Here is a 144,179-nt window from a genome sequence, read left to right on the forward strand (position 1 = left end):
AAGTTGTGTGTGTGTGTGTGTGTGTGTGTGTGTGTGTGTGTGTGTGTGTGTGTGTGTGTGTGTGTGTGTGTGTGTGTGTGTGTGTGTGTGCTTTTTCTAAGCCTACCGCGAAGCGCAGCAGCAGACATGACTTTCCGACTCCAGAGTCACCAATCAGAAGAAGTTTGAACAAGTAGTCACTGGATGAGGACACACACATCGATACACAAAAACATTTGCCAGTTCAGTCTCTTCCACTAGGATGCAGGAAAGGGGGAGGGGGCTGTTCCTGTTTGTCATTAAGTCACTTTTGTAGCTTATTATGTTGGTATCTTTTGTAAACAGCTATAAAAGACAAATAAAGTAGAGTCTTAAAGTTCTTCGGCGTAAACAAGCCTCCTGTACTGTGTTGCGTCTTGTCCATAAACATACCAGTATTGCAGAGTTTGCAACTTTGTTTGAGATTGTATGTACTATATTGTAACTACATGTTTTTTTATAGTGATTACAAAATGTGGCAGATTACTTTTTAAAATAACCTCTTATTACTAGAATAACTTTCAGAGGAAAAAGAATCTTCCAGCGTGCTGCTCCCAAAAGTAACACTACAGAGCACAGTTTGATGTGGCGACTGAGCTGGCTCTAATGCCTACAATTCCCATGAGCCACAGGGGCTTAGTGATCCAACTGCAAGTTACCCAGAATTGTCTGTGCAGAAAAAGAACTAGATGTTTTTTGTTTTGTAACCCTGGATGCTCGATTCTCGGCTCTGGCACTGACATATCTCAGAGTCAGTACAAACTACAAGATCATCTATTTTGTATTTCATACACATATGGAATTCAAGCAACATATCTATACTCATCATCACTCAATCATAGGACGGAGCTAAAACATTAGTACCAACAAACAAGCTTAAATTGTAATCATTTCAGTATTTAGATATGGGGCAGCATTTACACAACAACCAACACAAAACTGCAAAGATATCTCCCTGAACACTTAATCCAGGTCTGAAACAAGTAACCTTTCATGTCAGCAGTCACTGTCAAAGAGCAGATGTCAGTGTCTCCTACTGGTACACAGTATATGTGTATTGTAGGAAATAACACACAGCATAGAGAAAGAAACAACACTTACTATTCGGGATTCATGATCGGTGGATGGCTCCAGGTGACACGACAAAATAAAGAATCCCTGAAATTAAATCCTGAAGCCGAAAACAGTCAAGTTATCTCTGTGATGTTGTGTACTGTTCTGTATATGTGTGTGTGTGTGTGTGTGTGTGTGTGTGTGTGTGTGTGTGTGTGTGTGTGTGTGTGTGTGTGTGTGTGTGTGTGTGTGTGTGTGTGTGTGTGTGTGTGTGTGTGTGTCCTTTTGGAGGGCAAATGGCAGAATAAGCCGGAGCTACCGGCTGACTGATTCAGATGCATTATTTATTAATAAAGAACCAGCTCAGGTTACACTGGGGACAGCACCTGGAACCGAACACACAGAGAGGCAAACACTGCCCCGCTGAATACAATCCCCCTCTAAGTCCAAACTAAACTTCACTAGTTTTTTTATTTATTATTTTCATTTCTGTGATGTATTTGTAATCGGATCTGTCGTTTCTGTGGTGAGTTTCACCACACTGTGCTGCTGTTCTCCACTTATCATCCCCTCAAACTGACAGCGTCTCCTGTGCGTCGCACGTCACCGGACCGACCGCAGCTCTGAACAAACAGGCAGGAAGTAGCTTTGCCGGAACCACCCGACGAAACTACAAAGAGCAGCACGTGTCGGCTGCCATCTTAGAGACACTGATATCAAAGGCATGTATTATAACAGAGATTTATTTGTATTGGTATTTTCTTATGAACCAATTTGACCTTAGCCCTCAAACCACTACTGTAAGCTGCTGACTGCTGAGTCAGTCCAACTGACAATGGATGACAAGAAAGACTGAAGTTCCTTTTGGCTTCTTTCAATAGTTTCTTTCTAAGTGATTGTCATTTCATTTCAAGTCATGACCAAGACCAGAGTGTATCGAGACTGACACAAGACCAAGACCAGACCAGTGCCAGTCCCACACTGCATGATAAAACGATTTAAAAGAAGATGCAAACCAACTCCTCAAATTGATCTGAAAGATTCATACACCCCGGTCTCCTACAAAATGACCTTCCCATACAACTGAACTGCATTCTGCAATTATGTTTCAAGGGAAACCCTCCTGGACCGAACGGTAGCAGCTTCAAAACATTTCAAACACGGGGTTACAAAAGAAAAAACACAACAAAACTACTTTGTTGGCTTTAGGCAATAAAACTAGTTAGTTACGTTTAGTTTTTAAAAAATCAAGTTTTGGCTTAAATGTAATACAAAATCTAAACAAAACCAACAGAACGTAAGAAAAGCACTTGGTTAAGTTTAGCTAACAAAAGTACTTCATTCACTCTGGACACAAACAGAAGTCTCCTGGGTGAGAGCCTGTGTTTTTTGATCCGTCCAGCACCTTCACTTCCTCCCTGTGTGAATTTGAAACTAATTGGTGATACATCAAGAGAAAACTTCCCTCAAAATGTAATTCACAATGCAGTTTCATTGTATGGGAGTGACATTTTTACAATTTATATCACATAGTACTTTAAAACCTTTTTCCTTTTGTTTTTTATGTTTGAGTAAAAAAATACAAGCAAACACTAAGGAGCTGAAATCAATTTGGGGGAAGTGGAAACAAACTATAATGAAATATTATCACCTTATAGAGTTGATAGTGAACTTTTTAGGAATTTTAGCAGCTGCTTATTTACACATGCATCAGACACAGAGCTACATTAGCATTCATTTTGCCACCTGGCAAAGCCCAATATTCACAGTCCTTTTAGCTCTGTTTTGGTCTCCACGGACTGTAGACCAAAGGATCATGTGCTGAAGCTGTTAGATGTTACATGTTTGTTGCTAACTTTGCCTGCCTGCTGTTAAGTGATATACAGGCAACACAGTGGGTTTATCGGTCCTTTCACTGAAAACAGCTGCCAGCTCTATGAGAGCGGTGAGAGTGAACCAAAACCATAAGTGAAAAGGCTGAGTAATGTGAGATTTGTTCAAATCTTTTACAAAGTAATTTGATCCATGGTTAATATGAAGATATTGATTATAGGAGCTTTATAAAAAGATCGGATTACAACAATTTAGGGCTTATTTTTGTTAAAGTTTTGGCCTTCTTGTAGATTTGTTATAACTTGGTGCCCAACAAGAGATCTGGCAACACAGCGAAATCTAATAAGACATCACACAGGTAAGAAACAGGCTTGTGTCGTTATTTAAACACTCCACGGAGGTAAACTGAAGTGAGTGCATCTGAAATGTCTGTAATAATTCCTCACCGCGTCTGGTGAAGCCTCCTGAAGACACTTGGTGTTCAAATGTATAGGCAAAACACACACACACACACACACACACACACACACACACACAAATACAAAGGCATTCACACGTTCGACCCTGCATACACACAATAGGACTCACCCACAGAGCCACTCAAACAGCGCACTGATCTGCTTTGTTATTGAGACACACACAGTCCAAGGATTTGGCAGATTTTTCCTGTTGTTGTTCTCACAGCTGTGTTGAAGCATGTTGTTGTTGATCACTGCGCTTTAATGGTATAACAAAGCTGTTTATCCCGAACTGCCAGCTGAACAGAGAAAGGAGTGGAAGTTGGAGTCATTCAGCTGAGTCAAACATAATTTAATATATATAGTTAAAGTGCTTCTTCGGAGGTGGTGACACTCAGTCTTTGATAAAAGAAATATGCGGGAAAACACAGTAGTTTACATATAATGCTTGTGGTATAAACTATCATCTAACAGCACGACGGTGATCAACCTTCATTTATTAAAGGTGCTAACTTTCCACAACAACTTGCTTTGACGTCTATCTGTCGGAGCTTTGGTTTTCTGACCCCCTAAAAGGGGCGTGGCCTTGACGTTTTGTTGTTTGTTGCCGGTCTGGTCTATAGCTGTAACTTTCAATGAATCTTTCTTAAAAGCTCCCCAAAAAGAGGAAAGCTTTCTCATTAAAGTGTCATGGGGTTGCAAAAGCATGAACGTGTGATATTATGTAATGTCAAGCTTCTGATTAACACCTGGACAAAGAACCATTAGAAAACATCACAAGGCACCTTTGATATCTATACATCTTTCTAGTTGTTTTCGTCTGTGTAAACATGGCCTAGCGACTCTTTTCTCCTCTCATTGTCTGTCCTTGTTTCCTTTCCTTTCCTCTCTTTCCTTCCTTTCATTTACGCTTCTTTCCTCATCTCTTCTTCTTGTCTCCTTTCCTCTCCTCACTTCTCCTCGCTCCCTCACCTCTCCTCTTTTGGAAATGGACAGAGGACAAAGTGAAAGAGATATGGCCTTATTCAGATCTGATTCCCGTGTGTGACCCCCCTGGTCACGGGAGCGAGCAGGGAGCAGGGGATTGTGGGATATGCGATGGCTGAGCAGCTGTGATGGGGTCAGGGGTCAGAAGCCCTAACGACGGCTTGTTGCCAGGGCAGAGGCGGCGGCGCGGTGGTTGCTAGGGCAGGGGGCAGGCTTTGTGGTGCTTCTGATGGAGCATGGAGGTGGGAAAACTGGGGGAAGGGGGACAAGGAGACAGAGACAAAATAAAGAACGAGAAGATAAAGAAATCAACAAAGAGAGAGGTAGAGAAAGCGAGAGGAAGGGTGGGAAAATGAAGCTACGTATATTTTAAAGCCACAGAGATAAAGAAAAGGGGAGAAACACAGGAATCTCAGAATGTCTTTAGTTTTAATTAAAAAGAATGAAGTGCAAACCTTCTGTTTATTGTGATGGCGTTGCATACTGTACAATAATGAATGAAGCAAACGGTTCTCTGGAGGACTTAAGAAGTCTTTCAGTATGGATTCTCAAAGTTAGTTCTCAAATGTCTTTAAACAGAAAATCAAAGTATGAATTTGAGGTACTTGTACTCTACTTGACTGGCCCATATCCATTTGATGCTACTTTACACTGAGCATTAGTAGTTAAACTTAAACATCTACAGCAGTGAAATGCAACTTACACAGTCATGTGGCAGTAATATTAATCAAGAAACATCATATATAATAATGAAACACTGACAAGGAACATTTTACTGACCAATGAGTACTTTTACTTCTCATACTTTCAGTACATTTTGCTGATAATACTTACTTTTACTTAACTAATGCAGGGCTTTTACTCGCAGTGGAGTATGTGTACTTTGACTAAGTTGAGGAGCTGAATACTTCTTCCAACACTGACAGAAAGTGGAGCTAGTGTGAGAGTGTATATGTAGCAGATGTGTGTGTGCGTGTGTGAAACCGTATTTATATGTGCGTCTCAGACATAATTAAGTGTGTGTGAGTCAGGTTATACATAAACACCAGTGTGTTTGTGTGTGTGTGTGTGTGTGTGTGTGTGTGTGTGTGTGTGTGTGTGTGTGTGTGTGTGTGTGTGTGTGTGTGTGTGTGTGCGTGTGTTTAGGTCAGTGGATGGACTTAAACCAGTCATTGTTCCTACCAGTGTGTGTCCCAGGAGACCTGAGGGAGCCGGGATAAATAGGTGCTTTTCACTATTCAGCCTTATTTTACCACGCTCTCTGGCTCCTGCATGTATGCGTTTGTTTGTCAGCCTGTGTGTGTGTGTGTGTGTGTGTGTGTGTGTGTGTGTGTGTGTGTGCATGGGCGTGGGTATGCCTGCAAAAGTGTGTGTCAAAGATTATAAAAGGAAATAAACCAACATAAAACATATGTTTGGTAACCAAAATGAAAACATGGTCATTTTTAGAAGTAGAACTAAACTGAAATCAAGTTCAGATCCAAAATTAAATGTGAGTAAATAAAATATGATTTTTGTTTTTATTAAGTCAAACTTCTGAATGCCCAGCAAACATTTATTGTCACGTTTGTACTGAAACTAAGCTAAAGGCTAAAAAAATAAAAGTTAAAATGGATAAAAATGTGGATGTGTTTGTATTCGTCTGTGTGTGTGTGTGTGTGTGTGTGTGTGTGTGTGTGTGTGTGTGTGTGTGTGTGTGTGTGTGTGTGTGTGTGTGTGTGTGTGTGTGTGTATGTGTGTGTGTGTGTGTGCGCGCACTGTTGTTGCTGTTGGTTGAAGATTTATGTGGAGTCACTTCATCCCATTGCTCCTTTCCCAGTGTGTGTGTGTGTGTGTAGGTGTGTGTGTGTGTGTGTGTGTGTGTGTGTGTGTGTGTGTGTGTGTGTGTGTGTGTGTGTGTGTGTGTGTGTGTGTGTGTGAGTGTGTGTGTGAGTGTGTGTGTGCGCGCACCCTGAGGCAAATTAGTAGACAGATAATTAACCTCATTGAAACTGGATGCTGAATGAAGGTCTTATTGTAGAGACAGAACAAGGGCTGAATATTTTTCCAAAAATACACATCTTCATGCAATCCTGTGTTTTGAAGAAGTTTTCATTAAACTAAGAACACGTTTTCTGTTCATATAATAGTACTCAATCTCTGATTGGATGGAATTCAGGGGCACAGAATGATCTGATTATTCAGTCAAGAAGAAAGAGGTGTGTTATTCGACTGGATGGTAAACTAACAAGAGGAGGATAGATGAAATCATTTACGAGCACTAAAAAGCAGAGAACTGTGAGCGTAGTGTTAAACCCTTATCATTAATCTCTCTGGAATGCGACCTTCCTCCCACACTGTAAAAGAGTAATCCTCCTTGCAGGAAAACATGAAATTGTATTTCCCAATTTGAGTTTTGAAATACATTTGTATTGGTTTTTGTAGGGATTTGGATTATTCTACACGAGCTTGCCATTTCCATTTCTCCATACGCACTGTTGTCTTTGTCTCTAATAGCTCTGTTGTTGTAGCTTTGCTGGGAGGACTTGATGCTACAAAGTTTCACTTCTTTTACGACACGTTTAAGATTTGGGTCAGTCTCAGCAGCAAGCGGCAGTTTATAGGAAACAAGCTCTAAAAAACAACCTCTGCACACTACTTCGTATTTCGTGCCCGTTCAGCACGTTGGTCAACTGTGGTTGCCTTTAAATGTGCAATAGAAATAAAGTTTAAAGTTATTTGATCCTATAACCTCCTGGATGCAATCGTTAAAGTAGATAAAGATCATTTTAATAAAAGGTTATGTTATGTAAGCAACGATACACGATGAGGTGTCCTGATGTATGAACATAATGGGTTAGTGTGTTACATTATATATAGCAAAGTTTATTTGGGTATACATGTAATTAATCAACAACTCTCTGTGACTGTGCAGAAACAAGGACAAAGGAGAAAACAAATAACACATAAGAGAAAGAAAGAGAAAGTGTTGCTTTTCTGCAGCTGTGTTTATTATTAGTGTCCAATTAAAGCAGTAAATCCGACAGGGAGGAGACTTTTAAAGTTGATTTAAATCATGCTGAGGTTTTTCCTCTGCTGATTGTGAAGCTAATAGGAGAACATGAGCTGCACAGCTGTCCCGGTTCCATCTCTTTCCTCCCCTCCTTTTCCAGCTTTTTTCCTCTCATTTACTGTCTTGCTTTGTTTCCTCTTTTGTCGCCTCCTTCTCTCCATACATGCACACTCCCTGTCTCCGGATGTTTCTCTTTCTTCTCGTTCTTCTTCGCTTACCGTCTATTGGTGTATGTAACCCCACCCGCGCTCTCTCTCTCTCTCTCTCTCTCTCTCTCTCTCTCTCTCTCTCTCTCTCTCTCTCTCTCTCTCTCTCTCTCTCTCTCTCTCTCTCTCTCTCTCCAGTGACAGCTGGCCTCTGCTTTCCCGCCAACCGACCAGCTGTCCATACTAACCAGAGGTATTTGATAAGTGTGTGTGTGTTTCACATAACAGGCAGTTCCTTTCTGTCAGTTTCTATGTCTGTCTCTCTCTCTCACACACACACACACACTTCACAGACAGGAAGCAACATGACACTCGTGTTAAAAGACGCCTCTCTTCTGCTACTGCAGGAAACAGTAAATAAAACACACACAGCCAACAGTATAAAGTTAACACACTGTCATGGTCTCTCTGTTTGCCCGTCTTTAAAATCTGGTCATCCATCCTGTCAGTCAATCTTTATTGGTGGTACAGTGACATCATCTTCCCTTTTTCCCTTTGATGTCGTGCTGAAGTGTGAGCTTCTGGCAGCTCTTCTTTGTTGGTTCAGACACGCTGGTCGATCGCTGCTCCCGTTAACACCGTCGCTCTTCCTCTACTTTGTTCTGCTTTAACCCAAATCCAAACTTTTGTCCACGAGAGGAATTTTGTGAAGGATGGCGGAGCAGATAGAGATATAGAGATGCTGGTCGTGTTTGTCTGTCTTTCAGTTCAATCCGATTTTAAGGCCGGGGCAGAGGCTGAGGAAAGGCCCATTTCATGTGGATGCATATTCCGTTTCTCTTCCTATCATATAGAACGCACCGACGTGGTCCGGTCCCTCGCTTTCTCAACTCTCCCCAAAATATTAGTAGCTAGCACTGTCACTTCACAGCAAGAGGGGCCCCGCGGTACGATTCCCAGGGCTAAACTGCCCCTCTGTGTGGAGTGTGCATGTTCTCACCCCCCCTGTGTTGGTGTAGGTTCTCTCCGGGTTCTCCGGCTTCCTCCCACGGTCCAAAGACATGCAGCTTTGTTTGATTGATGACTCTAAATTGCCCGTAGGTGTGAATGTGTGCGTGAATCATTGTCTGTCTCTGTGTGTCGGCCCTGCGATAGTCTGGCTTCATGTCCAGGGTGTGACCCTCCCCCCCCCCCCCCCCGCTTTGGATGACCAGTCATGAAACTCAGAATCATAGCCACCATCAGCCAAGCGGCAGGATTTTCACAGTCACGATGTATATTCTGAGCAAAAGTTCCAAATGCAGACTGAAAAAAAGTCTCATTACGCTACAGTGTTGTGTTGTCACTTTTGAAAAAGAAGCAGTGATGTGTGAAGTTGAGCATGTTCATGTTCATATACAGGAACACACACACACACACACTGATACAGTCAACAGTAAACCACATGCAGAGTTGTGGCTGTACTCTTTTAACTGACGGCAGCTGTGTTCGTTAACTCCTCGTCATTCTAACAATACCACACAGCTAACCGCACACACACACACACACACACACACACGCATGCAGAGGAAGCCTTGTAACACCCGTTGTGTCTTGTTAACTGCTCGGATTATCAATGCGAAGCAATGGATGTGGTCAAAGCAGCTCACTTGTTTATCAACACAACTACACACACACACACACACACACACACACACACACTGCTCAATTAGTTCCACTGGTTCAGGTCAATGGCAGACGCATGGCAACACATTCACACAGGGCATAAGGACACAGTGTACAAGGTGGCATGTGTGTGTGTGTGTGTGTGTGTGTGTGTGTGTGTGTGTGTGTGTGTGTGTGTGTGTGTGTGTGTGTACCCGTGTGTTTGTTTTTATGTCTGACATTGAGATTTGAAAGTACCAGACCACCCCTGACTGAAACACACACACACACACCTCTGTCAACCCTATTTCTCTTCCTGTCATGATTATGTCACAGTGTGTTTGGTCTGCAGACCTGTTGACAGGAGACACGTGTAACTCTCACACACACATAAATACACTGTTGCTAGAGGTGTGCGTGTCTTCTCTGCCGTCACAGAGCAAAAGAGAAACAAACTCTTTTCTTTAGGAAACTGAACCGTCCACTCGAACACAGAGTGTAACGCTCCCATTTCAACATGAGTCACATGTCACGCCTGCATGCGGGGGATTGGGCGGATTGCTGTGATGCGTTCGTCGACGTGTTCGGACACGGCTTATGATTCATTATAAACCTAGATGTTAAATATAAGGTGAACCCATATGTACAGTAACCAGGTTCCTGCAGTCAACGTATCCTCATACAACAGCTCGTACGGTATCTTACCAAAAATGACTTCTCAATTTACGAAAAGTCAGCAACACGTGTCATTTCCTCTCATTACACGCGTACAGCCTTTTCAAAATAAACTTCCATCCTCACAGGAAAGAACTCAGTTAGGTTTAGGCAACAAGGTTATTTTGAGTTCAAAATAACTGCGGAAGTAATCCAGGTTATCACATCACGGGGACAAACAGCGGTCTACTGGCTGAGAGATCACTGCTTGTTGGATCCATCCACCTCCACCTCCCGGCCCATGTGAACATGTTGTCTGATTACCTGCAGAACCTGGTTTCACGAGTGCAGTTGTACGTACTGATTCACACATCAGATAGTTCAGCCATCCAGAGGCCGCAGGTTAAATCCTCACCCCTCAGCACCGACACCTGACTCTTTGAGGCGCCTCCCCAGCCTTTCCACCATCCACCATCCAGTAACAATAAAAAACAACACGGTGACACTGACTGGACCCGTTGTGAAGTAATGGGGTCGGGGGAGGCCCCGGCGTGGAAAACAAACCAGGAACAATAGCAGTGGAAAGGGGAACAGTTCAGCGGACTGTTGCATTAACTCCGTCGGTTTGTATTGTACAAAAAGAGGGCAGGAATTCCAAAGGGAATTAATGTTTGTTATGGTAATGACTCCGTTAGATATGGCTGGATGGCTGCGTCCATAAACACACTCATTTCTCAGGCATGTGGCTGATGATGGCTGTTAATGCTGCTAAGTATGTTTGGCTTTCTTAGTCTTCATCTTAGTCTTCATCGCAACAAGCAAGCAATGAAAACAGGTAGGATAGCATGGCTTTACTTTGTTATGCAGGCTGTTTTTATACGAAGTTCGTAGCGTTACCCACGGAAATGAATGAACTGTTATTGCTAAATATCCCACAAGACCGATTCGTTTGTAATCCACTTAACCTTGAACCAGGACGGTCCCACAAAAAACGGTGTTTAAACCCAGGAGACCGATGTTGGTTGTGAAACGAGGAGTCAACTTGGATTTATTTGTCACGTAACTTGCGTACTTCAGTAACGTCACTTTCACATTTATTTCCACCCAGACCACGATTGTTCCCTAAATCTGCCTCAACCTAAAAGTTTATCTTGAAAAGGCTGTACGCATGTTACCAGCGGAAATTGAAACGTGTTGCCGTACTTTCGTTTGGAAAACGTGCGGAAAATAAGGAGTAACTTTTTCATAAGATGCCCTACGACCCGTTGTATGAGGACACACTGTGCTGTGACACTATATGGAACAAAACTCTCCTGTTAAGTGTGTGTCTGCATTTTTTTTTATTCATCATTTGAAAAGCTTGTCAGGCACACAAAGCTTGGACAGTGCTTAGGTATGAAATTCATTTCTAAGATCAGGGACCGTCAGCTACAGGACCGCTGTGGGGACATGACTGGAAATGTTGAAACATCAATTGAAAAGGGACCACGGCCATTACCATCCAGTTCTTCCCGAACACGTGGTGGTTTGGGAGTTTTAGATATAATTAACTAAGCGCTTTTGACATTTTTTTTTAGCATCCGCCATTTTCAGCCTAAAACAGCCGTTGTGGTGTGCAAAGGCCGATCAGTGGAGTTAGTCATGGAGGTTCAGTCTGTTTTGTTCGGTTCACAACAAAACCAGCTTGTTTATGATGTTAATAACTCGGCAGCCAGACTCATCAGATATTGATTGTTTGTTTTCACAAACAAGGAAGTGACATACTGTGTATCACCGCTGAGGTGACAGCGGCACTCTCAGTGCCCTTCAGTGACAACCGTGATTCAGTGTAGTCCTGCAGCTCAGTGCAGTTACTCTTTAAAGACTTTTAAACTCCTTTTTCACTCTTTGGAGTACCATCACAGCAGCTGAATGGGAGACTGAGCAGGACAATGAGGCTATGTTGCAAAATGTAAAAGGACTTTTAACCCCTCAGACCTCATATTATACTGTTCCACGGCCCAAATTCCTGCAATGCGACTGCGGGTTCTGCCTAATGCGGAGAGGGGAAAAACAGGAGCTCATTCATCAAAAGCATTGCTACTTTATTTTATCACAGAAAAGAATACCTAACCCTATTTTCATGTTTTAAAACCTTAAAGGAAACCTTTTCATTGCACTGCATTTCAACCACAGTTCAGGGGTCAAAGCAGGACCATACTCTACAAATAATAACATATAAAAAGGCCTTCATTGAGTTTAGCATGTAAACCCCCCTCTATCAAATCAAATGTATTTCATGGTTCTGGAGGGGAAAGTCCAACAGTGGGGACTTCCGAGTCTGTTTCCAAACAGCGTGGCATTCACAAGATGTTCTGTCTGTAACTCAAACCAGAGCGACAGAACAAACTGCGCTACATGTCTGTAACACAGGTGCATGTGTTCGACATGTTCTTCTTACTGTTCGTTGACAGTTGTCAGCATGTCAATGCTGAAGCCACTGAACCCTTTAAGACTTGTTTTCTTCCAGTAAAGGTCACATGTTGATTTGTCTTAGTCGCGTTCACAGGTGTATTGATGTTTTTCACTCTATTAATAAACCGTATGCCCCTCCCCCTGCTACCTGTCCCGACTACATGATGTCATTGAAAAACAAAAGAGCGTTGGCGACTGACAGCTGAGGGCAAAAGGTGCACACAAACACACACACTCACAAGCACACACACACACACACACACACATACACTCGACAGCCCCTTTTAAAATAACATAGCAGCAGCAGCTGCTGAGGAGACTGGTCTCATTTAGTACCATACAACAGCTCTTAAGACTCACACCCAGAACCGGTGAGTGTGTGTGTGTGTCTGTGTGTGTTACTTCACACTGTATCAGCAGACTGGGGCTGTCTGAAGTGAACAAGGTCCAGTCTGTCCCAAGCACACACACACCTTAACAACCGTCCACCAGTTGTGGCAGTTTGGCATCGGAGGTGTGCGTGTGTGTGTGTGTGTGTGTGTGTGTGTGTGTGTGTGTGTGTGTAGGTGTGTGTGTGTGTGTGTGTGTGTGTGACGGAAAGGCCGGCATTTGTCCACACAGGCATTTGTAGTGTCTTTGCAGCATCCTCAGCATGCCCTGCACAGTGTCACACACTTCTTGGTACATTAGCGGATGCCCTTAAAGCTGCTGGAGCTTTTGTTTGTGTGATTATTTTTAGAGACGTCCGTCAGCACTTCGGGAAGCTTCCATTTGTAAACCCTGTCATTCTGACTTTCACACTGAAGCTGTGGCGCAGGGTACACCTTCATTTGCACTTTTTGCATGTTTTACTTTTGCGTGCGACGGATTTCAATGACAAACTGGAGGCCATCTTGCGATAACTATTTAAATAGTAAACCACGTGTTGAACATGCTGTGTGTATCAAAAACACTGACAGTCAGCTTCAACGTGTGAACTAATCCTTTTTAGTATTGTCACAGGGTGAAAAGGAATTCTGCAAATTCTCTGTCCCTCTGCTTTTTAAGGCGATTTCCAAGTGACGTGATGAAATAGAGTTTGGATTATGTTCCCAGGGACTTGATGAAAGGAAGTCTTTTTTAACCAGATGCCCCGAGGGCTTGCTGGTCACTCTGCTGTTGCATCATAGCGAGCAGCTGGCACCAAGTGGCCCGTGTGTGTGTGTGTGTGTGTGTGTGTGTGTGTGTGTGTGTGTGTGTGTGTGTGTGTGCGTGTGTGTGCGTGTGTGACACGTTGCCAGATTCCAGGAAACAGGAAACTGACTGGCGGGAAAATTACAGCAGCGGGGGGTCCAGGCTTTTGTCGAAACATAATCCAGTGGACGCTCCTAACACTCTGCTCACCCACCACCCTCCTCCTCCCCCAAACACTCTCTCACACACACACACACACACACACACAAACACACACACACGCTTTTTTTCTTTGGACATTGTTCCAGGAAGCAGGATCGGCCGCTGCTTCCCTCCTCAAGAGTGAACTGAAGAGGGGAAGTCAGGGGATTCCTTGTTGGTGGAGAAAGAGGGACGAGTGTGTGTGTGTGTGTGTGTCTGTGTGTGAGTGTGTGTGTGTGTGTGTGTGTGTGTTACAGAGTGGGGGTTGAGTCCAGTTGGTCAACTGAAAGGATTTAAGGAGCCATACGGCCTGGTGGAGGATCAGAGGGAGGGAAAGGGAGCGTGGGTGTGGACCTCGATAACTGTATGGAGAAATAAACGGTCATAGTCGACGAGAGCCGTCATGTGTTTGCAATAGGAGGGGCTCACCACGCTGTCAAAGGAGCATTCTGAAGATCTATCTCTTGTGTGTCAAACACTTGAGTAACAGTGTTCAGTTACAGTGGATTTTAAAAAGCCGTGTAAGATATCAATAGAAAATAATGTTCTCAAACCACTCCTATGGTATAATCCTCTTCTGCACCACCATCCACCGAGTCAAATTCCTTGTATGTGCAACATACTTTGGCAATGAAACGGTTCTGATTCTGATCCATATGCTCAGTATCTCCCAAACACTAATATCTTCCTCTGACAGGTGGCTATGTTCTTCTGCATATATGATTACAATCGATCTGTAATTATGTCATCCTGTGATTTAATTAGGTTTGGTTTATTCTCTACACACAACATCTATTTCCTGTTCGTCTGTCTGCCCGTCCAGGGATCAGGGATCGCTCCTCAGCTGATCTTCCTGAGGTTTCTTCCATTTATTGCAGGTTTTTTGTATCCAAATTGAGCTTCTTGAGTACAGAGGGTGTAAAGACCCCGAGGCAAATCTGTGAGCTGTGATATTGGGCCATATAAAACAGAATTGACTTGACTTTTGTTAGCTGTTTATGTCTGTAGCTCACAGCAAATGAACATACACAGATATGTCTACATGCCATATCAGCCACGGTTAGTGGCGTAGTGCAGTCTGTTGGTTGAGTTAGCCAAGTTCCTTTTTTTACCAGCTTCTGTTGGTCGCAATCAAAATGTCTCCCACAGATCAGGGGAGCTTGGAGCGACACGCCTGTACTCAAGAGTTTCACCGAGCCGATTGAATGCAATACTAAACTAGTGGCCTGTATCTATCCTCTCGTCATCTCTCACCTGTGGTTCCTGACCGGGATTCTGGTTTTACAACTTGTTCTAAACAGACAAATCCAGAAAAGAGTGTGGATATGCAGACAGAGACATGATCATTTCACTTCAGCACACAGGAGAGTTCTTTTTGTGATTGAAATAAAAGCAAGGGGTAGAAGTACTATTAGAAGAGAGGAAGCTGGCTCGATGGATGGAACGAGGCCAAAGAACAAAGTGAAATATCCTTCGGCAGCTTGTTTGGTGACGCGGTTGTTTGTGCGACCTCACCGGATGATTTATCCACCTCTGTATAACAGTCCCTAACTGCCCGTGGTCGCCATTCATCTCTCGGCTTCGGCGACGCGATCATTCCTCAACTGTAGTCACCATTAATCTCTATAACTTTTACACTTTAATCAACCGTTTAAAAATCTCCTATCAGGGCTGGAAATATTTCCTGGCACTTGAGAAAATGACCCATAAATCAGCTGCTTGTGTTCCTGTTGTGCTTTATTGGCAGATACAGAGTTCTGTTGGTGTTGAAGGTTTTGTTCACTGGGTACAAAAAGAGTGAAACACTCACTGTCTCCCAGCACAGAACCAACTTCATATATCAGCAGCGCTAATTTGTGTGAAGGATGGCTGATGAGTCAGCCCCTTGATACCCTGTTGGTTGATTAGCACCAGACTATTCAAAACTTTAAATGTTGAAGACAAAAAACCTGTGTTATTATTATAATTATTAGTCGTAAAATTGTAAAGCAGGATACCTAAAACTTAACTCCAACCAGCAGTTTAAAAGCCACCCTAAACTCAGGTATGCTGCAGGTAACAGTGCTACGTTACAGTTACTACTGCCAGCGGAGTGAGAAACACTGTGGGGAACGAGTGGAAGGACGGTGGAAAGTTGTACCAACTCGAGGGCCGTATCCTCTCTTGTGTTGCAAATCGAGGCATCTAGTGTATTGTGGCCTCATAGCAGCTAGAAGAAGTTCATTTTGAAAAGACTGTCTGCATGTAAGAAGCTGAAATTGACTCGGAAGATATTACACGAGCCGTTACGTTGAACTGCAAAGACCCCTGATGCATTTAATAGCTCTCTCTCCTGCCATCTAATCAAGGCAAAAGAAAGAAAGAAAAGCAAAATGTCAGCATTTGTCACAAGTTGTGAACTTGGACAATCACCGCATGAAGTGTTGGATTGTCGGTTTAGAAAGGTTACAATAATTTCCAGAGGCAGCGTCCCAATTCCAATTTTTTTTTACAATTTCAACACAGCTTTATTTTTTTGTATGTGGCCATGGTGTAAGCGCAATGCAACAGCAAAATGTCCCGCACACACACTAGATGAGGTGGAGGAAACAAGGCCTGTGGACATCCGATGGCTACGGCCCTCATTCATATCAATGGAGGCAGCAAAGTGGGAGCTAAGTACCGGCACGACAAACAAACACAGCAGGTCACAACAATGGGATGCGGCTCTGCAAACGGGGGCACTTACCATGGAAATGACCTAAAAGAGCCGACGTCCATGACAATGGGCAGGTGGGGAGGAGATGACGATGAATGCGATGTGCACCGATTGGTTTTATTCAGTAGGTGAACAGCTTGCGTGGAGCTGCAACGTTACATGTAAGCGGTTGCACTCAGAGCCATTAAAGTGCGTTTGAAGAGCAAAACACGCCTTTCCTGAAGTCAATCGTCCCGCTTGCTCCTTCATGTCTAACTGACTTTTGCAGACTGAATAACCAGGAAAACAACATGTTGCTTTTGAGTTCACACCCAATGCATCTCGAAACGTCAGAACTATAACTATCTGCACGGTTAGTGCGATGGGGGTAAGTGGCTTTCCAACAGCTGCAAAATGTTCACATACTGTATGTTGTGTCTTTTAGGCTGAAGGTTTTGTTCAGAGAACATTGTTTTGATTTCTTCTCTAGTTATCTCAGACGTCCACGGTTCCAGAGGTCAAAGCCCCGTTCATAGAACATCCTGTTCACCAGTAACGAGTTCAACATCATGCTTTGTTGTCCATCTCACAGTTGCCAGACTTCCCTCATCTACCTGCATGCATGTCTTTTGTATTGATGTGATTTTATGTTTTGTGCTTCTGCTCTGTATGTTTTTAGTGTCAAACAATGCAGCATAGTTTTGTCTTTAGTCCATGCTTCTGTAAACATAAGAATCTCTATTTATTTGCTGATCATATGTTTTAGCCTCTTTAACTTGACAATGTAGCATAAGGATGTCCTGAATGATGTTTCTACTTATATTAATAATATCTCTTCTTGTATTATTGTTTCTGCATGCTTATGAAGCATACATTATTAATAACTTTGTGATTTTAATCTTATGTTCTGTTTCTTAGAGTGTCTTTGTGACCAGAGGTGAAAAATAGCCTTTTAGGCTAACTCTGGCCGTTTACAGTGATGTTTTAATCGACATGCACCGTCCCTACCAAATAAACCAATAAATAAATACATAATTCAAACTCAAGGCCAAGTCATAAACCTACAGTATCATCAAATGATGCCATTCGATTAGTTTGTTTAAATGTGGAGCCATGTGAGAGTCTCCGGACGAGCTTATGTCCTTGATTAAGCCACAGAGGACAGTTGGATCCGATCCTGTGTGCTGGTATTGTCCATAATGCTTCACTGTGGTGTGTATGGGGACATATGGAGAAGCTTCTGGACAATGGAGCTCTTGTCCTGCTGGCCTCAACAAAGAGGCCAAGACGGGCTCAGACAGGGGGCCGACAACCACGCTGGGGTGTGTGTGTGTGTGTGTGTGTGAGAGAGACATTATGTGTGTCTTTTGGAGGTCGTGTGTGTGCAAGCAGAGAGAAGTCTACAGTATGTTACGCAATGTTATTTTCATAATTACTTTATTAACTTTACAGCCTAAATAAGTTTAGCTTTACTCTTACAACGTGTGTTTTGTCGTAGTTCTAGTTTCTGTTTTCATTTCCCTTCCTCTCTTTTCTAAATGATTTGGGGGAAGTTCTAATCTTTTGCATGATTGCAAATAATGCATGATGGTGCAGTGTGCAAGATCTGGCCAGAGCTTTAGTTTAAAACATTCAAAAGATGAACTAACATCAAGAACAGAATGTGAAGAGGTCACAGTGTTTTGTGAGACACTTCTATGTATTATGTTGCAGAGATATCTAGAAGAAGCATGCTATCCAGCTAGCCGCGGCCCGTCCTGTCGTGAACGGTGGCGTCCATTCTGTCCTCAGTCCAGCAGACTAAAGAAGTAGAGCTCCCCCGTGGGATTGTCAAACACACTGAAGGTACAGGGTCTGTGTGTGTTTTGAGTTTATTTCTTGGATTAAATCCAAAGTGGCAGAAAACGAGAAAGCGGCTCGCACCCTCAACTCGCCCCCTCCCCGCCGCTGGGAGGACCTTCGGTTAGCAGTTAAGTCAAATTAAAAGTGTTGCTCATTTTCTTATTTGTGGCAGTTTGGATTTCTTTAGTTTTTGGTAAACAAACAAAGCAATCAAAGCGTACATAGACCACAGGTTTGTGGCACTTGCCCTGTTAGTAGTTGGCCATTTTATATATAACGGATTACTGTAAATTTAGATTGTATGGACCCAGTTTAGTGGTGAAATGCTTTGTTTCAGATTACACACTGCAGCCATGAGGGAACAGAAATGCCTGCTATCATCCACCAAAAAACAGATCCAAACCTTTTCAGATCATCTGTGAGCCGTCTATTTAACGTTTGACTGTAATGTTTTCTGTTTCTGTGTCAGTCATGTTAGCTGACAGATACTACGTCTCATATTTGTGTGTAAACCATAATACTTGTACCCAACGCTGTGTACTGTCTCGTACCAGCCTCTGTGAACCCGGTTCCTCCCTCGTCTCCACCCAAACCACTGCTAACTGACATTTCCCAGCCAACAACATAAACCACCATCATCATGTGACAATGTAGACATAAAAAATGATGGTGTTGGTGTCAGTCCCCAAACCTGATCAGAGCTCTGTTACGAAGGCCTTCCTTTCACAATCTACGCAGTAGTGGAGAAAGGATTCAAATGAATTTGCCCAAATAAAATAGCGTGGCTCGTCTTTTTATTTTGTGGAACCTGTTTAAAGAACATTCAAATGTACGTTTGTATTTCACAGACATGCAGCACTTCCTGCGTGTCGTATACAGTAGAGCTGTGTGTCAAAATTCAATGCTATTTGAGAGCCGACCACAATTGTGACCGTGACTGTAACCGAGTTGAAGGCAAAAGTTGTGCCGATATTATTCAGCTTTTATGTTCATTCTTTTGACATGTATACATTCAGAATAATGCGTCTCATTTTGGCTTTTTTCACTACATTTAGCATCCACACGGCCTCTTCCTCTTCCACGTCAGACAGCCGTAAAAACAATAGCTCGACGAAACACAGCTCGCAAAACTTGCAGAGCGGTGACAACCAGGGCACACACATGTCAATGTGAGTATTACTGTAGAGCATGTCCATTTTCTTTTGTCGCATAAAGAGCTCCATTGAAATATTGTCCTTTTCGGTATAAGGCATCACAACGATGCGCTGTTCATATTGACCTACACCCGTACACACACACACACACACACACACACACACACACACACACAGACACATCACACACACATCACACACACATCACACACAGCCACAGACAGTTATGTTGGTTATGTAAGAGCAGTTGCTGTGTCACTAGATCCGACCACAACAACAGAGAAACAGAGAGAGAGAGAAAGAAAGAGAGAGAGAGAGAGAGAGAGAGAGAGAGAGAGAGAGAGAGAGAGAGGTAACTGAATAATTAGCATGATCGATCAGAGAAAATACAAGAACACATAGGTAAGGGGGGGGGGGGGGGGGGGTTAAATTTGTCTACTCTGACGGTCATACATTTCTGGGTCATAATTTGAAGTGTGGAAAGAAAGCAATGTGTTGAAGAGGGTAGACGGTAAAAAAAGGGAAAGAGGTAGACACAAGTAAAGAAAAAGTAGAGAGACATAACGACAGTCCGTCTGTTACCAAACCAACCGACCACAGGGAGGAAACCACACGGGATTACAGTTATTTAACCCCAAACACACACACATACACCGCAGTAACGTATCAGTGAGGCGTTGTGATAAGAAATGTCTGTTGCATGTTTTACAGTTTGTCTGTGCAGCCTCTTTACAGAAATGAACCGTCACTCAGTTTGCACAGCCACAAACAATGCAGGCATCAAACTGTCCATTTACTTCTTCATTCGTTCAAATTCGATACATATTTCCCTTGTTGCATTTCCTGTTAGATTACGCCGATAACAGCGTACTTTACAAATGCTGTTCGCATGTGAAAACAACATGCGTCCACACAGCCACAGGATCGCATCTGCTCCTCGTTCAAATGAAGAACAACCTCCTCTTCCTCACTCTGTTTCAACATGCAAACAATAACTGGGGCATATAATGATGATTTGATCGCAGCTCATAGACACTTCCTGTCACCAAGGTGAACGGTGAAGTCGTCTGACTAAAACACCAAATATATATTTAGTTCTACACCATCTGTACTGTGTGACTGGCTGGTTTCACAATTGAAACGAGTGACACTTTGACACGCTACGTACTTTTTCACACTCTTTTTTTTCTCCACCAAAATAAGCTCGAACATGCAGGTTTGCGCAGGTTTTTCAAACACGGGAAAACCAGCTAAAAACAAGTATGTCTCGCTGTGTTGGGTTTTTTTCAGTTGTGTCACGTTCGACGCCAAACACACCGGAGTATGTTGCAGTGGTTACGTACCCTTTACTTATTCAGTCTTCAAACTCCCAAACCAGATAGTTTGACCTCTGGAACCAGTTAGTGATTGTTGGAACAGTGGCAAGACTTACAAAGACAGTTTTGGTCAGTTTTATTTTGTTTCTGTCTAGTTTGAATGAAGTGTGTTTTACAATTATCAGAGAGGTAAAATTACTGTCTCTGTCAATGGAGTCTGGCAACCCTGAAGAGGGCTTATAGCGGCTGTTTCTTTTCACATCTCAGTGTATTAAGGGTTTATTTTGACCGAGCCACAGTCGGTAATCGTTGGAGCTGTGAAAAGACTGACTTCATTAGGTTTTTATCAAGTTTGAATGAAGTATGATTTGATAATCAGCGAGGTAAAATAACTTTGTTGTCTGATTGGAGTCTGGTGGCTTTGAGGGGAGCATACTAAATGTATGTTTTATAGGTTAATAGATTGTAATTACTGTCCAAATCCCTGTTGATTTTGTCATGTTTCCATCACTGCCGCCCGGAGCTGGAGCCAACGAATACAGAGTCATTCGTCCAGGAGAATGAATGTTGATTGTAACACATTGAACACAAAAGCCAGATGTTAGTGTGTCTAAGTGGGGTTTTTGTCCAGTAAAAAAGGGGCTTCATGTGTCATTTCATTGTATCGCTTCAGTATTACCACCCGAGTCCTTCAAACGCTGCAGTGTTTACACTTCCTCTCTGTTGGCTCCTGGACTCCGTGATGGCTCAACACTCGACCACAACATCAACACCGTCTGAAACGTCCCTGCAGCGTCCAGAGACACAAAGCACAACACAAACCACTGATCAGCAGGAGATTGAAATGCATCGTTGCTCCCACTGTAAAATGTGTCGAATGGTACAATACACAACAAGTTCAAACCGAGTTTCAGTGCGAGTCAGAGCCTGAACTTTAACCGGATTTGAAAAACAAGTAAATTACTCTTAACTCATGTATCAATTGTTCACTTGATACATGCATACAGTCTTTTCCAAAGTAAACTTCTATCTTCACAGGAAACAACTTGGTTCGGTTTAGGCAATAAAACTTCTCTCGTTAGGAAAAAGATGGTTGTTTAGGTTACAATATTTACGGAAGTGGCATTACTTCCATAAAGGTGTCATCTGGAACCGAAAATGGTTCTTTAGAGTGAAGCCATAGAAAAACCATTTTGATTTCCACAAAGAACCTTTCAGACCAAGGTTCTTTAAAAAAGCATTTTCTTCAACACTTCAAAAAAATGGTTCTTTGCGGCATCATGTCTAGTTCTTTAAAGAACTTTAAAAAAGGATCTTTTTCAAAAATAAATTGCAAATTTATACCATCCCCCACCATACAATAGCTCATTTAAAACCCTTTAATATCCCAAAGAACCATATGACAAACATGTAGAAACATCCAACAGATAAAATGGTTCTTTAGTGGGTGATGGTTCTTCGTGGAACCACGCAGTCTTTTAAAGAACCAGTTAAGAACAAATTAAGTGACAAATAAATCAAAATTGACTTCTGGTCTCACACAGGACACGAGAAGAGGCCTCCTGGGTGAAAGTCCGGTGTTCATACAAATGACAGTGCATTACATTTCGTAGGTATAACTATAACTACCCTGTCATGGGTATCTAGAGAGTCCATTTATAAAGATAATGTTTACCGCCCAAGTGATTGGGAGAGCAGAGCAGATTTACATTCCTTTTGCAAACATTGTCAATGCGTTCGATTCCCCATGTGACCATGCCTGCACCAGGTTAGACTTGGATTAGACATCTGCATCTACAGTTCTGTACATGCCCTTGCCAAATAAGGGTTTTTGCATTTCAACATCATGAAACGGTTGTTTGACAGTGGACATTCAACATGGCAGACACTGAGAGGGTTTAAATAAGAAAATCCCCGGCTGAAGGATCCCCGGCTGAAGGATCCCCTCTCTTCACTTTATAGACTTCATGCATACAGTATACATTCTGCAATCATGTCCACGCATCTCTCTGATCATTGGGATCCAAAACAGTGGAACTGTATTACTAACAGATCTACAGGTCTCCAACAGGTTGCCCCTTTGAGTTGTTGTGACTGACTTTTGTGGCTGGGAGCACAATCATGGACCCGAGTTAGAAATCTCACGTTCACACCATTTAAACCCTGTTTGGTCTCACGAGTTACTGTGGAACAGTCAACACTTCTCCACCCTGCCAGCTTTGAACCATCCTCGCTGACCTCCATTTGCATTTGAACACAACAACAAGCTTTGAAATGGCAAACCGTGACGATGAAAACGTCACCGCTGAGGGAGTGGATGGATCACCACATGTCAGGACTTGTTCTTATCTCACATACATGGGAGGCCATGGATGTAAAATATGAAGCAGTGACTAATGTTAATTAATTTAGTCTGGAAAGGTATTCTAAATCTCTTCCTTCTTTGTAATCATGTTAGTACTTTTCTTTACTTTTTCTACTTTACTACAATGTTTACTTTTTCAGTGTAAAACATGCACACACTGTAGGAACGATAGAAGTATGAACAACATTATATGTAAGTAAATGTTAACAAAAGAGAAAGGTAAAAAGTGTAGTTTACATACAGCAACAAAAGACTTGGTTATATTGGGCTTTGTGGGTCAGCATGCTGCTTATGTAGACAACTTGTGTGCCGTTACAATACATTTGACATACACAATACATATATCACTTTGTCATTGTATAAGTTGTACCTCTGAGGCATCTCTGACTGAGAAATGTTTCAGAACTAAAGCTCTACTCACAAAGCTGGGCGTGGTACGCCTTGATCAGACCGTCAGTCTAACACATTCACACTCCGTTTACACCTGTGGGCATTTTTAGAGTCTCCAATCGACATGACTGTGGGAGGAAACCGTAGCAGATAACTGATGTGATATGGAAGACAAACTCCACACACAAAGAGCTGTTCATTCAGATTGTGTGCTGTACTGGATACCATGGGTTAGAATTAAACTTTTCCATTGAGTAGAGACTGAATAAAGTGTCAACAAAATGGCTTCAACAGAATATTAAAATGGTGTTTATTGCAGAAACCTTGATGCGTCCAGTTAGACTACATTTTGTTGGTTTCTTGAGATGTGATTTCTTAAGGGAGAGACACTAAAGGTGAATATGGTCAACTCTTTAATGAATAGATACCACCATGAAACTTCCATTGGATAAAGTCAGGTTCAAAATTCTTGTTTGATTTTGTTGACATTAGAGTTAAAGGTTTTTGCAGAGGGAATCTCTTTATATCATTCCATAAATCAAAAAATACTGTGAACAAGCTTTTAAAAAAAGCCATTCTCACCATGTTTTTGTGAATAAAATGTTGTATAAATCAGGCTGTGAATGATTTATGAACAAACCCTTCTGTAGAAACCTTCATGATATAGATAGGAATGAAACTGTAAAGTTTGGTGTGTATATATATATATATATATATATATATATATAACAGCCAAGATATGTATTGTAAAACTACATACATTTAGAAGACATTGAATATCGTAAAGAAATGGATATATCGCCATGAAACTTCCCCTGCGCATTACTTACTTTTTTGCATTACAAGTTTTCTGAAATGTTTCAACATGCACATGAGGCATTATCTTATGCTAACTTTTGGTGAATTTAGGGGAAATCTACAGATGCAAAAAGACAAAGTAGTGAAATAAACACTGCAATATGTATTTTGGATGTTTTCTCTCCATTGGTCTGAAAGGAGACAAGATACGGATGCAAAATAGGACAAAATCATAAAATCCACCGGTGCATGAAACACAATGCTTTGCTTGTAGTGCCTTGCCTTAAAGTGTTGTTGTCAAGAATCCATATGACCAAATATAATTTTGTTTATATCAACTGTGTTGATCAAGTTGCACAATTCTTCTACCAAATAGCATGTTTATTCCCTCACTTTATCAGGGTTTAACGCAGTGAAGATGAAAGAATCCGGAGGAATAACCCGTACATGTAAATAAGAGTTGTGACACATTTGATGTCAAATACACTTTTAACCAATTTGCTGTATATTTTTACTCCACTAATGGCGTTAAATGTGTTTTGGTATGTGCAACACTGGTCATTATCTCCTTAGCTGTATCGATCCCAAACAAAGTGAGGGGACGGCCGGTTAAAAAAAAAAGAAGAATGCATCTTTAAGGATTTGGTAATGAATGGGTAGAAAAGTGGCTTCATTCAACTCCCTCCTCTTCTTTCTGTGCCCACCCTGCCCCCCAGCACACCATTACAATACAGGACCCCATCCCCCCCAGCACACACACATTAACACACACTCCCTGCCCTGCCCCCTGAGGAACACAGGCAAGGGGGTGGGTGTGTACTGGTGGGTTTCCCCAACTATTTAAGCGGATTCCAACAGATGGCCGAGGAACTTTCCTCCGAGGGGGTCACGTTGCTCTCTCTCTCTCCCAACTCCCTGTCTCCTTCTCAACGGACCTGACTACTCCTTCATTTCTCTCCCCTTCCCTTTCGCAAAAGGGGCCAAACTTAGATATCTGAGGTTTCCCCTCTTTTTCTGCCGTCTCCGCTCCCCAAAGACCAGAAACCTTTTGTCTACCCCAGCCTTCCTCCACTGTGGGACCCAACATCCAGCTCCTTCACTTGCCGAGGACGGCGGAGCCAACCATGCCCTCCGACTTTCTAACGCCTTTCCTGGAACTGGATGAGGAGTTCTTCAAGGTGAGAGCAACCAAAGACAATTTCAACCTTTTATACTTAACTGCCAACATCTGATGGCTCTCAATCCTCAAAAATATAATGAAGTGCATAAATTAAGACCTAATTAACTGTTTTTTTTCTGGATGTAACTCATGGCCTCATTATAATAATGCGATCATTCATTCCATTGTTTTCAGTCGGTAAATGTCTTTTTTATTATTTTGATTCAGGGCTTTAAATTATTGCACACATCACAAGAAAATAAGTTGAATTCTTGGATGGGGGATTTGTTTTAATATGATTTTCTAAACAACAAGTTTGAAACCACAAGAAAAGTTTTGTAGTTTCACATATTTATGTTTTTTGGGTTAAAAACTAGCATGTGGTTGTCTTTCATTATCTGTAAAGAACAAACAGCCATAATGTTGGAAACTACAACACAATAAAATGCTAAAAGGGTTTTTGTCTTTGTGCATGTGTGTGCTACTTTGCAATCTAGTTAAGCCCAGATTCAACAAGTTTATCTGTTTAAAATGTTTTATTCCATGAAACTGAAAATGAACCTGTTATGAGGCCTGATTTACTGCAGTCTCAACATTAAAACATAGTCTGGTTGCTTTAGGTGCAGCTTTAAAATCTCCTTTCAGCTCGACTTGGCCTAGCCAGTCTCGCTCCAGTGCTCCAGGAATGTAGAAAGCTCACATCTATTCTTCTCCTCTCTCCTTTTGTGTGACAGAATTTCCGTGGCCTGGAGGCAACAGATGGCTCGTCAACCGGCTCACAGCCGCAACGACAGCAGCACAGTCAGAGAGTCCTGGGCTTCCAGCGTCGCCATTCTCTGTGCCCCGTGACCCTCCCCAACTCCAAGTTCAACAACAGCAGCAGCAGTGGCAGCAGCTCTGAGGTGACCGACGGAGCAGCTGGCTGGGGGCTCAACGTGGCCTCCAGCCAGGGGTGGAGCGGGGAAAGTCAGCTTCCCCGCTCCACGCTCAGCCACATCCCCTTCAGGGTCGATCGCTCGGTCAGCATGATCGAGGGCAACGTCAGCGGCTCGGTAGGCAGAGAGGACCAGATGGCTAACCTGTCCCCAAAACTGCTGCTCCCACCACCGGGCTTCTCACTCAGCAACGCCTCCCTCTCCTCCATCGCCTCCCCCTTGGCCTCCAGACCCCTGGCCCCCTCGCCTCACATCTCCACCCGGTACAAGACCGAACTCTGCCGCACCTACGAGGAGAGCGGGACCTGCAAGTACGGCGCCAAGTGCCAGTTCGCCCACGGCATGGACGAGATGAGAGGCCTCAGCAGGCACCCCAAGTACAAGACGGAGCCGTGCCGCACTTTCCACACGATAGGCTTCTGCCCGTACGGGGCCCGCTGCCACTTCATCCACAACGCCGACGAGATCCTCGACGGCAACGCCGGCGCACCTCCACAGAAGCAGAAGATGAGGCCTCCTCTGCTGCGCCACAGCCTCAGCTTTGCAGGGTTCTCCTCCTCTCTGCAGACTTTCCAACCAGTTGAGGAGTTGCAGCCTTCCTCCATTCGCTTCACCCGGGCCTCCTCCGTCTCCCCCCCTCCGTCCTCCACAGGTAGCCCGGAGCTCCTCTCACCTCTCTTCCCTGAGCCGGGGGCCCTGAAGCATTGCCCCTACCCTTTCTCCGGAATCCCCGACCTGGCTTCGGACGCCGGCGATTTGGCTCTGCGCTTCTACGCAATGAACGATTCTGTCGGCAGCAGGTGTCCCGCCTCCGCTTTCGCCTCCAAAAACCCGAACCTCGCATACCACCTCCCCCAGCAGCTGCCGGTCTCCCTGACCGGCCTGGCCGGCCTCCAGCGCTGCTCGTCGGCGGACTCCCTCTCTGAGGAAGGCTACACCTCCTCCTGCTCCCTCAGCTCTTCCTCCAGCGGCACAGAGTCGCCGAGCTTCGAGGGCCGACGCCTCCCCATCTTCAGCCGGCTGTCTGTCACAGACGAGTAGGGAAGGGTTTTACTGTAGGGCTGGATTTCATCGGGGGGTAGACAGTCTAATTTTTGTATTCAATGTGACAAGGATCTGATGTCGGGTTTTGTGTCCGGTCCAAAAACAAGATAGAAGATACAAGTCATAAAGGGTTAAAACATTAGGTATTCACCTCCTCCCTAAATCTAGCCCGGTAAACGTACCTAACTTTGTGCATATTGCATTCCTCATCCAAGCAGCTGTAGCGCTGCTCAGTGTTTGTCCAGTTTTAGCTGACTTCTTTTTTGTTTTATTGTTATTTTTATGAAGTTGTCTTGTATGCCATTGTTACTGCTGTATACTGTTGTATACCCGTTTTTTAGAGAATACTTTGAGGGTACTTTGAATAGCTCGATATTTTAGCCCATATGCTATTCCTGCTGGGTGGGTAAGTTCTGTGTGAGAACTTTCCTTTACCCTGATTTAAAAAGGATTTTTAAGATGAATGCTGTTTGCTCCTGGTGTGCTATCCACTTTTTTTCTTTTTACTATAGCAATGTTGTTTTTTTAACAGATCTTATTTGTACTCCTTATAGTTTATAGTGACGCCAGCCTGCAGCACTTCTCCAGTCATATCAGGGCTCTCCAAGTGTATGAACCAACCTCTTATAACTGTATGCTGTCACTGATTGATTCATTGATTGGTTGTATTGGTCAGCCATTTTTACTGCCTGGCAAGGATTCAGCTTAACTGCCTTTTAAAAGTGTAGACGACCCACTGACTCTAGTTACCAAAGTTGATGTTAGACTTCCCCCTAACCTGCTAGTACTGTTAACGCCTAGCCTAGTCTTTAACCACGCCAGGTAAAACACAGTGTTCGGATCATAGCTTAACACTTTCATAGATTTATTTATTGCTTTTTTTGTATAATTCGTTGAGTTTGCTTTGTGGTTGTGTTTTATGCATTGTTTTTATAATACCAGAGAAATGATGCTTTACTTATGCATTCATGACATCCATCTGCTTGGTTTGTACGCTATCCAGTAGCTTTAAGAAGGCTCGTGGAGAGGAGGGGGAAAAGGAGGAAGAAAAACATTTTTGGCATTCTATATGTACGTATGTTGCCTTATTGGCTAATAGGCCAAGCAGAAATCAGGACTTGCTGGGTTCTCACACCGAAAGCAGCTCCAAGAGTCGGTCATCTGCAGGGCCCACGTCTGCTGTCGTTGTGAGCATCGAGCGAGTCTACTCTCCTCTCCATGAAGCCTCACACCTCTGACTGTAATAACCTTTTTGTTCAGCGCCGTTATCTAAATACAAAGCAAAACGGTGGGAAAGAGGGCTTCGCCACAGCGACCAATAAAAACGTGTAATGGTCGGCAGCTACGCAGCTATCAAATGAAATGTTAACGCATTGCTGCGTTGTGGTCGTTGTGTGTGTCAAGCCCTGTGCGCTGTCTTCTTGTTAACAGGTGACCTTTGTATATAGTTGATTTTTATCTATCGGAGTTGCCTCGATGACAATGTGTTTGTAGGTCGACCTCTGTTGCACGCTAGCTAGCTAGCTAACTCTCCGAGTGGCAGGTTAAATCAAGCGAGTTCAAATGAAACCAGGCAAGATCGGCATTGCTTGTTTTTCTTCGTGAAGTCAACTCAAAGTCCGGAGACGCTTCTCGTTGCTGTAGCTTATTGTTAGCTTGACCTGGCAGCAAGCCATTTTTTATAACTTTTGTTAACTTAAAGCCTTATTTATTTTTTTGTTTTTCGAAGCGAAACCTATATTGTGATGTTTGATATGTTTTTTTTTTACATAATTTAAGTGCATTTATTGTTTACATTCCATGGGTTATGTTGATATCCTAGCTCTTTATCTTAATATATTGTCCCGTTTTATTTCAAAATAAAAGTCTTTGAAAAGTGAGTGCTCGGCTGTCTTGTATCTCATTGCACCGTTATCTCATTTTGTTGTACGGTGCACAGGAAGTGTGTAGTTATTTGATTAAATCGAAGATGTTTTCAGATATTTTCCTGTAAATTAGGTCATTCTTATCTTGAGTAATTTATAATAACTGAATCAAACTTCAGCAAAATAGCATGCAACACAACTATACAAAAGAATAAAATCCAACACTGACAGTCAGACAGCTCTAATTCTGATCCACATCAACCACACTGTGCTTGTGTTAAGTGGTGTCCTCACATCCCCCTGTCCATGCTGAAGCAGAACATTAGTCCCCCTCTGCTCACTCTCCTCTCTACAATCAAAAGTTCCTTAGCTCTTACATTTTCATTCAGTTTTCTTCAACATCGTGCCGCATGACTCTGAGGGAAATGATCAGAACCCTGACTCAGCAGTGCAGTTAGAGGCAGTTATACTCTCTGTAGAGAAGACTACTGTGGACAGAATCTCTGTATAACATATGAGAGGAGGCAGGAACATCAGAAGTGTAGGTTTCAGAATTAAACTCTTCTCAGAATTCATTGATTTTAGTGGAAACTTAATTCATCTCCTGACTTGCTCAGTTCGCTCTTCTTCTACTCTTTAAGTCCTGCCTGCAATAAATGACTTAAATCGACAGTATTTGTTTAGTTTTTCTGTAAAAAAATAAATGCAAGTGACAGGAGTCAGAGTCCTTGTAAGTGCTAACGTTAGGACATCTTTGTGGTTAACAAGAACGAAACAACACAAATGTTGCTTTTCAGCGGTGTGTTCCCACGAGCATCACTCTAAATTGCTGCCACTGCTTCTCGGGCCTTTACGATCATCTGTGTCTCATTGATGCACAAAAGGGACAAAGATTAATTCTTTCTCTTACTTACGTTCAGGGAATCTCCCAGCCCTCCCCTCTTTGTGTGTGTGTGTGTGTGTGTGTGTATGTGGGAAGAGGAGTGAGTTTTGTTGCAACTCGTCTGAACAGACCAATTTAGAGTGAGTGACACTGAGGAGAATGTTTGGGCAACAGATGCTCGAACAAAGACTTCCAAGCACACAATGGGGCACAGAGATACTTGTGACTGATTTCCATCTATTCACACAAAGTGGAGCAGAAGTTGACGTCCTCCCCTGTGTGCGCGTATGTGTGTGTGTGTGTGTGTGTGTGTGTGTGTGTGTGTGTGTGTGTGTGTGTGTGTGTGTGTGTGTGTAGAAACCTCAATTTTAATGTAGCTGTTGGAGGTGGAGCTAATTTTATCTACTGTTGCAACGTATCCTCATACAACGGTTCATATGAGATCTTACGAAAAGTTTCCCTACAAATGTCCAGCAACACAAACGTGCACCACACAGTCCCCTACAGTGTTTCAGCAATAAAGTACTTGGTTTGGTCTCGGAAAAGAAATAACGAGGGAAGTTATGTGACAAATGAATCTTGACTTGTGGTCCTGGCTCACCATGACATGGATTAAATACAAATTATAACGCATTACTTTTTGATAAACGCCTGACTATTGCAACAAACTGCATTTTATGGACTAATAATGCAGTTTTTTGTCAACTCTTCATCTGCAAAGTAACTGCGGTTTTTAAGTACATATAATGGAGTAAAAAATACAAAAACAATTGTGAGATGAAGTGTAATAAAAATGTAGGTACAAATACCTCAAAATTATACTTAAATCAGACTGGAACCTGCTGTCCCTCCTAAATCACCTAACGGTATTTAAGATACAAAACTAACATCAAACAACAACTAAGTTATTAGGGCCCGAGCACCGACGTAGTCGGAGCGGAGAACCTATTGTTTTTCTAATGTTTATTAGGGCCCGAGCACCGACGTAGTCGGAGCGGAGGACCTATTGTAATCGTAATGTTTATTATTAGGGCCCGAGCACCGACGTAGTTGGAGCGGAGGACCTATTGTAATCGTAATGTTTATTATTATTATTATTAGGGCCCGAGCACCGACGTAGTCGGAGCGGAGGACCTATTGTAATCGTAATGTTTATTATTATTAGGGCCCGAGCACCGACGTAGTCGGAGCGGAGGACCTATTGTAATCGTAATGTAATCGTAAGTAGGGCCCGAGCACCGACGTAGTCGGAGCGGAGGACCTATTGTAATCGTAATGTTTATTATTAGGGCCCGAGCACCGACGTAGTCGGAGCGGAGGACCTATTGTAATCGCTATGTTTATTATTAGGGCCCGAGCACCGACGTAGTCGGAGCGGAGGACCTATTGTAATCGTAATGTTTATTATTAGGGCCCGAGCACCGACGTAGTCGGAGCGGAGGACCTATTGTAATCGTAATGTTTATTAAAATTTAGAATCATAGTAAGAGCGCCACCTATTGGCAACTGGAAGTTGTACGTTTTGTACTTTGACATCCTGCTCCTCACAGATTAATCAGATCCCTCTCAAATGTTGCCAGGAATACCTTAAGACCTTGATCATGCTTCATTGTGAAGATTGTAAAAAGTTGTCGAAGGGCGGCGACGTGGCGGCTCGGCGAATTTTGATCCTTCGCCATGAACGAATAAACTGATGTAACTTGACTCCACATCATCAGATCTTTACCAGATTTCACATATTTGATTAGACTCCAAGCCTGAAGACATCTGCAGGCCAATTTTTAATCATAGTCATAGCGCCACCTACTGGTAACAGTAAGTTAAAGACTTTATACTTTGCCTTGTTTCTCTTAGTAGGTAAATCAGATCAACATCAAACTACTTCCACACAAATATAAGAAGTTCATAATGCCAGTTCATGAAGCTTTTGATGTTTCGTCAAACGCCGTTGCCGTGGCGACGCAGTCTTCGCCGTGAAAAACGAAGGTCATTTTGAGAGGCTAAAAAAGCTCGAAACATAAGCAAACTCTGCACGCAGATTACAAGCCCAAAATGTAGTTATATAATATGCTTTTATTCGTTCAGAGTGGCAAATCGGCTCAATTGCGCCCCCTACAACATTTCGACGAAGCAGCCCTCGCACTACGTTTCACATAGATTTACAAAATGTGGTGGGCACATGTATCACATGTGGACTTAAATAAAAGTCTCTTGGGACAATGCTCTAAACCCAACCGGAAGTCACCCATTTTGAATTCATTTTGAATTTCTAGTGTCGTTTTTGTCATTTCCAGGCGCTGCACTTTAACAAACTCCTCCTAGGGAAATAATCGAATCAACTTTAAAATTGGTCAGTACAATCTAAAGACCTTTGTGATGAAAAGTTACTCAAAGCTTGTTGTTTCGTGAAAAGCTGTTGCCGTGGCGATGCATTCTTCGCCATGAAAAATGAAGGTGTTTTTGAGGGGCTAAAAATGCTCAAAACATAACAAAACTTGTCAAACCCATTTAAAATCATGAATGTAGTTATCTGATGTGACTTTAATGTGTCAGAGTGGCAAGTCGGCTCGATAGCGCCCCCTACAATATTTCACCGATGCAGCCCTCGCAGTACGTCTCACCTAGATGTATACAAATTGGGAAGCAGGTGTATCTCATATAGACTTAAAAAAAGGTCTTAGGGCTCTAAGCTCTAAACCCCAACAGAAGTCAGCCATTTTAAATTTTGTATGAATTTCTAGTGTCGTTTTTTTCCATTTCCAGGTGCTGTACTACGAACTCCTCCTAGGGAATTAATCAGATCAACTTAGAATTTGGTCGGAACTATCTCAAGACCTTAGTGATTAAAAGTTACTAAAAGCTTTAGGTTTCATCAAACGACGTGGATTTGGTGTGGCAGCCATTTTACATGGTTCACCATCATCCATCAAGCTGTTATTAGGGCCCGAGCACCGACGTAGTCGGAGCGGAGGACCTATTGTAATCGTAATGTTTATTAGGGCCCGAGCACCGACGTAGTCGGAGCGGAGGACCTATTGTAATCGTAATGTTTATTATTATTATTCCGATTATTAGGGCCCGAGCACCGACGTAGTCGGAGCGGAGGACCTATTGTTTTTCTAATGTTTATTAGGGCCCGAGCACCGACGTAGTCGGAGCGGAGGACCTATTGTAATCGTAATGTTTATTATTAGGGCCCGAGCACCGACGTAGTCGGAGCGGAGGACCTATTGTAATCGTAATGTTTATTATTATTCTTCTTATTTTTCAGGTTTCCTCGTAAAAAGGAGGTGCTTGGGATACTGGAATGTTTTCGAGATTTGGCACGCAAGCCAGAATTTGTGAAAATTGCAGTCTGATTGGGGTGTCCAGCTGCGTTTTGAAATATTGGCTCGCTAGCGCCCCCTATTGAGTAGCTCCAACATTGGGTTTCACCGAGCTGTATGAAATTTGGTAGGTATGTGGAACGTGATGGGGCGTACAAAAAATCCTCTTGGAATTTTTCACTAAACCAAACAGGAAGTCGGCCATTTTGAAGTATATGACGTTTTTGGACCGTTTCAAGGCATCATACTTTAACGAACTCCTCCTAGAGATTGAACCCGATCGACTTCAGACTTGGTCAGTATGCTCTTGAGACCTTGGCAGTGAAATGTTACTCAAAGATCAAAAAGTTATCGTACTATGTATCCGTGGCGTGGCGTTAAAAAAACACCATTCGCCATGAAAAAGGAAGTTGTTGTAACTCGGCCGTACATTGTCTAATCTGCTCCAAATCTCTCATATGTCATATCATCCTGACTCAGAGCACATCTATATGAAAATTTTGAATCATAGTAAGAGCGCCACCTATTGGCAACTGGAAGTTGTACGTTTTGTACTTTGACATCCTGCTCCTCACAGATTAATCAGATCCCTCTCAAATGTTGCCAGGAAAGCCTTAAGACCTTGATCATGCTTCATTGTGAAGATTGTAAGAAGTTGTCGAAGGGCGGCGACGTGGTGGCTCGGCGAATTTCGATCCTTCGCCATGAACGAATAAACTGATGTAACTCGACTCCACATCATCAGATCTTTACCAGGTTTCACATGTTTGATTAGACTCCAGGCCTGAAGACATCTGCAGGCCAATTTTTAATCATAGTCATAGCGCCACCTACTGGTAACAGTAAGTTAAAGTCTTTATACTTTGCCTTGTTTCTCTTAGTAGGTAAATCAGATCAACATCAAACTACTTCCACACAAATATAAGAAGTTCATAATGCCAGTTCATGAAGCTTTTGATGTTTCGTCAAACGCCGTTGCCGTGGCAACGCATTCTTCGCCGTGAAAAACAAAGCTCATTTTGAGAGGCTAAAAAAGCTCGAAACATAAGCAAACTCTGTACGCAGATTACAATCCCAAAATGTAGTTATATAATACGCTTTTATTCGGTCAGAGTGGCAAATCGGCTCAATAGCGCCCCCTACAACATTTCGCAGAAGCAGCCCTCGCACTACGTTTCACATAGATTTACAAAATTTGGTGGGCACATGTATCACATGTGGACTTAAATAAAAGTCTCTTGGGACCATGCTCTAAACCCAACCGGAAGTCACCCATTTTCAATTTATTTTGAATTTCTAGTGTCGTTTTTGTCATTTCCAGGCGCTGCACTTTAACGAACTCCTCCTAGGGAAATAATCGAATCAACTTCAAAATTGGTCAGTACAATCTAAAGACCTTTGTGATGAAAAGTTACTCAAAGCTTGTTGTTTCGTGAAAAGCTGTTGCCGTAGCGACGCATTCTTCGCCATGAAAAATGAAGGTGTTTTTGAGTGGCTAAAAATGCTCAAAACATAACAAAACTTGTCAAACACATTTACAATCCTGAATGTAGTTATCTGATATGACTTTAATGTGTCAGAGTGGCAAGTCGGCTCAATAGCGCCCCCTACAATATTTCGCCGATGCAGCCCTCGCAGTACGTCTCACCTAGATGTATAAAATTTGGGAAGTAGGTGTATCACATATAGACTTAAAAAAAGGTCTTAGGGGTCTAAGCTCTAAACCCAACCAGAAGTCAGCCATTTTGAATTTTGTATGAATTTATAGTGTCGTTTGTGCAATTTCCAGGTGCTCTACTTTAACGAACTCCTCCTAGGGAATTAATCAGATCAACTTAGAATTTCGTCGGAACTATCTCAAGACCTTAGTGATTAAAAGTTACTAAAAGCTTGAGGTTTCATCAAACGACGTGGATTTGGTGTGGCAGCCATTTTACATGGTTCACCATCATCCATCAAGCTGTTGTAACTCTACTGTACTTTGTCAAAACTGTCCCAAACTTGACATGGTTGTTGACTGTCATGACTTTAGGACTTCTGCATGCCAATATTAACTCATAGTCATAGCGCCACCTACTGATAAGCACGGACGTAAGCAGGATTCTATAATTACAGCGGACCAAACACTGAACTTATTAAAAGGGTTTGTGGGCACACCATGAGAAAAAGACTTCTCTGATCTAAATATGTGCAAACTAAGATGCTTGGAGAGCAAAAGTTAGATAACAGTGGGTTTTCAAACCATGTCAGTCGACATTAATATAAATGATCTGTCCAGAGCTTCTACTTGAGAATCAGGTTAAATGTCACAATGAATGCTTCACAAAACAGTCTAAAGTTACAGAAGAGCTTAAAAAGAAAACGGTGTTAAATTAAAGTGTTCAAGTAAAAGCAAATGATACTACTGTTTTCTTAACTTTCATGTAAGTCCAAATAAAATCAGGACACTGCAGGGAGTTGAACCCCATCCCAGTAAACTGACAGTCTGTTATGTTACTAACCCTGAAGCGCATTCACGCACATTCATTTTCTTGATGATCTTAACAGGCTTTCATTTATGATTGTATCGGAGGTACCCTCAACACATTTGAGGCTTAAGACCTGTCAACGCGATCTTGTTACGCTGCTGGTCGACGCAGGAAATATCATCTAACTCATGCACGCAGTGTTTGATGGTCAAAGAAACGCACGGCAGCGTCCTCCAGAGTCCTGCCAGTACCCTCGACGTGCGTGAATGTGCGAGGGCCCGGTCAATGCTGCTTGCAGCTTTAATTATTATTATTATTCTTCCGATTATTTTTCATGTTTCGTCGCAAAAAGGAGGTGCTTGGGATTCTGGCAACATTTTGAAATTTTGCACGCAAGCCAGAATTTTTGAAAATTGCAGTCTGATTGGGGTGTCCAGCTGCGTTTTGAAATATTGGCTCGCTAGCGCCCCCTATTGAGTAGCCCCAACATTGGGTTTCACCTAGCTGTATGAAATTTGGTAGGTATGTGGAACGTGATGGGGCGTACAAAAAATCCTCTTGGAATTTTTCACTAAACCAAACAGGAAGTCGGCCATTTTGAAGTGTATGACGTTTTTGGACCGTTTCAAGGCATCATACTTTAATGAACTCCTCCTAGAGATTGAACCCGATCGACTTCAGACTTGGTCAGTATGCTCTTGAGACCTTGGCAGTGAAATGTTACTCAAAGATCAAAAAGTTATCGTACTATGTATCCGTGGCGTGGCGTCAAAAAAACACCATTCGCCATGAAAAAGGAAGTAGTTGTAACTCGGCCGTACATTGTCTAATCTGCTCCAAATCTCTCATATGTCATATCATCCTGACTCAGAACACATCTATGTGAAAATGTAGAATCATAGTAAGAGCGCCACCTATTGGCAACTGGAAGTTGTACGTTTTGTACTTTGACATCCTGCTCCTCACAGATTAATCAGATCCCTCTCAAATGTTGCCAGGAAAGCCTTAAGACCTTGATCATGCTTCATTGTGAAGATTGTAAGAAGTTGTCGAAGGGCGGCGACGTGGCGGCTCGGCGAATTTCGATCCTTCGCCATGAACGAATAAACTGATGTAACTCGACTCCACATCATCAGATCTTTACCAGATTTCACATGTTTGATTAGACTCCAGGCCTGAAGACATCTGCAGGCCAATTTTTAATCATAGTCATAGCGCCACCTACTGGTAACAGTAAGTTAAAGACTTTATACTTTGCCTTGTTTCTCTTAGTAGGTAAATCAGATCAACATCAAACTACTTCCACACAAATGTAAGAAGTTCATAATGCCAGTTCATGAAGCTTTTGATGTTTCGTCAAACGCCGTTGCCGTGGCGACGCAGTCTTCGCTGTGAAAAACGAAGGTCATTTTGAGAGGCTAAAAAAGCTCGAAACATAAGCAAACTCTGCACGCAGATTACAATCCCAAAATGTAGTGATATAAAATGCTTTTATTCATTCAGAGTGGCAAATCGGCTCAATAGCGCTCCCTACAACATTTCGACGAAGCAGCCCTCGCACTACGTTTCACATAGATTTACAAAATTTGGTGGGCACATGTATCACATGTGGACTTAAATAAAAGTCTCTTGGGACCATGCTCTAAACCCAACCGGAAGTCACCCATTTTGAATTTCTTTTGAATTTCTAGTGTCGTTTTTGTCATTTCCAGGCGCTGCACTTTAACAAACTCCTCCTAGGGAAATAATCGAATCAACTTCAAAATTGGTCAGTACAATCTAAAGACCTTTGTGATGAAAAGTTACTCAAAACTTGTTGTTTCGTGAAAAGCTGTTGCCGTGGCAACGCATTCTTCGCCATGAAAAATGAAGGTGTTTTTGAGGGGCTAAAAATGCTCAAAACATAACAAAACTTGTCAAACACATTTAAAATCATGAATGTAGTTATCTGATGTGACTTTAATGTGTCAGAGTGGCAAGTCGGCTCAATAGCGCCCCCTACAATATTTCGCCGATGCAGCCCTCGCAGTACGTCTCACCTAGATGTATAAAATTTGGGAAGTAGGTGTATCACATATAGACTTAAAAAAAGGTCTTAGGGGTCTAAGCTCTAAACCCAACCAGAAGTCAGCCATTTTGAATTTTGTATGAATTTATAGTGTCGTTTGTGCAATTTCCAGGCGCTCTACTTTAACGAACTCCTCCTAGGGAATTAATCAGATCAACTTAGAATTTGGTCGGAACTATCTCAAGACCTTAGTGATTAAAAGTTACTAAAAGCTTGAGGTTTCATCAAACGACGTGGATTTGGTGTGGCAGCCATTTTACATGGTTCACCATCATCCATCAAGCTGTTGTAACTCTACTGTACTTTGTCAAAACTGTCCCAAACTTGACATGGTTGTTGACTGTCATGACTTTAGGACTTCTGCATGCCAATATTAACTCATAGTCATAGCGCCACCTACTGATAAGCACGGACGTAAGCAGGATTCTATAAATACAGCGGCCCAAACTGAACTTATTAGAAGGGTTTGTGGGCACACCATGAGAAAAAGACTTCTCTGATCTAAATATGTGCAAACTAAGATGCTTGGAGAGCAAAAGTTAGATAACAGTAGGTTATCCAAACCATATCAGTCGACATTAGTATAAATGATCTGTCCGGAGCTCCTACACGAGAATCAGGTTCAATGTCACAATGAATGCTTCACAAAACAGTCTAAAGTTACAGAAGAGCTTAAAAAGAAAACAGTGTTAAATTAAAGTGTTCAAGTAAAAGAAAATGATACTACTGTTTTCTTAACTTTCATGTAAGTCCAAAAAACATCAGGACACTACAGGGAGTTGAACCCCATCCCAGTAAACTGACAGTCTGTTATGTTACTAACCCTGAAGCGCATTCACGCACATTCATTTTCTTGATGATCTTAACAGGCTTTCATTTATGATTGTATTGGAGGTACCCTCAACACATTTGAGGCTTAAGACCTGTCAACGCGATCTTGTTACGCTGCTGGTCGACGCAGGAAATATCATCTAACTCATGCACGCAGTGTTTGATGGTCACAGAAACGCACGGCAGCGTCCTCCAGAGTCCTGCCAGTACCCTCGACGTGCGTGAATGTGCGAGGGCCCGGTCAATGCTGCTTGCAGCTTTAATTATTATTCTTATTATTATTTTTGGTGTTTCCTCGTAAAAAGGAGGTGCTTGGGATAATGGCAGAAATTTGAAATTTTGCATGCAAGCCAGAATTTGTGAAAATTGCAATCTGATTGGGTTGACCAGCTGCGTTATGAAATATTGGCTCGCTAGCGCCCCCTATTGAGTAGCCCCAACATTGGGTTTCACCTAGCTGTATGAAATTTGGTAGGTATGTGGAACGTGATGGGGCGTACAAAAAATCCTCTTGGAATTTTTCACTAAACCAAACAGGAAGTCGGCCATTTTGAAGTGTATGACGTTTTTGGACCGTTTCAAGGCATCATACTTTAATGAACTCCTCCTAGAGATTGAACCCGATCGACTTCAGACTTGGTCAGTATGCTCTTGAGACCTTGGCAGTGAAATGTTACTCAAAGATCAAAAAGTTATCGTACTATGTATCCGTGGCGTGGCGTTAAAAAAACACCATTCGCCATGAAAAAGGAAGTTGTTGTAACTCGGCCGTACATTGTCTAATCTGCTCCAAATCTCTCATATGTCATATCATCCTGACTCAGAGCACATCTATATGAAAATTTTGAATCATAGTAAGAGCGCCACCTATTGGCAACTGGAAGTTGTACGTTTTGTACTTTGACATCCTGCTCCTCACAGATTAATCAGATCCCTCTCAAATGTTGCCAGGTAAGCCTTAAGACCTTGATCATGCTTCATTGTGAAGATTGTAAGAAGTTGTCGAAGGGCGGCGACGTGGCGGCTCGGCGAATTTCGATCCTTCGCCATGAACGAATAAACTGATGTAACTTGACTCCACATCATCAGATCTTTACCAGGTTTCACATGTTTGATTAGACTCCAGGCCTGAAGACATCTGCAGGCCAATTTTTAATCATAGTCATAGCGCCACCTACTGGTAACAGTAAGTTAAAGTCTTTATACTTTGCCTTGTTTCTCTTAGTAGGTAAATCAGATCAACATCAAACTACTTCCACACAAATATAAGAAGTTCATAATGCCAGTTCATGAAGCTTTTGATGTTTCGTCAAACGCCGTTGCCGTGGCAACGCAGTCTTCGCCGTGAAAAACGAAGCTCATTTTGAGAGGCTAAAAAACCTCGAAACATAAGCAAACTCTGTACGCAGATTACAATCCCAAAATGTAGTTATATAATATGCTTTTATTCGTTCAGAGTGGCAAATCGGCTCAATAGCGCCCCCTACAACATTTCGCCGAAGCAGCCCTCGCACTACGTTTCACATAGATTTACAAAATTTGGTGGGCACATGTATCACATGTGGACTTAAATAAAAGTCTCTTGGGACCATGCTCTAAACCCAACCGGAAGTCACCCATTTTGAATTAATTTTGAATTTCTAGTGTCGTTTTTGTCATTTCCATGCGCTGCACTTTAACGAACTCCTCCTAGGGAAATAATCGAATCAACTTCAAAATTGGTCAGTACAATCTAAAGACCTTTGTGATGAAAAGTTACTCAAAGCTTGTTGTTTCGTGAAAAGCTGTTGCCGTAGCGACGCATTCTTCGCCATGAAAAATGAAGGTGTTTTTGAGTGGCTAAAAATGCTCAAAACATAACAAAACTTGTCAAACACATTTACAATCCTGAATGTAGTTATCTGATATGACTTTAATGTTTCAGAGTGACAAGTCGGCTCGATAGCGCCCCCTACAATATTTCGCCGATGCAGCCCTCGCAGTACGTCTCACCTAGATGTATATCAATTGGGAAGTAGGTGTATCACATATAGACTTAAAAAAAGGTCTTAGGGCTCTAAGCTCTAAACCCCACCAGAAGTCAGCCATTTTGAATTTTGTATGAATTTATAGCGTCGTTTGTGCAATTTCCAGGCGCTCTACTTTAACGAACTCCTCCTAGGAAATAAATCAGATCAACTTAGAATTTGGTCAGAACAATCTCAAGACCTTCGTGATTGAAAGTTACTAAAAGCTTTAGGTGTCATCAAACGACATGGATTTGGTGTGGCAGCCATTTTACATGGTTCACCATCATCCATCAAGCTGTTGTAACTCAACTGTACTTTGTCAAAACTGTCCCAAACTTGACATGGTTGTTGACTGTCATGACTTTAGGACTTCTGCATGCCAATATTAACTCATAGTTATAGCGCCACCTACTGATAAGCACGGACGTATGCAGGATTCTATAACTACAGCGGCCCAAACACTGAACTTATTAAAAGGGTTTGTGGGCACACCACGAGAAAAAGACTTCTCTGATCTAAATATGTGCAAACTAAGATGCTTGGAGAGCAAAAGTTAGATAACAGTAGGTTATCCAAACCATATCAGTCGACATTAGTATAAATGATCTGTCCAGAGCTTCTACACGACAATCAGGTTAAATGTCACAATGAATGCTTCACAAAACAGTCTAAAGTTACAGAAGAGCTTAAAAAGAAAACGGTGTTAAATTAAAGTGTTCAAGTAAAAGCAAATGATACTACTGTTTTCTTAACTTTCATGTAAGTCCAAATAAAATCAGGACACTGCAGGGAGTTGAACCCCATCCCAGTAAACTGACTGTCTGTTATGTTACTAACCCTGAAGCGCATTCACGCACATTCATTTTCTTGATGATCTTAACAGGCTTTCATTTATGATTGTATCGGAGGTACCCTCAACACATTTGAGGCTTAAGACCTGTCAACGCGATCTTGTTACGCTGCTGGTCGACGCAGGAAATATCATCTAACTCATGCACGCAGTGTTTGATGGTCAAAGAAACGCACGGCAGCGTCCTCCAGAGTCCTGCCAGTACCCTCGACGTGCGTGAATGTGCGAGGGCCCGGTCAATGCTGCTTGCAGCTTTAATTTTTCATGTTTCGTCGCAAAAAGGAGGTGCTTGGGATACTGGAATGTTTTCGAGATTTGGCACGCAAGCCAGAATTTGCGAAAATTGCAGTCTGATTGGGGTGTCCAGCTGCGTTTTGAAATATTGGCTCGCTAGCGCCCCCTATTGAGTAGCCCCAACATTGGGTTTCACCTAGCTGTATGAAATTTGGTAGGTATGTGGAACGTGATGGGGCGTACAAAAAATCCTCTTGGAATTTTTCACTAAACCAAACAGGAAGTCGGCCATTTTGAAGTGTATGACGTTTTTGGACCGTTTCAAGGCATCATACTTTAACGAACTCCTCCTTGAGATTGAACCCGATCGACTTCAGACTTGGTCAGTATGCTCTTGAGACCTTGGCAGTGAAATGTTACTCAAAGATCAAAAAGTTATCGTACTATGTATCCGTGGCGTGGCGTCAAAAAAACACCATTCGCCATGAAAAAGGAAGTAGTTGTAACTCGGCCGTACATTGTCTAATCTGCTCCAAATCGCTCATATGTCATATCATCCTGACTCAGAACACATCTATATGAAAATTTTGCATCATAGTAAGAGCGCCACCTATTGGCAACTGGAAGTTGTACGTTTTGTACTTTGACATCCTGCTCCTCACAGATTAATCAGATCCCTCTCAAATGTTGCCAGGAAAGCCTTAAGACCTTGATCATGCTTCATTGTGAAGATTGTAAGAAGTTGTCGAAGGGCGGCGACGTGGCGGCTCGGCGAATTTCGATCCTTCGCCATGAACGAATAAACTGATGTAACTCGACTCCACATCATCAGATCTTTACCAGATTTCACATGTTTGATTAGACTCCAGGCCTGAAGACATCTGCAGGCCAATTTTTAATCATAGTCATAGCGCCACCTACTGGTAACAGTAAGTTAAAGACTTTATACTTTGCCTTGTTTCTCTTAGTAGGTAAATCAGATCAACATCAAACTACTTCCACACAAATATAAGAAGTTCATAATGCCAGTTCATGAAGCTTTTGATGTTTCGTCAAACGCCGTTGCCGTGGCGACGCAGTCTTCGCCGTGAAAAACGAAGGTCATTTTGAGAGGCTAAAAAAGCTCGAAACATAATCAAGCTCTGTACGCAGATTACAAGCCCAAAATGTAGTTATATAATATGCTTTTATTCGTTCAGAGTGGCAAATCGGCTCAATAGCGCCCCCTACAACATTTCGCCGAAGCAGCCCTCGCACTACGTTTCACATAGATTTACAAAATTTGGTGGGCACATGTATCACATGTGGACTTAAATAAAAGTCTCTTGGGACCATGCTCTAAACCCAACCGGAAGTCACCCATTTTGAATTTATTTTGAATTTCTAGTGTCGTTTTTGTCATTTCCAGGCGCTGCACTTTAACGAACTCCTCCTAGGGAAATAATCGAATCAACTTTAAAATTGGTCAGTACAATCTAAAGACCTTTGTGATGAAAAGTTACTCAAAGCTTGTTGTTTCGTGAAAAGCTGTTGCCGTGGCGACGCATTCTTCGCCATGAAAAATGAAGGTGTTTTTGAGGGGCCAAAAATGCTCAAAACATAACGAAACTTGTCAAACACATTTAAAACCCTGAATGTAGTTATCTGATGTAACTTTAATGTTTCAGAGTGGCAAGTCGGCTCGATAGCGCCCCCTACAATATTTCGACGATGCAGCCCTCGCAGTACGTCTCACCTAGATGTATACAAATTGGGAAGCAGGTGTATCACATGTAGACTTAAAAAAAGGTCTTTGGGCTCTAAGCTCTAAACCCAACCAGAAGTCAGCCATTTTGAATTTTGTATGAATTTCTAGTGTCGTTTGTGCAATTTCCAGGTGCTCTACTTTAACAAACTCCTCCTCGGGAATTAATCAGATCAACTTAGAATTTGGTCAGAACAATCTCAAGACCTTAGTGATTAAAAGTTACTAAAAGCTTTAGGTTGCATCAAAAGACATGGATTTGGTGTGGCAGCCATTTCACATGGTTCACCATCATCCATCAAGCTGTTGTAACTCAACTGTACTTTGTCAAAACTGTCCCAAACTTGACATGGTTGTTGACTGTCATGACTTTAGGACTTCTGCATGCCAATATTAACTCCTAGTCATAGCGCCACCTACTGATAAGCACGGACGTAAGCAGGATTCTATAATTACAGCTGCCCAAACACTGAACTTATTAAAAGGGTTTGTGGGCACACCATGAGAAAAAGACTTCTCTGATCTAAATATGTGCAAACTAAGATGTTTGGGGAGCAAAAGTTAGATAACAGTGGGTTTTCAAACCATGTCAGTCGACATTAGTATAAATGATCTGTCCAGAGCTTCTACATGAGAATCAGGTTAAATATTACAATGAATGCTTCACACTACAATCTAAAGTTACAGAAGAGCTTAAAATGAAAACAGTGGTAAATTAAAGTGTTCAAGTGAAAGCAAATGACACTGTTTTCTTAACTTTCATGTAAGTCCAAATCCAATCAGCAGGACACTGCAGGGAGTTGAACCCCATCCCAGTAAACTGACAGTCTGTTATGTTACTAACACTGAAGCGCATTCACGCACATTCATTTTCTTGATGATCTTAACAGGCTTACATTTATGATTGTATTGGAGGTACCCTCAACACATTTGAGGCTTAAGACCTGTCAACACGATCTTGTTACGCTGCTGGTCGACGCAGGAAATATCATCTAACTCGTGCACGCAGTGTTTGATGGTCACAGAAATGCACGGCCGCGTCAACCAGAGTCCTGCCAGTACCCTCGACGTGCTTGCAGCTTTTATTTTTTTTTTTTTTACAGTCACTCGTCATCAGAGATTGAGGATACCAGCCAGACGCTGCAGTCAAGTCCTCTTTTAAGGTGTATAAGACTTGTTGACAAGCTAGACTGTGATGCAGTTCTATTACAATGTTCTTGATACTATTTTAATTCAGCGTTTCACTCTTAATGCTATTTTGATTCAGTGTCTGAGGGAGTGTCGCTGAGATCGAAAAGTGGCCGATGGTATTCTACTGTTCAGAGGTATGTACCGATCCCTGTAGCGGTATGCTGCTGTTGTTCAGAGGGAGGGACCGATACCTGATGATAAAACAGATGTTAGGCTACTTTGTTAATAAAGCCAAAGAAATACATTTACGGCATCACTGTTCGTGAATCAAAATAATTTACATAAAATGTGCATATGCATCAAGAGACGGCACTGGTGTGCCTGTCTGAGAGTGAACTACCACTTTCAAGCGGAACCTGCCTTCAGCAAACAGTGTGCCGCTGCAAAAGTACTGGCATATGATGAAGAATACACATTGTGGCCAGAGCCTCCAGGGCTGTCATCCTTTTGTTTCTGCTCATTTTGTCCTCCAGTAAGCTGGTGTGTTGTATGTATCTGCAGAGTTTAATGTTGGTAGGACTCCCAAGCAACCCTTTCGTATGTTTCTCCCCTCTCCTGCTAAGTGTGGGCAGAGTTTTCCCATGAGAAAAAAAAAGGTTAAATAAATAGTATCTTTCTCAAACAGGTGCGGTAGTGAGACCGCACCTGTGTGTGTGTGTGTGTGTGTGTGTGTGTGTGTGTGTGTGTGTGTGTGTGTGTGTGTGTGTGTGTGTGTGTGTGTGTGTGTGTGTCTACACAGCGCAAAAGTGACATGTCGTCACGGTGTGCTTTGTGCAAATACATGTTGGCTCTGTCTTTATAATATTTGCATTAGACAGTCTTGGCTGACATGTGTTGGGTGAGGATGACCACTGTCTTTCAAAAATTTTTGACACGAATGTCTCTCTTGGAGGAACAGGTATGTCAGTTTCCTCATCTGATGGTTCATAATCAGCACCATTATAATCTGAATTGACCTCAAGATGGTCTTCATCTTCAGACACATCCTCTTCTATTTCACTGTCGTGATCAAGGATGTGCTCCAGAGCCTCCAGGGCTGTCATCCTTTTGTTTCTGCTCATTTTGTCCTCCAGTAAGCTGGTGTGTTGTATGTATCTGCAGAGTTTAATGTTGGTAGGACTCCCAAGCAACCCTTTCATATGTTTCTCCCCTCTCCTGCTAAGTGTGGGCAGAGTTTTCCCATGAGAAAAAAAAAGGTTAAATAAATAGTATCTTTCTCAAACAGGTGCGGTAGTGAGACCGCACCTGTGTGTGTGTGTGTGTGTGTGTGTGTGTGTGTGTGTGTGTGTGTGTGTGTGTGTGTGTGTGTGTGTGTGTGTCTACACAGCGCAAAAGTGACATGTCGTCACGGTGTGCTTTGTGCAAATACATGTTGGCTCTGTCTTTATAATATTTGCATTAGACAGTCTTGGCTGACATGTGTTGGGTGAGGATGACCACTGTCTTTCAAAAATTTTTGACACGAATGTCTCTCTTGGAGGAACAGGTATGTCAGTTTCCTCATCTGATGGTTCATAATCAGCACCATTATAATCTGAATTGACCTCAAGATGGTCTTCATCTTCAGACACATCCTCTTCTATTTCACTGTCGTGATCAAGGATGTGCTCCAGAGCCTCCAGGGCTGTCATCCTTTTGTTTCTGCTCATTTTGTCCTCCAGTAAGCTGGTGTGTTGTATGTATCTGCAGAGTTTAATGTTGGTAGGACTCCCAAGCAACCCTTTCGTATGTTTCTCCCCTCTCCTGCTAAGTGTGGGCAGAGTTTTCCCATGAGAAAAAAAAAGGTTAAATAAATAGTATCTTTCTCAAACAGGTGCGGTAGTGAGACCGCACCTGTGTGTGTGTGTGTGTGTGTGTGTGTGTGTGTGTGTGTGTGTGTGTGTGTGTGTGTGTGTGTGTGTGTGTACACAGCGCAAAAGTGACATGTCGTCACGGTGTGCTTTGTGCAAATACATGTTGGCTCTGTCTTTATAATATTTGCATTAGACAGTCTTGGCTGACATGTGTTGGGTGAGGATGACCACTGTCTTTCAAAAATTTTTGACACGAATGTCTCTCTTGGAGGAACAGGTATGTCAGTTTCCTCATCTGATGGTTCATAATCAGCACCATTATAATCTGAATTGACCTCAAGATGGTCTTCATCTTCAGACACATCCTCTTCTATTTCACTGTCGTGATCAAGGATGTGCTCCAGAGCCTCCAGGGCTGTCATCCTTTTGTTTCTGCTCATTTTGTCCTCCAGTAAGCTGGTGTGTTGTATGTATCTGCAGAGTTTAATGTTGGTAGGACTCCCAAGCAACCCTTTCGTATGTTTCTCCCCTCTCCTGCTAAGTGTGGGCGGAGTTTTCCCATGAGAAAAAAAAAGGTTAAATAAATAGTATCTTTCTCGAACAGGTGCGGTAGTGAGACCGCACCTGTGTGTGTGTGTGTGTGTGTGTGTGTGTGTGTGTGTGTCCGCCCATGTGACCTACACTGTCTCATTGTGCAACCCTGTCTCCTAAAAATTACGTTCCCCCAAAACTAAAACGCATTCTCAATTACGTTTGACTAAAAACGTATTTTCTCCCTGATTACGTTTTTGTTGACGTATTACAAATACGTTTCTAATCAACATATCTTTGCCGTGTGTTTCCTACGATGCGCTTACGTTTGTGTTTGACGTATACATACGTTATTAATCAACATAAATACGTTTCGAGTCAACATATATTTGCCCTGTATCCTACAATGCAGGGCAAAGACAATGCCCCCCCCCCCCATCATTTATTTTAAAGAATGGGTTAATTTAATTCCAGTATATTTTGTATGTCCTTCAGCATTAGGCGTCTGCCATTGATGTGTGTCATAGGAACTATTAGTGTATACCATAACAGTAGTTGTTTTCACCTAAACTGAGACAACTCAATCAATGGGAATTCCCGAGTGACGTACGTAGGGACACCCCCATTACCCAATTGTTTACGTTATCCTGCTAGCGTTTCGTTTCGACCAAATCCATTGGACTAATTATTATACTGGTTAATGGTTAATGGATCACAGATGTTTTGGGGCGTTTCATGTCTAACCATTATTTTCATTCTACATTCTCATGCCAGCGTTTTGTATTTCTGCTTTTGAACTGTTAACTAGCTGTTGTGTTCGCACCATAGACTGTATATAATAACGTTCATACTTGTTTCTGCATAGATCACGACACGATCGCACTTTGCAGATATAATTATTTCTTTGCACGTTTAACTCGGAATATTTTCACGTCGGACAGGAAGTACGTCATTTTCCCTAATTTTCTTCTTCGTCGTTATTTACGTCCCAGACAATACATGGCTCCACGAACCAGACAGAATAGCGACCCCACGTGTGTCTATATTGAAATGACATCTTCATTCTTGAAAACAGGTTGCAAAGTTCAGACTGTCAGTTTTTTTATGAAATATTTCAAATCCACCAGTATTCAATTTCAACATTGTTAGAACAGCTGAGGAAAAACGTGTAAGTGTTAAATAGGGGTTGTAATGCTTTTCTGAATGGTTGCAAGATTAATATGACTTATATTGTGTCGTAAGTTCACTCTTCAATATATAATAAATGTGAACTCTATCAAGATCAAAGCTAAAGAAAGAAAAACATGTTTTAACAGTGTGCTTTTATCAATTCATAAAATGAACATCAACAACAGCACTGTGTGTCAAATTGTTTTATTCAGAAATAAAAATGAATAAATTAAAATAAATTCTGAACACAGATTTAGTTCAACATTTAATGTGTTAACACATTAAGGTGTGCACGTGTGTGGGTAGGTAGGTCGGTCAGTAGGTGGCACTTCGCCATCTTCAGACAAGCATTCTCCTGTAAGAAAGCAGGAAGCACAATTTTTAATGTGTCATTTACCCTTCCTCATCCACTGACATGCATGCAAACACACACACACACACACACACACACACACACACACACACACACACACACATACACACATTACTCTGCTGACTGACCCCTGACCTCCTAATTGTCTCTAAAATTACCCTTACTGCTTAATATTCAACATATTATATTTACCTAATTTATAGTAATTTACCTCAGTTGCTGAACTCCAGCGATTCAAGGCAGGACAGGGGCTCCCACGTGTTCTTCCACTTAGTTCCACTGGTTCAAAAGAGATGGGGATAAGACACAAATAATAAAAACAGTAATGTTATGTTCTTACTTTAAATTGAATGGCCCGGTTACATAATGCCCTTCCACAATAAATGGGCTGTGAAAATCTGTCTTTATAAAAAGAACAGAGAATCATACAGTATATATTTATCAGAAGGAATAACTATATATTAATCTATTTGAATTGTCAAATACCATATTTTACGAGTGAAATATATTATGGTCCTGCAGTCAGAAGTCCCAAACACATAGTTACATGATCCCACCTGAAGCAGGGTGTAAATACAGAGTACTCCTGCCTGTACAAGCTGCAATCAGTTTGTCATCAAGCATTTATGTCTTCCAATTTTAAGTTTGTCTCTGATCTTGTCTATTACTTTTTGTTTTTTGAAAGAGCCCACACACTACAAAAGAAAGCTACAGAAAGCTAATGCTTTGCATTATGAAATTGGCCTCCTGCTTCATGTATAAATTGTTGAGGTGACAAGCCTATACAAGAAAGCCAAAATCGTTAATGGTAGCCTGTCCAACACCATTCATTATGGGTTACCAATGTGGGTTATTTACCAAATCCTTCCTCTCACCATAGATGTAGGTAGAACATTATTGGATATTTACCATGTTCTGCAGGGACGCCACTGAAGAAGTACCTGTAATACAACACACTGTGCAGGTGATTGTTGACCTTTTGCATGAGATTTAGTCTTAACACTGCCACAGGTCACCCTATATTTACATACAATGTATGCATGATACTGATGCATGAAACTTACTCTGTCCTCTGACTTTCGAATAACTTTTGAAAAATGAAAGGACGCTGTAGTGGATCTGTTGGTGCATTCTTCACATTTTCCACCTATTTAGATTCAAAATTGGGACACTTCGTTAATTATTGTAAGTGAAATGACTAATCCCATTACTTGTTCAAGATAACCTTTGTTTTGATGTCATTGTATACAGGGAATTGCAGCATCACTGTTACACATCTTAGCTATGAATGAATGAATTGTTTTATTTTTGGGTCTGGCGATTTACATGCCCCATCCCTTGTGGAATTATTATGAAAAAAGTAACAACTAGAAAGGTGCACTCAATAGGGTGAAGTTAAAATATCGATAGATTTTCAAAACATACCTGTATTTTGAAGTTTCCTTTTACCCCTTTTGCTTTCAGTGACAAATACACCTGAAGGAAAAGAGTTGTGTCGAGTAAGTGCCGAAACATATATGCTGAATCCTTCATTTAATGTAACTCCATCATTACAAAAAATGATAGTATATCTGTGGATTTTAACAACTTCTAAAGTGCTATATCCAAGCAGAGAAAGTTGTCTTTGCAAACTTGTATACAAACAGGAACGTGGGAGATAAGGCAACATTTCAAGACTAAAAATTCTTAATGCACACTGTCAACTCCCTAACACATAGTTAATACCAGTGGTGGGCCGTCAGGGCCTGCAAAGCCTTCTCTGCTGGCCTAAACAGAATCACAAAGTTATAGCTATTTTATAATTTAATAATGTTTCTTAAATACACTACATGTATCATAATTTATAAAAATATTTTTCCCATTATCTTATTTTCTCATTGCACAGCTACTGTCTTCCTCAGTTGCTTTGCTTTCTGCATAACATTCTGTAGTTGTTAAATACATGTATGTGAGAAACTAAGACAATCTGTTTCGAACACACCTGTGTCCTGAGTTTTTTTCTTCCCCTGTAGCTTCGAGCTTCTGGTCCTTGTGACATGATCTTTCTTCATGCCTCCCAAAGACAAGTTTTCAGTGTCTTCTGTGACACCTACGCCTTATGGAGAACAGATTTGTAAAGCAGAAGTAGAGTACAAGTTTAGTATCAACAATATAAGCTCTGTCAAGCATAAAGAGAAGCTCAAAGATAGTATTCAATAATATAGAAATAACATTATTTCAGTGGGCAAAGATTGTGTAAGAATGCAATCAAAATGTTAGTGCCCTGAATTTATATATTACAAACCTAGTCCAGCTTCTTCTACAGAAGTCATTTCTTGTTCTCTCTCTTTCACTACTTCCGCATCGTTGCTGTGACTTTCTGCATAACATTCTGTAGTTGTTAAATACATGTATGTGAGAAACTAAGACAATCTGTTTCAAACACACCTGTGTCCTGAGTTTTTTTCTTCCCCTGTAGCTTCGAGCTTCTGGTCCTTGTGACATGATCTTTCTTCATGCCTCCCAAAGACAAGTTTTCAGTGTCTTCTGTGACACCTACGCCTTATGGAGAACAGATTTGTAAAGCAGAAGTAGAGTACAAGTTTAGTATCAACAATATAAGCTCTGTCAAGCATAAAGAGAAGCTCAAAGATAGTATTCAACAATATAGAAATAACATTATTTCAGTGGGCAAAGATTGTGTAAGAATGCAATCAAAATGTTAGTGCCCTGAATTTATATATTACAAACCTAGTCCAGCTTCTTCTACAGAAGTCATTTCTTGTTCTCTCTCTTTCACCACTTCCATATCGTTGCTGTGACTTTCTACAAAACATCAGAGACAGAAGAGGAAATTTAACTTGACCAGTCCTCCTTTTTGGATAGGATTATAATCTAAAATACGTTGGTTTTGAAATCATTGGTGCGTCAGTGCCAATAGGAAGTACCTTTCTCTCCTGGTCCCTCTGCATTGGTTGTGGTCTCTTCAACCAAATCAGCATCATCCACAGGCACAGGAAAGAGATCAAGCACCACATATTCAGCTTCTGTGAAAGATTCAGTGAAAAGAAATGCACAAATTATAGGGACTGACTGCATTACAATCATTAGATACTCCTAATTAACAAACTAATATCGTATCAAGATTTCTGATTCTGACATTTGATACGGACTGAATGAATCTCAAAGTAAACTAACTCCAAGTTTTCATTTTTCCCCGGTTTCTAAAAGAGTGCATTAACTGTCCAACATACATTACATTACAGTCATTTAGCAGACGCTTTTATCCAAAGCGACTTACAATTCAGATTCTATCACAATCATACACGTAGGCACAGCTACGGGAGCAATTTTGGGGTTAAGTGTCTTGCTCAAGGACACATCGACATACGACTAGTGGAGCCGGGGATCCAACCGGCGATCCTCTGATTGAAGGATGGCCCTGCTATCCACTTAGCCACAGTCGCCCTTACACATAACAGTTTAAGGTGAAAAATGTACTTGTACTGTACCTTGCTCTGTCCTACAATCTTCACTGGTTTCTGGATGTGGCTGAAGAAACCTTCTGAAGTGCACTGTGATAAAAAAAAATAATAATAATAATCTCCAATATTAGATTTCCAAACAAATGAATAGACATTAGTCTCGAAACATTCCATTACATCATCAATACAGTGACTGAAATACTCACACTTTAATACTTTTCCATAAACTTCTTTGAGGTCTTCTTCCAAGCAGTCATCCAGCTTCATCTGCATGCTGGTAAGGACATCAGCTGTGTAGCCATTCCTGCGTTTTTTCCCCAAAAGCAGAAGAGGAAAGTACCCCAGAGCAGCAAGCCGGTCCAACTGAAAGGGAATTAAGTAAATGCAAGTAATAAAGCCTGAATTTCACAGCAGAAAATGTGTTTAACAAAACATGAAGTGCAGTTTATTTACCTACAAACTGCAAATTAAATAGATAGTATATTATAGTCATTTAAATTACAATTTCTGAGTCCTATTTAAGTTTTCGGACTGTGTTTGCTTCTCTAGCAGGACACCAAATACAGAACTCTTAACTTAATGAAGCACTTCGTATGAGTATTCATATGTGATTCATACATGTCAACAAAGGCAGTGTATGAATTCAAGTCCTTTAGGACAGCCCTATTTCATGTCTTTGGACATGTGAAAAATATTTAACAATGATTACACTGTCACTTTCAATATGCCTCCAAGTTGATTTTAAGGCCATTCATTATGATATAAATGTGTTATACGTACAAACCGCCCCAAAATCAAAAAATAATTTAATTCAGAACCATCATTATTTATTAAAAGCCACATTATTGAGCTATGACTATTATTCCTTCATTGATGAAACAGGTGACTGTTACTAGCATGGGGCTAACACAGTAAATCATCTCTGTAGTATTTCAAATTGTGTTACCTTGTGTGCTTACCATTTTGAAGCTGGAGTCTAACACATGTGTGGCATTGCAGTTTTTTTTTACTCTTTCTTTCCACTCCTTTTCCTGAGCTGCAAACTTCTTCCTATCCTTTACAAGTCTGTCCTTGTGTGGCTGTTGGGCCTTACATTTAGGACACTTCTTGCAGGCAACATAAATTTTGTCTTGGCATGACACACATCTTTTAACATTGCGTGTCCCCTTCTTGTCTGCAAAAGGAAAGAAACTTCTGTATCAAGGCATGGACCAAATATGGACCAAAAAGCTAATACAACTAGATCAAATATAGCTTACAAAGTTCAGTAACGTTAAATTAATGTAATGCTGACTTTTAATGATCTTACACCATAAATGATGCTCATGTTTATGACCTATTGTCTATGGAACTACCTGTAATAAATACATGTCTTACCCATTCTGGTTCTTCAGAGTAGAGGTTGTCTGTCCAAGGAAGTACAGCCAGTACAGTGACGTTGCCGGGCTTTCAGTCCGCGCCAAATTGACCAGCGCCAAAGCGATGATTGTAGAAATCCCGCGATATTTTATCCGAGCCTATACCTGTGGTAGTTGCTATTGACGGCTCCTAAACCCACGTGATTTAAGTTACATGTTGTTTGAATCATTGTCTCTGTGTCGTGTCACCACATTAGCTACTCAACACTGAAACACGAAAGTGTCCTTGATAACTCGACAATATAATAGGTTAACGTTAATGTCATCCAATTCCATCATTAGTCATTCGATTATGGAAATAAATTTGTTTTCGTCATGTTTGATAATAAGGCTACATCACCCACCCTGACCGCTCTGCAGTATTTAAAAAATATCCGGATGAACTACAACTGTGGTGCTGATTGTATCGAGATGTATGGTGCAGCTCTAGGGAATTGTAGTTTCTTTTTAAAAATAGTGTATTTCCTAAAATTGGAAGTTGTAAATACTGAATTGAGAGTACACAGATGAGTTTAAATGGGTAATAAACACATTTGTGAAATTAGATTTCAAAATATCTAATTTTTAAATAGGTGAAAATGTACTTAAACCATATTTTACCAATAATGGACTGCATCCCCAGGTGCTATATATTTATATAAATATATAGCTATATATTTATATATATATATGGGCAGAATATGAGACATTATGGGCCCCTTTGCACAGGCATGCAATAGTCCCCACCATAGGATTAACGCACACAGACTTTATAGTTCATTTACCTCTTGCCCGGAAGGCCCGTTGAGTAATCAATCTGTGCCAGGGGGCAAGGTTTTTACCATAACTATACAAATTGACAGTTTGCTATGTGGTAAAGATTTATAATAAAATGTGGTGTCAAGTTGTAGTTTCTAACACTGGAATGCTGACTTGCAAACTTTGCAGTAACATCACAGCAGTGAGTAGAGTTTTTGATGACATTGGCTCTTTACCCTTTCAGACCCTGTGTTTCAGTGTTAGGGATACAGGTAGTATACAAGGCCTAAGTGATATTTTTACTGGCCTTCTCCCTTGTGTTGTCTTGACTTTCTGTATACACCACTTGTCCTAAGGGTAAAAAATGACCCGCCTCGGAAACCTATGCACACCCGCTAAGATTAGCAGCCAGATGTAGGCATTGTTGAGGCTGAAGTTTCTCAAACAGAGGAGAAGAAGAGCACAGAGGAGAAGAAGCAGCAACCCCCCTTGCTCTCTTTGTTCCATCAGCAAGCAGGGCCAGAATCAAATGGTTCAGGTTAAAATCAAAAGTATTTAATATTCTTAACAGAAGCCAAAACAAATGCAAACTGAATTACACTATCGACAGTAAAACAAACATAATATTCCATGAAATATGAGGCCCCGTTCACACCACAGGACAGAATGGTGTGTCTGTCCCATGATGCGAAGGAGGTCTGAGGATCTTCTGCAATTCGAAGATCCTTTGTCCCTGCTGAGTCTCTCAAAAGTATCATGTTACACATTTCTCAGCCAATCGATCAGCTCAGTGATTGGCCGGATTCCAATAAGCCCCTCCTGGGCCGATGACCCATTGTTCTGTCCTTCACACCTAGGTCAGCCAGCTTCGTTCCAACCCCGGCTGGCAGACACCTCCTTACATTCTTAGGGCCAGTTCCTTTGTTTGATTCGCCAAACCCCCGCTTCCAGTACACTCCTCACACCTTCCTCTTACAGTATAAAATGACCTCTGATGATGAAATGACTTCTTGGTCTAAACTCTTACAAGTAAACACACTGTAACATATAATATCCAGCACTAGGAATGCTCTAAAACTTACATCCCTCACAGCATGCAGGTCAATCTCATCTATCCATTTCCAGTTGTCTGGTACTGTCATCTGCAGCACCCTTATAGCCTCTGACTACATTCCCCATTTGTAAACAATGCTTTCAAGAAATGTTTATTCTCTCTGATCTTGTTTGTATTTCGTCTGTGAACTTCAGCAAGGTGTGGGGTCGTGGAGGGGAGATGCTGCATATTCACGAGAAGGTTTTCATTTTCCATGAGTAATCACACGTAATCTTAATGTCTTGTGTGTTTGTGTGTGTGTTGTTGTGGTGTGTTTTTTATGGTTTCTCTAGTATGAAAATGATTTTATAACTACCGGGTCAAAAATGACCCCTAAGACAAGATTTGTACCCGATTGGTATACAGCTTTTATGGAAATATGAACAAAGGCAATGTGTAACTTTTTCTCATGTTGGGATCATTCTAGTTAAAGTCATTGAATTTCAAGTTGAAAAAAGATCATTAAGGGAGTTTCCTATGCTGTTAAACATAGTGGCGGGTCATTTTTGACCCCTAAGACGACACAAGGGTTAAAAATGTTTGCACAGATTTGAGTGTGTGGATGCTTTTTTTCATTCTAAAAGTGATTTATTGTCCTTTCAAATTTAACCATGAGTCAAACTTGGGCAAAGGGTTAATGGGTTGGAGTTCATGATTATTGTATTTAGGAGGGATTTTCAATGTTATCCATGTATGTTGTATAACTGCATATCACAATAGGCTTCCTGAAAACATGTTTTTTTTATTGACAAAAGGAAAATATACAACATATTCAGGTAAACAATAGCAGCACATACAGAACACACACACATACACACACACACACACACACACACACACACACACGCACACACACGCACACACACACAACTTAAGTTATCAGAGTTGTACGTTTGAATTCCATCAGAAGTGAGTATGTTACTTCACCTTAAAGACAAATACAGCCTTACATTTGTTGTCAAAGCCCTTTTACATTTAAGCTAACCTAAACGTTAGCTGTTATAAACCAGATAGCAGTCGACTCCAGGGCGGATCCGCCCCGAATTGGGGGGCAAATAAAAGGGGTGGGACGCTGTTTCCAAACCCTTTCCTCCCGAACGCAGACGACACTGAGAAGCTGATTTACCTCGAGGCTAACCTTTGTTTGGTCACGGATTTGGTAGGCTCTCTTTATTTCCTTTTTAAAATGTTTGAAAGCATGATTTTAAGAGTGAAATTGTAGAGACATGATTTATTGTTTTTAGGTCATAGACAGCATTAACTCGAAGGTGTGTGAGATAATGGTTACAAATGTGTTATATGCTAGAGGGGACGGTGGCCAGTCTGGAAAGGTAGATAATCACGTTTACGTTGTTCTATCAAATGTGTAAAGGTTCCTTTTTGTATAATATATTGTTTCTTTTTAGTGTTAAACAAAGACACTAGACGAGCCACCCACTGTTTCCCCATGCTTATTAGATAGTGTTTTTTTTTTTAACAAATGAAATTACGCCATTTTCTGTACCTTGTGTGTGTGTGTGTGTGTGTGTGTGTGGGGGGGGGGGGGGGGGGGGGGGGGGGGCGCTGCTATTTGCCGCGTGCTGGGCTAAAGGGGGATGGTAAAGTTGCGTGCAGATCTTTTTGTGTTTGAGTCACCTTAGTATGCTGTGCGTAGGTACATTTGATTTGGCAGTGGTTGGTTTAGTCATAATTTGCCTACATATTCTGTGACAAATTCCTCTATATACATTGATTTAATGTACTGGGAGCTAAGAAAAATAATGTTAATAATTGCTATTTACAATCTGCATAAGCTCTCTTCAGCCAGCCTAATAGTACAACTTTTTCAAATAGGCTACAGTTTCTGTTTGTGATACCAACAGATACCAGAGAACCATGGCTGGGAGGCAGTCCCCCTCGAAGGATCGAAGTAATGATGATGATGACTCTGATGAAGACAAGTTGGAAATCTCTGAAGTTAAAGCTAAACTCGGTGCCAAAGTAAAAATTAAAGAGGTAATTGCTACTTACCAAAAGCTATATTTACATTTAATTTAGCAGTTGTCGTACTGTGATTTAACTGTTGATAACAATTGTAATTGGGTGGTGAAGTGACGTGACACCGTTTTCATCAACATGCTGAATAGGGCCGTCTGCCTGCAGTAAAATGGAGAAAACGAGACCAATTTGGGCGGCTGATTATACAGAGTCCCAGTTCCTCAAAAAGTATGTAATGACAAATAATACTGTCGCTGTTATTCCCTTGCTTTTTAAGACATTTTTAATGACTATCCTTGTCTTCCTAGCGTACTCCAAACGTCAGAAAAAAGCTTGCCAGACGCAGCAACCTAGTACTTCTGCAGAACATGTTGCAGACAGTACAGAAGGTAAGCACTTCTATCAGTGTCAACTTCTTGCAAAAGTTTTTTGAAAAAAATAGGTAATGTGCTAAATGAACCTTGTAAACATGAATGCAATATTGAGTCAAAGGTCACAGTTTAGGTCAAATGTAGTATTGACATTAATTCCCTCTATGTGTTGCTCTGCAGACACATTCACCTCTGACGTACAAGAGACTCACATTATGATTGGTAAGATTCCATCAAAATACTATAATGCTGTTTTTATTTTGATTATTGTATCCATTCAAGTCATACTCATTACGGTGTTTTACTTCTACTCAAATAATTTAGTTTCCTTAAAACAATATAGGTGAACATGACACTGAATGTTATTAGCCACCTCAAAGTTATTTTATGAATCTGTCTGATTATTTATTTTCCATCTATTTGGTCTTACTTACATCTGTTAACTTCATTTCCCAAGATCTTCATATAAAAGAACTCCAAAAACTGCTAGAAGCAGTTGAAGAGGATGATGGTGGAAGTTCGAACTCCACTGAATATGGTCGAACATGGACAGTGCGCCAGGCTTTATGCGTTGAAAGATGGCAGAAGGCAAGACCTCAGCTTCTTGAGGCCATGCTGGAGGCAGGGAAGATCCCAAAGGGCCTGTGCCAAGTGTGCAAGGTCAATGATGGAGTGATTTGTTGCACAGACTGCCGCCCCAAACAATTGCTTTGCTCGAAATGTGATTGTACTGTACATCGGCAATACAGTTTACACAACAGGTGCTTAGTTGTAGGGGGCAGCTACAAAGCCCTTCCTCCAACCAGTGTAATTGCTGAAGAAGCTAGTGGTGAGCCATCACTGTGTGAAGAAGGTAAATATACAATTTGTATGGAAAATCCTGTCCTACTGTATGATGTACCTGTACTTGCCCGGTACAACTAACTATTATCCCGTTATCTTTTACATAGTTCGTCTCCTGCCATTTGCTCTGCCCAAAAAGATTTGCAGCTGTGATACAGAAAATGTGTCTGTCAGTGGTGGGCAAAAAGTCATCTTCATCAACATAAATGGTAACATATCTTTCAACATTTGTAATAGTGCACAAACGTTTTCTTGCCTTAAATGTAAATTTGATTTACTTGTCTCAACAGGTCGTTATGACCTCCGTGTTCCTCTGCTGACCTGTGAAAGCTGCCACTGCCAGTGGACACCGCAGTTGAAAGACTTGGTATCAAATGGATACTGGCCTGGAACAATTGATTTCCATACGGTTTTTGCCATTGATGTATTTCTCACCTTCGAAGATCTGAAAATCAGTGCACCTGGTCTGAGTAGACACGCTTTCATTCGAATGCTGGAAAGTCGCTCAGTTCGTGCTGGCAGGGTATTGCACATAATAGATAAATTATAACAACTGTATATGGTATTATATATTTGGCAGATGGAGTGCATTTGCGCCATAATTTGCAAAAAGACTTTTAAATATTATACTTTATCTCCCACAAGTTATGGAATTGATGCATGTTGACATCTATCTTGCTATTCATTATGCATTCATATTTACTAGGTTGGCATAACATCTGCTGAGAATTTCCAAAGAAGTTTCTTGGAGTGGACGTATTGCCGGCACGAGATCGACAAACTTCTGGGAGATGACCATTTCTCATGTCCTGCCTGTGGCGATAACATGGTCGCAGTATCTCTTGATGGCAACAGAAAAATGTATCGCTTCAATCGCAAAGGGTAAGTTGCAAGAAAGCAACATGGACATTTCCTTTATATTCTATATTCATCCATTAACTGCTTTTTTCTTCCTAGGGCGGATGAATGCCCATATTTTGAAGGGACTTTCATTGCCAAAGATACAGATGTCGAAGCATTTGTGAAAAGGGTTAGAGACAAAGTGAAATCGGTGAGTTTTACCATAACATTCTCTTTATGTGCAAAAGTTAGTGGTGGATTGTAAAATGCATACGATGCAATTACTTTTTTGTAATGGCTGTTGCATTGCTTGTTACATTAGGCACCTGGACGCCCATCCTGTGGTAAATCGAACTTTAAAGCAGGGAGGGAGGCTACCAGAAAGTCCGAGCCCAGGCTGGATGAAGAGGGCATGATGACATCAGTCTGCAGACACTGCATTCTATTCAGTGGTAAGAAAATATATGTTGTAGTTCATTTTAATTTGAAACCTATTCACATCTAGTGGGTACTAAAATGGTCTTTAGACATTTCAGTAGCAGCTATGATTCATAAATAATTATGCACTTTTGAAAAAGTAATTAAGATTTTTATTTTATTTATTTTAGAGTAAACAATAATGTAGCGAGGAAATAAACCTCTTTCAAATAAATATTTTTTGTTTTGAATGCAGGTCTTCACATGTTTCGCGGGGAAATATTTGCCTACCCTCTCTACCTACAGCACGATCTTGGAAAAGAACGCAAGATTGAGTTCATTTGCACTGATGTCATGTGTAAATACTACCCGTATGTACAGAGGGTAGTTCAGTCTTTTCCAGAGCTGCAGTATGTCCTGAAAATGCGTCCATTTCTATCAGTGATGCATGCGAAAGGTCACTCAACAAAGTGTGAGGTAAAAATGAAAATCTTAAGTTTATGATGTTTTTTGTCTAACAGTGTATTTTTATGTCTCAATCGACTTAATTACATTTATTTTTGACTGTTAGGTGGAGTGGAGTGGTCGCAACCAGGAAGGGGCAGGTATGTTCTAATGATATTTTCCAGTAAATAAATAATTTGGCATTAAGGCATTGTAAAAATGAAAAGGTTTGTTTGAAATTGCTCTAGGTTTGACAGTTGGAGAGGAAGTGGAAGCTGTCAACTCATACCTCTCTCGTGTTGCAGTGACCACAAAGTACATGTCCAAAGCCAGTGAGTAGCAGATTTAAAGGTCTTCATCAATATTGCGACTCATTCTCTGTTCAAGTAAAATCCTAAGAAGTAAAGCAATGGGTTACAGGACGCACTGACATGATAACAATTCATGCTCGTGGATGGAACTTGAGGAAGAAGCAGCTCTTGCACAGATACCTGTCTCAAAGATATGTGAAGGTACATTTTTATCATGTCTTTAATAGCATTTCTAAACTATAAAACAATGTGCAGAAGTTTTGGCTGCAACCGTTTTTTAAACGTATACTGGATATTAGTCCCTCAACAACAGCTCAGTGAACAAGTTTTAATGTCCTCGTCTGGTCCTATGAATGTGTTTTACTTTCATACTAGTAAAAGGTTTGTTGGTTCAGACTTCTACATGAAATTACGTAAATATAATAGAATGTGATCGAAAAAAAATTATGCTATATTATTAACAAAGTAAAGTTAAATACATGTTGTTCAGTGGAATAATTCTGGCGACTAAGAACTGACAACTGTCAACAGACTAAGAAGAGGACTGTTGAGGTAGAAAAGGACATGCAAAACCTATCAACAACCCTGCAGACAACAGAAGGGGAAATGAAGCAGTGGGTGAAGGAGGTTGAAGAGTGGGCTGCATCAAGTAAGATTCATCCTGTAGCTCTCTTAATATTAACTTTCAACTGATAGTCATTTTATATTTATGGAAATTGTGTTAATTGACAATTGAGTTTTTACATTAAGGTCCAAAGTCCATCAACTGCCAGGACCAAGAGGGACTGCAGCGTGTCATGGAAGGCCTCGTCCTTAAAATCAAACAGCGAAAAATAGAGCTGTACAGAGACATTGGTGGGTTATTATTCTTATTGTATTGTTTTGAAATACAGTTTATACGTGCCGCAGTAATTTGTGTCATGTTCACAGGAAGAGAAAAATTGTGATTTTGTACATTTGTAACAAATTTATAGATAATAACAAAGACCGCAAGCCCAAACGTGACATTATTGCCAAGGAAAAGCGGAAACTGGAGGAAGCAATTGCAGCCTACAACGTCCTTGTGCCAGGCGGAGAAGCTGTTGATACAGCAGATGCCATTCTTGGTCAAGACTTCCCCATTTGGCCATGGGATTCTGGTAAATGCACTTTTATATTGCTTTTTATATCTTTGCTGTTTTTGGTCTGACACTATCAGTCATATACTGTGTATTTAAGTCCCTTTTGTACCCTTTGTAATTTTGTCTATTGTTCTTCAGGAGTAATAGAAGTGTTATTAACATTTATTGAAGTTTGTTTTCATTACTGTTTGAGAAATGCAAGATTATCACTTCGTTACAGCATCCAAAGTCCCCCTCCAGACGAAGAAACTTGTCTTTGACAAGGAAATGCTGCTGTCTCGACTTCGAGAAGAAGATGGGATTCTCATCAAAGAGATGAGTAACCACTGCCGTTACCTCAAAGGATCTTTAAAAAGTATGAAAAGAGAGATCCAGCAGATAGAGGAGGACCTGGATAAACAGAGTATGTATTTAACTGAAATATAAAGACCCCAATGATCATTATTTGACATGAGTTTATGTATTTGATTGTGATTCATTTGGATGCAAAGTTATTTAATGATCACAAATGTATAGAACAATACTGTCCATTTCCCCTTCAGGCTGTCCTTTTAACATGTCCTTGGAGGCATATGAGGGGCTGAAGGATCTATTGAAAAATAAACTCCAGGAGATGGAGACTCAGATGAAGGAGGCGTTCAGCATATACAGGTTGGTATACTACGTACAGACTTCTTTTTTTTTTAGAAATACACTGGCTTCAGTTGTTGTTTTGAGTCGAAATTGGTGAGAGGTATTTTCTTTGCATGCAAACATTATAGGTATGGCATATAGCAATGCCACATTAATAACTTAAAATCTCTTATATAATATATTGAAGTCAGCTGTCTAACACAATACAATAAAACGATTAATATTGTATAGAGATCCCTCACTATAGCTTGTATATATGAAAAAATATTCTTGATAATCCATTTGAAATATTTATTAAAATTTGTATTAACGGATTAGAAATGTCCCTGTACAGATAACATTTCTTCACTCCACACTGTATGTGTACTGTGTATATATACATACTGTATATACGGTATATCTGTATACCGTATATACACTGTATATCGTATACACACTGTATCTGTATATTGTATACTGTATATCGTACATCTTATACGTTATACTTTATACTGTATATGTTATACTGTATTGTATACTGTATATCTTATGTCGTATACTGTATATCTTATATCGTATACTGTATATCTTATATCGTATACTGTATATCTTATGTCATATACTGTATATCTTATATCGTATACTGTATATCGTATACACACTGTATCTGTATATTGTATACTGTATATCGTACATCTTATACGTTATACTGTATACTTTATACTGTATATGTTATACTGTATACTGTATATCTTGTCGTATACTGTATATCTTATGTCGTATACTGTATATCTTATATCGTATACTGTATATCGTATACTGTTATACTGTACGTCATAATACTGTACGTTGTAATACTGTACGTCATAATACTGTATGTCGTATACGTTATACTGTATATCTGTATATTGTTACAACACCTTCCAGAACATAGCAACATAAGCTACTTTTTTACTTTTACAATACATTTTTCCGTTTTTAATTTTCTTCATTTACACATGTCACTGTATGTTTACCCCAGCATTCCTTAATATTACCTTGCAGGTAGTATACAATTTAGATATGTGAAACATAAAGACTAAGAGCCTGATTGCAAACAATGATAATAAGTAATGCTTTTATATGCAGGAACGTTTTGATGGACCCCACTGCCCTACAGGAAGAGGAAGAGGAGGAGGGAGAGGATGAGATGTGGGATGGGGACCCTGTGACCCTTGATGCTGACTCTTCTGATGATGAAATAGATGAACCTCTTCCAGACATGCCCCTTTCATCATAATCCTTTGCAGTTTGGGAAACCAAAAGAATGAATATTTCTTGTGTGTGTGTGGTGCTGTGGGTCTGTCTGTGGCTGTGTGAATTTATTTTAATTTATTCATTTTTATTTCTGAATAAAACAATTTGACACACAGTGCTGTTGTTGATGTTCATTTTATGAATTGATAAAAGCACACTGTTAAAACATGTTTTTCTTTCTTTAGCTTTGATCTTGATAGAGTTCACATTTATTATATATTGAAGAGTGAATTTACGACACAATATAAGTCATATTAATCTTGCAACCATTCAGAAAAGCATTAAAACCCCTATTTAACACTTACACGTTTTTCCTCAGCTGTTCTAACATTGTTGAAATTGAATACTGGTGGATTTGAAATATTTCATAAAAAAACTGACAGTCTGAACTTGGCAACCTGTTTTCAAGAATGAAGATGTCATTTCAATATAGACACACGTGGGGTCGCTATTCTGTCTGGTTCGTGGAGCCATGTATTGTCTGGGACGTAAATAACGACGAAGAAGAAAATTAGGGAAAGTGACGTACTTCCTGTCCGACGTGAAAATATTCCGAGTTAAACGTGCAAAGAAATAATTATATCTGCAAAGTGCGATCGTGTCGTGATCTATGCAGAAACAAGTATGAACGTTATTATATACAGTCTATGGTGCGAACACAACAGCTAGTTAACAGTTCAAAAGCAGAAATACAAAACGCTGGCATGAGAATGTAGAATGAAAATAATGGTTAGACATGAAACGCCCCAAAACATCTGTGATCCATTAACCATTAACCAGTATAATAATTAGTCCAATGGATTTGGTCGAAACGAAACGCTAGCAGGATAACGTAAACAATTGGGTAATGGGGGTGTCCCTACGTACGTCACTCGGGAATTCCCATTGATTGAGTTGTCTCAGTTTAGGTGAAAACAACTACTGTTATGGTATACACTAATAGTTCCTATGACACACATCAATGGCAGACGCCTAATGCTGAAGGACATACAAAATATACTGGAATTAAATTAACCCATTCTTTAAAATAAATGATGGGGGGGGGGGCATTGTCTTTGCCCTGCATTGTAGGATACAGGGCAAATATATGTTGACTCGAAACGTATTTATGTTGATTAATAACGTATGTATACGTCAAACACAAACGTAAGCGCATCGTAGGAAACACGGTAAAGATATGTTGATGAAAAACGTATTTGTAATACGTCAAAATAAACGTAATCAGGGAGAAAATACGTTTTCAGTCAAACGTAATTGAGAAAGCGTAACGTATGTATACGTCAAACACAAACGTAAGCGCATCGTAGGAAACGCACGGTAAAGATATGTTGATGAAAAACGTATTTGTAATACGTCAAAATAAACCAAATAAATGATGGGGGGGGGGCATTGTCTTTGCCCTGCATTATAGGATACAGGGCAAATATATGTTGATTCGAAACGTATTTATGTTGATTAATAACGTATGTATACGTCAAACACAAACGTAAGCGCATCGTAGGAAACGCACGGTAAAGATATGTTGATGAAAAACGTATTTGTAATACGTCAAAATAAACCAAATAAATGATGGGGGGGGGGCATTGTCTTTGCCCTGCATTATAGGATACAGGGCAAATATATGTTGATTCGAAACGTATTTATGTTGATTAATAACGTATGTATACGTCAAACACAAACGTAAGCGCATCGTAGGAAACACACGGCAAAGATATGTTTATTAGAAACGTATTTGTAATACGTCAACAAAAACGTAATCAGGGAGAAAATACGTTTTTAGTCAAACGTAATTGAGAATGCGTGATGGGGGGGGGGGCATTGTCTTTGCCCTGCATTGTAGGATACAGGGCAAATATATGTTGATTCGAAACGTATTTATGTTGATTAATAACGTATGTATACGTCAAACACAAACGTAAGCGCATCGTAGGAAACACACGGCAAAGATATGTTGATTAGAAACGTTTTTGTAATACGTCAACATAAACGTAATCAGGGAGAAAATACGTTTTTAGTCAAACGTAATTGAGAATGCGTTTTAGTTTTGGGGGAACGTAATTTTTAGGAGACAGGGTTGCATTGTGTGCTTAGCAAGTTCGGCATGCTATCAAGGATAGCGGTTTCCTATTTGTGTTAAGCTAAGCTAACATGTTTAGTATTCAGACATGACTGGTATCAATTTTCTCAGCTAAATTTCTGGGCAAGAAAGTAAATAAGCGTACTTTCTAAAACATCTAGTAGAAGCACTTCTGGTAGATTTTTGAACTATGGAGAGTGCCAGGCTAGTTGTGAAAAAACAAAAATATCCATGTTCTGTCATAAAAGTGAATATTGAGTGGCATATAGAGGCTGTCTCCCTCTTTCTCTCCCTGTCTCTGTGTCTCCAGTTATTTTTTGGGAGACTGTGAGTGATGCCAGCTCATGTGTGGAGTGTTAGTTTTTTTGGCGTGAGTTCAAGGGCGTTACTCCACCGGTCTCCTGGCACCGACTACAGCAACATGCCCAGCAGTTGGAAGAAATGCACATTTCCACGCTGCATGCACATCGCTTGAGCCAGCACACACACACACACACACACACACACACACAAAGTGCTTTTCTTGCGTTATGAAACAGGAAATGATCGCTCTACTTCATGCTTCTTGACTGCTGATTAAAAGAATTGCATTCAAGGTGGAGGGATGAAACCCTCGTCCTCGCCATACACAGGCTTTAATTAGTCATACAGCATCCTCTTTTTTTACAAGCTAGTCATCCTGTTTGTTCAACTTTCTCGCTGCCAGGGAAGTAATTGAAGTGAACCGCCCATGTGACCTACACTGTCTCATTGTGCGCGAACTTGCTAAGCAAGTTCGGCATGCTATCAAGAGCTGACGGAGGGAGGGAGGGCTTGAGTCAGGATGTGAAAGCAGAGCAGAGCGTGTGCTACTGTATTTCAATCAGGAGAGACAAGTGAATGATTAGTAGTTAACATTTATTATGACAGATGCTGCGTTAACGAGTTACACAGAAATTCTTTGGCGCTTGAACTCAACGAGGAGATTTGTGATCGAGTTGTGATTGCCCTGAGCGGCAACTTTATAAATCCCCCCGTGGAGTCCAGACACTGGTGGTGATGGTGGCTGATGAGGTTGATAGAATGATGAGTTGATGAAGCTGATGAATCTGCGAAGATTGGGCGGAGATGGGGAGGTGGAGGGTTGCGTGACAGCAGCTTGAACAAACTGAAGGTAGAGAGACAATCACATTTAAAGAAAGACATGCAGCCAGATGATAGGCTAACGATGTCCTTGTGTCGTTGTGCTATTGGCTAGAGAGACAGATGATCTAGACAGCTGATATGATTGACAGCCCCAAACAGCAAGGAAATAATTAATGTGTCTGCATGAGGAGTGATGGCAGATGTATGGTGAATAAGCTACGGGCTTAGGCATGCAACAGTATATTGCTCCAACACTGCCTCGGGTTAATATTTTATTTTCAATTAAACTCTACTGTATTGAACTTTGACAGTTACAAGTGAAGAGACACCTGTAAACTACAGAATAGATAAAGTGTTGGAGCAGTATCTTGGACTATTATCAACTGGCCCAGCCTGAGCTTCTGTTTTCCGACAATCTCACACGGTAAGAATCTATTGATTGATAACATTCATCTCTTCCTCCTCTCCCTCCTCTTTCATCCTTCAGCTCTTCTCTCCCTTATTCCTCTGCTGTGCCTGTGTCCTCTGTCCTCTTTCCATCCCTCTACAGGGGTCTCTACACTGCTTTTTGTATACCCCTTCCCCTCCTTTTTCTGCCAACCCAACCCTATTCCATACACACACATAGACCCACACTGATACACACCATCCTCTCAGGTTCGGGTGCTTTGCCTTAGTCATCAGTAGGAAGTGAAACACAACCTCTCCCATCTTACTTGTCGACTTACTCCTTGACAGAAGAAAAATAAATGTTTAACAAAAAAAAAAGAACAGGAAATAAGCAATGAATAATGCAAACTCATGTTTGACAGCAAAGCATTTACAGTGTGTGTGTGTGTGTGTGAGTTTGGAAATATCTGAAGCTCGCCATATCCCCTCCAACTGTCACACACCATCTGGAGCAGTCTCAAACTCATTACGGTTTCCCTCAAAGGGCCGGTTGTAAATGTAACTACTCCTAACATATTGGTAAATAACTGTCTCTGCATTTGATTATTGTTTATTCAAGTGTAAAAATATTGCACATGCAGTTATATAAATGTAAAAATATATTTCAGCACATTTCGGTTATTAGGGCCCGAGCACCGACAACGTCGGGTCCGCGAGGTCCCTATTGTATCTGTAGAAATTATTATTAGGGCCCGAGCACCGACAACGTCGGGTCCGCGAGGTCCCTATTGTATCTGTAGAAATTATTATTAGGGCCCGAGCACCGACAACGTCGGGTCCGCGAGGTCCCTATTGTATCTGTAGGAATTATTATTAGGGCCCGAGCACCGACGTAGTCGGAGCGGAGGACCTATTGTAATCGTAATGTTTATTAGGGCCCGAGCACCGACATAGTCGGAGCGGAGGACCTATTGTAATCGTAATGTTTATTAGGGCCCGAGCACCGACGTAGTCGGAGCGGAGCACCTACTGTAATCGTAATGTTTATTATTAGGGCCCGAGCACCGACGTAGTCGGAGCGGAGGACCTATTGTAATCGTAATGTTTATTAGGGCCCGAGCACCGACGTAGTCGGAGCGGAGGACCTATTGTAATCGTAATGTTTATTAGGGCCCGAGCACCGACGTAGTCGGAGCGGAGGACCTATTGTAATCGTAATGTTTATTAGGGCCCGAGCACCGACGTAGTCGGAGCGGAGGACCTATTGTAATCGTAATGTTTATTATTAGGGCCCGAGCACCGACGTAGTCGGAGCGGAGGACCTATTGTAATCGTAATGTTTATTAGGGCCCGAGCCACCGACAACGTCGGGCCAGCGAAGGCCCTATTGAAATTGTAGGCGTCCGCGTTTTTCTGCGCAGGAAGGGGCTTTTTGGGGATACTTGCCATGCACGAAAACTCACCAAATTTTGCAGACTTGTCAGGTCTGGCGAAAATAGAGGTGTGATATAGGTGTCATATTTGTGTGTAAAAAAATGGCTCTCTAGCGCCCCCTACAAGGCGGATTTGTGGCGCCTCTCGGCCAGTACGTCCGATTTACTTGAAATTCAACACACATGTCCAATCATGCTAGATCTACAAAAAAGCCTCTCAGACCCCTAAGCTCCGCCTACTTAGATTTTCCGCCATCTAGAATTTAGTGAAAAACACATTTTTGCAAACTCCTCCTACACGCTGGCTTCGATTGCAACCAAATTTGCTGTGGATCATTATTGGATGTAGATCACTTAGATTTATCAAAAGCGTTTTGATAACTCTTTGCGTTGAAAAGATATGGACCAATGAACTTCTTAGGGGCGTGGCTTAATATCAATACACATAACTTCTCAACCATTTGTCGAAAATTCACGAAACTTTCAGCATATGTGCACATCGCATCCTGTAACATACCCTGAGATTTTCTTTGCATTCAACCAATAGGGGGCGCTACAGTAAACTCGCAAAGTTGTGCTTTTTGGCACATTTTCCATTTTTCAGCCTTCGTACTTTCACAAACTCCTCCTAGATAATTTATGCGATCGACTTCAAATTTGGTCAGGATGCTCTTAAGACCTCTGTGATTAAAAATTATTAAAAGCTAGAGTTTTCGTCAAAGAACCTTGACGTGGCGTGGCGGCCATTTTGCATAATTTTTATGAAAAAACAAGTTGTTATAACTCCAAGGTACATTATCCAATCCGCACAAAACTTCTTATGCATGATGCCACTTCAAGCCTGAACATACTGGCTGAAGCAAATGTCATATTTTATACTTTTATTTACTCCTCCTAGCCAGTTCAAAAGAGCAGCCCCGGGGCTACGCTTGACTGACATGTATGAAACTTGGTCAGAACATGTATCACTTAAAGACCTAAAAATAAGGCTCTTGGGACCATGCTCTTAACTGTACCGGAAGTCGGCCATTTTGATTTTTATGTCATTTTTTGATCGATTTTGGCCTATTTCTAGTCGCTATACTTTAACGAACTCCTCCTAGAGACTTTGTCAGATCCACTTCAAATTTTGTCAGTACAATCTCAAGACCATTGTGATTAAAAATTATCAAAAACTTTACTTTTGACCAAACGGCTTAGCCGTAGCGGGCGGCTACTTTACGTGATTCCCCATGCAAAGAACTAATATAACTCAACTGGACTTGTTCCAAACGGTCCCAAACTTCACATGCTTGATAAGACTCATGGCCTGAGGATGTCAACAAGCTAATTTTCACTAGAACTCGCAGAGAATCTTTCGCTGTGAGTTTTCTGACAAACACCATCCGATTTACATGACTTCTACACAATGTGGTTTACATTTGACATAGAGCAACGTAATGCATGTTTGCACGTGTTCCATAGCGCCAGGCAGCGGATACAGGAAGCATTGGACTATTTGCAAAGCATCATTTCCAGCAGGACTAAAAACGTCTCACTCGCGGACGCGCCGTCCGACGGTCGCGGAAGTTCTCGCCCGCCCTGGCCGGAACCCGCCGGCACCCCGACACGACGGAGGAGGCGAGGGCCCGTTCATCGCTGCTCGCAGCTTTAATTATTAGGGCCCGAGCACCGACGTAGTCGGAGCGGAGGACCTATTGTTTTTCTAATGTTTATTAGGGCCCGAGCACCGACGTAGTCGGAGCGGAGGACCTATTGTAATCGTAATGTTTATTATTAGGGCCCGAGCACCGACGTAGTCGGAGCGGAGGACCTATTGTATTCGTAATGTTTATTATTATTATTTTTACGGTTTTTCTGCAAAAAGGAGGTGCTTGGGATACTGGCAGAACTTTGAAATTTTGCACGCAAGCCAGAATTTGTGAAAATTTTAATCTGATTGGGTTGTCCAGCTGCGTTATGAAATATTGGCTCGCTAGCGCCCCCTATTGAGTAGCCCCAACATTGGGTTTCACCTAGCTGTATGAAATTTGGTAGGTATGTGGAACGTGATGGGGCGTACAAAAAATCCTCTTGGAATTTTCCACTAAACCAAACAGGAAGTCGGCCATTTTGAAGTGTATGACGTTTTTGGACCGTTTCAAGGCATCATACTTTAACGAACTCCTCCTAGAGATTGAACCCGATCGACTTCAGACTTGGTCCGATCCAGCCCTCGCAGTACGTCTCACCTAGATGTATATAAATTGGGAAGTAGGTGTATCACATATAGACTTAAAAAAAGGTCTTAGGGCTCTAAGCTCTAAACCCAACCAGAAGTCAGCCATTTTGAATTTTGTATGATTTTATAGTGTCGTTTGTGCAATTTCCAGGCGCTCTACTTTAACGAACTCCTCCTAGGGAATTAATCAGATCAACTTAGAATTTGGTCAGAACAATCTAAAGACCTTCGTGATTGAAAGTTACTAAAAGCTTTAGGTGTCATCAAACGACATGGATTTGGTGTGGCAGCCATTTTACATGGTTCACCATCATCCATCAAGCTGTTATAACTCAACTGTACTTTGTCAAAACTGTCCCAAACTTGACATGGTTGTTGACTGTCATGACTTTAGGACTTCTGCATGCCAATATTAACTCATAGTCATAGCGCCACCTACTGATAAGCACGGACGTAAGCAGGATTCTATAACTACAGCGGCCCAAACACTGAACTTATTAAAAGGGTTTGTGGGCACACCATGAGAAAAAGACTTCTCTGATCTAAATATGTGCAAACTAAGATGCTTGGAGAGCAAAAGTTAGATAACAGTGGGTTTTCAAATCATGTCAGTCGACATTAGTATAAATGATCTGTCCAGAGCTTCTACATGAGAATCAGGTTAAATATTACAATGAATGCTTCACACTACAATCTAAAGTTACAGAAGAGCTTAAAATGAAAACAGTGTTTAAATTAATGTGTTCATGTAACAGCACATGATTCTACTGTTTTGTTAACTTTCATCTAAGTCCAAATCCAATCAGCAGGACACTGCAGGGAGTTGAACCCCATCCCAGTAAACTGACAGTCTGTTATGTTACTAACCCTGAAGCGCATTCACGCACATTCATTTTCTTGATGATCTTAACAGGCTTTCATTTATGATTGTATTGGAGGTACCCTCAACACATTTGAGGCTTAAGACCTGTCAACGCGATCTTGTTACGCTGCTGGTCGACGCAGGAAATATCATCTAACTCATGCACGCAGTGTTTGATGGTCACAGAAACGCACGGCAGCGTCCTCCAGAGTCCTGCCAGTACCCTCGACGTGCGTGAATGTGCGAGGGCCCGGTCAATGCTGCTTGCAGCTTTAATTATAATTAGTATTTATCTCATACTGGAACTTCTACAGTTGTTTGTGTTGTCATTAAATATGACAAAAAGTTTATGTTCATGTATGTGTGTGTGTGCATACGCAAAGGAGGTTGCCCTGCGTGTGTGTGCATGCACGTGTGTGTGTGTGTGTGTGTGTGTGTGTGTGTGTGTGTTGGCATTCAGCTGTGGGCAGGCTGAGGATTTCCCTCTAGTGAATGAATAACAGTAGAGTGGGGGCAGGAGCAGACTCCCACAACCCCCATGGCTACTTACCATTCAATACCCGTGTTTGTGTGTATGTGGGTGTGTGTGTGTGTGTGTCTATGGGTGTGCATGAATGTGTGTGTGTGTGTGGGTGTAAGACCTTAAAAAGGCCAAGGGCCATCCCTGTGCAGCCCCTCGACCCCTCCCTCCCCTCCTGGTCATGCGGGCCCCTTTGTGTTTCCCTGCTTTCCCTTTTCAGTCGAACATCTGTATGCTAATGCACTCAATGGGAATGGACTGGAATCATCCTGGGAGAGAGGGTGAGGGGCGGCTTCCCCGTGTGTGCGTGCGTGTGTGTGTGTGTGTGTGTGTGTGTGTGTGTGTGTGTGTGTGTGTGTGTGTGTGTGTGTGTGTGTGTGTGTGTGTGTGTGTGTGCGTGCGTGTGTGTGTGTGTGCGTGTGTGTGTGTGTGTGTGTGTGTGCGCGTGTTGATAGGATGGGTGAATGAAATGATTTGGAGGAGTTCCGCAGCAGGAAAAGGTTTGTTGGGGCTTCAAGAGAGAGGGGAGTGAAAAAAAAAAAGAATTACTGATTAACGGGGTAGCTCTGGAGGGAACGGATGGGTTTGAGGAGAAGTTTAATGGAGGTGTGTGTGTGTGTGTGTGTGTGTGTGTGTGTGTGTGTGTGTGTGTGTGTGTGTAGGGGTCTCTGAAATTAATTAGAAATGTCCTCAAAACCCCCACAAATCAAACAGCAGAGTTGTGTTGAAGTTACATTTGAAGTAGATGCTGGAATCAGTATGTGAGCGACCCCATGCAAGCTTCCGGCTCAAGTTCAGCTATGACATTCACAGTAAAGTCAGTTATTCGCTGCAACCAGAAAGACATATGACTTTAGAAGAAGCATTGAGTCTTTAGAGTTTGAGCATTGTGAGCAAACAAAGGGTTGGAAGAGTTAAAACACCTCTGTATAGTACAAGAAGAAAACATTGTTTCTTTGCTACATTTATGCAAAATTGTTGGGTCGTCAGGGCCTGCAAAGCCTTCTCTGCTGGCCTAGACAGAATCACAAAGTTAGAGCTATTTTATAATTTTATAATCTTTCTTAAATACACTACATGTATTATAATGTATACAAATATTTTTCCCATTATCTTATCTTCTCATTGCACAGCTACTGTGTTCCTCAGTTGCTCTGCTTCCAGTGCAGCTTGTTTTAAGTAGAGCTTTTATCCAATCAGATTTCACCTCTGTGTCTCTAGGCAGAAGAGAGGCCACAGGCCTGCAGACTCACCAGTGCCTCCATGTGCAGTTTAAGTGAATGGGGACGATATTGTTGATTGTCATAGTCTTCAACCAATCAGATCTTTAGTTTGACATGTTGGACGTATTCTTTGACGTGTCAGAGCTTCTAGCTGGCCCACAAATTCTAAAGGTTGTTAAGATATTTCACTCTGGATGAAAGCTTTGGAAAAACACACCAATCCAATCAGTTGGGTGCTGCTGTAAAGTACCAGGCCTTTAAAGCTGCCTGAATAAAAAAAAGTGTAAACACCATATAAGCATAATCAAATATTTTGGTGCAAATATTGTTTGTCGTCTCAAAATAATTCCGTCTATGTAAATAATATATTCTTCACCATATGCTCATGCAACGCTGGATTTGCACAAGTGTTTTGTGCTCAGCTATTCCTTTTTAAGATTGTAGAACTAAAGACGTGCTGGAGGGGGAAGTGCAGGTTGCATCTTCTAAGATGAAATATATTTCTTCTGACATTGAATTCTCTGAAGTTCCACGTGCTGTGGGGAACACACAAATATGTGTCCTTTCCATACACACAATTATATATATATACACAATGATATGTATATATATATATTTACAATTATATGTATAATCATATAATTGTGTATATACATATATACATATAATTATGTGTGTATATAGAATTTTTTATTTTAAATGAAAAATCAGGATTGTCATATTTATTTTGATTGTAAAAATACTTTATAAAAATGATTAAACTCATTAGCAACACCAGCTAAGGCGGTGAGGTCATCAAGTACACTGCTGTTCCAATTGCAGAATGACTGTACTTGTGTCCTCCCGTCCTCCAAGTCCATACTCCAAAGTACACAAGTCCATGTATTGAGAAAGGCCCAGTCATTCCTCAGTCTCAGTGCTGTGAGGTTGTGAGTCGGGAACTGGAAGCTCCTGCAGCAGAGGAGCAGTAAAGTAATACCGCTGCTTCTGAGAATCACTTTGTGTCACATCCAGCACATTTCACGGGAACACAGTGCCCACTCACAACGTGGCGCATGAACAGACTTGACATCTGGAGGAGAGGCAGTTTTCACAGTGACCATAAACACTGTGGCAGCACCAGTTAGAGAGTCACTGTAAAATCATAAGTACCCAGAGGAGCATCGAAACACTCCACAGTCTCCTTTCTGCTTATAAATATGTTTGCAAAAAAAGAAATTGGGTGTAACTGGTGTGATTTAATCAAGTAGGTATCTTCCAAAATAAATGTTGTTCACATAACTCCCTGTTTGTGTTTCCACAGGCATTGTTTCCTTGTTAGGCTGCAGCGGAGGGACAGCAACGCAAAGAGGTCAATTCATACTTAAAGGACTACGATTGGATGATGCCCATGATTTGTCTAACAGAGACTGCTGAAGTCTCACGTGAGCTTCAGATTAACTTTGTAACACGGAACGAGGACGGTGGATTTTGCCGCCTATCGCTTAAATTAGAAGCACCTTTAGAAACTGTAATACACACTATATTATAACTGTCAGGTGCCATAAACTCACCCACCAGAAGAAGAAAAACTCAGCCAGTACCGTCAGCACCGACTCCTATACACTAGTCATTTGAAGCAGGGAATTAAGTCATTTCAGCAAGCAGTTCACTAACGTGAGGCAATGAGCTGTCAGAAAATCTCTCCTGTTACCCGCTGGGATCCAATCAGAACAAAGACTTCTCTGAAAGCAAATTGAAATGAATCATTTTAGTGTAGTACCTTGTGTAACAGCGTAAAAGTTAAGTTTCCATGCAACAAAATACATTCAAACGTTTCTAAACTTCATGACTAGTTATAGCATGTTACACAAGGTCTTAAATGACAGTTTGACAAATAACATAAATGTTACAGATGGTCACTTGAATGCTAGTCATACTTTAGTTTTCTTGATACATACAGCATACAGAGCTTCTCTAATTGCAGAGTACATTTAGTTATTATTTGAGCACGAATGACATTTGAGGAGAGTTAAAGATCCTGGGGCAAGAAGAGCAGTAGAGACGTGCTGCCATCTAGTGGAAGCTGTAGTGACGTACACTCTCTCTTTGTGTGTGTGTATGTTTGTGCATTATGGGGAACGGGTGTGGTTTCTCTTAGATGCTGCTATGTTGCGTCGTGCATGTGACACAAATTTGAGTGTGATTGGACGATGAAAGAGGGAGGCTGTCCGCAAATAAGGGCAAAAAACTGAATATTTGGTGCATGTAAACATAGTCAATGGTGCTGTGTTGGTGCAACGGTATCCTAGAAATTGCGTTTATAGACAACTAGTTTGCCTAATCTTAATAATGAGAAAACATTGTTATAAAATGCAAAGGATAAGTCGCAAAAAGTTGATGTTCAATTTACCACAATCTTTGTGTTAAATCTTTTTTGAACAGAAGAAATACATCTCATTTGAGTTACGGTGTCCGCGAAGCAGCAGGACCAGATTCTGTCTCTCCCTCCACTTTGAAGCACTGTCCCGATCAGCCTGCTTCAAGAACTCCACCATCATCCCCCATCCCAGAAAAAACAAGGGCCATGACTTAATGCCTACGAGTCGGTATACATCACTGAATTATTTTGAGAACCTTGGCCTGGCCCACTGAACCTCCTGACTGGACGGCAGAAAACTGCTTCCAACTTAACGGCACTAAGACAGAGTTTCTGGTTGTTGCACCAGATGAAGTAGTCCGTACGATGCGTAATCTAGGGGTAATATTTGACCCATCAATGTCGTTTGACCCCCATGTTAAGCAGCTGTCTAAATCCTGTTTCTTCCACCCAAGAATGATCAGCAAACTGAGATCTGTAGTGTCAACAGCTGAACTACAGATGATCATACCTTTAGCTCTTCACGCATTGATTGTGATTCACTTTTCTCGTCACTCAGTGTATCTGCTCTCAACCGTTTGCAGGTCATCCAAAATGCTGCCGCCAGATTACTCACCAGGACAAATCGACGGTCTCACATCACTTCCGTACTCCGATCTCTCCACTGGCTCCCTGTAGCATTTAGGATCCACTTTAAAATGCTCACCCTCACTTACAGAGCACTACACGGTCAGGCTCTGACGTATGTAGCTGAACTACTTCACCCTTATTCACCCGCCCGCGCTCTCCAGTCAAACGTGTCAGGTTATCCGTCCCACGCACTCTCCTTAAGACCCGTGGTGACCGAGCCTTTGAGGCAGGAGCACCGAGGCTGTGGATGCTCTGCCTTCGTTTTGCTGATTCCGTGAATTCTTTCCAGAATCAGCTCAAGACTCACCTGTTCAGACTGCCGTTTGTTTAAAACTCATGTCCTACGCCTGCTTTTATGCCATGTTTTAATTGTGTATTTTCTGTTTTTTGTGTCGTCTTAAATGTAAACTTTTGGCCCTTATATGGTCACTTTGTGTTATTTATGCTTGTAATTCCACTCATGTTAAGCACTTTGTGACTGTGAAAAGCGCTTTATAAATACATTTGAATTGACTTACTTACTTTTACACAACATTTGTTTCCCCTATCAAGAGACTTAGGGTATAAAGTAATGTACAATGCTGTTGTGAAGTTCGTTGACTCCGGACAGCTCGGTTTACTTGTGTAAATAAATAAATAAATAAATCTGCGTGAACTGAAGAAAGTCCAATCTCTCGTGTGTTCTGTGGGTGTTCGTTATGAGTTCCTAACAGTGAAATCCTGTGGTGTCTCACCACCAGAGATGGGCAAAAATACATCAAAATGTATTTTGATACAAAATACCCCCAAATAAATGTATTACAACAAAATACAAAATACCGGTGCCATAAAATGTAACAAAATACATGTATTTTGTATTTAAAATATAGGAAATACATTTTTCTGGATTTTCTGTTGTCACGGGGCATGGTGGAGGACTCAAGCGCAGACCAGGCAGAGTAGTGTGAAAAGAGTAATTTTAATGAACAAAATAATCCAAAAACAGACCATACAGGAATCGGCAGGGAATCCACAGAGCAGACAAGAGACGAGGGAGGAAACTCCAGCAGGACAGGGAAGACAGACGGGAAAACCGGGAACAGGACAAGCCGAACGGGCGGGTAGACAATACAAGAATCTGGCAAGGAGTGACTGAGGGGCAGGAGCTTATGTAGGGGGAAGAACAGGTGAGAAGAGTTGTGCTGATGAGGGGGAAGTGCTTGATTACTGATCAGCGGCAGGTGAAGGGAATTAGGCTGAGGGAGTGACTGACAGGTAGAGTGAGGAGGGTAGACAAACACAGAACACAGAGGCAAAGCCTCATCGTGACATCTGTTTTCTCACAATTTGGTATAGCAGAGCATTCAGGTTTATATAATGTACACAAAGCTCTGGTGAACCCCACAAAAAGGAAGAACAGTCACAGACTGTCAGTGTAACTAAGCAAAGCTATTAAAAGACAACAACTTTATTGATTATGTATATATATATTTTTATTAATGGGACTTAACAGCCCATAAACTTTGGCTTTGTATCAACAAGAAAATATTCATCACATACGACATACAAGCTCCCAATCTCCCTCTATCTATAGCTAGCTACTCGACTGATAAGCTAACTTGCTAAATCGCTTATCGATTGATGAAGTGCATATATAAACCGTTTTGGGTGATATGTGTTGGGGTTTTGATAAATTGTAAATACTTGAATGGCCATATGGCCAAAGGGGGAATTGTTGTGGCAATTTATCATATTGTTCTTTTAGATATAACTTGTAAACTGGTAAATATACATATATATAGTATCAGTATGTCACAGCTCTGCCACCATTATCCTGTTTTTTCCATCTCTCACTCACCTAATCAGTTTATTCAGTGCACCTGCCAGTCACACCCACCTCGTCAGCTCATTACTCTCACCTGCTCACTCTGCTGCACCCACTATTTAAACCCCAGTTTCATGTCTACCTGCTCGCCTGCCTCGTCCTGCTGGATTTCCCCCCTCGTCTCTTGTCACGTCCAATTCCCTGTTGTGTTCTTGTAAGTTTCCTATTCTGGTTTCATTAAATACCTGCTTCACTCTACATCTGGTCTACATTTGAGTCCTCCACCACACCCCGTGACACAGTAGAGTTTTTAGTAGTGATGGGACGATGATACCTCAAGGAGTGTATTGACACACTAAACAAACTGTGTCGGCACTGTATTGATACTGTGTTGGTCACCCAATAGTGACCCCTGCAGTAGTTATAAAATCATTGCAGGTAAAGAAAGTCCTTGTTCGTGTAAATGCTAAAACTGAGTTGGTATGTAAAATATAGCAAATTAGAGTAAAAATTCAGAGTTACAATTTTGTAACTTATGTGCACATTTGTCAACTTAACTGTTAAATCATATGAAATAAAAGACAAAAAAGTGATCAGTTCATGAATTTTTATTGAGAAACAAAAGTTTTTCGAGTGTCTTTGCTCCAAGGCGATTTCTCCTCTTACACACCAGCTCCCCAGCCTTGGAAAATACTCTTTCGCATGGTACAGACGATGATGGTGTGCAGAGAGTTTTAAGTGCAAGTTGATGAAGATGTGGGTATATGTTCTGGTTCCATTTCCAATATTGCAAAGGATCTTGGTTTCTGGGTGTGTTTGTTTCTGCCAGGTAGCGTTGGACTTCAATAATGGAGTCAGCTGTTGCGTTCCTCGTCTTCTGGGTCTCTGCAACCTCCATATCGAAAGTCTTCCAGAGATTGTGCCCTAAAAAAATAGTCAATCATTACTTCATTATCACATGATAAATCATATCACAAAGTGCCACAAAAATGTATTTTCATACCTGAACTGGGTTCTGACCCATGTGAAGAGCTAGGCTCTCCTTCTCTTGGGTCAGGCTCTTGGCTCCTCATTTCTTCTGCACATTCTGACTGCAGTCTCTTCACCGCTTCACTTGCCTTTTGCTGACTAACAAATCCATTCTTTTTAAATCTGGGATCTAACAGAGTTGCCAGAGTCATCACACTGAGAGATTCTATGCCGCAAATAGCGTCAGTTAGCCGCTTCCTCAGGTTTTCAGCCAGTTGCTGAGCAGCTGTTTGTGTCACTGTTGTGGCCTGACGTTGAAGCTCAATGTGGAGCATTCTCATCATGGGAATGACCTTCGACCCAGAGACCCTTTTTTCCTCAGACAGTTCTCTTGTAGCTTGGTCAAAAGGAACAAGAACCCTGAGCATCTCTTCAATGATCTGACATTCTTCTGGAGTCAGTGGAGTGATGCCAGGTTTTAATAAGGCCAGTGACACCCAGACTGCCTCCTTCTGCTCAGTCATTCTTTCAAACATTTGGTAGGTACTGTTCCATCGTGTTGGCACCTCGTTTATTAATTTATGGCCCGGTGTTCCCAGCTGTTGCTGTATTTGAGTGAGCTTCTCTTTAGCAGTCACGCTCGATCGAAAGTATGTCACAATGTGTCGTGTTTTGTTGCGTATTTCAGTCATTGTTGGGATTTGATCACATGATTTTCTCACAATTAAATTCAGGGAATGGGCTATACAAATGGTATGCCGTATTTGCAGCATTCGAGCACATGCAGTCATGTTTGCTGCTGCATCAGTGACAAGACACCTGACCTTTCCTGCTATGCCCCACTCCTCCATGAGGCTCCTTTTAACCGTGGCAATGTTTTCTGCAGTGTGTTTCTGAGGAAAATGCTGCACTGCCAAGACTGATGAATGGAGTTCATGGCTTTCTTTGTCCACATAGTGGCCAGTAACAGCTAGATATGCCTCCATATTCATGGACGTCCACATATCAGCTGTTAAAGTAACAGCAACAGCACTCTGGAGGTCCTTTTTGGTTTTCTCCTTCTCCTCCTCATATCTCTGGCTCACCAAGTCCTTGATGGTCTGAAAATAACCATACAAATACTGTTACACCAATAAAATATAGTTATATAGTTAGTACAAACATATAATTAAAATTCTTAAACATACCTTCCTGCTGGGTAGAGCATACGAGGGTACAATAAGCTTCAGGAGCTCCCTGAATCCCTCATTTTCAACAAAGCTGAGTGGCTGACAGTCTTTGATGATCATATTGACCACTGCCTCATCCACTGCTTGCTTGTTAGGAACTGCAAGCCAAAAGGAACTATTTTGTCAAAAGCTTAATAAAAGGACTGTAATTCTTACAAACAATATCAAATAGACATAAGACGACATGGTGGTGTAGTGGTTAGCACTGTCGCCTCACAGCAAGAGGGTTGGAGGTTCGATACCAGGCCTGGAGCCTGTCGTTTTGCATGCATGTTTTTTTTTAGCACAATTTTTAGAGAGAATTTTAACATACCTGGGGTACTCTCACGAGTATCTGCCAATTCTTCATTGCCATGCCGAGCTCTATAATGCCTCAGCATTGATGAAGTGCTCTTATTGATATAAGATAGCTCTGTGGAGCAGAGCCGACACTTCACCTACAATAACATAAAAAGTTAATTTATCTGAAAACAATTCAAACCTCTTACCAGAACATTGCATTCACTTGTTAAACAAAATAGACACCCTATCTCATGATTACGAGATCAGGATCTCATAATTACATGATGACATGAATAAAGCAACTGTAAGGCTCTTTAACTGACTATCATATGAATCACAGGTCATTCACTTGATAAACTGATAAAGTGATTGCAATGCGCCACCGTAAAAAATAGTATATAAAGGAGAAAAAGATTTACCTTGTTTGGCGTCACGAGATCAAAATTATTCCACACCGGGGAAAACTTCCTAGGACGATCCATGATCAAGCAAAACTCCATCCGACAAACCCACGACATGTTGATACAGTTTGTTTCCTGATAAACACACTTTGGCGCGGCACATCCAAACGACACAGTTCCTGTATCGGTCACGTGATTCTTTCTTAAAGCAATACACGCACCGATACGAGGTTTCCCTCTTGAGCTCTCGGCACAGTGCTGATGCACCAGTGTCGCTCGTCCCATCGCTAGTTTTTAGCACCTTGATGATGGGGGGGCTAGCTGTTCAGGTCTGAGTTACAGCTCCAGTGGTGTCTGTGTCTATATGTTGTTCACGTCACTGAGACAGGGAGTCAGTATCGGCCTTGGAGCCCAGGTGACGATGGAGGGGGGGGGGGGTTATGCAGATAAACAAGTAGGGCAAGATTTCTAACACAGGAGTCGGTCACTGTGACCGGCGCCCTGAGTCATACATATGTCATACATACACTAAAAGCTTATTTTACTGATGCAAATTACTACTTCTTTGATCACCAGAATTTATTTACACTTTAATTTAAAGTTGACACTCTGTTGCAAATGTTTTTAAGTCTCTAGATTGACATGCCATTTACACCCATTTAATTTAGCTTGGAACACGTCATACATTTCTTAATGTCGACCACTGACCACCTGCTAGAGTTGCATGTCGTACAGTGCTAGAGTTGCATGTCGTACAGTGCTAGAGTTGCATGTTGTACAGTGCTAGAGTTGGGTGTCGTGTCGTACAGTGCTAGAGTTGCATGTCGTACAGTGCTAGAGTTGCATGTCGTACAGTGCTAGAGTTGGGTGTCGTGTCGTACAGTGCTATATTCAGCACAGCCACAGCATTCCAGCAAACCCTGATTGGTGTTTCTGGAACATTCCCAGCCAGAGTTGCCGAACAGTAAGTTCCGTGCATGAACTACAATTAATTTGTCATTGTTCAAGTTGTATAATGAACAATGTCAGTTTGGGGTATTGCCTACTTTCATTGGTCTACTTCTGATATTACAAATGTATTCTGCAGCGTCCGAGTTCGTTCTTCGATAGCCGATGCTGGCTCTGTTATGACAGTGATGCCACGAAGGTATCCGATGTAAGATCCTTCACGTTTATTTACTGTTTGCACTTTTAACTATTCTGCGTAGAACAAAATAAATAAAACTCTTTTTGCAGGATAATCATCTGGCTGTATTAAACGAAATAAACCAACGCTACACAGAGTACATTATGTCATCACTTGCCACCGCACAATAAACATATGCTATTGATTCAGTATAGGCCAGATACTCACACACATGAAAATCTAAATTATTTGTGTAATAACTTCATGAGAGAAGTATTAGATCTGCTGGTTCTATGACCTCAGTATCTGTCCCAAAATGCATGCGTCAAAGCACAACAGGTTTCACGCTATAGTCATTTCAAATGGTCAATACACTAGTTAATAAACCGCTCAGTTAGGATCTGGATTTCATTAGGTTAGTTTTCCATAGACCTTTATATTTGATATATGTTTATTGTATGTTAGAAGTACTGTATTTCCTCAATGCATCAAGATATTCACACGTGTATAGGGACCCCTCTGCCCACCATCACACCAAATTTGCTATGAATTATATATTATGAAATGTGTGACGGTTCCCTACCTTGTTTACTTGCATAATGCGTTTCTTTAAGGCAGCAGGTACCCGGAGTTGGTGGTCCCTTAACTAGGCACATGGTAACGGTGCGCTCCAAGTATACATTTAAATTATAAGCGCGTCTGTTTGATTTTCGCGCACGCATGGATTTCATTTGCGCTCTCGGATTTTGACAGTGATTTGCCTTCATACATAAAGCTCCGCCTTTCTGGCAACCAGGTGGCTCGCTCTTCACCCCCGTGCATTGTTGTCCCATGTCGTATAATAAACTAGGCCGACTTACTTTTGTCCTCCGTCTGCATCTCCCCCACCTGTGTCATTGCTTCAGAGCCAGGTCGTGACAAGTTGGGGGCTCGTCCGTCTCTGTGTGACAATTGTAAATCAATTTAAGGTAAGTGTTGTCTGGCTGGTGCACTTAAAGTAACTTTGATGCAAACATTGTTCCCCTGTCGGGTTCAGTGGCGTTACCCCTTTGGGTTTCGTCTTGTGTGTTTTTTATTAGTGTTGCGGTGACCGTGGTCAGAGCAATTTTGCTCGGGAGCACATCCATGGTTCAGGGTTAGTCGCCAGTTTCTGGTGGCTTTCCCTCGCTGGGCTCCAGTGCGTAATTACGCACCGCCATTAACTGCATGAAGACCAGGGTTGAGCTTGTATTATGGTTAAGTAGTCAGCTGGAGGGGCGCACTCGTATGCTGATTAGGCCATAGTCTGTGGTTTGTGCACCAGTAGCCTTCACTATTTCATGCACACTTAAATATGGAGTGTTGAGAGCTTCTTTGCTTCTCCCTCCGAGAAGTTTTTAGATTTCTGCACTAAAGAGCAACTGCTGAAAATAGCAGAATATTATGAAATCGACATTGGTGATGAACGTCTAAAGGAGTGAAGGACATTTTGAAATCCAATTTAGTTGAAAAGAAGGTTTTGACTGAAGATCCATCAGCTGTTTTTCAGGATGCCGCGTTGTCTCCGCCCTAAACGGGATCTAGTTTAACGTTTGACAAGCAAAACGAGTTACTCGTGTTAAAACTTGACCACGATAAATTTAAACAAGCAGAACTGGAGAAAGAATTGGCTGTGGAGAGGCTGCGCCAGCAGACCGAAAATACCAAATTGGAGATGGAGCAGTTTAGACATGAAGGAAGGCAAGCTGTCAGCTGTTTGAGTTTAGTAGGAGTCGTCTTTTTCAGAGCAGCCTGGGGATGGTTTTGATGTCTAAGGAACTTAAGGCTCTTGCCAAAATGTTTGGAAAATGATCCGGAGTTGTGTTTTTCGTTGTATGGGCGTGTGGGGGATGCGCGTAATTGGCCAGATTCAGCGCGCACGCTGATGCTGCAGTGCATGGTGACGGGGAGCGCGCAGGAGGCATACCCCTCGTTAACTGATGCTGCTGATAGTCAAACATATTCCTCTGTGAAGGCATGCAGCGGTGTTAAAGGCCTCGGAGTTGGTTCCTGAGGGGTCCGTGTACGTTTTGATAGTTTTTATCGTTTAATCGGAAATACAGAAACTAAGTGGAGTCTTTCACTCGGTGGTTCGATCTCCGGCTCCACCAGTCGCATGTCGATGTGTCCTTGAGCAAGACACTTAACCTTTGGCGAAAAGCGTCTGCTAAATGGCTGTAATGTAAAAAATGTCATTTGTCTGTTCAGAGTTGTTGCTGTTGGCACTGATATTTGTTTTTCCACCGTATTGTGCTGTTTGAGTGAACACAGAGCACAGTCTGTATAAGTAAGTGTTCACCCAATAGAACGCAGTAGACGTGTATTTAAACCAAAGATTGAGTCTTATTTACCTGTGTCTTTGTTAATTATCTAGGTTATTGATACAGATGTATTTAATGCTGATTATTTCATCTGTCATCTGATGTTTATGGTTAATTTGCAACCTAATTGTATACATCATGTATTTACTTGTTATATTTGTCATTTAAGAACAATCATTCCTACATGGAAGAGTGAGCAAGTGTTGATAACGAGGCAATAAATGACAATGGAAAAATAAAGAGACGTTTGGTTCATTCTTATTAAACATTACACATCATTTAACTACCTCACTGATGTATTTGTCACACTTAAATCCTGAATTGAATGGTTGAACAGAAGAGGTCAAAGGACCAAGATGAGAAGATATAATGTTGGTCAAATACTGTGGTCCAAATAAAATGACCTCAGTTTTATTGACCTACAGAAAGTTTGAATTTTTTTTCTGTAATCTCACAAGACGAGAGCAAAAAACAGAACAATTGGTTCTCTTTTCTGGTTCATCTGGTTAATCCAGTTTAACGGTGGATCTACTGCACCTGACTGTACAATTGGTGTTTGTTTTGGAATGGAATGCTGAGAAAAAACAATCCATACTTAGAAACTATGCAACGGGTTTGTCTGTGATTGGTTCAGAGGAGTCTGCAGACTGTGTTCTCAGTAATGTTCCGGCTGTGCCTGTCCTTAATTCCTAATGTTTTCTGTGGTCAACCCCTTCCTTATATTTCTTGTTTGGTCCTCTGTTTGTTCTGTCTCTGTCTGCTAAACATATATTGAGCCGTCATTCAGAAGTAAATTAACACCATTTATTACACACAGTACAACATTACATATTAGGTTCATTTTTAGTTTTATAAGGAATAACAAAGTGCTCTGCTGCAAGTTGGATAGAGGTTTTGTTTGTGTGTGTGACTGTTGAGGAGCCCTACTTTTGGCTGTGTAGAGCCTCCACAGTGGGAGGGTCTCTCCCCGCCTGCCTATAAGCCTGGGAGATGCAGTCACAAACCATCTTGCCAGGTGTTTCTTGAGCCTCCTGACACCCTGTAAGAACCGCTTCACGAGAGGGAGGCAGGAACTCTTGCGGCAAGAAAAGCTGCTTACACTTTACCAGTGGCATGAGACAGCCCTCTATCCATCAAATGCTGCGAGAATAGACCCAATTGTACAGGGTAGGGGATCCAGCCTCTTTTCTTTCCCCCAGTGTTGAAACCCTGACCTATAACCCGGCCTTGTAACGGGCAATAGTGAATCCCGCCCTTGCTGCCTGGATGGTCTGCACAATCTCTGCTCACAGTCCAGCCCTCCTCAGCCTGTCCCTCTCAGGAGCCAAGCCAGGAGAGGATGGCCCACAGTGGGCAAAGCGCCTAACACGCTTGCCTTCTGAGACAGAAACCCTCAGAACTGGAGGACGGTCCAGGGCTCGGCTGCCATAATCAGAGTAATTTCTGTATACCACGCCTCCAAGTGGCAAACTTGCGCTACCGTAATGACTGACAACTGCCCCTGCCTTACACTCTCCAACAGAAGAGATATGAGGTATGAGTCAATCTCCCACCTGTAGGGGGCTCATCCCCACCAGAATTGAGTGTGGTGTCACCCGGGAACTTCAGGAGCTTGATGCACTGGACGTGCAGCTGTTAGAGGAGCAGAGTGGAAAGCACGCAGCCTTGAGGGGAACCTGTGCTGATGTCTAAATCTGACACGTGTCTCCATTTCTTTCATGCGTGTCTCGTCAACCAGGTGCTGTTATATAGTCGCGGACAAGTTAGGTAACAGATATGCATGCATCTTTCTTCTCGCTATCTCTTGTTTCTTACAGGTGGTTTAAACAAATCACAACCGATTTTTGCCAATAGATGCCCCTAAATCCTACACATTGGTCCTTTTTAAATTGTACTTGTGTTTTAGGGTGAATGCTTGGTTTTGAATTATGTTATTAGGTTAGGGATACTTTTTTTTTAATTTAAAGAACGGCGGGGCTTAAAAGGATAAACAAGGAGTCTGTACCTCTGCTGTTGCCCCTCTGGAGCTCTTCTGTTGTGAGATTGTAGAATTCCTGGCGGAAGCTCGCAGCGTGTTGGGAGAGGCTGCTAATGCTTGAGGTTGGCCTTCCAGAAGACAACAAATAGTTGTTTTACCTTTTTTTTAACAGAGTAACCTGTTAAACTACAACTTATGTACAGTAGTTGACCCAGGCATCTGGCGTACAGAAGTTTTGCCAGATGGTGCTGGGGGGTTTTCGGTCAAAGGGTCACCGTGGTCCCTACACTGGTTTTCGATGTGTGCTAGATTGAAGAGTGACACATCCCTTTGACCTCTTCTGTTTAACCATTCAATTAAATCAGTGAGGTAGTTAAATGATGTGTAATGTTTAAGAATAAACCAAACGTCTCTTTATTTTTCAATTGTCATTATTTATTGCCTCGTGATCAACACATGCTCACTCTTCCATGTAGGAATGTTTGTATACATCATGTATTTACTTGTTATATTTGTCATTTGTCATTTATGAACCAATTAGCAAATTAACCATGAACATCAAATGTCAGATGAAATAATCAGCATTAAATACATCTGTATCAATAACCTAGATAATTAACAAACACAGGTAAATAAGACTCAATCTTTGGTTTAAATACACGTCTAGTGGTAGAAAGGGTGAACACTGTTACTTAGTCTGTGCAGCACAATACGGTGGAAAAACAAATATCAGTGTCAACAGCAACAACTCTAAACACAAAAATAACTTTGATTAAACTTTATCAAGAACTGTATTGCATCAAACAATGCACCGATTAATGGCTCTCCTCTGCTCTTTCCCGGTTCTGGCTGCTCTGCGCTTTGACAGGCCGTTGAACGTACGTGGACACCAGCTATGTAGGCGCAAGGTCTCATGCAAGCAGATGGCCTGGGCATAGACAAGTCTCTTAGTTTCTTACCAAAGAAATTGAAATCCTGTCAGTTAAATGATTCTGTTGTTGAAAAAGAAGCACTAGCGCTAATCCTAGCCTTACAAATGTTGATGTGTATGTTGGTGGCAGTGGTACTCCTGTAGTTTACGCTGACCACATTCCACCGTAACTCGTTGCAGTATTCCAACCACAGGGTAATCAGATGGTCACTGTTTTTGCAGTCTTACTGCTTGGATATTCGTTATGTAAAGGGAGCTGACAACCTGGTCACCACTAAAAGCTTTGAGGTTAACGGCTCACCCAGCAAAAAGATCACTCTGCATGTGTTTGACATCTAAACTCGACTTATAGGAAATGTATTCATCCTTTGAACATTAACACCTGGTCGCACGAGAAAGGATATTCATTTAATCCATATTCTTACAGCATTAAAGTACCGCTTTAACTTTGAATGGGTGCTTTGACGCAAGTACGGTCTAATTTGATGAATAGCTGGAGGTAACGCAAACACACGGAGTATGGTAAGTATCAGCTACTGCAGTAATATATTCCCACTTTAAAGTAAATATTTAATACACTTTGTTTATGGAGTATTGTTTGCGCTTGTGACTTAGATACTTTAATTTCTCCAAATGCATGTGTAGGTGCTTAAAGGTGTCCAATGTATTTTTTAGGAAATGATGAAGGGTTCCTTTGCAAAAAGACATAAATAACCGTGTGCGCGATGCAAGGAATATCAATGAAACACATTTTTGTTTGATCATTTTGATGATATTCTGCTTGTGTGTGACAAGTTTAGGACATGGAGCACAAGGATCATAAAAGTTTGTTCCACAAGATAAGATCGGCCAAGGATTTTTGTTTGGCGACATATGGCCCACCAAACCTTCCCACCTCAGACTATTAGTGAATTGAGAAAATGTGAGGAGGAAAGTGTTCAGGTGCAGAATCTGTAGGCAGCAGGACAAGACTTCGGTATCGAAAGTGTTTCTGGTAACTGTTTGTGGTCAATACTGAGACTACAATCACGTTCGAGCAGGCTTTGGTTGAATGCAGGTAAACAGTCCGTGCGGAGATCAGAAGAGGCGGAACACGTGCCATCTGTTTATTTGTTTATTTCTGACTTTTGGATGTTGTGCTGTTGAAGAAAAGAATGCCGTTGCAGAATACTCAGGAGTGGCTGGTCAATATGCACATCTCTCCAGAGGTTTACAGATTGCAATTCATTCCTATCTTGGAACAATCGTGCATTTTTAATTTGGTGGGCACTGTTTTGCAACTATTTTGATATTCCTGGCTTGTTCTGTGCGTGCGTGTGTGTGTGCGGGACTTCTAGTGGCTCTTTTTAACACGGCTCTGTTTGTTCGTTGCCTAATTCTGTCTCTGTCCAGTGAGTCTCGAACACCTGACAGCTTCGTGCGACGGCTCCGCAGCTGAAGCATCTGAGGGGAAAGATAAGAATCCCTCACTGCGGCTTGTCCGGGTTTCTCCGCTTGGATCAGGGAGACTCATCTGAGCCGAAAACCATCCGAACTGAGGCAACATGTTTGTGATGGGCCACAATCGGCTCCAGAAGTTCAGACGGTGGATGTTCATCACCCCCTTCACACTCCTTCTGCTGCTGTGGACCTACCGGTGGGTGAAATCATTAACCTTCATCTGCTTTATTATGGCAATGACTATCATTCTCCTCCTCCTACTGTCGCATTATATGTGGTTCTGATAGGATGGAGTCCATATTGGTGTCCCAATAGAAACAGCACAGGTGGAGGAGGAAACATCAGGGTGACTTAAACATGCAGCCTTGGAGCTAAATATGTTCCCATTATTTTAAATATACTTTGCAGGAATATATCACAGGATTTCTTACTTACTTTTTGATTATTAACAGAGAACTGTTTATTATTCATTCATATTTATTAGAATTTTTATTTATTTTTATTCCTGATATCTTTTGATCAGTTTTAAAACACTCAAATGATTATATGGAAGCAGTGCTGACCTGAGGTCATTACTGATGCAATGGAAGATCTGCTTCATGCTCCACCTGTTGAATGCTGCTCTGCACTCTGATTCAGGGATGTGGACCTGAATTTCTTGTTAAATCACTTGATGAATCACCGATATGGATTTTAACTTTCAGATTTTGTGCTTATTCTGAAAAAGTGTTCCACTGAAGCATAATAAGTAAATGTCTGTTTCTACTTCTGGTATTTGTTTCACCACTGATTTATTTTTTTTCCTGGGAAAAGAGTAGATTTTGTTGATTTTGTTTGCTGTCCAGTTGCCCAAAATGTCAGAATCATGTTTGTGTGACTTAGGCTTCCTTTGGGGACACATTTCAGATTATAAACGAGTTAATTGGGGACAACTGTGCAGAAATACCAGTTTAGAAACAATGAATAGACATGCAAAAATAAAGCTGCGCAGCGTTCGAATGTTGATTTAGAATTTGAATGTGAACACTCTCTCTGCCTCTTAATGACGTGAAACTGACAGCTATCAATAACACACCTATCCGTGGAGTTGATGATCTGCCGGTTGAGGTGACTGAAGAAGCCAGAGTGTCAGTTTAAGGAAGCAGCAAAATAACGTAATCCACAGCAGACTATAGGGCGATTTTTACTTATTATATTATGACTTTATTCTCAATAAAGTTACTGCAGCCTCCTTCGATGCTCCACACCCGGCAGCACTGTCTCCTCCGGCCTAGAGCAGAGCTTTGCCCTGCTGCTCCACTGGAAACCGACACCACACTGCTTCTGGCTTAGGCCGTATTGCTGAGCCCGCTGGAAGGAAGGGACGCAAGGGAGAACCGGGACCAGGACTGCACAGGGCAGACTGTCGGTCCCTGCTGCAATAAAATAAGAGGCTTTCTAAAGGAACCCTGGTGCTCGGAGACGCTACTGCTTTTGTACAGAGGGACTTTTGTGGACCTTTTTGTAGCAGTTTTGAGTCTCTTTATGGTTGGTTTGCGTGTCTTTGTTGTCTTTTTACGTCTCTTTGTAGCCGTTTTGCGTCTCTCTTTAGTTTTTTAAATTGACTTTCCAACAAGGAAAGTTAATTCTGTCAATAATCCTGCCTGAGCACACGGGGTTCACTGGCTTTTTCAAACTTACATTTGTGACAGTAAGGTTCCCTAGAAACGTAAAATGCAGCAAGCTCGAAGCTCAGACTGTTGGCTCTACATTGAGCAACAATTTCATTCAAACATTTATTCTTTGTAATTTCTCTAAATTACATTTGGCTGGAAACCAATTAAATGGCACACTACTCCTTTGCCCTCAGTGGACAAGAGTCATAATTACTACGGCATTATGTTGTTTTTAGTCATTTGCCTCATCTTTTTTTCTTTGGAAGATGGTCTCTTTTGTTTTTAAAGATGGAGAAAAACGTCAATAGCCTCCTTCTATATTGCCTCCGGATTTGTTCTTTGAACTTCAGTTCAAGAAAAATGTGAGTAGGTCATATGGTAAATGGACTGTACTTGTATAGCGCTTTTCTAGTCTTTCCGTCCACTCAAAGCGCTTTCACACTGTCTTCATTCACTCACACACACACCGGAGGCACAGCTACGGGTGCAATTTTGGGGTTAAGTGTCTTGCCCAAGGACACATCGACATGCGACCAGCGGAGCGAACCTCCGATCCTTTGATTGAAGTATGACCCTGCTCTCCACTAAGCCACGGTCGCCCATGTGACAACTCTAAAATAATTTGCCTTTGATCCGCAGACCCTCCATGAACTTCCAGTTCTATAACCAATACTACCAAGCAGCCACTGGGATCGCAGTGCCTCCACCAGGACAAATAGGTAAAACTAACCATATATAGGAATGGCGGAGTCCGCCGCTAACGTTATTTATCATTAAACATTTATTGCATTTACATCACATTTTTTATTTACATTCATCAAATCATTTTAAAATGGGGATCAAATCATGTTATGCAGGATGTGTATGATGTGTGTTTGTAAAAGCCTAAAGAAAGCCAGAAAAAAAAACCTTTCTTCTGTTTCAGTTACACATAGGAACACCAACATCATTCCTCTTTTCACTACGCCAGGTTTGTAGATTAGTGGAAGTGTCCTGTGCTCCTGTTGGTCAAAGTCAGACGTGAGGGAACATGTAAAAGGCAAAAGAAATTCAAACGTGCTGGTCTTTTTGTCAGAATGTCGTGAAGCGTCACAGATGCGGCGTCGGTTGTCTTCCAATATAACACATCACGCTGGATCTATTGTCACGCCTTACACCTATTGTCGTTCCCAATCCGATCCAAGCCGACAGCCTACATCTGCCGGGTCGGACTATAATCTGGCTGATATCGTGTAGTCTGAACCTGTTATTATTCTGCTCGTAAAAACATTGGTAAGGAGGAATTTCTCTTGAAATTGGTGATTCAAACCCTGTGTAGTCAATAAAGCAGTTTACATACCTGTTGCTACAGAAAATACATTTTGAGAAGCCCAAAATGTAAGGTTGAAGAAACGTTTGCAAGATCTCAGAAAACCTTTGTGAGATGAAAGGTTTTTCATTTAGGATTCCTACAGCTACGGTAGCTTGGAAAACGCTGGACACCCCCCACTAGGAGACTAGTTTTTGCCAGGAGGGAAAGCGTTTAGTAGGTCCGGAGACGGATCTTCAGTCAGCGGCTCTAGCAACTTGAAATGACAGCTACAGGAAGATTGTTGACTCCCCAGTGGATTAGTTTTCTGTTGCTGCGGTTACATAAGTTGGACCAAATGAGAAAAGATCATTCTTGTCTTTTTCACTCATGCAGTTCCACAGGGAGAAAATGTGTCTTTCGTGACAGTCCCCGGGACAAAGACGCTGCTGGTGGCAGCTTATCAGGAGCACCGCAACGGGAAAAAGGAGGTCAGTGAAGAGCAGAGCACCTACTCCGGTTTTACTCCCTGTGGTGCTCAGCGGATGCTATGTGGAAATTAAGATGAATAAAATGGCAGCAATACAGTAAAACATTGTAAGACTAATAGACAAAAATAATTTCAAAATGCCAGGATAAAATGTGTACGTCCTTGTCCTTTTCTGGTTCCAGGTTCGTCTTATTTCAGTGGTGCTGAGGAAGGAGACGGTTGCCTATTGCTGCCTCCTCCTTTGTCAGGGGAAACTGCGCACCACTAAAGGTGTCTGCAAGATCCACAGCAATCACTTTGGCTTTGCGTATGGGACGGCAGACATCATGTGTCCTCTCCCTCCAGGCTGTGAGACACCTTCACTTATCGCTGTGACCTCTGCTGCATCCAACTCTGAAGGTACTGAAAGGGTTCTGCACATCAGGTTTTTAGCCATGCTAGCGACGAGGCTCTAGGAGTGGCAACGTTGTTCTACCACTTTGGCAGAGATCTAAATATCTCTGGCCAGACCTCCGCTGTGCCCAAACAACGAATCCTGTAGACTTTGACGAACCTTTAACTTTTCTTCTAGCGCCACTAGTGTTGAGGCTGAAGCTAGTGGAGGAATCGCAAGGCCGCTGCTGTGTTTACTTCTTTCTGCGCAGGCGCATCTAAAAGTAACTCGATCCGGTCCAAATTCAAAACAGTATTTAATTAAACGATGACAACTGTAAACTGATGATGACAATTACAATCTATAATACACTATCGATAGTATGCATCTCGAGAGCAGAGACCACGTGCAACTCCACTCACAGGCCCGACCTAGTCGGGTCCTGCAAAGCGAACTACCATGGCCTGGCGCACGTCCTCGCAAACAGTCCTTTTATGTCCTTTGTTGGTCGGAAAGTGTCCGAAATCTGTCGTAAAACACAAAGGCCGTCTTCTGGGGTCAGTGATTGGCTTCCAATCGCTCTGACGCCTCCTTCATTGATCCGCTGCTCATCTCAATGGCTGGCTCCTTGTGACATCACCTCTGACCTGCCCTCTGTCCTGCGGCCGCATGGCGTTACCCAGGAGTCCTCTCTGTTGTTTTATGGCAGTCTGCTTTCCCTCAGTTGTCTCCGAAAAGCCTTGCCTTGAATTCCTTAACTTTCCCTGATGGCTATTCTTTACAGTGTTTAAATCCTCCAGTGTTTATGCATTCATGATTTCAATACATTCAATATGTCAATATACTGTAACATATAATATCCTTCATTTAAACATATTACAAACATAATTCATTCTTCAGTAAATATTTTGTGACTATCATATTTTACCTTTTATTATTGTGACACCTCTATTCACCACTAAGGGTGTTATAAATTCTACTAAATAATGCTTTTAATTCTTACATTCTCCACACTAGCTCAAAGTTTTCACTCATATTTTGAAACTTCTCCAACATCTACCAGATGGATTGGCATCAAATCTTCACGGTACACAGACAACCTATCTTAAAGACTTTGATCTCTTTTCTTTTACCGCCATCCACGAGGTTCACATTTGTGGTTTTGAAGGAAATATTTTATTGCCATAAAATTCAGCAGTGACATCTACGTCCCCCCTCAGAATGCCACCATCAGTTCAAAAGCTGAATTCATCCGATACTTTGGTTTACGAGTGCTGCAATGTTTTGAATAAATTATGAGTATATTTCTACAGACATCAACAGACATTTGGTATCTTCCCTGGTGATTACTTTATTTAGGCGTTTCTCGCATTGTGGTTCTTCTCTGTGGACACTTAGATCCAATTGAGTTTTTGAAGGTGAATAACCAGAAGGCGCAGAGTGACTCCTTTCCTTACAACTTCACCGTCTGCTTCTCCACCATGTATGATTTCACCAACGTGCTGCAGGTAACATTCCATAACACACATTTTACAGGTATTTTCAAACTTGACAAATATTTGTCAATTTTTAAGGATCCTGAAGTTTTTTTTTGGCTATCTTGTATTTTAGTGCCTGGTGTGTGTCAACCAAACACCTTTCTTGTATTGTAGCTGGTCCAGAGTTTGGAAATGCTGCAGTTACTGGGGGTGAATAGAGTTGTCATCTATAAGACCAACAGCAACCCTGAAACACAGAGCATACTGGATTACTACACACACAAAGGTGGAGTATTTTTTTCACATGTGTGCGATTGTTTTCGTCTCTCCTCACAGAACGAGCAGCGACATTGTGTGAACAGTGAGCAGAGCAGTTAAACGCCCTTTCCCCCCCATTGACCTCTTTCCTTCAGCTCCCTGGGAGAAGGATAAAAAGCTGTTCCAATGCTCAATGCCTTGTTTTCCAGGTCCATGACAGCAGTGCGTTTCCTCAATAGCTGAACACTTCCATAGTCATACTTTTTTGCAATGGAGATAACTTGCTTTCCAGTCAAAAGACGTACCGATATCAACATGACTACAGTAGTTTTATCAGAGCTTGTGAAAACAGCTGAACAGAACAATAAATGTGCCTTCTTTATGTGTAAGGATCACTTTCAGCGCTTACCTCAGTCAGAAATACATTGTTTCCTGCAGCTGCTTTACAATAAAAGCAGCAGTATGTTGGGTTTGCATTTGGGGTAACTTTATTCAGTGAGATGAATATCAATGAGAAGAAATTACAAACTAACACAGATTACATGCTGCAATTGTTTCCTGTGAAGCCAACCTATGTACAGTAGGTAGGCAACTTGATTCAGGTGCAGGAATGGTGGAGTCCGCCACTAACAACTGCAATCTTAAGGATAATAACTGTTACGTCCCTGTCTAGTCTAGGGTCAAGCGAGACCAGCGTAATCAAGCGTACATTTGGTATTCATTTTAGGCCACAGAAAATACAAATGGCAACACAAAACAGCGGGACTGACACAATATTAAGGGAACAGCCACGAATGGTGCTGTATCATCAGCAAACAAAAGCAATCCCACTTACTTAAATGTACAGCTATTTAGCTGGCGGCAAAACCCCAAACCCTAAGAAAATATAGTTGAAGGGGTTGAGGCTGCAACTTCATGTGAGAATGAGAATGTAAGAAAACAATGCACCCCTGGCTAACAGGGTAGAGGCCGTAACAATAATACAAAAATCAAGTAATTTCCCAGAATGCTAAAGTAAAACCTCTCAGCTGCTAACAGGTGTTTTCCAATGTCTTTTTTTAGGTTTAGTAGAGGTGATTCCTTGGTCTTTGTCCAGATTTCTGACGGTATCTCGATTCTGGCTGCCCAAACATGGTCCAGGTGACCTCCACTACTTTGGCCAGGTTCCTGCTCTTAATGATTGCATCTACAGATACATGTACCGATCCAGATACCTGCTCCTGCACGATACGGATGAGCTCATATTGCCCCATTCAGTCAACAGGTAGCATGAAATGAGAAAATGTCTTATGATAAATCAATCTTTAGCCCTAGGAAATGACGCCAGGTATGAAATTGCATGAAATACTATCTCAGATCACACACTCCTGAAAATTGTTTTTAACATTTCATAAGAATTTGTAAATATTAACGCATTACTTTAGGAAACCTTTTCAGAGGAATATATTATTATTTAAAGCAGGTCTTCAACAGGGGGTCCGCGGAGGTACTACAGGGGGGTCATGACATTTTTGGTTGATTAGACAATTATTTATTTTTTTAATACACATTAACATGAATCCAACATATTGTAGCAAATGGATAAATGGAGGCAGAAGATGTTATCTTTCAGTCAGAAATGCACACATTCAGCGACACACAGGAGCTCTCTCAGGCTGGGCACCGGTTCACTCACAGCGCGAGACTAGCCTGGGCCTGTCCCTCCACGCCTCCTGCACACAAAGAGGCTTGGCTGTGCCAATCACGAGGCCGCATGTTACATGCTGGCTCTGTCAGGTTCCCCGTGACTGACCGAGAGCCTATTCAGTCCCCAGCTGACTAAGATCCCAGACACAAGGACGCACGCTGCAATACTATTTGAAAAGAAGATACCGTTGTAAACGACTTTTACGTCACCCACGAATCCTTGTGCAATCATTTTTGCAAGATATTCCTGGCTAAAACACTGCAGCTCCTTTCCACAACTACTGAGGCCAGTATATTATTATAACAAGGTGATGGACATTATGAGCAAAAATGGATCGTTTTGTAGCTCGACCAAAAAACTGAATCCGTCCATTATTTGAATAGTTTTAATTGTATGCAAGATAACAGGTATGTTTATGCATGGCAGTGGCACTAATAGACCATCACTCATTTTTCGTTTCGACATTTTCGTTGCTCCATCTCTATTAGTTTGGGGGTCCTTGGCCTCACAAACGTTGAAGACCTCTTTTTTTCAAGAAATAAATAAATTTACATAAATAACAAAATCTTTAAATAAGTGGTTTTATGTTTTACGAAGTACTTATTACCCTTACACATATTTCATTCATATAGGTGTGTTTTAAATGGTTTGAATAGTTAACTACTACTTGAAAAAATATTGTATATAAGAAGTGGGCGTAGTCATCGTGATGTCACCCCGCCCTAAAGCATCCCCTGCTTTATGGTCTGTTTGACTCTAAATGGACCATCATTTACTAAATGAACATCATGCTGTATCGAAGAAGACTTGAAACTAGAGATTGAGAACATAAACTCATGTTTACAATGTTTACTGAGGTAATAAATCAAGAGAGAAATAGTCATTTTCTCATAGACTTCCAATCTGATTTATTTTTGCAACCAGAAGAGTCGCCCCCTGCTGGTCAGTAGAGAGAATTTGCAAGTTTTAAGACCCTTCAGCATTGGCTTCACTCGGCAGAACCGGAGGTTGCCGCCTGCTTGAAAGATCTTTGTGATCATCATGAATAATTTATGTTAAAATAGCAGTTATCAATTCTTAATGTTAACAAATGCAACAATTTAAACGTATCCATATATATGCTGTTTTGTTATAAAACATGTGTTACTTATTTATGTGCTGCTTTTAAATTAAAATGAATGTAAAAAGGGTTTTGTTATTTAATGTGTATTTTCTGTTACCAGTCTGACGGAGCTGTTGCCTCTGCTGGAAAAAAAACATGGCACTGACAAGTGTTACATGTTTGAGAATGACCGCTTCCCAAACGACGTCATGCTGCCTCCTCCCAGCTCCCAAACTCTGCCCCCGCAGGGCTGCTGTCCCGGCTGGCAGAATGTGTCCGGGGTGAACATCCTGGCCCACGTGTACCGCGAACCCTTCTCATTGGCGACTCGTGGGACCTTTAAGGTCATTGTCAACCCCCGAGCTGTGTTCTCCGTGAGTGTGCACGGAGTGCTGAGTTCACGGAGCGGCTGCTCTTGGGTAGCCAGGAATATAGCGCGGATGTGGCATACAAGGTAGACCGGTGGTTGTGTTCTTTCAAATCAAATCATATGTGTGATTACGCTGTTTTGTTTTTGTGGGGAGAATTCCTCCACGTCATTGGTTCATGTAGCTGCAAGAAGAAACAATCTGTAGACCAACAACTAAATCTGATACCACGGCGCTGGTGTTTTAGTTCACTTTGTCTATAACTGTCATTGCTCTGCTCTGTCTGTGCAGATCTGGGACCAAAACGGTGAAACAAGAGCAGCTGATTTATGATGGCCGACTGCTGAGCTACAGTGCCCGCCTCATACCAAACGTCAATACTGTGTTCAGAGAGAGTGGACTTCTACCAGAGGACAGCACGCAGTAGGGTGTGCTTGTGTGTTAAAACTATGAAAAAATTTTCGCTAACGACCTGTTTTCGAATTGACTGTCGAGATGATGACCAGATCATCAATCACTAACGGAGACGATATTAAATGTCGAGACTAAAAGGTAGTTTAAAGAATCCAACCAAAATCTCAGTATAGTGTCACTTTCCGCCTTCTCTTTTCTTCTCTCTGTCACTCTCTGTTTCAGACACACAAAAAGTGTTGTCAAGGTCACTGTGACCTTGCGTGTGTCTCATTATCGACGCAATATCTCAGGAATTTCTTCAAATTGGTCACAGAACATCCACTTGGATCAGGGGTCGGCAACCCGCAGTGCCGGAGCTCTTCAGCCCCTCTGTTGCGGCTCCGTGAGGCTGCAGCCACACTAATGTTTTAAGAGTTTTGACAAACACACGGCGTTTCAGCATCGTTTTAGAAATGATCTCCGTCCAGACTAAAACGCCTGAAAACTAATATCAGGTGACTATTCACGTACTCTGGGCATGCGGGTGAGAGATCTTCCTCTAAAATCTTCCTCTATGAACTCAAACAGACAAAATTCCTGTAAAGTTTTAGAAGTTTTATTTTTCAGACTTAGTTACAGCGCTGCGGGTCTTGCTCTCTATCTCTCACACATCAAATTTACTTTAATATCAACACGTACACATAAAAGTTTACTAGATTATGGGTCCGTAAATGTGGTCAACACACGTCTCTCACTCGTTTCGTTGTTCTCACTCGTAGCTCTGCTGGTGGCTGAAGTCTGTCATACTGGAGAACAATTCATGTTTTGTTCCTTTATAGTTTAAGTGGACTTCACAATAGTTGCGCAGAACAAAATAAGCATTAATAAGAAAAGGAAAGTCCTCCGTTTCGTGTCCGTTCTCAACGCCGCTAACCGTGACTTCAGTCTTCCGCTCCGTAGGTCTGATAACGCCGCAGATATAACACTTAATTAAGAGTTCTATTTTGTGCCTCCCTGCTGCACAAGCATCCTCAATTAGTGTTCATACAGATGGTATGTGTGGAAACTGTGAGAAAAAAATAAAGATCCTCTATATCATTATGAGATACTATATCATAATTATGAGATACTGACTGAGGGTGGGGCGTAGCAGAGCAGGGAAGCCATGGTGGAGAGACAGTGAACCAGGTGAAGTAAAGATACAGTTTGAGTTAACAACTACGCTCGTCACTCTAACTACAATACAACCTTTTTCAAATAAAAGCCTATGAGAGGAACGGCCGTTCAACAACATTTAGAAAAGCAATATTTTCCGCTATTTTGACCGCAGTCTCACGATATGTTACTCAACCACAGTGCGCTGCTTAAGCTAGCAGCAAATCGTTGTAAAATAAGCTAAAGCTGTCAGCAACATTACTGTTGCTGCTCTAGAAACTGTTTGTTAGTTATGTTTGATATATTCTTCAGTTGTCATCCTGTTCTGAATGTATTCTTTATAAATTAATATATTTTTTTACATAGCGATTCCTTAGTTATGAAAAAGAGATGTTTACAAGAGGAGTGTTCGCGTTTGCAAATTTAGACGGAACCATGAGCATGACAATGGCATGTGTTTTTTTATTGAAAGGTGAAAGTTATCCTTATAAAACTACACTTACACTATATATATATATATATCTCACGAATCAAAAAAAAGATTCACGAGTTCAGTCTTCAGATCTTCAAGTTCAACGGATTATCTGTCAAGTTAAATATTGTATCTGAGTGTGACAGATGTCAACTAGCTTGATGTATACTTTATGTCTGGGTCTGGCTACATAGCCTATTGTATATACATGGTGATGGTTATAATATCAAGCTAGCGATCGGTGCTAACATGCTAATGATGCTAGCATGCTGTCTAGGCTAGTGCATATCCAGTGTTTAGAAAGTTAAATTATCAGTCGAGTAGCTAGCTATAGGGAGAGGGAGATTGGGAGCTTGTATGTCATATGTGATGAATATTTTCTTGTTGATACAAAGCCAAAGTTTATGGGCTGTTAAGTTCCATTAATAAAAATATATATATATACACAATCAATCAAGTTGTTGTTTTTCAATAGCTTTGCTTAGTTACACTGACATACTGTGACCTGAATGCTCTGCTATACCACATTGTGAGAAAACGGAAAATCCAGAAAGGGGTATTTTGTATCAAAATACATTTTGATGTATTTTTGCCCATCTCTGATTGCAGTGCATTTGTGGTGTCACAGATTTGAAAAAAACTGTACAAATGCAAAGTGACAATACTTCCCACGCAAAATCATAGCTGATCTGTAGCCCAGACTCTTGTGTGTATGTATGGTGATATCCTCCAATAACTTTCCTTGTAATGCATGCTCACACTTGATTCAGGAAGCAATTGGCCTGTTCTTTCCAGACAGGAGAGATGGTCTGGGGCAGATTTTAAGAGTATCAAGAGGTGACGGTTGACAATGTAATTACAGTAGGACAATTGTACACTGACACAAAACTCCCTCTTCTTAGGTTTTAGTTGACCACACAGAAAAACGATGGACAGTCCACACAGTCACAGCGCGGCTTTGGCTCCATCTTTGGAGAGACGAGAGCTCTCAGAATCAGTCCTCCACTTCTCTCTGTGTTGCTACAGCTCCACCATCTGCTGCATTTGAAACAGTTAACCCTGATGTGATATTTTTTGTACTATAAGCAATGACAATTTTGACTTTGCACTCTATTCCACACTGGGTGGGAGTGAGGATGTTTTTGAGAGTAGTAATGTTTTTATAGGAGACACTTCTGAAAATGAGCAACAGAATTTGGATGATACACTGCCTGTTTCACCACAAGCCATGCCATCCAGTGAGAGAGTTAAGAGAATATTGGTGGTTCACAGAGGGCCGGTACTGCCAGAGCTTAGGGCACATTCCTCTGATGATGGACTTCAAGATGTTGACATCAAAATCCAGCTTGTACTGCCAGATGGAACACTTGAGATGGGGTATGATGACGGAGGAGTTGTGAGAGATTGTCTTTCAGAATTCTGGAGTGAATTCTACAGGAAATGCTCTTAACGTGCCTTTTCTAAGGCATGACTTTGGGCAGCAGCAGTGGGAGAGTGTAGGCTGAATAATTGCTTTTGAATGGGCGAGGGAGAAATATCTTCCTGTGAAGATCGTGCCTGTCATATTAGAGCAAGCTGCCTTTGGATATGTGAAGAGCGATGATGTGGAGAATTTCCTCAAATACATGCCTGAGTCTGAGTGTACAGTGTTTAAATCATGGAGATCAGATTTTAACAGCGTTAACCAAGAATAATTAATTGAGATCCTATAAGCACAGCTGCAGAAGGATATCAACAGCCAGCAATGTCAATGAAATCCTCCAGGAGCTTGCCCACAAAAGGCTTGTCCTACATCATTGAACAATGGGCAACAATACTCAGCACCGCCAGGCACAGCCTTCAGGACCTCACAACTGTATACAGAACACCCTGCAACCAACTGTAAGAAAGGTTGTGAAGTCTTTCAGCTTCCCAGAGACCATGAATGTCCACCAGAAGGACATTCAGAAGTACCCAACCATATATTTGAGGAATGCTGATACGCAGCATCTGTGTTTGTTCCTCAGGTTATTTACAGGGTCAGATCTATATTCCTGGGGGAGTATGTGTAAAAACGTGTTATTTCTTCATATAATGTCAGTGACCAAGCGTCCTTGCATAAGATTGTAATAGTTCAATAAATAGCTCTAAAGACAAACTGTCCTGTTTGTTACCTAGATCATTTGTTAAGGATAATAGGCCATAATAGCATCACGCTAGTGGAGGTCAAGGAGGGAAAATAAGTACGTTTTTTTTGGCACTTTTAGGTATCAAGGTCTATGGAAACAATGCTTTTAGCTTTTTTTGTTTTTGTTTTTGAGCTAAGCAATTGGTATGTAAAGTTAATACTACCAAAGTAACATTTTGTCTGGCATTAGTTAATGTCACTAAGGTTTAATCCCATTGAGAAGGACATTTATGGCAGACTGACCATTGTAAGATTTTTTCAACGAATACATGCCTAAAGCAAGGTGTGTAAACACATAACAATTAGCAATTCTACAATTGCTCAGTGTTCTCTTGCTCTGGGAGAATGTAAGTACTGTGTGATGAAAAGAGCACTTATCTGTTCAACTCTTGGGTTGGTCACTCAAAACAACAATTATCTCGAGGAAAATATTGGCTAAATCGTCAGAAATATCCAGTTACACACCTACAGCAGCATCCTCGTCATTTTCTCATTAGAGTATACAGTACACTTGTTCTTAGTTTAGATGCTGAATAATATGTTTTGTTGACACAAAGGCATAAAGGGAAGATTGGAATATGTGTAAGAACCTTTACAAAAATATCTTTGGCTCGTACTGTTAAGTCATGTTCTTTTGTTGTTTAGAAAAATGTATTACTGTACTGTTGCAATGTATATGGTGCCAACTTTTACATATGCATCTTTATGTAGCCAGTACTGTGTAGTCAAGTTCTTTTATTTACAAAACAAATCTTTGTCTATACTGTTAGGTCATGTTCTTTTATTGTCAAATTTAAAGAAAATGTAGTACCATATGGGGCATACTTTTACATATGCGTAGCTGCCTGGGTTCATTTTGTTGGTCATTTCAATTAAAAAGCAGGAGACAGCACTGGTTCTCAGGTCTTTACTTTGGATCTGGTTAAATATATCAAAAGTAACAAAATCATCAGCTGCTGGTGTGAGTCTGTGTGTCTGCTCTCCATCTCTGTCATTCGGAAAGAATTAGAATCTGCGTGCACGAGCTCACACTCCTATACACTGAACACAAACCCCACACACAGGAAGGAGGTCCAAACCCAACAGAACAAAAATAATAATCGGGTATGATTTGATGAAATGCATAAACTGTGTCTACCTTAATCTGTTAAATTTGCGTACAGGGCATGCGGAAGGCGATCCGTTGCTCCGCGCAAGATAACGACTGTGCGCAGCTACAGGCTAGCTAGCGCATTTTACAGAGTACAACCTCACATTGTGATTACTGACCACCCTAAAGGATGGCGACTAACCAGCCCAAAAAATGAACTGCATGCCTATGTATCCATTAATAATGTATAATAGGATGATAGGATGTCTATATCAGCTTGCCAGGCGCACTTCCACTCATGAACAGCGCTCACCAATGCTTCCCCTTTGCCCTGAGCAATTGTCCATCCTGACTATGAATGCACCGTCTCTGTCTAATCGGCATCACCATGGACAGAGGACAGGTCAGGTAATACAAGTTTGGAAGAGCCTGTGGTGTAAACCCTTCAGCACCATGGACAGCGGCCTGCGCACTAGACACTTGAAGTGTGTTTGGAATGGAATCGCTGGTGCGCATCAACATTTAGAAATGAATTACATTTAGTTACTAACAATTGACAACATCCATCTTCGCTTAAGTTTCCTCTACATTTGTTCTTTACATGTCAGTATTGCAAGAATTTCAAAATCATGTTTGAAAAAGAAGTTGAAAAAAACATGTTCTCCTGTGTGTCATTCATGTAGTGCGTCTCGGTCATCTTCCGACCAACTAATCCGTTTTTCTTCACTGCAGCTGATGCAAGGATTCCCCTATCGGCTACATCTTCACATATATAGTCTGTTTTACAAAACGTTGGCCTCGCTGAACCGCTGCGGCTCGCACACGTGTGTGCTGTTCACACAGACAGCGCTGCTGCTGCCAGCCCTATCTTTGAACATCGTGTTTGTCTTTGATACTGGCCATCAATAAAAGCATTGTTAACAAATGAAGGGATTCTATCCACAGAAATGTTTTCATTTCACTTCTGTGATATATTCTACAGACATTGAAACTGTAGCAAAAATAGAAAGTGAAAATGATCTTCTGATAGGTATATTGACATCATAGCAACATTACACATTCCACAGTTGTAACTCTTTAGACCTTGAGGTAGTTAAGCTTGTGAGTTTCTGCGCTGATGATCAAGCTGCACAAAGAAGAGATCTGGAGCTCCAATTTCCCTGCTTAATCCTATTGAGAAAAAAAACAATTCAATAATTTTCCAAGGTGCCAGTTGTGTTATGTATTGTACTAGTACAGGGAGTTTGAGATACTCAGCAATTTGAAAAAAAATTTGAACAACATACATTTGTAAGTGCAACAGCTTGTGACTGGTTTTCAGTGTCACTTTCACAGTGTAAGAAGCGGCTATAAGGCTGTATAGATGTGGGGCAACAAAAACGTCAGCCCATAACTCAAATCTAATTTCCACGTGCCTGTATTTCAGATGGCATTTACAATAAACAATTCAGGACATAGATATATACAATAGTAGGCCTAGCTGACACTGTTTTTAATAGCACAAATTTCATTCCCCAGCCCATCAGTAATCATTTGACGAAGTCTTAGATAAAGGTCTGCAATTTCATACACATCATCAGACATTGCCAGGTTGTGCTCTGCCATAAGTTCCATACACAAGTGAAACACGTCCGCATCACAAGGATAGTCCTTAAAACAACAGTCCTCTCGGCATATTTAGGGCCCGAGCACCGACAACGTCGGGTCCGCGAGGTCCCTATTGTATCTGTAGGAATTATTATTCTTCCCTATGATGAAAATGCGTTTAAGGGTATCTGACATGTCCCCAACCTCCCCATATTTGGCGAGCATATCAGGACTGCGGGAAATTTTGATATTTTATGGGTCCAATGCTCGCGCATACAAAATTACTCGCTAGCGCCCCCTAGAGGTTGGAAAGGCAAGACCCGACAGCCCGTATGTCCAAATTACTTAAGATTTTACAGACATGAGCAACTGAATGAGTTCTATAAAAAATAATATAGGGACCCTAAGCTCCGCCTACCAAAATCTTCCGCCATTTTGAATTTTGTAAAAAAAAAAAAAAAATCACGTCTCCTAGACCCTGGGTCTGATTGGTACCAAACTTGCTGTGAATCATTATTGGATATCTATCATCAACAGTTATGAAAAGTTTGTTGATATCTTATTGCATTAAGAATATATGGACCAATGAATTTCATGAGGAATTGGCCTTCTACAGCAATATATATAACTTCAAAACCATGTGGCTTATCATCACGAAATCTGTAGCATATGTTCACATTGTGTCCTGTAACATACCCTCAAATTTTTATTCCATAGAACCTTTAGGGGGCGATGCAGTAATACTCCCATTTCTTTGCATTTTGAGGTATTTTTCATTGTTTTCAGGCATTGTACTTTAACGAACTCCTCCCACAGAATTTATACAATCAACTTCAAATTTGGTCAAGATGATCTAAAGACATTAATGATTAAAAGTTACTGAAATGGTGTACTGACATTGAACGACCTTCGTTTTATGTGGCGCCCATGTCAGGCACATTTCGTGCCGTTCGCCATGAAAGAGGAAGTTGTTGTAACTACAAGGTACTTTATTCAATCTGCCCCAAACTTGTTTTGCATGATGCTGGTCCAGGCCTGAACACATCTCCATGCCAACATTTTCACAAAGTCATAGCGCCACCTACTGGCACAAGGAAATAACAAGTTTTATACTTTGATGTACTTCGACTAGGAAGTTGCCCAGATCACTCTCAAATATGGTAAGGTAATTTGTAAGACAATGATGATGCTTCATCATGAATATTGTGAGTTGTCGTTAAACGCTGTTGCCGTGGCAACGCGTCATTCGCCATGTAAAATGAAGCTTATTATTTCTGTGGCTTAGGATGCTCAACAAGCCTTGGAACTTTGCACAGGTGTCATAGGTGATGGAAATAAATATTTCATATGGCTTTTTGGCTTGACCCTTTCAAATTGCCTCGATAGCGCCCCCTACAAATATTCAAAAACGCAGCCCCAGCGTTACGTTTGACCTACATGTATGCAATTTGGTAGGCATGTGTATCATATGAAGACTTAAAAAAAAATGTCTTGCGACCATGCTCTAAAATTAACGGAAAGTCGGCCATTTTGATTTTTGTGTGAATTTTCCCATGCTTTCTAGTCGCTATACTTTAACAAACTCCTCCTAGGGATTTCGTCAGATCCACTTCAAATTTGGTCAGTATAATCTAAAGACTGTTGCAATTAACAGTTATTAAAAGTTTTACGTTTGCTGGAATGGCGTAGCCGTGGCATGGCGGCCATTTTAAGTGATTCGCCGTCAAACAAGCTGATGTAACTCCACTGGACTTGCTCAAATCTGTCCCAAACTTGCCATACTTGATAATAGTCATGGCCTGAGGATGTCTATGAGCCAATTTCCACTTAAAGTCATAGTGCCACCTACTGGCAACAGGAAGACAGCGTTATGTGACACACTGAATTGGATTTACACGATGTTGTCTATACTTGATATCGAGCAACATAATGCATGTTTGCGCGTGTTTTCTAGCGCCACACAGTGGATACAGGAACTGGTGAAATATTTGCGTTACATAATTTCCAGTGTCACACAGTCCAAGCATTAAAAATACGTCTACCTTGTGGGCTCGCTGTCTGATGGTCCCAGATATTTATAGCCGCTTCTGCCGGCATCCCGCCAGTACCCCCGACGTGTGGGAGGATGCGAGGGCCCGTACATCGCTGCTTGCAGCTTTAATTCTATTTTTATTTCATCAGCTGGCTGTAAGAAATTCTGAGACCAATAAAGGTTGGGAACTGCATACATTATGGAGGGGCGGCCATTAGGAGCCCGAGGATTGTTTGTTGTTCTAATGCGATGGTCGTTCCAGGCAGTTACAACTTCATCAAGCTCCTCCTTTATAATGGACAGAAAAAGAGTGAAAATGTTTGTTAGAAAATAATTGTCGTTTTATGCGTATTATCTCTCATAGTTAGGGGAGACCAGGAATGGTTGTATCAAAGGGATGGTTGTAACAGCACCACTTTCACCAAGAAGGGACGACCTAAGAGTCATGTGATCAATTTAATGTATGACTTCTTCTTTCACACAAGGTAAGATGTGACACTTTTCATCGATGCTTATTTCAAACCACCATGCTGCTACAGCTAGCTATATAGCTGACAGTGGTGGGGATGGATGTAACACTCTTTTAATCTCATTAACCCTGAATTGACAACTACACACACACACATATTTTTGTTCACTACATAGCTGATGTTCTCTTCTAAATTTAAAAGTATCAGCACCACTGTAAAAGGCAAATACAATGACAATGCGCTTTATTTAGCGCATACGTTCCAAAAGAAAGTACAGTCACTCTTTAGGTGACTTAAACGTCAGCAGTGATTTGTTTTTGTTCTTGTCGATCTACAGGAAGATGTTGAAGTGTTGACACATGCGCCATAAACTATATTTTGTGGTGTGATCTCAATTTTTTATTTTACCCTTGTATTATAAAACTTACCTCGGTAGTAGGGCAGGTTGAAAATGTTGTGATTGATGAATTTTGTGACATATTTGGAGAAGTCAGAAATATTGCTATTTATAGTACGAATCAGGGTACTTCGTGTCAAAAGTTGAGAGCTCAAATAGAAAATATTCGGTTAGTTATAGGTGCTTGAACAAAAAGTGTTACAATCGTCCCCGGTCTCCCCTACATCTGTGTTGATACTGTAATCAATAGTGTTGTAGGATACTGTACCTGTATGGTATTTTGGAAGCAAAACTGGATTTTGTCAATGAAGCTGTCAACAAAATAGTCATCAGCTTTCAGCTGGTCTAAATGGTCCATCCAAAACTGGGCGCATTCACTCCTCAAGGTGCACCACCAACATTCAATCCTTTGATTTCCAGTACTTGGACCTAAAGTGACACACTCAGTACCATTCTAATCCGGTGTGCAGAAACGTTTGCATTATTGCAAGGATATTCTCCGTACCGTGATCTAACCTGATTTTTTGCAGACATCCATTGTTTTCTGTCACAGCATCTATGAAGTAACCTGCGATAATACGAGGGTCATTGTTGGTTTTGTATGCTTCTAGCCATATCATTTTACTGGAGAAGCCATCTATGCAACCACTGATACATATTCCATAAGGCTTTAATTTGTCGTACCCATCTATATGCCATACATAGTTTGCCACACGGGTGACATACATACGCCGTCTTAAACGGTTGCGGGCACACACATCTACCCCATTCCCGTCCATCAGTTGCATCAATTGACGCACAGTTGCTCTGTCGATAATTATCCCAGCCATCCAACATTTCTGGTGCATCCATCTGTATCCGTGCTGTTTGCCAGACATTTGTAGCTGTTGGTGAATGAAGGATGCTACCTCAGCTTCATCTGTCTTATTTTGTCTGCGCCAAAGTTGGTTCTTTTGTAGCTTTCTCTAGGGTTCGGAGGATTAGTTAGATATCATGTGATTCCTCCAAAACGACTACAATTTCACGATGTGTGAATCCACGTCTAAAGTAGTCTTCAATGATGGTATCCGTTTGGATCTGCTAAGCTTTGTCTCATCCACTTGCTTCTGCTGCTTTGGCGCGGAAACGACACATAGGCCTATGAAGCGTTTCTCATTATTATGAGATGCTAAGTCAGTATTATGAGATGTTAAGTCATAATAATTAGATAGTACGTCATAATTATGAGATACTATTATGATAGTATCTCATTATAATGACTTACAGGATCTTTATTTTTCTTCCTCACAGTGGCGGAATGGGCTTCCATAAGATGGGCTACTTATAACATTAATACTAGCATGACTACATCCAGATATTATGCTAAAAGGATGCGAAGATGGAGTTTCTTACTGTGACATACATAATCATTTTATCAATATTTCTTCTAATTTGGCTCTAACTGCTTCAGTTTGTTTGCTACTTAGATTTAAATACTTATTACACTAATAACTAGCATGTCTCTAGCCTAATAATAATCATCTTCATCAGCTGCTGTGATGAGTTGTGGCTAAGATGGTTATATTTCTAATTTATTCATTTTTCACTAACCATGTGAGCACTTATTAGTTTGATGTACATTTTCTTCCATTAATGACAGTTGTCCTTTGTTTGTAATTTATGCCATCTGTTCAAAATCTCACCACTCCACCTGCAGCTATGAAGATAACAGACAGTTCCCATGCATCCAAAGCAGCAACAAAATCACTACAAATAATAAAATAAAAAATAATAATAACAATGTAATACTTCAAAATGTGTTTCTCTTTCTTTGACTTTCTGCTGCTGTAAAAATATAGTTTCCCTGGGGCAGTGATTTTCATACCGCTGTGCCGCGGCACACCAATGTGCGCGTGAGAGATCGCCAGGTGTGCCGTGAGAAAATGTCCAATTTCACTTAATGAGTCCAAAAAAACATCATTTAGTTGTTGCAAATACTTCGCCATCGTTGAGCGTCTGAGCTGCAATATAGTGTCTGGCTAAGTAATACTACTCTTCCATGCCAGTGGGTGGCAGTAGGGAGCGCAATAAGGACTTTGTTAATTTAAGACAGTAGAATTAAATGAGCGCGGGAGAGGTTGTGATGACAAGACGAACAGCGATGGAGAAATATTTTAAAAGGAAAAATGCAGACTCTGAACTGAACCCTGGACAAAATGACCCAGACGAAAAGCCTCGTACGGATCAACACATTGATAGACTTGTCATTAAATTGTCAGCATATATCCGCCCTCGGTACAACGGCCCGCCAGAAAATATAATTGTTTTTCATAACTGGCCCGCCACACCACAGAACTCCGGGACGAAACGTGGCGATGTGAGCTGGCTTTTTGTGCAACATAACGAAGCATCTCACTGCGCTAAACCTCCAGCTTCAGGGACGTGTGATCACAGACATGTGTGATGCATTAAAAGTCTCCACCGCTGTGTTCACGACTGCGCATGTTGCTGATAACTTGGCGCACTTGGAACGGAGTCCACGGAAGTGGAAAGAGCACCTGTGTACGTACATCCACATGGAGCTGATAGACTTCCAGTGTAATGACACTCAAGGCAAAGTATGACTCTGGGCGCTGCACAGTTTCCAAGCTTCATCCCCGAAACGATGCCTTAACTCCGCCTACTGTATATGCTGCTCAAACGCTCTGCATGTTTGGGAGCACATACCTGTGTGAGCAGCTTTTCTCTGTGATGAAGATGAACATAAACCCACACAGGAGTCTTCTCACTGATGCACACCTTCACTCCACATTGAGGGTTTCCACTGAACAACCTAACCCCAGATAGTAATGAACTGGCAGCCAAGAGAATATGCCAAACATCTGGCTCTGGTACGTATGCATACAATAATGTAGCCTACCTAAACATGTGTTCTTTTTGCACTTTATCCAATATCCCGTCTATCCTGTTTAAATGGTAATTTATTTGGCCCTCAACGTAGTCCCATTTATAGTTTAGTCCCTCTCTGAGATTGAGTTTGACACCATGGCACATATGCTGTATGCTAAAATGTTTCATTTTGTAAAGTGTTTGGTTGTTGGTGTGCCGCGGGATCTTTTTAATGTAAATAGTGTGCCGCGGCTCAGGCAAGGTTGAAAAACACTGCCCTGGGGTATCGATAAAGAAATCAAGCGTCTTGCATCGTTAGAAAACTACAAGTCCCAGCGGCAGCCTGAGCATGGCGTCACCGGAAGTTAGTCATTTTGGTATAAAACCATTTCCGTGTCCACTGCGGGTCCTTTCCTGTCTACGGCCTATCGGAAGATGGCGGTGCAAATCTCCAAGAAGAGGAAGGTTAGCGCTGAATAATCTCCGTTTTACTCAAACAGACAGCCGGTATACTTAAAAATGAGGTCACATTCATGTGGATACAACCGTTCAGTGTTCATCCCGGTGTCACTCGAACTTGTAAACCGTTGGTCCTGATAGGATTAATCCAGATGGTGCCGGCGACGCGTCCTCATTTGGCTCGCTAGCATGGCTTTCTCCGCCGCGGCCGGTTACGAGTTACAGCCCGTTACCCACAGACTCGAGCCCCGTACTCATTTAAAACTCAGTCGGGGTGTGTTGAAAAATGTTTACTAGACTTCAAACCCTGTGAAATATCTCTGCACGTCTCCTCTTAAGCGGAATTTGCTCAGAATGTGGAGTAACGTTAGCTAGCTACTGAAATAGCGTCATAGTCCTATGAACGGGGTTCGAGATAAAGTTGGCCAACGTTATTCTAGATCAAAGTTTGGATAACGATACGAAATATACGCAGTTAAGCACATTTTATTGAAACGTTTAATGGCTGCCAAGGACAGTGAACATTATTTTTTGAATGGCTGTAAACGACTGAGGATAGTATTTAGGTGTAACGTATTGGCCTCGCACCTCAAAACATGTCATGTGGTTCTAGTAGTTAATTTAAATAAACTTGTACAATTGCAGAACTAGGCAGCTGATATAACACAACCCAGTTACTGGGCTGCTATCTGTGCTACTCGGTGTGCTCGTATATATTTATAGTTGTTCAATTTATTAAATATGCAATTCACTGTCTGGAGTTCGTCTTAACTGCATTCATTGGATCTGACTTAAGACTAACTCACTAGAAATGAGAATAGTAGTGGCTGAGGTCACTTTCCCATTAAGAGTGATGAATTAAGCACCTTTGCATATGTGTTTCCTCGTCTGTCCCGGACATTCACTGCGTTGGGTCCCATGTTCTTCCCTCTGGGTGATGGTCTGTTTTACAGTAGGGAAGCTGACCCTGTCCTCTCTCCCTAGTTCGTCTCAGACGGTATCTTCAAGGCCGAGCTGAACGAGTTCCTGACCCGTGAGCTTGCTGAGGATGGCTACTCCGGTGTGGAGGTGCGTGTGACCCCAACCAGGACTGAGATCATCATCCTGGCCACAAGGTGAGTGTCGAGCATTTTTATTTATTTTTTTATAAACAGACGTGTACATCAGAAGTTGCGAGTGTGACATTGAATACTATCAGAGTTCACATTAGAAACTGGAATCTGTTGCACGGAGCCGTGCGTTTAAGTGTCCCTTCAGTGATGATACGATGACGAGTCGGAACAGGACTCTGGTTCTGAGGGTTCCTGGTGCAGATTCACGTTCTGTGGTTCTGCTCCAGTCCCTCAGAGCAGAGAGTCCCTTTTGGTTGAAGACATTCGAGGCATTTGTCTGAGAAGGGTTGAAGCAGCACACGCATTGTTACCTGCTGAATGTAATGTAGTGGTAAAGTTAAAGAACTTGACTACATTTTAAACTGTAGATAAAGTAAAATTATAACCAATGCGTAACATGTAATACTTGCTTTCACAGAATGTACTTGAAATGTGTAAATGTCAGAAATATTCAGTTGGTATCTACACCACTGTTTGTTCAGTGTGTGTGTGTGGATCCATCTTTAACGGTCATCTCCAGTGCAGTAGATATTACATTCTTGGGTTCTTTACACACCGTTGCTATCCATATTAACCAAACAGGAAAACTAACTGTACTTGGGTTAGTATTGTTTTACCACAGAGGTTGATTAATGAGGTTGTACGGTACTGATTCCAGGAACCACATTCTGTCAAATAGATTTGGATATTTGCCCTAATAAATTTGTTGAGCTTCCATTGTAGCATGTGGTAAAACCAAAGATCATGGCTCGTGATATTCAGCGCTATCAAAAACGGACAAAACTGACCTGTGACGTTGTTTTGCCCGTGACTTGTATGTAATCCTTCGTGTGTTTACCTGTGTTTAGGACCCAGAATGTTCTGGGAGAGAAGGGCCGTCGGATCAGAGAGCTGACCGCCGTGGTCCAGAAGAGGTTTGGCTTCCCCGAGGGCAGCGTCGAGGTAAGAATCCTCAACAAATAATATGAAGTAATGTGCTCACTAAAATACTTGAATGCAGAAGAAGAAATGTGGTATTTAGGTAATGCCACTATTTTTGAACAGTTTATTTGGTTTTAACACAGGAAAATAGATATCCTCAACGCAAAATGTTCCCAACAGCAAACATAATGTAGTAAAAACTCATTTTAAATGCCTAACTTTTCTGACACAGCAACGGTTGCTCAGATGTTATGTTAACTGTTATATCTGACTATTTATTTTGTCTTTGTTGCTCGTAACACTCAGGTTAAAAGCCTTTAACTACAACACAGCTCTTAGTTTGTTACTGTCGTCAAATATTAAGACGCATGCAGTTTACTTTGAGAATAAAATGATGCAGGTGCAAAGGCTTAAACATCTTAAACGGCCTCCCTTCAGTGATGATACGATGACGAGACGGAACAGGACTCCGGTTCTGCGGGTGACTGGTTCAGGTCCACGTTCTGTGGGTCTGCTCCAGTTCCTCAGAGCCGAGAGTCCTCTTCACATGAAGACACAGAGGCATTTGTCTGAGAAGGGTCAAAGCGTCAGGAGTGAAATGCATTTCCACCAAACGAGCAAAGAAAGAGTAACCTCCCCACAGCAGCAGTAATCTTATGTGCATGTTAATTCTAGAGAACATGCACATTCATGAGTCTGCCTTAAGTTCATGTTATAGAAACACACTGGTACTCACCAATGGGCCATTTAAGATTACCTGCAGTGTTACATTGGCAGCATTCAGGGTGTTTGACCGTTGCCCCTTTCTGACCCCTCTCTGTTAGCTGTATGCTGAGAAGGTTGCCACCCGTGGTCTGTGTGCCATCGCTCAGGCAGAGTCTCTGCGCTACAAGCTGCTGGGAGGCCTGGCTGTGCGTAGGTAAGCAGTGCTGTACACGTTTACTGCTACCTGCAGAACTTATTCCACATGTTCTTTATCTTTAGGATAACATGTAGCTATTTTTGCGAAAATATATCGCCATTTAAAATGTGTAGCTTACATGAAAAACTTCAGCAAGATTGCCAGCATCTCTTTGCTGCAGGGGTCCAGCTTTAATAATCTTGGACTCGTTCACAACATATCAGAAATGTTACTCTGCCGGTCCATCAAGGACTGATCGTAACCGTGGGCCCCCGACAAGTTTCTCATGGAGGTTCTTGATATTGAAAGCACAATGAAGCAGGCGGACGGAAGAGTCCATAATTACTGGATGTTTAAGCTGTGAAAGTGATCCATTAAGAACATAACCATGAATAGTGATGTAAATACAGATTCCAAACATTTACCAGCCACTCAATGATCATTGCTTTGACTGGCGCTAATTTGCAACCCTGAAACAAATCACTGTGATGTCGGCAAGCAGAACAACTAAATGTTTTTAGTCATAATAGAAATAGATCTGTTTAGAGCAAAATAAATAAAACGTACAACACACAACTGTAAGCAAAAACATAGACCTGCACATCAGAAGCTGCAAGTATGACATGTTTCTGCAGAGGTGATCGAATGATGAGTTCACAACAGAAACTAGCATCTGTTGAACAGAGCCTCGCTGAAGGAAAGGAGGGAGCGCCACATAAGAGTTCTGTCATCACATCCACACGACTCTGCCCGTCTGTCAGCAGCTATCCGGCCTTCACCAGGCTGACCGACCGCAGACATTTACTGAACCAAAGTAGTTTTCATGTGAGCACGGTGGGAAACATCAACTGTTTGTAGGATTCATTGATTTTATTTTTCCGTCCATTGTAGCGAGTGAGGGGAATCTTCCCGTAGTGAAAAAGATGTCTCACAGACAGACTGGGAGCCTTGATCAATCAATCTAGAAGTGGTTAAGCGTGTATAAATGCATATACAGCGGGATATTTGTATGATTTTAAGCTGCTGTCTATGCAGCTCATCTTCACTTAATGCATTTAAAATAGACATGACGCGTTAAGAAAACCCGGGTGGGCCTCTGTTAGACGGAATCTGTGTATTGATGGATTAATTATGGGGAATGGTATCCGTGACGGATGTCAAACGCTTCTAAGAACTCTTTCAGTGGGGATGCTGTAAGAGTGAAGTTTGTGTAGTGTCAGGTCTTGTCCCTTCAGTGATGATACGATGACGAGTCGGAACAGGACTCTGGTTCTGAGGGTTCCTGGTGCAGATTCACGTTCTGTGGTTCTGCTCCAGCCCCTCAGAGCAGAGAGTCCCTTTTGGTTGAAGACATTCGAGGCATTTGTCTGAGAAGGGTTGACACACACACAGTTACCTGCTGAATGTAATAGTGGTAAAGTGAATTGAGGGAATTTACTACAATTACGTATCAATGGTGCTAAATTATACCCAAACTAGTGCTTCAAATGAATACTTGCTTTCACGGGATGAATTTAAAATCTTTGATAAGCGGTCCGTATCTACAGTGACATCACTGTTAACTCTTTTCAGGGCATGCTATGGTGTTCTGAGGTTCATCATGGAGAGCGGCGCTAAGGGCTGCGAGGTTGTGGTGTCCGGCAAGCTGAGGGGTCAGAGGGCCAAGTCCATGAAGTTTGTGGACGGCCTGATGATCCACAGCGGAGACCCCGTCAACTACTACGTCGACACAGCCGTCCGCCACGTCCTGCTGAGGCAGGGTGAGTCCAGCTCCACCAGGGACACGGCAGCAGACGATGCATTTCTGTTTTGCCTCTGTGCTTCTAGCTTTGGGTTTTCCTTTGTGCCCAAACTTGTTTATTGATGTGCTTCGTGGTCGTTCTCAGGTGTGCTGGGCATCAAGGTCAAAATCATGCTGCCCTGGGACCCCAGCGGTAAGATTGGCCCCAAGAAGCCCCTGCCCGACCACGTCAGCATTGTGGAGCCCAAGGATGAGCAGCTGCCCACTACGCCCACATCTGAGCAGAAGGGGGCCAAGCCAGAGGCGACCCCCATGCCCCAGGGAACACCTGTACCCACCGCATAAGAGGGTAAGAGATCAGCAGCAGGCTGGATCATGATGCCAAGAGGCTGTTGCATTACATCATAAGTCACTGAAGCAGTGTTTAGTATCATAATAGCAGTGTTTTAATTGTTTTAATATAATGGACACCACAGAATCATTATCTCTATGACTTGGTGGCTTAATATTCACATTGTGGCTCTTTCCGTGTCTCACGATTTGACTTTGATTCTTGCTCACAAATCCCAATTTAAAATCAATTCTTGATTCAGTACACAGGGCTGCTAATTTCAGCATTCAGTTACATAAATATAATTGGTAATCCAGCTGTTAAGAAACTTGCCAATTATAAAAAAATGTGTACACACATTTACAATGTAAAACTGGTATTTGTTTTTTTCAACAAATCGCACATTATGTCAAAGACAGTTTCCTATGCAGCTGTGTCAGATGTATATCAGAATGAAACACAGACCACTTAGTCAGGTTTAGTCCCTTCAGTGATGATTCGATGACGAGTCGGAACAGGACTCTGGTTCTGAGGGTTCCTGGTGCAGATTCACGTTCTGTGGTTCTGCTCCAGTCCCTCAGAGCAGAGAGTCCCTTTTGGTTGAAGACATTCGAGGCATTTGTCTGAGAAGGATTGAAACAGCACACGATCATATTGGTCAATAACATGGCTATGAAGACCAAAGCAAGGTGGATCTACTCCAACAGCAACTAAACTACCAACATTTTTTAATATAGTGATTGTGTAGCATTTTTGCCTTAGGTTAGAGACATTTAATTGGTTTTGTCATAAATACACCAAAGGAATAACTTGTGTTGGGTCAGCAATCAAATTCAATTTGGAAGCTGGTTTTGATTTCTGATTTTCTTTTTGTCTTTGACAGGTTTCCAAGCGTGCCACCAGATGGAAGCAAGACCCTCTGATTTTTGTGTACAAAAACAATAAATTCTGGAAAATACACTTACCATGTGTTGGTCACTTTGTTAGTGTTCAGATTGTCCTTTGCAAAGGAAAGTCAGTTTGCTGGAAACTCAAATGTTGCATTTAATGCAAAGATGATTTTGCTCAGTAGAAATAAAATCTCATACTCTATGGGTTTTACCATTAAAAATGTCTTCAAATTATTTTTGTATAAATTGGCCAATAATATTTATTTGACTATACTGTTTAGCCTTTAAACTAAACATGTTGCTTTGCTACAGTCAATCACGCTCCACTGAAGTACCTCATTTATGTTAACTGGTCAGACTGTCTTGAGGCATGTACAGTGGGCAGAGTGAGTTATCCAACATGCTCTTGATGCAGTCATATATTCATAAACTTTTTCATTACACCAGGATTATGACTTTTATTAGTTCTATTTATGTTGCAAGTGCATCATATATCTGTAACGTCCTACACCGTTGAACACATGAGGCACGGAACGGTCAAAACATGGAGATTAAAATGAACGCAAACAAAACGGGCGTAATGAGTAAATACACTTTAGTCAGTCCAGGTGTGTTTCTGCATTCTCATTGTCCAATTAGCATAATGACACAAACGTGATTCAAAAGTACGCCGTGGAAACGGTCAAGGAGATTTCTACCGAGTGACTCATCTTCTCAGCGTTAAAACATCAGGTCCGGTTTAGGCCCCGCCCCCTGCCTCCTACCTGTCGAGCATTACTAAAAACCACAGCTCCCAGCTACCTCGTGGACGGGTCAAGATGAGTCTACCGGACTACAGATCAATTGGCAAGCAGGCTTTACCTGCAGATCCAGTAAGAAAAACTAACTATTACTATGGCGGCTTGTGTATTTAGTGGAGCAGTGAGAGCTAAACTGAACTTCCGACCTGTTTTCAGACCAAAAAGGTGGATAGAAGCGCGCACCTGTTAGACAGCACTGAGTTTAGGAAAGCTAATGAGGCCATTATCTTCAGCTGGTTCTCTATCTACGTGCTTTCCTTTTGGGCGATGTTTGAGTGTGAAGCACTTCCTTGAAGGCGTTTCATCAGTCTTCCGTGTCACAGGAATTTATGAGGAAACTCCTCATTTATTCAGCCGAGACAGAAGTTAAAGATTATGTCTCGCGCTGGAAGATCATTAACACTTAAATTGTACCACATTGATTATTTTTATTCCATTTCAAGTATTTGACAGTCAAATTAAACAAATGTGGAGTTAAAAGTACTTATTCTGAATGTAGTAGAATAGAAGTACACACAGTAAAATGGAAATACATCTCAAACTTCCACTCCAATACTATTGAGGAAACGTACATTTGTTTCTTTTCACCTCTGTATAAAACTAACTGATTTCAAAAGGTCAGCTGAGTTTATATTAAGCTGTTTGAGTTCAAATAACTTCGAAGCTTTAATTTTGAAGTTAAATGAAGTTGTTTAATTTGTCATTACCGTGTATATTTAATTTGATCAAACAGATTTAAGACTTATAGCTTTAACAGAATCGTCACGGGCCACAATAGTATAGGCTCTATATTTTATTCTAGAAACTACAGCTTCAGTGCTACGTAGTGATTCCAGATTAGTTCATCCTTTACATTTCAGTTTTTTGATCATTCAGCTTTTACTACTCATTTATGGATTTCCCACTTTTTTATACAACGTTTTCAACATCAACAGATGGAATAGTGTTCTCTGTCTGTGGTTTGGAGTTGCAACATGGTAAATGTAGTCCTGCTGAGGGGGTTTCAGGAGCAGCAGACGGACAGCAGAGGTGTTATCGGCCTAAGCAAACCACCGCGTAGTCACCTCACGCTGACGCCCTTCCTGGAGTGTCTGTGTGCGTGTGTGTTAAAGTTACTGAGGTGTTATTTTGCCAGTGAGCGCAGGTACAGGCGTCTTCCCGGCATTTAATCGACAGTATGAAATGTGTAATTTCTCTCACTTTAGCTTCTATGTGAAACCCAAAACTATTCATTTCAGAGTAACGTGAAATAAGCTACGTGAGTTTAAACTCTGTTTCTAAACGACCTGAAACATATTTTTGGCATTTCTGTATTACTGTTTATTATCAGTCATGTTAAAGCAAAAACCTGATTGGATTTGGAAAATGATAATTCTTTACTATTTTTCACATTTAAATAAGAAAGAAATCACCAAATGAATCAATAATGGAAATAATGATTAGTTGCAGACGTTTCTTTACCACAGCATCTCTAACAATAAAGAAGCTCATTTAAAAAGAAGAAAAACCATTAAGTTGTTGACTCCTTCCTGAGAGACTGCAGAGTTATTCCCATCTCCATTTACCTGTTTAACTGTGTGCGCATCTAGTTGTGAGGTACGGTAAGATCCAGAACCAAGACCACTTAAAACCGGTCTCCCAAAGCAGCAGTGCACGAGCTCGCTTTCCATAAAGTCTAAACGGACTAACCTCTTTCTTTCTTTCTCTCTTTCTTTCTTTCTTTCTCTCTTTCTCTCTTTCTCTCTTTCTTTCTCTCTCTCAGCACTTTCTCTCTCTCTCTCAGCACTCTCCCGTCGTCCAGTTGAACGTCGGGGGCCAGCTGTTCAGCACCCATGTGAGCACCCTTAGGAAACACCCGGACTCCAAGCTGGCCGAGCTGCTCAGCAGACCGCCCAAAGCACGCGCCGACGCGCAGGGCCGCTACTTCATCGACCGCGACGGTTCCCACTTCGCGGCCGTCCTCGAGTTCCTGAGATCGGACCGGCTGCCCGCGGAGAACATCCAGGAGGTCTGACTGCCATGGTTTTCATTTAAGAGTAACCAGTATCACATATATATATATATATATATATATATATATATATTTGGATGTGTGTGTGCAGGTTCACAGGGAGGCGGTGTTCTACAACATCCAGCCGCTGATCAAACGCTTGGAGGAAGCTCCCCAGCTGTTCGGAGAGCTGGTGGGGAGGCAGCAGTTCCTCTCCAGAGTCCCGCACTACAAAGAAAACATCGAGGTCAGCTGATGGACTTTGTGCCTTTTTTGTATAGTTTGAGTTTTCTACAGGTGGCACTCTTTAATTTTACAGGATTAACAGACGAGAGAAAAAAAAGTGTCACCTGTAAAAGACAAAGAAATCTGAGTTCATGCTAAATAACCAACCTCTCCTCTGTTCACTGCTGCACATCACTAACTCAGATGGCTTGTTTTAATGTTTTTCTGGGAACGTTTTAAAGTTCATATTTGCATACACATATATGAGATTGTTAACTTCCTTAAGATCCTTAACTTTCACTACAGAAGTAATTCAAAACTATTCCCATGTGTCTTCAGCCATCATCACAATATATTACAGCCTCTGTGGAGTCTTTGAAGACAGCTGACGAGGTTTATGTTTTCTCTGACAAACGCACATGTTGGTGTTTTATGTTTGCTTTGCCCGAAAACCTGGTGGTTGTTTCTATAGGTCGATTTACAGATATGTTCATTGCATTCATGCTTGCTGCCATTTTTATTCATATATTATAAACATTTTTTAATATCAAAAGCTCAGATTGGCCTCAGAGCACACTATTTGAATTGTGAAAAAAAGTAATGGTCGTGGGTAGTGGGTAATGGTAGTTAATTACTGTTTATTATTACTATTGTTTTTATTATTGTTGTAGTTATTATTTGAAAATACTATTATTTTAAGCAACAAAAAAATCTGGAATAAGTATCATTATTCACTTGAAATAGCAATTATAATTATTTTTATTATGATTAGAAAATAGTATTTATTTTCAGGAGAAAAAAAATCTGGAACAAATATTATTTTTCACTTGAAATAATAATTATTATTCGACAATACTATTAATTTCAGGAACAAGAGATCTGGTATTAATCACTCGAAAGACCAAATGGACTGAACAATGAAATATGTCAGAATCAAAGACAAACTGCCTTAATATGACAATAACAAGAATGATTAAATCATCCATGAACTCCTGTTATGTAAAGTAACGCTAACGCAACTATTAAAAGAAAACACTCATTTAAAGTAGTAAAATAGTTCCCGTGGCTTTTCCTGATTCATGTGAAATCAGCTGACAGTTGTTGGATGCAACTCTTCAACGCAGTAATCTAATTGGCTACTAGATGAACGCAGTAATCTAATTGGCTACTAGATGAACGCAGTAATCTAATTGGCTACTAGATGAACGCAGTAATCTAATTGGCTACTAGATGAACGCAGTAATCTAATTGGCTACTAGATGAACGCAGTAATCTCGCTCTTCTTCCCAGGTGCTCGTTCGCATCGCCAGAGCCGAAGCCATCGCCGCCCGCTGCTCCACCATCATGATCTGCGTTCTGCGGACAGAGGAGGAGCTGGGTTTCTATGACAACGCCATCAGCAGCCTGGAGGCGGATAAGGAGTCCGTGGTGACATTCGGGCCCTGGAAGGCCGCCCCGTCCGTCAGGGACCTGCTGGACAGCGTGAAGATGGACATCGAGAGTCAGGGCTACAGGGTGAGCATCCAGCCTCACGTGGTGGAGAAGAGCTTCCTGTCCAGGAGCTACAACTACTTCTACAAACTCACGTTCACCTGGTGGTGATGATCCAGAGCAGGTGGAGACTGTAAATATCTGACAAAGAACAGACGCTGCGAGTCGTTCATTAACACTTTCAAAACTTGTTGCACCTTTATGAAAAGAAGTGGGTCTTGATTTTGCACACTAGCCATTTTAGACACAAGGGGTCAGTAAAGCATGTGTATATAATGAATATCAAAGGTGGTGTGGTTTACAACAAAGACCTTTGTCTTATGCTTAGTCTTATTTTAGGTGCTGATAAATATGGATATTGATTCATATCCTGTGTAATGTCAGTGAAATCTGTAGCTAAATATGAATAAAGGACAACTACTAAACTTTACAACAAAGGTTTTTTTCAGTAGTCTCATACCTTGACCAGCTAGAAGGGAATGGACATATTAACACGAACACCAGGACAATATGATGTCATACAAATGAACAGCATGAATAACATGCTTTTGTGCAGTGGTGAAAGAAGTATTTAAATAATGTCAGTAAGTAAAATTACAGAAGTATCGTGTTCATAGAGAGTGGCTACTGTCAGTTTCATTCTATTATAATTCAGGTGTTGATATGTGAACTCTATGATATTGTTGGAGCTTATTTTAACTACTTCATATATTTTTGGCAGTTGGGATCTGTGTGAATGATTTTAGAAACAGATCGTACATTTTGTGTGCGTGAAATCTTAATTATGAAAAGTCACTAGTGACTGTGGCTCTTAAATAAATGAAGTGAAAATCTGTTTCTCCGAAATGATTCTCTGCAAATGAGTTTGGTGTGAGAAACACCTGAGTTCATGCGTCGTGCCAGGGGAAGTCGTGCCACAGCGTTGGGCCAGCCACCACTCGGATTATAAGAAACCAAAAAAAAGGTTGAAAAACAGAAAAGCTGAACACGCACGTCAGGGCAGGGTTTCATGTCAGACCACTTCCTGTGTGATCAGAGTGTGAAAAACAACGGTGAGCATGAGTGAGATGGGCAAAAATACAAAAAAAAACTCAAATAAATCTATGAAAGTAAAACACAAAATACTGGTGCCAGAAAATGTAACAAAATACATGTAAGTAGTATTTAAAATATAGGAAATAGTTTTTTCTGGATTTTCCGTTTTCTCGCAATTTGGTATAGCAGAGCATTCAGGTTTATGTACACAAAGCTCTGGTGAACCCCACAAAACAGTTGGAGTTGTGTATATTTTTCATATATCTTGTGTGAAAGTGTTAAAGCATGAAAACTCTTTTTTTGGATGACGTCTTGCTCCGTTGGTCAGTCGGTTCACCGCGTGGGTCCAGACTGAAATTCCTCGGAGGGTTTAGATCCCTAGAGGATGAATCCTACACCACGACCCACCACGAGGACACTTGTGGTTTGGGCTTAAGTGTAGCTCGGATTGCCACCGTTCATGTTCCGCTCAGGTCAATTTGTAATAACTTGGTGATCCTGACTTTCCATTTAGCGTCATCATCATGTCAACATTTCAATTTGTCCAATACTTTGGTGAATGATATCCCATGAGCCCCGACTGTGTTTGGAGCTGATGAGCAAAGTGAGTTCACAGAAATGAGCATGGACGTGCGACCCTCGTATAGTTTTAACCACAGCGTGATACAATCGCACTTCCTCTTAAATAAAAACCCCGGTGGTGAAAAGTTGCCCACTGTTGCATTTCACACCTTAGATCATATGAAAAGAAAAGTGAATCCTTTTATTTCTCTTTGCTTTAAATGTGCCATTTCTCTCAGCAGGCTCAGAGTTTGCATGTCTATGATTGCTGCCAACAAAGGTTTCAGCTGAATGACACCACGAACATCTGTGTTCACTTCCATCTTCTTATAAATCAGTGTCAGTATCTTGACAACCTGTTACAGCAGCATAGAAGAAAAACATCACACGTCACAGGAAATCACAGGATCAACAACATACCACACATTCATTTCAAAGGAAAAACTATTTCAACAAGTTTCTTTTTATTTCCTGGTACTATTTGTTCTAATTCAGTTTTGTTCTATAAAGTGAAACTGTAGAAGCAGTACGTTACTACTTTGAATTTATACGCAATGTGACAATTTAGGAAGAAGTTGAAAATTTATATTTTTTACTTAAAAGAACCTTTTAAACTAGAAAGTATTTTAGGTATGGATTTACAAGGAAAAACTAAATCTAGAAATGGACCAAATTAACTAAATGCTTGGCTATAGACAATAACAAACATTTTAATACTTTTTATACAAAAAAGATCTATATATATATATATATACATATATACATATATATTTTTTTATAAACATTTTTAATGCTGAAAGAAACTTTCAAATAAAGTATAAAGAAATGTGACAATGGTGTGTTGGTGATTTAATATTAAGCCAATGAATGGAATATTTTTTTATTAATAAAATAAATAGTGTAAAATAAAATACAAAAGTGTCCCTCACAACAGTAAAGATGAAGGCAGATGTGTGTGTCCTATCAGGTCTGTGTAACACAGGAAATGTAAACAGAGCTGCTTCAGAGGTGGAAGAGCAGCAGCTGTTGAGGTGAAACCTCTGACATGACGTCCAGAGAAAACCTGATGAGAGTTCTGCTGCTCGCCAGTCTGCTTCTAACAGGTACACTTTTATTTGGTCAGGGGTAGAAAGAAGAAGTACTTTACTTTATTAAAAGTATATAACTATGTAATCTGATAAATGCACAAAGTGAAAGTCAAGGTTCTGACCCTCGAAAGGGTGAGACGACAAGTCTGATTAATGAGAGAAGAAAGAAGAAGAAAGCTTGAATTAAGATAAATTCACTTTTGGGATATTTCTCTCCCTTTTTTTAACTTGTATTGGATCATTTGACCAGGTACAACTCATCTAAAACATGTCGGAGGCTGCAAGTGGATTTTTTGTGAGGGGAGGAGCAAACCAAACACTTTAACAATGCATCATATATTACATAATCTTATTTTCTGTCTTAATCTGAAAAGTACATCCATAGCTGTCAAATAAATGTGGATTAGATATTTTCAGCTGATTAGGGTATAAGTATAGAGCAGCATAAAGTGTACCTCAAACTTGTACTTAAGTATCCACCAAGGGATTTGGTTAGGTTCATGTCTGTTCCTCAGATGTGGTCGGTGTTTGGTTTTGCAGTCAAAGACCACTCGGTTTAATGATTTCTACATTTTAATTGTGTTATATTCTATAAATCATCCAATCTACCATGGCGAATATATCCAGCCCCCTCATACATTTCTGGCCAAGAGCTTCAGGGAGATTTTCATCATATCTTCTTTTAAATCCTCCATGTCTCAGCTTTTGAAAGTTGTAGTCAAATGTCGTGGATTTTTATAAATGATAAACTAATTTAACAAAATGAAAATGAGTTTATCACTTTGGTGACTTCTGTGTTTCCAGTTGTGCGGTGCAGTAAAGATGCAGTGTTGTTGTACAGCAGAATTGGAGGCGACGCCCTCCTGCCGTGTTTCAGCCCGGCCTCCCTCAACTGCTCCTTGATCTCCTGGACCTTCTACCGAGGCCGGGAGCGCTACACTGAGGAGGTCAGCGGGGGTCGGGTACGGGAGGACTCTGACAAGTCCAGCCGCCTGTCCGTGGCGCCCAACTGCTCTCTCGCCCTCCGCGACCTCGTCGCCGACGACGCCGGCTCCTACGCCTGCCTGCAGCACGGACAGTCCATCACCGCCGTTTACGTCTCTGTCCTCGCCATCACTTCGCCCTCCACCGTGACCGAGCTGCAGCCCGGAGGACGCCTCGCCCTGAGCTGCATCCTCTTTACCTACTACGACGCTGTGCTCTGCGAGCGGCCCTCCACCGTGTTCAACCTCAACTGGGCTGCTGAGGACGGTGCTATGCTGCGCAACGAGACCAGGTTCTCAGTTTTCTGTCCTGTTTCCGTTACTAGTCACTGCCACCTTTCAACTGTGTTGTGTGATACATATTGAGGAAAATAACTTTTTATTAACCAAAATGATAGTTTTCAACTAATAAACATCATGGATGGATGGATGGAACAAACTGTTGCTTTGAACACATAGTAGTGAAATAAATAATACAGAATGAAATACAAAACACAAAAAGAATAATAATATCAAAATTGATAAGAATAGGTAATGAAAATAGTTACAATAGTTGAAAAGTTAGGAATGACTTAAAAGGTCATGAGAATATTTGTTTTGTATTTTTGTGGAAGAAATTGGCTTCCGCACATTTTTACAAAGCACAAACCTGTATTTAATTATCAGTATTCTTAACATTAAAGGATGATTTAGTTTACTTATTGTCAACAATTCCCACGAAAACCCCAAAACCAACAATGTGTTCCGACTCTCATGGTCCCCTACTTCCCCCGTCTGTGGCTCTCCGTCCAGAGTCCAATGGTTCCTACTGAAGACGCAGATCTTTTAAAAGGGACTTACAGTTATTAAGTTTAATTTTTTGCAATTTCCTAAAACAGCTGCTCATAGTTTTTATCAAACAAGTAGGAGGAATTAGTGCATTTGTTGGGGACTATTTTCTGCTGCGGATTAATCGTGCTCTAGTATTTGTGGCAGCAGGACGGTGTGTCGGATTGAGTCAAAATTAACTACAGTGTGTGTTCTTGAAGGAACATGTCACCCAGTGCAACAGTGTGGCTCATTCACGTGTTTTTAAATTGTTTTTCCCCCCCTCTGCGCAGGCACAAGCTGATCTTCAACACCAGTTGCCACATCACTCTGGTCATGGAACTCAAGAGGGAAGACAACAACAGGAAGTGGAGGTGTCAGGTGAGAGACCGAGAGAACAGCAGTGTGGCGTTTCAGGACTTCACTTCTGCCTTTTTGTTCCAAAATCCTCCCGCCGCCCAGACTCCGCCTCCTTCGTCCTCCTCAGACGGTCCAGTCCAGCTGCCCATCAGCCGCATCGTGCTCTGTGTGGCCCTGCCGGTCATGGTGCTCACAGTGGGATTCTTTACATGGAGAAAGGACCGTAAGAGGGCCAAAGCATCTGCAGCTGGCATCAAGGTGCAGGAAATTAACTGACTGTTCATCCCTGCATCTGTTTCTGTGTTTTTTTGCCATTAAACTGGATTTTGCTAATTTTGCAAGCCCTAAATCTTTATGGATCACAGACATTGTAGACATGTTATAACGTGTTGTGTGTTGCAATTCATATTTGTATAGGCCTTCATTTTATACATGAAGCTACGCTAACAATAACAGTAGGGAAATGCATAGTCCAAAACAGAATGTGTCTTCACTTGTTTTGCAAAGAAAACTAAAACAATTTTGGGTGGCGGCAGAAATTGCCCATAAAACTTAAATATTTTATGGCTGCAAGATTTTGGTCAGGATTTATTAGGCAGTAGACCTTTAACAGAGCTTAAAAACAGTTAGCAACTGTATATCATATTTGGTATTATTATCAGAAATTACACAAAAACTGGAGAGATCTGAACAGAGCAGATAAAGCAAAGAGAAAATGGTGAGATTTCATTTGTTTAAATGTCTCAGAATGGCAGCTGTGCTGGGTGGCAAGCAAGCCTCAACTTTGTAGATGTTCCTCAATTGTGTGCAAATCTGACTGATTTCTGTTTGTAGTTTTTGGCATCGAACAGCTTCCCCTCCTCTGGGTATAAAGAATCATAATTGTTCGTCATGTTTTTGATGCGATACTTTCTGAACATCAAGGCATCCCATCTAAAGTCCCCATCAAAATGTTGAGCAACTCATCTTTTCTTCCTTGATATTAACTTAATGAGCAGCGAGCAGCGGTTGTTGAAATAAGTGCAGTCGTGTTAGTTGTATGTAACAGAAGTAGAATTAGTTGTAGTGGTAGTTGTGCAATTTATAGTATAGTGTGTTTGAGTTATGAAGACTTGAGAGAAAGAAACCATTTTCCATTTCTATGCTTTGAATTTATTAGAATTATACATTAAATATATAATATTAAAACACTGTGTCACTGTAGAGTCTGTGTTAATGAATGATGGTGTGTAATAGGTTCAACCAAATGTAAGAAAAAACATCCTGCCGAAGTGCCTTTGAGCAAGGCGGCTGCTGCGGCAGCTATGGTTCTGCAGGTCATCATGACACTGACAAAACAGGGTCGGTGACTGTGTAAACTGTGAATCTTACTTTTAAATGTGGTCATTTAATGCAAGTCGTGTGGCAGTGTAAATAATTAAATTGATGAACATATCTATCCACATTGAATTGTTTTCTCAAAAACAGTGCCTTTAATTGTACCTGTAGAATCTTTGAATAAACGTTTAATCAGCCACATTACAAAACTTACAAGTAGTAATTAATTCTTTCTTGCAAAACAACCAATCACGCTCTGGTTGCAGCTTCTTCAATATGAGGATTTGTTGCTTTTCTCTGTTTTGCATCATTGTAAAGTGATTAACTTTGGGTTTTGGACAGTTTGACTGACAATAAAACCTCTAAAGAAGTCACAGGGAACCTGGGTTGGACATTTTTCTCAATACAGAATCAGTTAATTTGGAAAATAATGATCAGTTTGATAAATAATGAAACCAACTATTAAAAGATACTACTTGAATAAAGAAGAAGTAATTATTTTGAATTAACAATTTTACATTATCCTAAATGTCAGTTTATGTTAAATTCAAAAGATCACATTGTTTTAAAGTGTAGCAGATAATTGTAAAATTTGTCATATTTGTCCAAATTGACTGTGATCTGCCAGCAATATATAACGCTGGGTTCAGGATAGGTTTGCAGTTTTCGAAGTCTATCTTGAATATCATATCGTAATGTTGATTGAAAGGGTTATTATTGCTGTAATTGTTCCTCCTGTGCACACTGGCTTCAAGTAAATAGAGCGTTCATGGTCATGAGTCATGACATGTAGTAAAAACAAAAGTCAATTTAGCGAGTAAACAGGAACAAGAGTAATTTACAAAACGCCTTTTACCTTCCTTGCCATAGCTACGGGAAGTACAAAGGGCCAAATATATGTTGCTGGCTGAATGCTGAATAGAACACTTGGCTACTCATCTTTCCCTGAACATGGCAGCGCACCTGAAAAAACGAGTTTATGAGGAATTTTCTAAAACTGTACAGGTGAGCACATGAACCCCATTTCCTCTCTGTAAACTGTGACCCAACGTGAACGTTGAAGGTTGCGCTAGAGAGAAAACTAGCCTGTTAGCTAATGCTAAATGGCTAACTAACGTTAACCCAACCACAACAACAGCATGCCGCTCACAGCCACAACGCAACGCAGCTCATCTCTGTGATATGTATACAAAATAAATATTGTATATATGATATCATAGTATCAGTCGTTGACCGTCTAAGTTAGCGTAGGTACTAGAGGTACTATGTGACTAGGTTAGCCTGAACACCAATAAGCTAACCTCAAAACTGATAATACTCGTTAGCTTAATTTTAAGATGAAGATATCAAAGTGAGCAATAGTTAAATAAAATCCGGTTATGTGGCGTTTAACGTCATTGTTACTAGTTGGTGGTTTCTTGTGACACAGTCTGTATTGACAGACGCATTTCACGGTAAGCCTATGAAAGAGACCAGCAGGGTGTTCTGCTGACTGTCAGTGGTGGAAGAAGTAACGTTGAGTAAAAGTACGTTACTAATACCGGGCTGTGAAAGTACTTAACAACAAGTCAGAGTTCTGCATTAAAACAAAGTAAAAGTATGTAAGCAGAAAAGAAAATAGTTTGTAAAATGTTCACATGTGACAGAGTACTGCTGAATAAATAGGGCCGATCTGAACAGAGGAGGAGAGATCACACGCCACATGCTGCCTGCTCCCTGTAAAAACATAGCTGTGTGTTATGCTGACAGATTCCTCATGAAGAAGCTCCAGCCAAGAAGCTGCGTCTGTCCAAACCCAGCAAGTCTGCGGCTCTGCACATCGACCTCTGCAAGGCCACCAACCCCACCGATGCCCTGCAGTACCTGCTGCAGTTTGCACGCAAGCCTGTGGAGGTGGAGAGCGTGGAGGGTGTGCTCCGGATCCTGTTGGAGCACTACTACAAGGTAATGAACTATGTATGGGTCGTAGCCGGGAGCACGTGTGAATAATCTATTGCTTATTCAGAGCTTTATAGATATAAAGATAATCTCTGCAAGGTTGTAATAAAAGAGCTCATACATAGCCTGTGGCTTTTAGCACAATTTACAATGTCTTCATGTTCAGTCTAAGCAAAGCTGCGCAGACATAGCTCATCTGATGCTGATGTCCTCTCCCAGGAGACAGATAACTCGGTGAGGCTGAAGATCGCCTCTCTGCTGGGTCTGCTGTCCAAAACGCAGGGCTTCAGCCCCGACTGCATCGTGGACGACGCCATTAACACGCTCAACAATGAGAGTAAGACACGTTCATACATATTTACACAGATGCACACTCGATTCATAATTGGAAATTATTACAATATTTGTTAGCAGTTGGGAAAGAGATCACCTTGAAATATACTCTGATTGTTCCTACGCACTGAGTGTTTTCACAGAACAATTTGATGATTTAGGAAGAATTCATGAAATGTGTCTGGCTGAAGAGATTTGAAATGTTGTGCCTTAATGGATTTTTAGTTAAAGATGATATTAAAATATATGAAACGTATGGCCTTTAAAAGAGTGCTATGTATGAATGACCTCCCTAAAGGAGAAGTGGAAATTGCAACTAGATCTGCCGGATCAAAGCACCTATTTGCACTTTAACATGAAGTGAAATTAGATGAACATCATTTGTCCCCTCCCACAAAGACACCTATAAATAGCTAACAAAGTGTCTGTGTTTGCTCCGTTCTGTTCCTCTCTGTCTGCAGAGTCCCATCAGGTCCTCGCCCAGCTGCTGGACACTCTGCTGGTCATTGGCACACAACTACCTGAGAGTCCTGCAGTCAGACAGAGGCTCATAGAGATGGCCTGCAAGGTGACACACGCAGACATTTGGTAGACAGTAGCTCACCGTTAAGTGTTCTTTATAGATGTAACAGACTCAACAGGACTGTCTGCACAAAGCAACTAATCGCCTCTGTGTTGTTTTTTGTTCTCTTTCCTCCTCTCAGCACCTGTCTGATACGTATTTCGGGGTGAGGAACAAGTGTCTGAAGCTCCTCGGATGTCTCGGCACGGTGGACGCTCCGCTGACCAAAGACAATGAGGGAGTTGGCACATCATTAGGTTTGTGCCGTCGCTCTGTATGATGGCTGAACTGTGACGTTCCTTACTTAAAGATTCGATGGGCCTTATTCACAAACAGTGCTTAAACCGTGCGTTCCAGCCTTTTATGCACAAATCCGGGATTCATCAATACTTTTAGAACTGCCTCAGACCAGGCTGTCATAGAAAATGTGAACACACACCTTTTACAAAATTCATCTCATTATTAAAATGGCATTCATCAGAAAAAGGCTTCAATAAACAACAACATTTGACCTCTTAAGATGCGTTGGCCAAATACAGTATAATCAATAGCCTTTAAATTCACGCCATTTCATATACATATATAAAATATTCAACTTTAAAAAACAGTCCAAATTGAAATGTAGCAGTTTTGGTTTTATTTACTTGGTCTGTAATGATCGGCTACTCCAACCAATTTCTGGTGCCACGAAATTGTGCATCTGTAGCTAATGAGTCGCAATTTTCTTTTTGCCTTTTGCTTTCGGGGCCATGCTTCTCTCTCTTACATCTTCACCGCCTCCTCTATAAGATAAGCCTTTATTTAGGTGTCATGATACGCATTTCCGTATGCAGAGAAATGGAGGCGCGGCAGTGTGCTGATTGCAAATACCGAGCATTTGCCTGTCAATGATTCTGATTCACATACATACGAACGGTGGTAAGAGCAGAATTGTCCGGTGTGAACAGAATATCAGACACTAAAAACTATGAAGAGCGTGTATTCTGTTACGCCCGTTTGTTTTATTTGTTTTTCACTTTTTATGTAATTCCTTCATTGCAAGGTTGATGGGAAAATACTCAAAAGCTTTGAAATGTCTGCCATTACAGTCAGAACTCAAATGAACTCTCATTTATGGATCATGATTGTACTTTGTGTGAGTTGGTGTGTGATGTGTTGTCATGCTTCTGTTGCGTGTTTTCCTCTCGGTGCTCCAGGAGGAGTGAGGGACGTCCAGAGTATCATCAGCGACTACTTCGGAGACCAGGACCCCAGAGTTCGCACTGCAGCCCTCAAAGCCATGGTAGGGCACCGCCATCACCTGCGCTCACCAAAAAACTCCACCAGCACCAAACTTGTGTATTTAGAGACCACACACACGCCAGCAGTGAGAAAACCCAGTCTGCTGTCATACCAGTGATTATTCTCTTTACATAACAGCTCGTTCTGTGTGTTTGCTTTCCAGCTGCAGCTGCATGAGAGAGGGATGAAGATTCATGAGATCATTTATGACCAGGTAACAGCACCGTCACCCGCATCTTTACTGAAACCTACCAAAATAATGGAAATCCCGGAGTGAACAGACCTTCCTCGCGGTGGACATTTTGACTGTTGCTAAACGGATTTCTCTCTGTGGGTGAATGATAATAACGTAACAGACTGTCTGCCATGAGAAAGGTCTTTAGGGATTCGGTGTACTGTTCATGATGTAAATCATCAGCGTCCATCTCGGCGACAGTGGCTGTGCGCGTGTAACACGTGTGTATGTGTGTTTGCAGGCCTGCAGGTTGCTGACCGATGACTACGAGCAGGTCCGCTCTGCGGCGGTGCAGATAGTTTGGATGCTCAGCCAGCTGTACCCGGAAAGGTGAGAAGAGAGTGATGTTCAGAGTGACTTACTGTCAGCACAAGCTGGAGAGTTACAGTGCTAAGGGACACTCCTATCTGTCAGAATTGTCACTGGCTTTAAAAGCGGAAACCCAGAAAAGTGTTTTGAAAAAGAAAAAGAAATGTCTGCGATTCTTACATCCTGTTTCCCATGATGCTCTAGATAGTATTTATTTGTAATGTTGATTGCTGATATTTTGATCTGGTTAGCGAGTTACCGTGAATATAAAATATTTTATAGTACATATAGTGTTCCTTTTCATTTCAAAATGTCCATTGACTGAACTCATTGGTTGCACCGGTTTGTAGTAGCTTTGCCTGACTAGTTAATTCTGTCCAATCAGCATTGTTCCCATCCCGTCGTCCAACGAGGAGATCCGGCTTGTCGATGATGCGTTTGGGAAGATCAGTCACATGGTCAGCGACGGCTCCTGGATGGTCCGGGTGCAGGCCGCCAAAACACTGGTGAGTGATCTGACCATAAACTGTGTATGAAGAGGGACAACGCGTCTCCTCTTCCTCCTACTGTACAAAAATGAAGCCAGAGTAAACAGAATACGGGCTCTGACATCTTGCCTTGGTGAGGTTTTTGGAGCCAGAGTCTGCGCAGTAGTGATCGGAGGCTGGAGCCGTGATATCGCGGTCCCACACACCCGCCTAAATTGCGTGCACGGTCACAGCTTGTTAGCATGATAGCAACCTAGCTGCTGCACTTAACTGAGGTTAGCACCACGGTAGCTGTTTGGCAATCAGTTAGTAATCATGACATCTCTATAAATACATTCATAATCAAATTGATGCATGTCAAAATGCAGAAAAGAAACAAATTGACAAAAATAAAAGCAATGTTACGTTCTAACATTTCCACGTTTCTACCCATTTTAAGACAGTTTATCACTAGAGCCCCTTTAACACATGAGCCAGTGTTTGGTTTGTCCGCTCTGGGCTACTGTAGAAACGTGGCGGCCGGCTCTGTGAAAAGGACCGGCTCCCGATGTAGATATAAACGGCTCATTCTAAGCTAACGAAAACGATTATCCGCTAAAGAAAACATACTCGTTAATATTATATTTCTGCCAATAATTCCCCCTAAATAATACACACTGTAGCCTGTAACACTTCCAACCTGGCACAAGTCTGAATATATATTTTTTTATAAATTACGAATTAACCAACCTGTTGAGGCAACTCCTCTCATATCAGATCAGTTGTATGATTTTTTTTTTCTTCTCCTTGGGGCGTGGGGCAAAATAAATAAAAAAATGCTCTAGAACAGCTGTCTCCCTTCCTTTAATGTCACATCCTTGCCAACCCGATGCGTGAATACATATCCTTAACATCTTGTCCTGGACATTAATAGAAAGGCTGCAGAGTTCTTCATCTAATAAATGATCAAAGAGAGGGAGGTTTCATGTCCCTCGCCCTTACATTAATGAAGCCTTCAGCAGGAAAGTACATGTTTTAATCCACCCCTCATGCAGCATGTGAGAGAGCTGACAAAACTCTTTAAACCTTTTCTAAGACACCAGGTGCTAAATCTCACGTGAGCATGGTGGCTCTTTCCATGACAGCCCTGTCAAGTTTGAACACATAACTGACATGTAGAACTGAATGGGGGGGAAACGTCATTTTAACAGAGCCGGTAATGTTACATACTTTATTTAACAATCGTAAGTGAAACTTGTTGAATCTTTTCTCGTGCATCAGGGTTCGATGCTGCAGGTCAGTCCTCACTTCCTGGAGCAGACGTTGGATAAGAAGCTGATGTCAGATCTCAGGGTGAGTCATGGAAGCTCGTTCACAAGATGCCTTTTTATTAAAAAAAATCTATGCGCGAGACAAGAAATTATAATCATGTTAATGAGCACGCCTCCACTCACTCTCCTGTTTCTGTGTTCCAGAGGAAGCGTACGGCCCACGAACGGGCCAAAGAGCTCTTCACTTCTGGAGAGTTCTCCTCCGGCAGGAAGTGGGCCGACGACGCCCCCAAGGAGAAACTGGACAGAAACACGGTTTACCTCATCGCCTCGGGGGCCTGCGGGGCCTTCGTTCACGGCCTGGAGGACGAGATGTTTGGTACGTGAGACGCGGGTCCGTATGTCTTTGTCTAACCGGATGTAAACAGAGCGATGTTAAACCCACACAGCCTCGGGATGTTACTGATGGGGTATTTTGACATATGATGATGATGTTGTTGATTTATACAGGTGAGTAGCACAAGATGGACGTTTCTGGGACCGTATAACTTATTTCTGTTGTCAAATTGAGTGAATATTCCGTCTGAATCTGTTACATCCACTTCCAAAGGGTTTTTTAGGTTGTATTTTTTTATATCACATGATATGTTGTCATGACCTCTGCCAGCCAGGTTTTACAGTGTCTCTGACTTGAGTGCTTTTCCCACTGGTGTTCTCTCCGTCTGTAACATCACTCCAGAGGTCCGTATTGCGGCGGTGGAGGCGTTGTCCCAGCTGGCTCGCTCGTCTACAAGCTTCGCCGAAAAGTGCCTGGACTTCCTAGTCGACATGTTCAACGACGAGATCGAGGAAGTGAGGCTGCAGTCCATCCACGTGCTGAGAGAAATATCCACCCACATAACACTCCGAGAGGACCAGCTGGACACGGTGCTGGCTGTGTTGGAGGTACACACAGACACACACACACACACACACACACACACACACACACACACACTGGTCCAACAGTCAATCTCTTAACCCTGAAATATGTATTTTCTTGTGAGCCACATTATACATGAACACAAGCCTGTTTGTTCTTCGCTCACATTGATGAGGTCACTGTCGGTCTCCAGGACTCGTCTCGTGACATCAGAGAAGCCCTCCACGAGTTGATTTGCTACACCAACGTCTCCACTAAAGAGTGCATCCAGCTGGCTCTGCTGGAGCTGCTGAAGAACCTCAATAAGTATCCCACCGACCGCAACTCCGTCTGGAAGTGAGTGTGTGTGTGTGTGTGTGTGTGTGTGTGTGTGTGTGTGTGTGTGTGTGTGTGTGTGTGTTTTCTCATTGTACATTTCTAATATTGTCACCGCATGAAACAACAAAGCGACATTTGAATTAACTACATTTTATGTTGAAGTTTTCGGACATACGAAAACATTGAAGTCAACATGTTAAAAATGTTAAGAGCAAGTGATGGAGAGATTTGTCACTGTAAATAAAGAAATGTTGATTAAAAATGTTTCTTTCAGTCTAATACCATGGTGGGTATATAGCAATAAAGCATATATAACGTTATGTCATTTAAAGTAGTCCAAATATATCTAAAATCCAGTACTTCGGATAATTCTACAGGATGCTTATAAAAGTTATGCAACAAGTTTTAAAACTGATCTTTTAAGCAAAAGTTACAAATTAATGAAACTGACAATCTAGTGCATCAACATCTTTAAGTCACCTGTAGTCAGAGAGCTATTTGTTAATATTGAAGAGCGGGACCTGGTTGGTTTCGTTCACTAGCAAACGACTATGAACGACTCTTTTGCCCCGCATCCGCCGGTGGGAGTGTGCGCGCGGATCGGGGCGGAAGAGCTGGCGGATTCGCGGGCCACATAAAATGACGTGGCGGGCCGATTTGGCCCGCGGGCCTTGAGTTTGAGACCCCTGCTCTATATGAACTTCATAAGTAAACGAGACCATCAGCGAGAAGATTGGCTACTTTTTTTATAGTTATTCTTAATGCTTGTCATCGGTGCCACCGGATCAAATTCCGTGTGAAGGTTTAAGATTGTCAAGATGACGATACGGCACTATACTCATAGTGAGTGTGATGTTCAACCCTGTTAGAGCGACGAATCAATAATAGAGCCCTGAATAGGATGTTTTGTTTTTTATGGAAACTGTTCATTGGTGACCTGAAAACTGATATATATTAATTTGTTCTTGTTTCACAAGGTGTCTGAAGTTCCTGGGTTCCCGTCACCCAACACTAGTGCTGCCGCTGGTTCCCGAGCTGCTCAGCACACACCCATACTTCGACACACCAGAGCCTGACATGGACGATCCAGCCTGTATCCTTCACACACCTGAAAATCTCAAAACACACTTAGACCTCAACGCAAACCAGCCACATCAACCCCATTCTGCTGCAGCTGAACTATAGGTCTCCACATTACCAGTTTGTCCAGAAAATGTGCAGTCCTTCCTTATTCTGCATTTGTAGTTTGAACCTGTAGTTAGTAATAGGCAGCAGCTGGCAGCCATAATGAGCCTCAGCCTATAAATGCGTTAGTTCAGGCAGTACAACTAAAACTTCTATTTTTAGGCAGGTTAGTTTCTTCCTTTTTACAGGCTGGAAAACCCTCTTTAACTTTCTTTGATGAACTTGATTACTTTGCTCAAAACCATCTAAAACAGCAGCCATGTTAACTGTTAAACCTCCTCAATTGTGTTTCTAGTAAATTAAATGAGTTAAAGGTTTTGGTGCAACAGAAATAAATTATTCTAGGATTAGAATAAAAATGTAACTGACATTTAAAGAAAGTTTAAAATTGTACTTTCTTAATTATAATCTAGTTTTAAAGTTTAGTGCCGCATGATTTAATCTCGTTTAAAAATGAAATTGTTGTCATATTTAGACAAAGCTGTCGGCACGGACAAGGATCGCGTATAGAAGACGAGACAATGGAGTAGCTTCAGGTCCTAGCTGGGTTAGCTTAGCTTCCATCTCGGCTCTCCTCCCTGGGGCAGTTTGGTCCGGCAGGTTGATCGGCTGTGGACCGTGACGCTTCCTCTTCAGATGTTAATGAATGTATTCTGTCATATGCAATTATTGAAGTAAAGACAAACATGTGGCGCTACCGGCCGCAGCATGTACATGCGCCGCCGTTGCTGTAGTGCCTAATCATCGAGTGATGAAGTGTCATTGTACAGACATGTGACTTTAGTCAGTTGTGACTTTACAAAAACTGCCAGGAAATCTCAATATGCAGAAAACTAAAAAACTAAAGAAATGTAAAAGTATTATGGCCTTAAAAAAAACGTTCTTCTCATCACTCACCTCTGGACCTGTGAGCTGTGTTTTTCTTTCTTGACTCTGGTCGTTGACCTCAGACATCGCGGTGCTGGTGTTGGTGTTCAACGCTGCCAAGTCGTGTCCCACCATGCCGGCGCTGTTCTCCGACCACACCTTCAGACACTACGTCTACCTGAGGGACAGCCTGTCTCACCTCGTACCGCCACTCAGGGTGAGAAGTGAAACCCTGCAGGTCTCAGTCGTACTGCGGCCCCTGACAGGAGCCTGTTCTGGGCCGTTAACAGTTTAGTTTTTTTACACTCTCTATTCAGCTTGACCGATACAGAAGGTCCCAACGTCATGGGCAAAAAATTCTAAACCGTTCCAGCTCTATTCCCAGTAGACACCCCCACAGCGAGTAACGGGACCCATTGTCACTGACTCAAAGTTTTTATTATCAGACTAATGGTCAGACTCACACACACACACACACACACACACACACACACACACACACACACACACACACACACACACAGTGATCTCCTGTAACTGTTGTCCTGTCTTTTTCTTGTAGTTGCCGGGCCTGGTGGACTCGCGTTGTAGTTTGGGTTCAGTGGAATCAGCTCAGCTGTTCCTACAACAGAGTCTGAACAGGGTCAGCACCATCCAGAACCTGGAAGCACCCGGAGCCCAGGACCTGCTGAACTTCACGATACGGTGCATAACCACACACACACACACACACAATGTGGAAGCCCTTCTTTAATTCATTCATTCATACTCTTTTCCTCAATAGTAATCGTCACTTTTTAATTTTTTTATATAGCAGCTTTATCATTGTCAAGTTATATTTTGAGGATTGTACCTCAGAAAGTCGGTAAACACATCGTTTACTGACTTTCTCCAGTTACCGTTTTTGTAATAGTGAAATATTGGTAATGTTAATATGCTTTATAGGGCTGTACCAAAGAGTTTGAAACTTCATTCATAACATTGACATTACAATTCAATGTCATAAAATGTAACAGACATTTAAAACTTCATTCAAAACCCTCAAAAGAAGCTTCAAATATTCAATGACATCATATTTGAATTGGATATACTGTGTGCAAAAAGCTGAAGTTAAATAATCCAGCCCTCAGACAAAGCATTGTTTTATGATCTGAAAACCATGTTGATTTGGTAAAGTGGTGATTGGGTGAGTTGGTGAATATTGAAGGAAGTGTGTGAAAGTGTTTTTCTCCCGTCTGTCTGTCAGAGACCTGCGGCGGCTGGGGGAGCTGCAGACGGAGCTCGCTGGAGCCGCTGAATTCTGTGCAACATACCTGCGCTGCCAGCTGCTGCTCATGAAGGTACGTGTGTGTGTGTGTGTGTGTGTGTGTGTGTGTGTGTGTGTGTGTGTGTGTGTGTGTGTGTGTGTGTGTGTGTGTGTGTGTGTGTGTGTGTGTGTGTGTGTGTGTGTGTGTGTGTGTGTGTTTGAGAGATTTCTGTCTATTATGCTTTGACCCATATTTCTTTGAGGACCCTGTTGTTATAGAAATACATTAGCAGGAGTTCAAGGAAACAGACTGGTGGTTTCAAAGCAACCTTCGCTTTGCCTCGTTTCCTCAGGCTCTGCAGGAGAAGCTGTGGAACATGGCCGTCCCTCTCTGCCTCAAACAAAACGTCACAGCCACAGCAGCAGCTCAACAGGTCCGCACACACACACTCACACACACATGCGCGTTGGTTAGTGCGCTATCGATCTGTACGCACCCCCCCCCACGGTTTGGGACGCATGTAAACCACGGATTAATTACACAGTGTAACCATCATAGTGAGAAATAAGTTTATAAATGTATAAGTTATCAGCATATATTCAGTAATTCAGTATTGTAGTCGCTGATCCCTGATTATGTTACATCGTGAACAAAAAATCTGTGTTTAAATCAGCAAGAGGAGAGCTAGAGACGTGGGCAGCTAACGGCTAATGTACGGAGGCTTCAGGCTCTGTTCAGTACAAATGAGTACTGGCAGAAGGTAAATTAAAACCTTATCCTGATGTGTTCAAAAGTAATCTTGTAAAAGGTAGTTTCTTTAGTGAGAAACTTTAATACATCAAGTTGTATGAAGGAGACACAACAACATCAAATGGATATTAGAGAGTAATTATGACTTGTTTAACTTTCTAACACTAGGGATATATTTCTTTATCAATAAATACAATCTGACCATATTGGATCATCGATGATCGGGGACATTTCTAAAAGTTTGTGCTGATCTGTGACTCAACTTGTATGATCTGTTGCACCCCTGATGTTGGTATTACCACGCCTGTGTTAAACGTGTGTGTGTGTCGTTGTGTTTGTAGATCTTAGAAGAAACCTACAAGCTGGAGTTCCTGTACAGCGGTTTGGAGAGCAGACAGGTGGCCACCATACATCATGTTCGCCTGCAGGCCAAAGCTCTGCAGCTCGTCCTGACTGCTCGCACCAGGCAAGGGTCAGTACACACACACACACACTGACCATATGCATTTAATGTGGACCACACCTGTATGCAGATGTTTCTTTTTTCTCCTCAGGTTGGATCCACTCATCAGCAGCTGTGAGAAGTTTTTGCAGGACATTGAGTCGTTTCAGAGGTGAGAAATGATCTGATAATGTCCGTCTTTCTGTTCTCCAAACTGTCAGGATATCTGAGCTTTAATTTGTGTGTTGAAACGGATTGATGGCAACAATTAGGAGTCAAATAAAATAAGTAAAAACAAGCTCAAATTAATTAAACATGGCAATACAAGTTACAGTCAAACATGTAACCTAATTAATGGCAGTGGCAAACAGTGTTAAGCCTTAACTTAAAGGAATGGAAGAGTAATCAAGTTTTCTGAGAGTTTGTTCCAGACGTGTGATGCTTCTCAGTGTTCATTGTTGACCCTGGACACATTGTCACAGTATGGAGCTCTCTGAGTCTCTGTGAGTCTTTATACAGACACGACTACAGCAGACCGGCCGTTTAAGTGTTCCCCGGAAAAATCCCCTGAAACGTCGGCTCCCACAATTGATCTGTCTTCAATGTCCGTTGTTTTACCTGCATTCTGTGTTTGATGAATGGTGTTTCCTTCTCCTCATCATCTCTTCCAACTTCTTTCTCTGGGAATTGTTTGACATATTGATTTCAACCTGAATGGGGGCTAATGAGCCTCAGGGATGACAGTCATTCGCTGTCTTACTGAAGAGGCAGACACAAATGAAACTGGTTGAATTTGCATAGTGGACTCTGGGTAGAATGTCCCTGCTCCTTACTGTCGGTGCATATATGCTTCAATGCTCTCCTCTCACTACTTCTTCCTTCCATATCTTCTGCAACCCTCAGGCTGTTTCTGGCGGAGCTGCCCCACCTGCAGGACAGCTTTGTGGACAAGCTGTTGGAGCTGATGCCCCGGCTGTCGTCCTGTAAACCGGTGGAGATGGTGAAGATCCTCCAGACGACTCTGAGACAGAGCGGCCTGCTGCAGCTCAGGCTGCCTGAACAAGTATGATGAATCTGTCAGAGTCTGTTTTTGTGCTCACCAGCAGTGGTGTGCAGTCTGATGAACCGAGTGCTTTTCTTTGTTTTCATTAACTTTTCCCTGTCGGGCGACAGATCCATCGTGCGACAGCCACCATCATAGAGCCGACGGGGGAGTCGGACAACCCGCTGAGGTTCACCACGGGCCTGGTTGTGGCGCTGGACATCGATGCAATGCTAGAGCACGTCCAGGATCCCCAGAACACTGTGAAAGTACAGGTCAGTTTACTGCACCACTAAATGACTGGACTCAGCTTCTCACTGGACCTTTTTGGGTTTTGCTCAGCTTCAGAGTCAGCAGTACTTTGTAGACTGCAACAAGCTGTTCAATATTTTTAGCTTTAAAGAATTAGATTATTTTTTTTTTTTATTGTTATGGGTCTTTGTTGCAACAAAATAAGAACTAGCGAAGCTCGACAGGTTTAGATCAGGTAATGAAAGAAGGTTCAAAGTAATAAACGTTGTGTGGGTAGTTTTGTAAATCTGTTCATTCTAAAGTTGAGTTTTTTAAGAGCAAAGTCCCATCACTTGAAGTGAAACATACTAGTTCTGTATATAATCTAGAGACCATATTGCGATCGGGTCACACCGGCCGCGACGCCAAACATCTGCCTTCGTTTTGATCTCAATTACACACGCACATACATACACACACACACACACACACACACACACACACACACACACACAGAAATATAAACACCTCGCAAAGAACTCCAACCTACTCTGTGTACAGAAGGTGTCTCCAGAACCACATTTTGCCACGATGCGTCACACACAGACTCACGAGGTGACAACTGTTGTGGCTGCACGCTACACGTTTTATTCTGTGACATTACATGGACAAAATACAAAACATACTCCCACACAGTCTTCATTTGAAGCGTTCAAAACTGTGAGTTTGTTCCTTTTTGCTGTTTATTTTAAGTGTTTGATTCCTCAACTTCCTTCGCTTCAACATGAAGAACGTCTCAGTTAAAAGTAATAACTTTATTATAGTATTCTGATATCAGAATGTGGATGTTTACTAAAGCTGCGGCAACATTTCTTTCTTTTCTTGCACAGTAAGATTGTGACTTGTTTGTTATTCTGCTTACTGTTGCTCTGGCCCCAGAGATGATGAGTGTGTTGACTACTGGATTTAAGGATGTAAAAGATGAGTTTAGTTCAAGCTGTCTGTGGAAAACCCTGAACTGTAGCTCAGGAATGTTGACTGTGAGAATGCCCTCTACTTAGCATGCCCTCTAAAACACACTCGTTCACTCTGGATATGAAAAAACTGGCTGAATCAGCTGCTTTCTGTGCATTGTGTCCCTTCAGGTTCTGTATCCAGACGGCCAGAGTCACGTGATCCATCCCAAACCTGGAGACTTCAGGAAGCCTGGACCTGACAGACACAGACTCATCACACAGGTTTACCTCTCACACACCGCGTGGACAGGTGTGTATCATACACACACACACACACACACACACACACCCCATATTTCTGTTTCAGTGTTCAAATGTTTTTTTCCATCTACTTTTAATACGGAAAATGGATTCAAGAGTGAGACATCGATAACCTGTAATTAATACAACTCAAATTCTGCATTAAAATAAATCAATACAGCTGTCAAAAACAATCTTTCCAACCAATTGTCTCCAATCACACACCTGTTATAAGGTAACGCCAGCGATAGCAGCCAATGCTGGTTAAAATGAATCAAATCCTAATTGTTTAAAATCAGCCAGAGTCTCACACACACACACACACACACACACACACACACACACACACACACACACACACACACACACACACACACACACACACACACACACACGTTGCCCTCTTCATCAGTGAATCAACTTTGACTCTCTCTCTCTCTCTCTCAGAGCCGTCTCAGATCGAGGTGCGCCTCCTGCTGGCCTACAGCTCCTCCTCAGCCTCCCTCTCCTCCCCTTCGCCGGCCTCCAAGCTGGGATGGAGCGACAGCATCGACAGCCTCTCGCCGCAGGAGGCGGCCGTGGAGGGAACCATTCCGTTCAGCAAGCCCGTCAAAGTCTACATCATGCCCAAACCCGCCCGCCGCTAACGCAACTCTTCAACGGAGGACACACAGATGAGGCTCTCGCTCTATGGCCACACATTCAATTTTAGAATTAGGCCAAGCGTAAATGTAATTTATGGTTAAGCAGTAGGAAGCACTAGAGTGGGTTTTACTCGTGCCGAATTGTATGGGGAATATTTTTGTACTTTATGATAAAAAGTTTATGATAAAGACAAACCCATGTGATGGAGATGACTCATTTTCAAATTTTATTTTGTGTATCAAACAAGCAGAAATACACACACTGAACTACACATCCATTACCTTTAACCACCATATGACCTGACCATATGTTTGTTAGCTGACAGTTGAAAAGTGGTCGTTGTGCTTTAACATTCCACAAAATGGACCTGTAAAATCAAATGGAGTTGCATTGCATCTTCAATTTGTTACAAAAGAAGATTTATAATAATTGATTGGACATTAGGATGTTTCAATCTGACCCTAAATCAGTGGTCTGCAGTCACGCTGAGAAAAGCATGAAGCTAGCAGAGCTAGCCAGCTGTATCTAAAACCCAGACTGTGGGACATGGTGCACTGCAGGCTGTCCTCTGTCCCGTGTAAGGCTAAAGGTGACGTCATCAACAGGTGGAGTGGAAGACCCCCCCCACCTTGGCGCCCTGGCCAGCCAGTTTGTTGTATTCGGCAACGGCCTTCTCCGTCTGCAGGACCCTGACGTCGACGCCCTTCTGCGTCACGAAGTCCAGCGTGGAGGAGGGAACCTGAGAGAGGAGACGACCGCACATACAAAAACAAATTAAAGAAATGTCCACCTTCACCAGTTTTAACATTAAAGTGAGAGCACATTAATGCATCATTAATTCAAAACTAATGTAATCTAAATGATTCCAAAATGAGACATCCTGCATTAAGAGTACTTTTTGTTTCGGTACTTTTAAGTAGTTTGTGTTCTGTGCTTTTACCGAGGTAAAGATTTGAATCCATCACTTGTAACTGAGTAATTCTACTCCGCAGTAATGTTACTTTTACTTAAGCACTAGATGTGAGAATGTGCTTCACTACTGCTGTGCCCTGAACGCTGAAGTTACTGCTGCTCACACTACTCCTTCTGCCTGGACTACGTATAGCATCATAAAGGGATGATAGGTATTCCTTTGTACCCCTGGATAAATGGACCTTTTCTGTAGGTCTGTTTTACCTGCAGAGCTTCACTCATTCCTCTGCCGATGACCAACAAGTCTATCCCCTTCTTCAGCACCTCCTCCAGGTCGGCGGGTTGGACTCCCGGGGAATGCTGGGTATGTGGAAAAGGCAAGATAGTATGTGTGTGTGAGCACTGTCGTCGACATGCAGTCCTGCGTGTCTATTTTGTGTGTATCATGGTTCCAGTTCCACTCACCTCGGTCCCCGTCTCCCTCCAGTCCCAGGCCCGGCTGCCTCCGGGCCAGACCTTACAGTCCTTGTAGCTGGAGGAGCATCCCTTCACCTTCATGTGGCCCCAGGACAGAGAGGCGATCTCTGGAGAGGACATGTCATGTGATGACTGTAAGATGAGAGCGACACGGTGGAAGACGAGGACTCTGTA

At 41.6% G+C, this 144,179-nt stretch overlaps 9 protein-coding genes and 1 long non-coding RNA gene across 13 annotated transcripts in view; 7 read left to right on the forward strand and 3 right to left on the reverse strand.

Annotated features, from left to right (window-relative positions):
* Positions 1-199, reverse strand: part of LOC306701117 (ras-related protein Rab-1B-like) — a gene marked incomplete at both ends in the record, with an annotated part of 2,561 nt that extends 2,362 nt beyond the window's left edge. Inside the window, one exon of the mRNA XM_079166364.1 lies at positions 107-199. Within this exon, the coding sequence (XP_079022490.1) occupies positions 107-199 (93 nt within the window). The remainder of the gene's footprint in view (positions 1-106) is intronic.
* A 25,140-nt stretch (positions 200-25,339) lies between these two features.
* On the forward strand, positions 25,340-27,350 carry LOC306701311 (mRNA decay activator protein ZFP36L1; the record flags this gene model as incomplete). Its single annotated transcript, XM_079166585.1, has 2 exons — positions 25,340-25,393; positions 26,109-27,350. The coding sequence occupies 2 exons, from the start codon at positions 25,340-25,342 to the stop codon at positions 27,348-27,350; spliced, it is 1,296 nt and encodes a 431-aa protein (XP_079022711.1).
* A 30,891-nt stretch (positions 27,351-58,241) lies between these two features.
* On the forward strand, positions 58,242-59,014 carry LOC306701066. The gene is made up of 3 exons (XR_013767222.1): positions 58,242-58,603; positions 58,701-58,802; positions 58,884-59,014. It is a non-coding gene; the product is annotated as an uncharacterized lncRNA (long non-coding RNA).
* Positions 59,015-59,772: 758 nt separating this feature from the next.
* Positions 59,773-63,617, forward strand: LOC306701119 (uncharacterized protein; the record flags this gene model as incomplete). Its single annotated transcript, XM_079166366.1, has 11 exons — positions 59,773-59,885; positions 60,107-60,327; positions 60,422-60,455; positions 60,543-60,626; positions 60,715-60,806; positions 61,137-61,254; positions 61,356-61,460; positions 61,580-61,744; positions 61,947-62,129; positions 62,269-62,377; positions 63,467-63,617. The coding sequence occupies exons 1-11, from the start codon at positions 59,846-59,848 to the stop codon at positions 63,615-63,617; spliced, it is 1,302 nt and encodes a 433-aa protein (XP_079022492.1). The 5' UTR covers positions 59,773-59,845.
* A 3,417-nt stretch (positions 63,618-67,034) lies between these two features.
* LOC306701360 (uncharacterized protein) lies at positions 67,035-100,131 on the forward strand. 2 transcript variants are annotated; one of them, XM_079166648.1, is made up of 10 exons: positions 67,035-67,260; positions 88,926-89,169; positions 91,268-91,347; positions 92,313-92,407; positions 92,589-92,805; positions 94,178-94,287; positions 94,432-94,543; positions 95,578-95,779; positions 97,426-97,758; positions 97,964-100,131. In XM_079166648.1, exons 2-10 carry the CDS (start codon positions 89,078-89,080, stop codon positions 98,097-98,099), a joined length of 1,377 nt encoding a protein of 458 aa, XP_079022774.1. In that variant the 5' UTR covers positions 67,035-67,260; positions 88,926-89,077; the 3' UTR covers positions 98,100-100,131. The 2 variants fall into 2 exon arrangements, with proteins under 2 accessions (XP_079022774.1, XP_079022775.1); XM_079166649.1 differs by lacking the exon at positions 67,035-67,260 and having other exon boundaries at positions 87,299-89,169.
* LOC306700833 (zinc finger BED domain-containing protein 4-like) lies at positions 78,872-81,284 on the reverse strand. Its single transcript, XM_079165956.1, has 5 exons — positions 81,178-81,284; positions 80,790-80,913; positions 80,435-80,574; positions 79,282-80,347; positions 78,872-79,202 (listed from the first exon to the last, which is right to left on the reverse strand). The coding sequence occupies exons 1-5, from the start codon at positions 81,274-81,276 to the stop codon at positions 78,877-78,879; spliced, it is 1,755 nt and encodes a 584-aa protein (XP_079022082.1). The 5' UTR covers positions 81,277-81,284; the 3' UTR covers positions 78,872-78,876.
* A 10,556-nt stretch (positions 100,132-110,687) lies between the features above and the next one.
* On the forward strand, positions 110,688-116,728 carry rps3 (ribosomal protein S3). Its single transcript, XM_079166510.1, has 7 exons — positions 110,688-110,768; positions 111,747-111,877; positions 112,723-112,816; positions 113,620-113,714; positions 115,269-115,456; positions 115,583-115,786; positions 116,652-116,728. Exons 1-6 carry the CDS (start codon positions 110,739-110,741, stop codon positions 115,780-115,782), a joined length of 738 nt encoding a protein of 245 aa, XP_079022636.1. The 5' UTR covers positions 110,688-110,738; the 3' UTR covers positions 115,783-115,786; positions 116,652-116,728.
* A 707-nt stretch (positions 116,729-117,435) lies between these two features.
* Positions 117,436-121,782, forward strand: kctd14 (potassium channel tetramerization domain containing 14). The gene is made up of 4 exons (XM_079166580.1): positions 117,436-117,530; positions 119,221-119,466; positions 119,561-119,695; positions 120,964-121,782. The coding sequence occupies exons 1-4, from the start codon at positions 117,477-117,479 to the stop codon at positions 121,273-121,275; spliced, it is 747 nt and encodes a 248-aa protein (XP_079022706.1). The 5' UTR covers positions 117,436-117,476; the 3' UTR covers positions 121,276-121,782.
* A 6,415-nt stretch (positions 121,783-128,197) lies between these two features.
* Positions 128,198-142,787, forward strand: ints4 (integrator complex subunit 4). The gene is made up of 24 exons (XM_079165608.1): positions 128,198-128,320; positions 129,065-129,259; positions 129,473-129,590; positions 130,048-130,154; positions 130,291-130,405; positions 131,345-131,430; positions 131,593-131,643; positions 131,906-131,994; positions 132,359-132,479; positions 133,722-133,793; positions 133,916-134,090; positions 134,451-134,656; positions 134,827-134,969; positions 135,929-136,044; positions 137,087-137,220; positions 137,566-137,708; positions 138,250-138,343; positions 138,603-138,683; positions 139,342-139,472; positions 139,555-139,614; positions 140,346-140,505; positions 140,616-140,759; positions 141,861-141,981; positions 142,419-142,787. Exons 1-24 carry the CDS (start codon positions 128,267-128,269, stop codon positions 142,616-142,618), a joined length of 2,916 nt encoding a protein of 971 aa, XP_079021734.1. The 5' UTR covers positions 128,198-128,266; the 3' UTR covers positions 142,619-142,787.
* Positions 142,788-142,834: 47 nt separating this feature from the next.
* Positions 142,835-144,179, reverse strand: part of aamdc (adipogenesis associated, Mth938 domain containing) — a 2,173-nt gene continuing 828 nt past the window's right edge. For all 3 annotated transcript variants that reach the window (XM_079165610.1, XM_079165609.1, XM_079165611.1), the window contains exons 2-4: positions 143,994-144,174; positions 143,793-143,888; positions 142,835-143,355 (exon numbers count right to left, since the gene is read on the reverse strand). In XM_079165610.1, coding sequence (XP_079021736.1) covers positions 143,215-143,355; positions 143,793-143,888; positions 143,994-144,125 — 369 coding nt within the window. In that variant the 5' untranslated portion in view covers positions 144,126-144,174 and the 3' untranslated portion in view covers positions 142,835-143,214. The remainder of the gene's footprint in view (positions 143,356-143,792; positions 143,889-143,993; positions 144,175-144,179) is intronic.

This window comes from Pholis gunnellus (genome assembly GCF_910591455.1).
Source record: "Pholis gunnellus genome assembly, chromosome: 9".
NCBI classification, from domain to species: domain Eukaryota; kingdom Metazoa; phylum Chordata; class Actinopteri; order Perciformes; family Pholidae; genus Pholis; species Pholis gunnellus.

Bases quoted from the DNA above. Each gene is read 5' to 3' on its own strand.
- LOC306701360 (XM_079166648.1), top strand. From the start codon at position 89,078: ATGTTTGTGATGGGCCACAATCGGCTCCAGAAGTTCAGACGGTGGATG. The intron at 89,170-91,267 runs GTGGGTGAAATC...TTTGATCCGCAG, and splicing joins CTGCTGCTGTGGACCTACCG to ACCCTCCATGAACTTCCAGT. The intron at 91,348-92,312 runs GTAAAACTAACC...TCACTCATGCAG, and splicing joins GCCTCCACCAGGACAAATAG to TTCCACAGGGAGAAAATGTG.
- rps3 (XM_079166510.1), top strand. From the start codon at position 110,739: ATGGCGGTGCAAATCTCCAAGAAGAGGAAG. The intron at 110,769-111,746 runs GTTAGCGCTGAA...CTCTCTCCCTAG, and splicing joins AAATCTCCAAGAAGAGGAAG to TTCGTCTCAGACGGTATCTT. The intron at 111,878-112,722 runs GTGAGTGTCGAG...ACCTGTGTTTAG, and splicing joins ATCATCATCCTGGCCACAAG to GACCCAGAATGTTCTGGGAG.
- kctd14 (XM_079166580.1), top strand. From the start codon at position 117,477: ATGAGTCTACCGGACTACAGATCAATTGGCAAGCAGGCTTTACCTGCA. The intron at 117,531-119,220 runs GTAAGAAAAACT...TCTCTCTCTCAG, and splicing joins AGGCTTTACCTGCAGATCCA to CACTTTCTCTCTCTCTCTCA. The intron at 119,696-120,963 runs GTCAGCTGATGG...TCTTCTTCCCAG, and splicing joins ACTACAAAGAAAACATCGAG to GTGCTCGTTCGCATCGCCAG.
- LOC306700833 (XM_079165956.1), bottom strand. From the start codon at position 81,276: ATGTCGTGGGTTTGTCGGATGGAGTTTTGCTTGATCATGGATCGTCCT. The intron at 80,914-81,177 runs GTAAATCTTTTT...ATGTTATTGTAG, and splicing joins ATCTCGTGACGCCAAACAAG to GTGAAGTGTCGGCTCTGCTC. The intron at 80,575-80,789 runs GTATGTTAAAAT...TTTGGCTTGCAG, and splicing joins TACTCGTGAGAGTACCCCAG to TTCCTAACAAGCAAGCAGTG.
- ints4 (XM_079165608.1), top strand. From the start codon at position 128,267: ATGGCAGCGCACCTGAAAAAACGAGTTTATGAGGAATTTTCTAAAACT. The intron at 131,431-131,592 runs GTAGGGCACCGC...TTTGCTTTCCAG, and splicing joins CTGCAGCCCTCAAAGCCATG to CTGCAGCTGCATGAGAGAGG. The intron at 137,221-137,565 runs GTGAGAAGTGAA...TTTTTCTTGTAG, and splicing joins ACCTCGTACCGCCACTCAGG to TTGCCGGGCCTGGTGGACTC.